Raw genomic sequence first — 144,179 nt, 5'->3', positions numbered from 1 at the left:
AAGTGGCTCCATGCCGGACTACCTACACTGTAAAGGAGTCTCTGCAGGGCTTGGAGGCGGAAGGTGTGGACCTGGCTGTGAAGGCAGCACAGGCCCTGCCCTCCCTCCTCCATGGGAAGACTCCGGATCCGTGCAGAGACCCAAGTGCAGTCCTGGCCAGAAGAACTCCAGAAGTGTCTTCTGGAGGTGGGCCAGGAAACATGGGTCGGGACCAGGGTGTTGAGCCAGTCCAGAGGGAGAGGCACCAGAGCAGTCCGTCCATCTCTGCAGCTGCTAAGACACCCTCCCTTCCAAATCGTGCCAGTTCTCTGCCGTGGAGGGATGGGTGGCGGAAAACATCCAGATAGAACAGTAGACCCACGCTCCACCGGATGACTTGAAATGCGGGTGGGAGGGAGCTTGCCTGCCACCCGTCCCCTACATTCAGTCCAGAGCTCTTGACCCAGTTGACTCGGGCAGAGGAGGCTGCCGAGTAGACAGCCCAGCAGACCTCCAACCGCGCCAGGTCGCCCGGGTCCTGGACCGTGAGGAGCACGTTGTCGGCGTACGCTAACAGGACCAGCCTCAGCTCTGGCTCCCAGAGCACCAACCCTGTCAGCCTCTGGTGGAGGAGACACAGGAAGGGCTCAATGGCCAGGGTGTACAGCTGGCCTGACAGCGGACAGCCTTGGCGCACTCCTCGCCTGAAGCTAACCGGTTCGGTCAGGGTCCAGTTGAGCTTGACCAGACACTCTGCGGAAGCGTACAGCACCTGGAGAAAGCTCATAAAACAGGGCCCAAAGCCGAATGCCCGCAGAGTGCCCAGGAGATACCCATGGTCTATCTGGTCGAACGCCTTCTCCTGGTCCAGGGACAGGAGGGCAAATGACAGACCATCCCTATACCTGACCTCCAAGAGGTCCCAGACCAGGTAAAGGTTATCAAAGATGGTGTGGCCCGGGACAGTGTAGGTCTGGTCAGGATGGACCATGTGACCCTTCCGTGCATAGGGTAGCCACCTGAGAATGCCAAGGTCAGGGCAGGCTGAAAAAGGAGAGCAGATTCTCCCAGCGCTGGTGGGTGACACTGAAGTCAGACTTCCCAACCAGCCACAAACTGTATTTCCAATTCCCCACAGTGGTTATCAAGAAGCCAGTATACATGTAAGCGGGGGAATGGGCCCGCTATTATGGGGAACTTTCCTTGCTTGTACACTACCCCGGTAGAGTTGATTAGCAAAAGGATCAGAGTCCCTGCTCCCACTCTCTTTATCCAGAGGCTGCACCTGACCTCTAGGGCTCCCCTCCCACTCCCCTGTGTGCTGGGGTGCCTGTAACCCTGACAAGGCTGGACCCAGGATTCCTGGGGCTCAACCCCCAATCTTGTCATGGTCCCTTAGGGCAGGGGCTAGGATATCCCCACTCCGGGGTGCTAACTTTGCACTGGGCGTTTCCCTGACCCACTGATCATTGCATACCATACAAAGCAATACAATTTATTACACAAACAGCAATCAAATCAATTTAAAATATATATATATATATAAAAAAGTAGAAAGGTTAAAGGAAAACACCCAACGCTGCCCCCTGGCACAGGGCACCACAAACAGTGTCTCTGGGGTTCACAGTCTATGTCACACATTGCAGGCCCACTGTCCAGGCCCTGGCTATGCTGCAGGAATGCAGAGTCAGCCCCCTGCTCTGCCAGTAGTCACACACTCCCAAAGTCCCCTTTGTTCTCCCCAGCTGCTCACCACACCCAGCTCCAGAGAGCTCCTGTCCCAGTTCGCTCTGCTTCACGGTAGCTGTGCTTGGCTGCCTGGGATGCCCTACTGCTCTGCTGTTATAGGTTGGGTCAGCTTGGCTCCATTCAATTGTCTATGCCCCTCTTCCAGCCTTCCATGCAGTTGGCTCCTTTGTCCTTAGCTCCCGGTCAGTTCTGCCCCTGCATACCCCAGCAGGCAGCTCCAGCTCACACGGAGGGCTCGGCTCCCCCCACCCTCCTGGCTCTCTCATTAGCCTGCCCACCCTGTCAATCAGGCTGACCTGAGTTGGCCTCTCTCCACTGGCCCTGGGGGCTGTCCGTTCCAGGGTCCTGTTTCCTCCAGAGATGGCCAATCAAAAAGACCCACTAAGTTTCAGTAAGGGGCTAATAGACCCCTTACATTTCCCCCTGCTAAAATTCTGCCACACCCAGGATGTTCACACCAGCACACCCAGGTCCCATATTAACAACATTTACCAGCATCATGTTACATACAAAAAAAACTCCATTAACAATTAACAAAAAGAACATTTAACGTATTTAGCATTTCATGTCCACTTCTCTATGTTAATCATGATAATACTCATCAACACTCCATAGAGTTCATAACATAATCATCCCTAAGTTTAAAGGGTGGTACACCCTTATTAGTTCTCTGGGATCTTCTTAAGACTGGTGATTCATCACCCATATTCCCTAAACTCCTGTCTTCAGGTAACACTGGGTCAGTTTGAGGGGTCTGGCCATTTTCCTTGTGGTTCAGGGTTGCCTCACTTTGTTCCCCTTGGTATTCGGTTTGTGGGACTAGCGCCATCCCCCCATTGGTTTCAGTCTCCTCGGGGCATTCCAGTCTATGTATCCTATGGTCCCTAATCAGACTAAGGGTGCAATGTTTTAGCTGGTCCCTATGTACTACTCTCTCAGGGACTCCTCGTTCAGGCTGGATAGTGTAAACTGGCAACTCGGGGTTGTTGTGAGAAACTACAATGTAGGGATTCGACTCCCACTTGTCCTGTATTTTATTGTGCCCCCGGTGTCTATGGTTACGAACCAGTACACAGTCGCCAGGCCTGATGAAAGCCCCACTGGACTTGCGGTCATAAGTCCTTTTCCTACTTTGGGCTGCGTCTTTAGCTGTATCGAGAGCAACTTCACAGGCAGTCTTCAGTCTGTCATGGTGACCTTTGACCCAGTCATCCAAATTAGTCATCTCATCCTCCTCAGGGTCTTCTCTGTCCAAAATATCTAACGGCAATCTGGGATCTCTCCTGAACATGAGATAAAAAGGAGCATAACCTGTCGATGAATGAACATGGCTGTTATAAGCCAACACCAGCTCAGGGAGATGTTCCTGCCAGGCTCGCTTCGTTTCAGGCGGGAGTGTTCTTAGCATGCCATGCATCGTACGGTTAAATCTTTCACATTGAGTGTTTCCTTGTGGGTGATAGGGTGTTGTTTGGCTTTTGGCTATACCATACAGTTTACACAATTCAGCTATCACTTAGGATTCAAAATTCCTCCCCTGGTCTGAATGTAACCCTGCTGGACAACCATAGTACACAAACCAGTGTTTTATGAGGGCTTCCGCCGTTGTCTGTGCCGTCTGGTTTTTAGTTGGAACTGCAACAGTGAATCGGGTAAACATGTCCAGGCGAACCAATACGTTCTCACATCCCTCTGAAGATCTCTCTAGTCGTGTGTAGTCCATGGCTAAGACCTCCATTGGGGCAGTCACATTAATACAGGTCAAAGGGGCTCGGATGGCAGGAAACACATCCCTGGCTAGGGCACACCATTTGCACTGACGGATCCACGATTGCACGTCGCTATTCTTCCTCATCACCTCAAGAGTGCTGAGGTATCCAAAATGCCCCCCATGATCACGCCTGGCTTCATAAGCTTGCTGGCATAGCGACACAGGCACCACTAACTGCCACACTTCTTCACCATCTCGGGGATGATATGTCAGCCGGAACAGCACTCCGTGGTATAGTCTAAATCGTACCCACTCTCTAGCCAGCTTCTTAGACTGGGGGTACCTGACCCTAAACGCTCGATCTGGTTTCATTCGGTTCGTGACTGCCGCTAAAACAGGTCTGACATCACCTTCCCGTTGCGGAGTTCGAATCTCCTCCCATGAGTACCCTGAGATTATCGCACTATCCCCTTTTACTAGATTTTGTGCTGCATCCTGTACCAGCACTTCATCCTCAGGCCTTGGATGCTCTAGCCCAGACAGGTCTGCACCACATCTGCAGGAATGACAAGGAAATCTTTCTCCAAGTCTTTGCCTTCTTCTGGTTCCTCTTCTATGGACAATCTAGACAAGGTGTCTGCATTGACATTCTGCTTTCCCGGTTTATACTGTACTTCAAAAGTGAATTCAGCAAATTGGGCTACCCACCGGTGTTCAACTGCACTTAAGTTAGCCGTTGCAAGGTATTAAAGTGGATTGTGGTCCGAGATCACGGTGAATTTAGAGTACATTAAATAATCCTTAAATTTTTCAGTGACAGCCCATTTCAAGGCAAGCAATTCTAGTTTAAATGCACTGTAGTTTTTGTCATTTCTTTCTGACCTTCTCAGCCCTCGGCTTGCATATGCGATCACATGTTCAGTCCCCTCTTGCCTCTGGCTGAGCACTGCTCCCAGGCCTTGAAGGCTTCCATCATTTGTCACTATAAATGGCAGGCTAAAGACAGGATATGCGAGTACAGGTGGTGACATTAGCCAGTGTCTTAACTCATCAAAAGCTGCCTGACAGGCATCATCCCATACAAAGCTTTGGTCTTTTCCTTTCCTCTGATCTGGTTGGCCCACTAGTCCATATAGGGGGGCAGCAACGTGTGCAAACTTTGGGATGAATAATCTGTAATAACTCATGAAGCCTAGAGCCTGCCGCACTTGCTTGGTGTTCTTGGACTCTGGCCAATTTTACAGCATTTTGGTCTTCTCCTCATCTACCTGGATTCCATCCTTCAAAATTACATGGCCCATGAATTTGACTTTTTCACGTAAAAGGCAACACTTACTTGGCTTCAGCTTCAACCCATGTTCCTTCAACCGTGTGAAAACCAAGTCCAATTTTTCCATATGACACTCAAGATCTTTGGAAAACACAATGACTTCATCCAAGTATATCAGCAAAGTGTCCAGGATATAGTCTCCCAACACCCCCTCCATTAGCCTCTGGAACGTAGCAGGTGCATTGCACAAGCCAAAAGACGTACGGGTCCATTCAAACAGCCCAAACAGAGTCGTCACCGCTGTCTTTCCCTGGTCTTGTTCTTCCACTGCCACCTGGAAATAACCAGCAGTTAGATCGAGGGTTGAAAACACTCTTGCACTTCCTAATGCATCCAGTGACTCTTCCACACGGGGTAGTGGATAGGCATCCTTGCACGTCACCTCATTCAGTTTCCTGTAGTCACAGCAGAACCGCACCCCACCATCTTTTTTTATTACGATCACTGCAGGTGATGCCCAGGGGCTGTGATTTTCTTTAAGAACACCTTGGGCCACTAGATCTTGGATATGTCTTTTTACCTCCTGGAACACTCATGGTAAGATCCTCCGGTGTCTCTGCTTGATGGGGACAGCATCTCTAGTGGGTATTTGATGTGTCACCATGGTGGTGTAACCAAAGTCTCACTCATCTTTGGAAAAGACATCTTGATGTTTCTCTAGTAGTGCCCCCAAGCGGCTAGCTTGTGTAGGGGTTAGGCTTTGGAGGTCCACTTGAATTGCAATGGGCAGCTTCCTGTCAGGTGCCACTTGCAGTGACATAGACTATGCTCTCTTTTCTACTTTTGTCAGCCGCAGTTCATCCCCATCTTCTTCCACAGCCACCCTCACTGGGGGGGACTACTCCTTCAGGTCGGTGTACCTCTGCCACTCTGGTCCGGGGACACAATTTTATGGTCTGCTCGCTTGAGTTTAACAGCCTGACTGGCACCTTTCCTTTGCTGGCATTAGCAAGTACATTTGCAACCAAGAGTCCATTAGGGAGATTGGCCCCTGGTGTTGGCTCAACAATCACTTGGTACCTGGCAAAGTCACTTGGTACCCGACAGCGTCCATCAATAATCTTCTCACTCCAGGGAGGTATAACCACCTTCTGTCTCCCTGCCACCTTAACATAGCCGATTTGTCCTGTGGGACCTGGGAAATGGCCCTGTCTCTCCACTTGGGCTAGTACCTGCTTCAGTGTAGCATCCTTTTTAGATTGCCCATGACGATTCATCTCCTGGGTCCCTTCTCCTATCAGTAATAATTCTGTCAGCTCTCTGATAATATTCATCCCAAGAATTCCCAGTACCCTGTCCTCCATTAAGATCTTTTCTGAAGCTGTGTCCTTGAGGATAAAGATACACGTCCCAGGAATCAGTCGACCCATGTACCCTATGTCAGCTTCAAGGCACCCCACGACAGGGATGGCTAATCCATTAGCTGCTGTCAACTGTACAAATCAGGTATTGTGCATGGTCAGATCTCTCTCCTTTAGGTAGCTTTGGAAGTAGGATTCGGAAATAGTGGTGACTTCAGAGCCAGTGTCTATCAAGCAGCGGATCCTCACTCCTGCTATGGTTATCTCCACTGTCAAGCAGTATCCAAATGCTCGGCCACAGAAGTCAAGGGTCTTCTGCCTGACTGCTGACATGCTGCCCTTTTCCTAGGGACAGCTGTAGAAATACTTCTGTCCCACTCGGCCTTCACCTGGCAGTGGGTTACTTGCTCCTGATGTCCATTGGGTTTCAGTCACCGGGGGCCCCGGTCTCTTTCTCAGTGGACATTCCCGGCTAGTATGTCCTGGCATTTCACAAGTGTAACAAATGTACCTTCCCAACTTGTCCTTCAGTGAGGATCTTCGGGGTCCTGAGGCCTTGGGATGCTTTGGTATGCTAGCGGGAGTCTTTCCTTTCATCACCTCGGTCATCACTTTCAGCATCTCGCTCTGCTGGACTGTCAGTTTCTGGACCGCTTCACTTAAACTCTCTAGTGTTAACTTTTCCCCAGCAGTTGCATTCACTAGGCTCCCACTTCGTGTGCGGGTGTCAGGCTTGGCTGTCTTTTACACCAGGACTTCCTCTTCTTCGGACCATGTAATAGCAGCCTGCATTAGTTCATGGAACTTCTTACCAGGTTCTTCCTTAAATTTCCTTTTCATTTCTTGGCAGAGGGAGTCATCTTGGAGTCCCAGCACTAACTGCTCTTTCAGAACCATATCCGGATTTGGAACTCGTTGAAGGTCTTGTCGTTCCATTTTGCTCATTTTCTCCCGGAGATCATACGCGTATGCCGGGACAGTTTCACCGGGCTCCTGTTTTCTCTCAAAGAACTCCTTTAGTCGGGTTCCAATAGGTACCTTGTCTCCGTACACTTCTATGAGGCGTTCAAACACTTTTTCCACGTCTCTTGTGTCTGTCTGTGCCATGAACTTTACTGTGGCATGGGCCTGGCCCTTAAGGTGTTCCTCAATGAAGTCCACACGATCTTCTTCCGGTACTCGTAGTACACGCATAGCCGCCTTTGCAGACTTGATCCATTCCTCTACTGTAATGTCTTCTGGTCTAGTCGGGAAGCCGCTGAATTCTGCGACCTTCTGTTCCCGTGGGACATAAATGGTAGGAGGCTTCTTAGCTTCTTAGCTTCTGGTCTATTACTGCCTTAGCCAGCGATAAGGCTTCTCTCTGTTCATCTCTGGCTCATTGTAATGCCTCAGTTTGGTCTGAAAATCTCCATTGGAGTTCAGCAACCTGGGCCCGTAGTTCTTCAATTCCAGCCATGGTAGGGCTCTCAAACAGACCTGGGCCATGCTACCAAAACTCAACCAGTTAACCAATGGGGTGGATCCTATGGATAGGATCCTGTTCATGATGCCAATTATGTAAGCGGGGAAATGGGCCCGCTATTATGGGGAACTTTCCTTGCTTGTACACTACCCCGGTAGAGTTGATTAGCAAAAGGATCAGAGTCCCTGCTCCCACTCTCTTTATCCAGAGGCTGCACCTGAACTCTAGGGCTCCCCTCCCACTCCCCTGTGTGCTGGGGTGCCTGTAACCCTGACAAGGCTGGACCCAGGATTCCTGGGGCTCAACCCCCAATCTTGTCATGGTCCCTTAGGGCAGGGGCTAGGATATCCCCACTCCGGGATGCTAACTTTGCACTGGGCGTTTCCCTGACCCACTGATCATTGCATACCATACAAAGCAATACAATTTATTACACAAACAGCAATCAAATCAATTTAAAAAATATATATATATATAAAAAAAATAGAAAGGTTAAAGGAAAACACCCAACACTGCCCCCTGGCACAGGGCACCACAAACAGTGCTCTGGGGTTCACAGTCTATGTCACACGTTACAGGCCCACTGTCCAGGCCCTGGCTATGCTGCAGGAATGCAGAATCAGCCCCCTGCTCTGCCAGTAGTCACACACTCCCAAAGTCCCCTTTGTTCTCCCCAGCTGCTCACCACACCCAGCTCCAGAGAGCTCCTGTCCCAGTTCGCTCTGCTTCACGGTAGCTGTGCTTGGCTGCCTGGGATGCCCTACTGCTCTGCTGTTATAGGTTGGGTCAGCTTGGCTCCATTCAGTTTTCTATGCCCCTCTTCCAGCCTTCCAGCTGCTGGCTCCTTTGTCCTTAGCTCCCGGTCAGTTCTGCCCCTGCATGCCCCAGCAGGCAGCTCCAGCTCACACGGAGGGCTCGGCTCCCCCCACCCTCCTGGCTCTCTCATTAGCCTGCCCACCCTGTCAATCAGGCTGACCTGAGTTGGACTCTCTCCACTGGCCTTGGGGGCTGTCCGTTCCAGGGTCCTGTTTCCTCCAGAGATGGCCAATCAAAAAGACCCACTAAGTTTCAGTAAGGGGCTAATAGACCCCTTACATTCAGATACACACAGCCCCCTTTACTGCATTTCAGTCTCTGGTTTCCAATCAGCCACCAGGTCCAGTAAAGAGACCAGTTATTTAAACTCTATGCTCTTTACTAAAAAGGTTCCTCCTGACCCCAAAGGGTCAGCCACAGTACCAGATCAATATAAGTCCGGATCTTACCCAAAATACTACGCTGCGAGTCAGTCCTTTAGTAACTTAAACTAAGGGTTTATTATAAAAGGAAAGAAACAAACTATGAGAGAAAAGTTAAATGATGAAAGCAATCAGATACATACAAATCATTTGAAAGTCCATATATATCATGTTTCTAGAAGAACTGTGGAGTTTGCAGGCTTGTAGAGTCCTCTGGTATACATCCAGTACCTGGATGGGTCTCAGTCCTTTGTTACACAGCTTCAGTTGCAGATGACTTGATCCAGAGGTAGATAGGTGGCTGAAGCTTAACAGGATTGACAACTGAAAGACAAAATGGATTCCCAGGCCTCTGCCTTATATATCCTCTGGCCTTTGCCATGCTGCGTGTGGAATTTCATAGGAACCAAAATGGAGTCCAGAGTCACATGGGCCAGTCCTGGTGACTCATCAGGTATATCCCTGGCTTCTGCCCCTGGGCCCCTTGCACCTGGGAATGTCTTAATGGGCCAGCGAGCAGGCTATTGTCATAGCCATCCTGTTTGACATGCCACTCAGAACGCACAATTTGAAATACTGGAATACCAAACATATCTATAACTTCCATCTCACATATGAACATAAACATCCTCATCTTACTTAGCACATTACAACCTTTCTAACAGTACCTGACATGGCATATCTCACATGAATTATGAAGATTCTGACATACTGATGTCAAACTATATCATAACTGCTCCCTCCCAGTCCAGCCAGCATGACACCCCAATGCGAGAATGGTGTAGAAGGGAGTAATCAGAGCTCTTGAATACACCTGAAGGGCCCCCCTTCTCCAGCGTGACAGACCACATCCTGCAGCACGGACCCCAGCCTCAGCGAGATGGCCTAGGCTACGATTTTATAGTCTGTGCCGAGGAGCGAGATTGGATGCCAGTTCCGAAAGTCACAGAGGTCCCCCCTGCACGAGAGGGGGAGCACTCCACTGCCTTTGGACTCGGCCCAGACGATGGCAAGGACGGGGCCAACGATGTCTCAGAACACACAGTAGAATTCCACGGTCAGCATGTCCATGCCTGGAGATTTATTGGTGGGCATGAGACAGAGAGCTTCTGAGAGCTTGGCCAGAGTGAGAGATAGCTCCAGCCGGTCCCGGTTGCCCACCCTGACCATGGAGAGTTCATTCCAGAACACCTGGCAGGCGGCGACTTCGGCTGGATCCGGGGAGAAGAGGTCAGCGTATGTGGAAGGAAAAGTTTTATATACTCCATTTTTTGTACCTTACTTTTATACCAAGTTATATATTCTATTTTGTATTAAGCTTTTAAGACTCCATCTTGTACGCTAAAGATTCCATCTTGGATTTTTAGTAGCTTGCTTATCCTTGAAACAGGTACATTTTGCAGATGTTGCAGGTTTTTGCAGCTGTCAGTAGATAACGAGGCATTGCTAGCTAGCTTTAAGAGATAGCTGTTATAGTAACCTGGGGCCCTGTTCAATTAGCAATATGAAGGAATTTCTTAATGAAGAAAAGGTTGAGCTAATGGAAATGTACTGTAATACGTCATCAGGTACTGTTAGAATGGCTATAAGGTGCTAAGTAAGATGATGATGTTTATATTAATGTGTTATGTGTGTAGTGGAAGTTTAGGGATATATTTGATGTACTTATATTTCAAATTGTGGTGGCTGGGATACACCCCAGACGGAAAGGACAATAGTCCGCTTAAGGGCCCATCAAAGCCTTTACAGAAGCAAAAGGCCCAGGAAGAAACTAAAGGCATACCTGATGTCATGGAAAAGAATCACACTGCTACATTTTAGAGTAGGATCGGGTGCAGCTTTAATTGTGACACACACAATCACATAACCATAGCTATGGGGAATACTATAGCTAGAGGGAAAACCCAGGTGGCTATAGGGAAGTCAAGCAGCGTGTCTGGATGCTGGGCAAATGTACTTCACCTGACTACCAGATACAAAAGACTTATATAGGGGTTGCTTAGGTTCATTTACACATTGATCGTATAGTGGAATTTGATTAACAGTTTATACTTAACAGGAAAGACAATCACAATGCATAGTGGGGCACACCAGACGCCCTCACACGAACACCCAATGAGTCACTTGATTATACAATCAGATTTTCAGGGACCCTGGCTAACACCTGAAGATGGGTGGTTACACAATACCTGTTCAAATGCTAATTTGTATGGAGTGAGTTTCTATGGGGCCAGTAAGACAAAGGGGGGCAGGTACTGGTACTTATCGGAACAGGTTGAAGTCTGTTCAGACTTCAATAAGGCTTAAGGCTCATAACAGAGACTTGCCCCTGGGGTGTGGTTCAGAGACCTCTTGTGGGATTTTAACATCTTTATCCTAATTTCAGTTGAGGCATTCTGTTAATGGTTTAGCCTGGGGCTTCTATTTCAGTTTCAGGCTACAACTTCAGGCCAGGCCTTCTATGACCAGTTTCAGACCAGGCATTCTATTAATCAATTTTATGATTAATTCTTTGATTCCACACTGAAGAGTCACCAGGATTGGCCCATGTGACTCTGGACTCCATTTTAGTTTTTGTAACTTTCCACAAGCCGCATGGGCAGGAACAGAGGGTATATAAGATCAAATCCCAGCAAACCATTTTGTCTTCTATCCTGAGCTTCAGCCACCTACCTACCTCTGGATCAAGTCATCTGCAACTGAAGCTGTGTAACAAAGGACTGAGGTGTAGGAAGGAGGGTGTAGGAAGGAGGGGTTTAGATTTATTAGGAACTGGGGAACCTTTTGGGAAAGGGCAAGCCTATACAGGAAGGATGGGCTCCACCTAAACCAAAATGGAACTGGATTGGTGGCATGTACAATTAAAAAAAGGTTATAGAGCAGTTTTTATACTAAGGGCTGGGGGAAAGTCAAAAGTTGAGGAGGAGCATGTGGTTTGGACCGAAACATCCTTTAGGGGAGGATCTATTAAAGGAGATTGTCTATATACTAGTAAGGAGAAGAAGATGGAAGATGATAAAATATTAATAGACTTTGATGAGAAACAGTCAAATGAAAAGGGTCCCATTCAATTACACCACAATGGCAGACAGCTAAAACGTGACAGTTTTTAAGTGCTTATATACAAATGCTAGAAGTCTAAATACTAGATGACTGAACTCGAGTTTCTCATATTAAATGAGGATATTGATACAATTGGCATCACAGAAACTTGGTGGAATGAGGATAAGGAATAACACATGGTAATACTAGGGTACAAAATGTATTGAAAGGACAGAATAGGTGGTACTTGTTAGAAATAACCAAACAGGCTGTCCTTGGGGTGGATTGGGGAGATGGAACCCTTTATCGCCTAATCATTCCACCTCAACGTCGTGAGTGAGCAGCAAGGGGGTTACTTTACAATTCTTTTAGCCATAACAGTATGTAAATGTATATATTTCCAGCAACTCCCCTTAGTTGGTTACACTGACACCTATAAAATGAATATTAACAACTACATAATGAATACAATTATACCCGCCCCTGTTTGTTGTTTACAGGATTACTGTACGGAGGTCAGGCACATCACCTTACAACTTCTATATTTTACACTAACATTCTTTGAAGTAAAGGCATGCCAGGTGGAAGGAAGATATTGCTTTCTTCCCACCAAGGCCTTGTGCAGGAGTGGCAATAGTTAGCCTCAATCTTATCCCCTGTGCAGATGGCCAGGAAGGGAGGAAAAGAAGAGAGATAACAGACTCTAACTAGAATTCATACCAATTAGCAGAAACAAGGTTTGCCTGTGCCATGACCCCGTTCCCTGTAACTTAGGCCTTACCATTTGTCCAGCTTTTAACTCTTTACTTTCCTACAGTACTGGTGAGGGAGTGGCACTGTATGTGAAAGAAAGCATAGAGTCAAATGAAATAAAAATCTTAAATGAACCAAACTGTGCCACGGCATCTCTAAGGATAGTAATTCCATGCTTGAATAATAAGAATATAGCAGTAGGGATATACTCCTGGCCACCTAAACAGGATGATGATAGTGACTGTGAAATGCTCAGGGAGATTAGAGAGGTGAGAAGAAAGAGGTAAACTGCATAATCCCTGGGCCCAGGACCTAAGCAGGGAGAATATAAATGATTATAAGTGTTACCTGATGATAAGACAGCAACTCATTCTCCTCCCAGAGCTGGAGATAGATCCAGGAGTGCTGGTTCCCAGCCCCAGTCCGGTTCCACATGTCCAGGGCAGGTAACACTGGTATTTTATTCTGGGAATTTTACCTATCTCATTCCAACTCCCACGTGCTCTGTGACACTTTTCAGGGTGACCTGTGGTGTCTGGGTTGCATCACTAACCCCTTGCTCCCAGTGGGAAGAAGCCCAGATCTGTGCCCACCAGGGAAAGCTTTCCCAGCCACTAGCTGCTGGTGAACTCCGTGAACTGCGCTCTATCCATCTGCAGGCTGGCAATTTACACCCCTCTACTCCATTGCACCCCAGTGCCCCATCCCCTATCATCTGTACACACATAGGATACACCGATCCATTGCCTCCGTGGAAACAATGCTCCCTGGCTAACTGCTTTCACCTCAGTTCAACCCTCTCCTTTGCCCCTAGCACTTAGACATGGCTACAGTAAAACCCAGCTGAAGCTGATTTGGCAGAGGCTGAGGAAGGGATTAAAAATAAAGGGAAGGAACAGGATGGGGAAACATAAAGCTATAAGTGAAAGAAAAACATAAAACACAGTCTGCAGCCTGTACCTGTTCGCAAGGTACTTTCCTGTCTAATATGGTGTTTCTCATGCAATGGTTAGTGCTTCCAGCATTTATCCAGCCCATAAAGCTGAGATCCTCTGTTCCTGAGACCTGCTCCCCTCCTGTAATGGGTAACCACATGCACCAACCTTCTGCTCTAATCCACTTCCAAGCTATTGCTTCTTAGCCCAGGGTGCCCGTCTTCCGAGTACTCTCCAGTGGTTCGTTTGTCTTTGTAAAGCTCCAGCCTGCATCTCGTCCAGACACTACACAGAAGCTGTCTCCATGGGTGTCCAGTTTTCAGACTCCCTATCAGATTTGCAATACAACATCCTACTTTACCTAGCTCTAAAATTGTTCCCCACAAAAACATCTTGCAATAATCACAATGAACTCAGCCTCAGAGACTCCAAGCACCTCTTTCAGTATAAATGGTTGGGCACAGATATAATATGCTTGCCAGCACATAGCTGGGAGAGTTTGGGCATGTCTATGTTGCAAGCACTTAAGGTGCAAAGAAAGAGCAGGCAGGGTTAGGATTACTATGGGGTTGAGGTTACCATGGAGGTTAGGTTAAGGTTCTCATGGGATTGGGTTAAGGTTATCATACGGTTAAGGTTATTGTAGGTATAGGTGGGTTATCATGGGTTACCATCAGGGCTAGGGCTGAGATGGTACCAAAGGGGAACAGAAAATGAAAAAGAGGACCCTGTGTCTCTTTGAACTCACAGGGCTAATTCTGGCAGGTGGAATGCAATGAGCCTGGAAACACTTGGGTTCCCTTGCAATTCATGGGCTCAGCCCCAGCGTGCTTAAAGTTAAAAGTATTATTTACATAAGACAATGAAATTAACACAAGCTGTCTTGGAAAAACGTTAAATCATCCTGTCTTGGTTCTGCTATTATGTGGGAAAGAAAGAAACTTTTACCACAATTCAAACCATATCATCACCCCCATGATAACCTTCACCCTATGATACTCTTTACCCTGACTTCACTTTAACTTAGCCCTATGATAACACTAACCTTTATCCCGAACTCTGATGATACCATAACTAGATCCCACTTCCCACCCAGAGCTAGGATAGGACCCAGGAGTCCTGGCTTCCAGCCGCATTCTCATTCATAGAATCATAGAATCATAGAGTTGGAAGGGACCTCAGGAGGTATTTAGTCCAACCCGCTGCTCAGAGCAGGACTAACCTCAGATAAATAATCCCAGCAAGGGTTTTGTCAAGCCGCAGCTTTAAAACCTCTAAAGATGGAGATTCCACCACCTCCCTAGGTAACTCATTCCAGTGCTTCACCACCCTCCTAGTGAAAATTTTTTTTTCCTAATGTCCAACCTAGACCTCCCCCCCCCCTGCAACTTGAGACTGTTGCTCCTTGTTCTGTCATTGCCACCACTGAGAACAGCCTAGCCCCATCCTCCCTGGAACCCCCTTTCAGGTAGTTAAAGGCTGCTATCAAATCCCCTCTCATTCTTCTCTTCTGTAGACTGAACAAGCCTAGTTCCTTCAGCCTCTCCTCATAAGTCATGTGCTCCAGACCCCTAATCATTTTTGTTGCCCCCTGCTGGACTCTCTCCAACTTCTCCACATCCTTGTTGTAGTGGGGGACCCAAAACTGGACACAATACTCCAAATGCAGCCTCACCAATGTCAAATAGAGGGGAATGATCACTTCCTGTGATCTCCTGACAATGCTCCTACTAATGCAGCCCAATATGCTATTAGCCTTCTTGGCAACCAGGGCACACTGCTGACTCATATCCAGCTTCTTATCCACTGTTACCCCCAGGTCCTTTTCTGCAGAACTGCTGCCTAGCTCGTTGGTCCCCAGTCTGTAGCTGTGCATGGGATTCTTCCATCCTAGGTGCAGGACTCTGCACTTGTCCTTGTGAACCTCATCAGATATCTTTTGGCCCAATCCTCCAGTTTATTTAGGTCCTTCTGTATCCTATCCCTACCTTCCAGGGAATCTACCACTCCCCCTAGCTTAGTGTCATCTGCAAACTTGCTGAGGGTGCAATCTACCCCATCCTCCAGATCATTGATGAAGATGTTGAACAAAACCGGCCCAGGACCAACCCCTGGGGCACTCCGCTTGTGACCGACTGCCAGCTAGACATGGAGCCATTGATCACTACTCGTTGAGCCCTATGCCCTAGCCAGTTCTCTATCCATTTTATAGTCCATACATCCAACCCATGCTTCCTTAACTTGCTGATAAGAATACTGTGAGAGACCGTATCAAAAGCTTTGCTAAAGTCAAGGTATATCACGTCCACCGCTTTCCCCATATCCACAAAGCCAGACACCTCTTCATAGAAAGCAATCAGGTTGGTCAGGCATGACTTTCCCTTGGTGAATCTGTGTTGACTGTTCCTGATCACCTTCCTCTCTTCCAAGTGCCTTAAAATGGATTCCTTGAGGACCTGCTCCATGATTTTTCCAGGGATTGAGGTGAGACTGACCGGTCTGTAGTTCCCTGGATCCTCTTTCCTCCCTTTCTTGAAGAAGGGCACTATATTTGCTTTTTTCCAGTCATCAGGGACCTCCCCCCAATTGCCACAAGCTTTCAAAGATAATATCCAATGGTTCTGAAATCACATCAGCCAACTCCCTCAGCACCCTCGGGTCTACATGTCCAGGACAGGTAAGGCTGGTGTTTTGCAGTGTGTGTCTTACTTATCTGATTCCAACTCCCCTGGGCACATAGGGAATGAAGAAAGAGAAGAGAAAGATATTGGCATGTCGGGGGTGTGTGTTATACACAGTCATTACTGTGGTCTGACATGATATATTTGAGAATGGGTGCATGCAGTTTCACCCACAGTTCCCAGGTTCCACCCACTCTCTTGAAACAGTCCTGTAACTCTCAGCAACAGTTTAAAATCTGCACAGTCACTATTCAACTCACCATCTGTAGGTTACAGAGTTAACAGTCCCCATTGATCTGAATGGGGTGGCTTAGGACTGAATGCAAAAATCAGGCTAGATGGGCAGAGGGGGGTCTATGAAGGGTGAGGGTGTTGGATCCCCCTGTTATTCACTAGCCCAATTCCCTCCCCCACAAGCCTGTATCTCTCTCCCCTCCCCATGGGAGGTAGGGTCCAGTGTCCCATCTCCACCCCACACTCACCCTGCATCAGGCTCATCGCCATCAGTGCTATGGCAAGTGGGGAGCAGAAATGACCCATGATCCAGCCTCTCCTGGTCCTGTCTTGGCCAAACCCAGCTGCCTCCATTGATCCTAACAAAGCACATCTGGGGAACGAACATGGTGGGTAGGATTTTATAGACACGGGTCCTGCCTCTGCCCTTCCCAGGTCTACAGAGAACAGATGTGACCGATCCCACGATGAGCCACTCAAGGAAATAAATGCTGCTGAATTCAGCAGGCGAGCAGGGCATGACCCTTCTCATTCTGTCTTGTCTGCAATTGCCCCTTCCGAGTTTCCTGGATAACCAAACATAAAAGTGCAATGGCCAAAGTTAACTTGGGGGAGCCCATGGTGATTTTCACATCCCTGTTTCATTAGCAACTGAATGAATCAAGAACAGATGGCCAAGGTCAGAGCCCCAGGAAAGCTAAGATTGTAATGGGGGTAAAGTTATCCTGAGGATTCATAGATCGTACGGTGAGAAGGTACCCCTGTGATCATCTAGTTTGACCTCTTGTATAACACCAGCCACACAACTGCCCTGAGGTTCCCAGTCTTGCTTTAAAAAATGTCAGCGATGGGGAATCCACCACAACTCTTGGTAAATCATTCCAATCATTAATTACTCTCACTGTTAAAAATACACACCTTATTTCCAGTCTGAATTAATGTAGTTTCAACTTCTAGCCTTTGAATCCTCTCTCTGCTAGACTGAAGAGCCCATTATTAAGTATTTGTTTCCCATGTAGGTATTTCTAGACTGTAAACAAGTCACCTCTTAACTTTCTCTTTCTTAAACTACGTAGATTGAGCTCCTTGAGTCTATCACTATAATACAGGTTTTCTAATCCTTCATTCATTCTTTTGGCTCTTCTCTGAACCTTCTCCAATTTATCAACATCCTCTTTGAATGGTTGGCACCAGAACTGGACCCAGGATTTCAGCAATGGTGGCATCTGTGCCAAGTATTGAAGGAAAATAATTTCTCTGCTCCTACTTCAGATTCCCTTTTTTATGTATCTCAGGATCCTAGCTCTTTTGGCCATGGCATTGCACTGACATCTTATGTTCAGCTGATCATCAACCATGTCTCCCAAATCATCCCAGGAGAGAGTTCCCAGCCTGTAAGTATCTCCTAAGTCTGCCTTCATTTTTCCTAGATGGATTTATTTACATTTAGCCATAGTTGCGGTTGGTTCTGCTTTGAGCATGGGGTTGGACTAGATGACCTCTTGAGGTCCTTTCCAACCTCAATTTTCTATGATTCTATGATATTGAAACACATATTATTTGCTTGCATCCAGTTGACCAAATGATCCATATCGCTCTGTATCAGGTACCTGTCCTCTTTGTTATTCCCCACTCCCCCATTTTTTGTGTCATGGGCAAACTTTCTCAGCGAAGATTTTGTGTTTTCTTCCGGGTCATTGATAAAAATGTTAAATAGCGTAGGGTCAAGAATTGACCCCTGTGGGATCCCACCTGAAATAGTCACACTCAGTAACAATTCCCCATTTCCAGTTACATTTTGAAGTCTAACAGGTACCCGGCTCTTAATCCATTGAATGTGTGCCGTGATAATTTTATATCGCTCTAGTATTTTAATCAAAATGTCATACGGTACCAAGTGATACACCTTGCAGAAGTTTACAAATATTACATCAATTGTATTACCTTTATCAACCAGACTTGGAATCACATACAAAAAAATAGAGACCAGGTGGGTGAGGTAATATATTTTATTGCACCAGCTTCTGTTGGTGAGAGAGACAAGATTTTGAGATTACACGGAGCTCTTCTTCAGCACTGAGAAACTTTCAATGTGTCATTGCTAAATAAAAGGTTCAGAGTCTCTATTCAGTCCATGATTTTTAGTATCTAGCAAAGTTATTAATTTAATACACTGGATTTATGGCCATTTATAACAATCTGTAACCCAGTATCCTCCACCCCAAAAAAACCAAAACCAAAACAACAAACCCTTTTCTTTCCTCCCTATGACTGGGTATTAATGGGCCTCTTTACCTTCCCTTGAAATAAGTGCTAACAACTTTTGCTAAACAATTTGTTCAAACCTTGTAGTTAGTAGTGATGCTTTAAGGTAGTTTCCCAGACCTGAAGAAGAGCTCTGTGTAAGCTTGAAACCTTGTCTCTCTCTCCAACAGAAGTTGGTCCAAGAAAAGATATTATCTCACCCACCTTGTCTCTCTAATATCCTGTGACCAACATGGCTACAACAACAGTGCATATAAAAAAGACAGCATTAGTCTGAGGGTATCTATTTACCATAAACCCGTGCTGATTTTCTTTAATTTTATTACTCTCCTTTATGTCTTTATTAATCGAATTCTGTATCAGCTGCTCCATTATCCTGCCCAAGCTTGAGGCCAGGGTGACAGGTCTATACTCGTTTGGGTCATCTCATTTACCCTGTTTAAAAATTGGCACAACATTATCTGTCTTCCAGTCTTCTGGAACTTCCCCAACACTACAAGGCTTACTGAAAATCAACACTAATGGTCCTGCAAGCTTCTCCACCAGTTCTTATAAAACTCTTGGATGCAAGGTATCATCTGGACTTGCTGATTTAAAAATGTCTAACTACTGTAGTTTTTGTTTGGTATTCCTCAGAGACACTAGAGGAAAAGAAAGAGTGTTATCATCACCACATCATGAGACTATATCATCCGTTTCCCCCCAAAATATAGTACAGAAATATTGAACGCTCCAGATTATTCTGCATTATTATTAATAATTCTATCATTTTTATCTAGTAATGGATCAACACCATTGTCAGGATTCTTTTTGTTCCTAACATATTTAAAAAACTCCTTATTGTGTTGGCCATAGGTATCTCCTTGTGTCTCTTGGCTTCCCTTATCTATTTTCTACAATTCCAAACATCTGATTTATGTTCATTACTATCAACTTCCTCTTCTTTCCACTTGTTAGATGTTATTTTTTTATTGTTTATAGCTGCCTTCACTTGCCCTCTAAACCAGGTCAGTTTCTTAACTAGCACAGCCTTCTTCTTCAGTTGTTGGATTGTGGCTTTTGGAGCATCTAGAAAGGTATTCTTAAACAATCCTAATTATCATTCGTGTTTTCCTGATTAAATTCTTTTTCCCAGTTGATTTGGCCCATAATTGTTTTTAGCTAAGTGGAAAAAGCCATGAACAGGAATCAGGCTGTAAACTTACGACCTCACTGAAACTGACAAGGAGAAAAAGCTGAGACTGCAAACACACATATTTCCAAAATATTACTAATATAAAAACACTACTAAAAATATATAGCAGGTGCAGAAAGTACCAAAACAGCCTGACACCAAAGGGATAACAAGGGCCACCTGACCCCCTGAAATGAAACTTTGTTGGATAGAAATGTCTGATAAGATGACAAATAGAGTTGTTTTGCCCAAACCATCCAGCACAAGGTTACTCGATTACTCAAGAAAGTTAAGTCCCAAGTTGACTGCGAAGAGCTACAAAGGGAGCTCAAAGAACTGGGTGACTGGGCAAAATATCGCACATTGGAAAACATAATCCCAATGACTCATACAAAATGTTGGGGTATAAATTAACTGTTACCATTCAAGAAAAGATCTTGGAGTCATCATGGATAGTTCTCTGAAAACATCAGCTCAGTGTGCAGCGACAGGCGAAAAAGCTAACAAAAGAACCATTAGGAAAGGGGTAGATAATGAGACAGTAAATATCATATTGCCTCTTTATAAATCCATGGGATGCCCATCCCCTGAATACTGAGTGCCGTTCTGGTAACCTCATCTCAAAAAATGGATATTAGATATGGAAAAAGCAGGGAGATGGACAACAAATAAGGGGTTATCCTTATAGCTACCATATAAAGACAGATTAAAAAGACTGGGACTGTTCATCTTGGAAAAGAGATGACTATGGGGATAAATAATAGAGGTCTATAAAATCATGAATGGGGTGGAGAAAGTGAACAAGGAAGTGTTATTTACTCCTTCACATACCAAAAGAACCAGGGATCACCTGAAGAAATGAGTAGGCAGCAGGTCTAAAACAAACAAAAGGCAGTACTTCTTCACACAACATACATTCAACCTGTGGAACTCCTTGCCAGTGAATGTTTCTAAGGACAAAACTATAAGGGGTTCAAAAAATAATTAGATAAGTCCATCAATGGCTAATAGTCAAGATGGTCAGGGATGCAACACCATGATCTGGGTATCCTAAGCCTCTGACTGCCACATGCTGGACCTGGACAACAGGGGATGGATCATTTGATAATTGCCCTTTTCTGTTCTTTCCCTTTAAAGCCCACTGGAGTAGATGGATCATTGGTCCAACACAGAATGGCCATTCTTATGTTCTTATATAAAGGGTCTCTCTCCCAGGGCATGTCTTTGAACAGATGGCTTTGGAGGAGGGGAGTTTGCATTCCCCTCACCTCCAGGAATTTCCTAAGAAAATCCACATCACGTGTATTGTTCCAAAGCCACCTTTGAACTTCCTCTTACCTTCCCATGATTGCCTCAATCTTGTCTGCCTGCTAAAGAGCTTCCAAACAACTTCATCATGGTACATAAACATTTGCATTTGTCATAAGATGAACTCCAAAGGTGTTCTCCCTAAATCAATAAAGTTTAACTTAATTCAATGAAGTTTGTGCAGGAGATTATCAGGCTGGCACTGTGATGAAGGGGGGATGTTTGTAATATTTTTATGAAGCCTATGCACTCCTCAGTTTCCCCAATACGTTGCATTGCTATTTAGTCGGGGGAAAAGAGATGACGTTTGCACTAAGGGCTGACTGAGATATGTAAGTGTATATGTGTGTGTGTCACCTCCCTGTCTAAGTGGGAGGAATAGTCATTAAGGAACTGGAGGAAATCGAGCTAGATCAGCAAGAGGTCAAGAGAGACAATGCCTTCTCCAGTGACTTGTGGATCGACCCTCGTGGCAGGGAAGCTGAGCAAAGACCACTGACTGAGCATGACACGTTTAGCCCATCGTTAATCCATAGGAAGGATTAGACTTTTATCAGTAAAAATCGGTAAAAGTCAATTTCACCATATGCCCACAAACCAACCACACAATATTTCCATTGTTAATAACTGAAATTTACAGATAGGTCCCATAAGAGAAATGCTACTGTCAAATTCATTAGTCATAATCCAGTGACTGAGCCTCTGGAAGTAGATTTACTACAAATGGACTTGCGAAGGCATTGGGAAACCAGAGGTGATCTGTTCATTTAAGGAAATTTTACTTTGTCAGTGATGGCCAATGATGTTGACAATTTGTGTTTCACCAGTTTATAAAAGCTGTCCCACTATTGACAACAGTGTTACTCTATTTGACCTGACTGGCTACTCAATTCAGCGTCTTCCGTGTTGTTTCTGTTAGGAGGAGAAATGTTGAAGTCAGGTATTTCGTTGAGCAAACCCTGCTTATTTACAAGGCTTGTTCAAAGTCCTGTTCACTTATTTAATGACAGCACACGTTAGTGGGATCCAGTTTCCATGGAAGGCAATAGTAAACTGGTATTCCATCTGGAACCAAACTGGAACAGAAAATGGAGGTAATTGCAGAACTCCAACATGGCCAAAAGCAATTAAGATGAGAGAGGAAACAAGAGATGAGGACTTTGGGAAAGGAATTAAAACAGGGTCGTCCAAAACAAGAACTGGAGAGTTTGAAAAAGGAAATTAAACAGAATGGAAAACAAGAGATGAAGACTTCACAAATGGAATTAAAGCAAGATCTAAAGAAGATGTGGAGAAGGTGGGAGTTTTTTGTACTGTTTCTGAAAGTCATTTATGACTCAGTTTAGCTACCTGTCATGGGCTGAAAGGGTTAACTCCACCCTAGAGCTTTCCACCCAGCAGCTCAGGAAGAATGACAATGATGTGAATTGATTCAATCCTCCAGTACTTCAGCAGTCACATGGGGGATAAACACTATACTATACTGTCTTTGGCCCAGCTGTGCAGACATCCCCGGCTTGAGATAAGGGATCCCCGTGGTGTGATAGCTAAAGCACAGGGCTTTGGTTTTGATCATAAGCAGCCTGACACAGTGGTGCAGCCATGTGTGCGGAAGCAGAGATGTGCGAACAACTGATTTTTCTCTTTGATGGATGTACCAAAAAATGGGGGGAATTGACCTGAAAAATTTTTTTGGTTTTACCTTGTCATCAAACCAAAAGAGTAAAAAAAAAAATGAGGTATAAAAACACCTTTCTTTTTTTCTTTCTTTCTTTGGAAGTGAAATTGGACCATCTAAACATTTTGCAATTTGTGGGTTTTCTTTCCCCCTGGCCAAAACAGTTCAGCCAGTCTGATAGCAATTTGCAAAAGATTACGGTCAACTGAAATTGTCATGTCTTGACTGAAAAGGAAGTTTCAGCAGAAAAATTTCATCCAGCTTTATTCTGAAGTGTGTTGGGGAAAGGGGCTATCTGCTGCCATCTAGTGATAGATGAGAGGAAGCAGCAGGTGATGAGTGCAGGGATTAGCTGGTTGTGCCAGATACACTGAAAAAGGATGCACTGAAAAGGGTGATGTCATGACCTTAAAATGACTGGACATGATTTTTCGGGGATGCAAAACTCTTAGCCAAGCTAAGAGTGAATTTCTGCTGGGTGGAGGTAGAAAACGGACACAGGAAATGTGATGTTCCTGGTGGAAAAGGCTCCCCTAAGATAGGCAAGAGTCCATTGCGGTGGTGTCTTGAGAGGACTAATGTGGTTTGGACTTTGCCTGAGACAGAATTTATAGCGGTGGATGTTTGCTGATCACTACAGACAACTTCACAAACCAGCCCCTAAGAAATCCAGAGGCTGTGACAGTAGCCCGGGGCCCCAGGAAATGAATCCATCACCAGTTATTCTCCCGGATGAGATACGCATAGACCAAGGGTGACCCTTTGTCTCCAAAGTGTGTCAGCTGGTTGGTGAGGTTCTAGGGATCCAATTCCCAGGATCATTCAGCTCAGAACAGGGCAATGGCGGGATCCCCATCACTGGCAGTTTTTAAGGGTAGGTTGGACAAACCCCTGTCAGGGACAGCCTAGGTTTACTTGGTCCTGCCTTGGAGCAAGGGCCCAGACTTGATGACATCTCGAGGTCCCTCCCAGCCCGAAATTTCTATGGTTCTGTGTAAAGTTGCATGGGGAAACTTTTAGAAGCAGGGGCGCTCTGGTTCCAGAATGCTAGAAGAAGTAAAAATGAGAGCCCGAAGCAGGATAAAACTTGGGGGTCCCTCCACAGCAGTGACCCGAGTAAAAGAAGTGGTGCATAGAGTAGAGTTGGGTTCCAGGACTAACCACAAAGCTATCCTTAAGATCACCTGAGGGCACGTAGGAGGGGCTGGGTTTCAGCCTGGCTGCCCCTGAATCTAAGAATGTACTATGGAAGCTGAGTCTGGAAGGGCTGTGACAGTGATGAGTCCCCTGTTGGAACAGATGGGCCAGGGATTGTCCCAGGCAGCAACTCTTGCAGAAACAATAGACCTTCCTCAGAGACTCTCTGAAACCAGGAGTGAATCCCAGAGCAGAGTTTGACCCAAAACCATTTTATTTCTGAACATGTCATGGGAATGCAGCATCCATATATCATACACAGGGAGTGCTGTGGAGCCACAGGAGGGAGCTATACAAAACATTCCTCAGTGATGCCCATCTTCCAGTGATCCAATCCCAGCCATTTTTGGCCTGCATGTCCAAGTGCTGCCCCCTAGAGGTGCACTTGGAGCAGTTCAGCTCCTTGCCAAGGCTCTCTGCAGACTCAGGCAGTATTGCTGCATCGGTCACACTCAGGCATCTCCCCCTTCTTAGAGCAATTGGCTTAGGCTCGCTGCAGACTCAGGAACATGGGTGTTGCAGAAAGATATCAATTCCTCTCCCATCTGCATCTAAATAAGACTAAATAAAACTGCCAAGTGAGGGGCCCTTGTAATAGTGGCTCACCCAGAGCTCCTGGAGGTCATGACCCCAGAAATGAAATGGTTCTCTGTATTTGACATTGGGAATAGTATTTGGAGCTTGGTCTTGAGTCCAGAGTCTCCGTATCAAACACCTTTTGTGTTCCAGAGCACCCAGTATTGCTGGACTGTCTTGTCCATGGGCTATTGTGACCCACCCACAATATCCCATGCTGCAGTAAGGAATATGTTAGAAAGGGAAGGAAAAATAGTCCAGTATTTGGATGATATCTTGGTGGTGAGTGAGACAAAAAAGGAACATGAAAGATCAGTGCAGTGTTTGCTGCATTGCCATTGAGCATATGGCTTGAAATGTAACCCTTCAGACTCCCAAATTAAACAGAAAGAGGTGCAGTACTTAGGAATTAAAGTCAGTGCAGGAGTCAGAGCAGTGGCTAAAGAAAGAATGGAATGTATTATCAACCTCTCTCTCACTAATTTTTGCCAGGCATTTATAGTAGGATATGCACAGAAGGCAGGACCCTTGCATGAAGTGCTTAAAAGACCACATTGCACATGGACAAAGGAGGTAACTAGTGCATGGGAAAGTTTGAAAGCAGGGGTAAAGGAAGCTCCCACCTTGGCTGCCTCAAAAAATGATCTCCACTTTGTATTGCATCCTAGTGTTAAGAATGTTTGTATTGTGAGCATGCTCACTGTGACCCGTCCATGCCCAGGGTAGCCACCTGAGAATGCCAAGATCAGGGCAGGCTGCAAAAGGAGAACAGATTCTCCCAAAGCTGGTGGGTGACACTGAAGCCCAGCTTCCCAACCAGCCACGAACTGCTTCTGATTTCCCCACACTGGATATCAAGAAGCCAGTCCACAAATGCCCACAGCCACCTTTACTGCATCCCAGTTCCTGGCTCCCGAATCAGCACTAGGTCCAGTAAAGAGATCAGTTATTTAAACTGTCTGCTCTTTACTAAAAAGGTTCCCTCTGACCTCAAGGGGTCAGCCACAGCACCAGTTCAATATAAGTTTGGATCTTACCTAAAATACCACGCTGGCAGCCAATCCCTTAGTATCTAAACTAAAGGTTTATTGTAAAAAGAAAGAAATAAACCATGAGAGAAATGTTAAAGGGTTAAAGTAAATCACAGATATACAAATGATTAAAAGTCCATTTATATCAGGTTTCTGGTAGAAATGTGGATTTGCAGGCTTGTATAGTCCCCTCTGGTTCACATCCAGTACTTGGATGGGTCTAAGTCCTTCGGTTCAGTTGCAAGATGAATAGATCCAGAGGTAGGTCCAGAGGTTCTGCAGCCAACCTGTCTGGTGTGTTGCCCAGGCAGCACAATTTGAAACACAGATATCTCAAATACTTCTATAACTTCCATTTCACATATTACACATGATCATAAGTATTATTATCTTATTTAGCATATTATAACCTTCTGAACAGTACCTGACATGGCATATCCCACATGGATCATTATGATTCTGCCATGCTGATGTCACCCAATATACTAAATGTCCTCCCACTCCAGCCAGCCCGCGTGACACTCACTCAGGATGCAGGAGCTGGGGAAAGACCTATTTTAGCACAGTTTGAAGAGGTACAAAACATAAGCTGGGGGCTTGTGAGCAGATTGCTCTGGCTGCCTGCTGGACACTGCACAGGCAATTGTTGGATCAGGCGAAGTGGTTGTTAAAAGCCGTCATGCACTAGGAAAGTTACTGAGCCAAGAAAATGTATCTAAAGGGCATGTGGGAGTGCATAAGGCTATACCGTGGGTCTTTGCTGACATGACGGAAGATGCACATCTGGTTACATTCTAAGAACAGGTGATATCAATGTGAGGTCTGACCTTCATTGGTCAGGAACACGTCTGTGAGCTCCAAGGGGAAGTTAAAGTGCACCCTATTTTTAAGGTAACCTCAGTTGAACAGGCAATAGGGAAAACCATCTGGTATGTGGATGGCAGCTTATTTTATGAGAAAGGAAAGCAAGTTACAAGATTAGCAGGGGCATGCCTTACAGGAGATATGCAAATGAGAGCATGTTTTCAGGACAAAATAGAAAAAAGGAGGAACCCAATCCACAGAGGTAGTGACAGTTATGTAAGTGTTGTTGTTGGTCTTGTTAGTGCTGTTGGTGCTTGTCAGTGCAGGCTGCGTGTGTGTGTCCCCGTGTAGGTGCTGTCCCAGCTCTGCGCAGGTCACCGAGACGGCACTCACGATTGAATGAATCGACACGACCATGGAGTAGCTGAACAATGAAGGCACCTGGGCCAGGTTTATTGCAGTTGAAGCACAATGAGAAGTGATCTATAGAATAACTACTGGTACACTTCAAATATGAGTGCTGTATTGCAATGGACTCAGCATAACTTAATGGCAGGACTTTCTGTTATCCCCTAGGCCAGATGTCATTGTTCCCTCTGATAGCCTCTTTTATACACTGTTATAGACAATTTTGCTCTGCCCTCTTTGACATAGGTAGTTGCCACCCTCTTGATGTAGTCTAACACCACCCTTTACCGTAAATTGGATGATTTGGACAAAACAACTCCATTTATCACCTTATTAGACATTTCTATTCATGAAAGTGTTGTTTCAGGGAGTCAGTTATCTCTTTGGTGTCAGGATGTCTTGGTGCCTTCTGCACCTGCTGTGTATCTTTAGTAATATTTTGATATTAGTAATATTTTGGAAATGTGTATGCTTGCAGTATCAGCGTTTTCTCCGTGCCAGTTTCAGTCAGGTCAGGTTCACAGGCTGGTTTCTGTTAACTTGGGTCTTTTCCACTTAGGCCTTAAGCCCTAGCCTGTTCTGCTAGATTGCAGGCCTTAAGCTCTCACTTCTTACTACAAGTGTTAGTAGCGATGAAAGGAAAACAGACTGAAATCATTATTGGGGCTGATTTAGAAAATATGGTAGATGGAGTAGTGGGTATGAAAAGCTGTTTGTAAGATGACTTTCTCTCTTAAATTCTACAGAATGGTTAAAAAAATACCTATAGAAAGGTTTTCATCCTGTATGAAATTCTAAAAGACTTTTCCTTAAGGGGATATTTATTCTTTAAAGATAATCTGAAATATTATTTGATCATAAAAAAATCCACTAGAAAGACAATTTTACTCACCATCTTCTAAATATTCAGAAATTGGATCTAAGCCCAGAAATATATGTAGCAGGTCAATGTCTATGGCATTCAAGACAGCCTCTGGATCTGTTTGAAGAACATCTGTTAGTTTTCTTCGGGCCTTTCGTATAATCTCCAAGGGCTTCTCATTGACAAGTGTTGCTTCCAAATCACAAGAACTGGAATCAACCAACAATAATCACAAAAGATCATTACAAAAGAAGCATTCTAAGACAGGTCACATTCAGAAGTTGATCTTTACAATCATAAAGGGTAGAAAAGTATTTCTTTTTTAAATGAAAGCTTTCGTTCAAAAGAGTTTGTAAGTAGCAGAGAGCTATATTTTTGGTTCTGAAGGTTCAGATTTAACAGGATTTAGCTCCTCTGGATGTCAGACATTTGGCATGAGCTTTATCTTAGGCCTGGTGTACACTTAAAATAGCTATGTCGACCTAGCCCCTGGTGTAGACGCAGCTAGGTGGATGGAAGAATGCTTCGTTGACCTAGCTACCGTTACTCGGTAGACAGAATTCCTACAGCAGTGGAAAAACCCCTTCCATCACTGTAGGCTCCATATACACTACGGTGTTATTGTGGCATAGCTATGGTGTCGTAGTCTCTGTAGCGTAGATATGGCCTAACTTGATGGAATTGTAGGTAAAATACCGTCTAAGCATGGGTGATCATGCTTCCTTTAATGGCTGGCCTCGGTATTGCTAAGAGTCTGTTGTAGCTAACAGTTCCTTTTGCTTAAATAGTGGAGTGCTGAAAGTGTCAGGTGGTGAATGTGGTTTCTGTGGGTATGTCTGACTTGGGCTCACAGGGCTCAGGCTCTGGGGCTGAAAAATTGCTGTGTAGATGCTTGGTCTCAGGCAGGACCTTGAGCTCTAGGACCCTGCGAGGTGGGAGGCTCCCACAGCTCATGCTCCAGCCCAATCCCGAACATCTGCACAGGAATTTTTTACCCCACTGCCTGAGCCACCGCCCCCCGCCCTCCTCCCCTGTGAGCCCAAGTCAGCTGACCCAAGTCAGCTGCAGCCATGCCATGGCTCTTTTATCCCTGTGTAGACATACTCTGTATGCATGAGGCCATGGGCCCCTTTCTTAGAGATGAACAAAACAGAGCCTGTTCAAATTTTGTCCTTGAAACAGGGGTAAGTAGATCTAAGAGAGCCTTGAGTATAACAGGAGCCAACTTAGACCCAATTTACATATCACCTCTGAATTTGGCCAAGGGTCATTGCAACCAAGAATTTACAGTATGACAGTTGTTCTCTTGTCCTACTATTCCATGCTTTCAAGCAGTTGCACTATATGTATACAATTAGGTAACTATACGAGAGTAATACTTATCTTCTAACTTAAGTAAATAACTTATATAACTAACCCTCACAATGCAAACTATGAATTGTATATTTGATTGCAATATTCATAATTCAAAACTCCTGTTTGGGCTAGTCATTTAAACAGAAATAATACTATGTTATTTATTGTAGGAGAGTAAAGAGTTAAAAGCTGGACAAATGGTCAGGCTTAAGTTACAGGGTACGGGTCATGGCATGGGCAAACATTGTTTCTGTTAATCGGTGTACATTCTAGTTAAAATCTGTTGTTTCTCTTCTTTTCCTTCCTTCCTGGCCATCTGCACAGGGGATAAGGCTAACAAAATAACTATTGCCATTCCTGAGCAAGGCCAGGGTGGGAAGAAAGTATTATTTTCCTTCCCCCCTGTCATGCCTTTACTTCTGGTTTGAGCTCATGCTTTGCATGTATGAGGCTCTGGGTTCAATCCCCAGCACCTCTAGTTTGTCCTGCTCTGAGCAGGGGGGTGGACTCGATGATCTCTTGAGGTCCCTTCCAACTCTAATATTCTATAATGTTAGGGTAAAATTAATAAGTTTTAAGGTGATGTGCCTGCCTTCTGTATGGTATTCCTGTAAACAACAAACAGGGGCGGGTATAATTGTATTCATCATGTAGTTGTTAATATTCATTTTATAGGTGTCAATGTAATCAAATAAAGGTCTATGGGGAATTGCTGGAAATGTATACATTTACATACTGTTATGGATAAAAGAATTGTAAAGTAACCCCTTCATGGCTCACTCGCGGCGTCGAGGTGGAACGAATAGGCAGTAAAGGGCTCCGTCTCCCCAGTCTGCCTCAGGGACAACCTGTTTGGTTATTTCTAACATTTATATAATTAACCAGCAGAGTGGGAACGGGGGGAAATGTACAGTTCATATTCTTGCTTTTAGTTATATTAATGAGCAGGACCGTCCCTAGGAGGTGCGGGGCCCAGCAACCCAACAACAGTGTACACCACAAAGACACCAGTCTGCTCTGTAGAATATATTGTAGGGGATAATCCAGCATCCCAGCACCAATAATCCAGATTGAGGGTGGACAGGAAGGAGAGCTGGCTATGACCAGATGCCGTTGTGAAGGGCTCATTGTAAATACAGAGAGAGAGATCTTTTAGAGTGTAATTGGATCTAATACATCTTTTCCATCTCTTATCTTTGAAAGTTACCTTAAAATCTTTTATACTCTGAAATGTGACTCTCTTTTTTAAAGGGTGTTGTAGGCTTTAGAACTGTCCCCCCGGGATTCCAGTGCAAATTTAAGAACATAAGAATGGCCGTATGGGGTCAGACCAATGCTCCATCTAGCCAACTGTCCTGTTTTCCAACAATGACTAATGCCAGATGCTTCAAAAGGAATTAACAGAACCAGAAAATCATCAAGTGAGCCAAACCTTGTCATCCAGTCCTAGCATCTGGCAGTCAGAGACTTAGGGACACCCAGAGCATGGTTTTGCATCCCTGACCATCTTAGCTAATAGCCTATCTTCCATGGACCTATCCTTCATGAATGTATCTAATTCGTTTTTGAATTCAGTTATCGTTTTGGCCTTCACAACATCCCCTGGCAACAAGTTCCACAGGTTGACTGTGTGTTGTGTGAAGAAGTACTTCCTTTTGTTTGTTTTAAACCTGCTGCCCATTAATTTCATTGGGTGACCCCTGGTTCTTATGTTATGTGAAGAGTTAACTGACAATTCCTTATTTACTTTCTCCACACCATTCATGATCTTATAGACCTCTATCACTTCCCCCCTTAGTCACCTCTTCCAAACTGAATTTTTCTAGTCTTATTAATCACTCCTCAGATGGAAGATGTTCCATACACTTCATCGTTTTTGTTGCCCTTCTCTGAACCTTTTCCATTTCTAATATATCTTTTTTGAGATAGGGAAACCCGAACTGCACACAGTATTCAAAGTTTGGGAGAACCATGGATTTTTATAGTGGCACCATGGATTTATATTGTTGGTTCTGGACACTTGGTGATCAATGTGAATACCAGTGAGACATGGTACGCCCAATTTGCAGATCAATAAGGTTTAATGTGCAAGGTTTTCTATAAATATACTAGTTAGCTACAAAGCCTAAAGTTAACTACAATATATCATACTCACTAAGCCTGGAGAGCTAAGCAGTCACTCAGAAGGCTGTACACAGGAACGACTTTCTTCAGGGGCCCCGCCAGGGAGTCAGTGGATCCTCTGGTCCAACCAGCAGCACCTCCCGCGGAGTCAGATGTTGATGGAGCACCCCCCTTTGTCTAAATGGTGACTACTTATACCCTTCCATAAACAACCTTCACCTAATTATCTCTTTCTCATTATCATATTTGCTAATTACCTACATTGGGTTTCCACCCTTAACTACATTTCATTCTCACCATAATAATTGGGGTCGTCAAAACAACATCTGGTGATAGGAGGGGTGGAGTAAAAGTATGCCCCTTGGCAATAAAACAATGTACCCCAGACGTTCAAGGATAACTTCTTGTTCCCATCACCATTATCTATGTGCAGCTGCAAGCATACAGTATCTGTTTTTTGTCTTTTTATGTGACATGCTATGCAGAAACTGAGACATCTATACTGTTATTCAGTCTCTGCCAACTGGAAGATGTCCTGCTACAGGGGTCAGAATAGCCAAGCAAGCAACTGAAGCTATGCTAAGTCTGTAGGACAGTGGTCAAGCAACGCAAATTGTACTGGGCCTCCAACATATACATGTTCAATTTACAAGTAAAACATGGGTGTTTGTGTTTGTTTATAAACTTTCAGCCCTTCAAATTCATCCTGCTTACACTCGAACCAGTCAGCATGTTGTGGCTGGAGCCCCGCTGACTAAGTGGCAAACCACTTTGCCACTGATAGGGTGATGGGCTGGGATGCAGTGAAGTTGGGTGGGCCTGTGTCCCCCTCCCCCCTTCCCTAACCACCCTGGGAGTGCTTGGCTCCTCTGAATCTGCCTTCCAGAGGATACCAAGCTTACCAGCCCCCCCTGCCTGAAGTCTGGGAGCTATAGACTACTTAGAATCATAGAATCATAGAATATTAGAGTTGGAAGGGACCTCAGGAGGTCATCTAGTCCAACCCCCTGCTCAAAGCAGGACTAACCTCAGCTATATCATCCCAACCAGGGCTTTGTCAAGCCTCAGCTTAAAAACCTGTAAGGATGGAGATTCCACCACCTCCCTAGGTAACCCATTCCAATGCTTCACCACCCTCCTAGTAAAAAACTTTTTCCTAATGTCCAACCTAGACCTCCCCCTGCAACTTGAGACCGTTGCTCCTTGTTCTGTCATCTGCCACCACCGAGAACAGCCTAGCCCCATCCTCCCTGGAACCCCCTTTCAGGTAGTTAAAAGCTGCTATCAAATCCCCCCTCACTCTTCTCTTTTGCAGACTAAACAAGCCCAGTTCCCTCAGCCTCTCCTCATAAGTCCTGTGCTCCAGCCCCCTAATCATTTTGGTTGCCCTCCGCTGCACTCTCTCCAAATTGTCCACATCTTTTTTGTAGTGGGGGGCCCAAAACTGGACACAGTATTCTAAATGCGGCCTCACCAATGCCGAATAGAGGGGAATAATCACTTCCCGTGACCTGCTGGCAATGCCCCTCCTAATGCAGCCCAATATGCCGTTAGCCTTCTTGACAACCAGGGCACACTGCTGACTCATATCCAGCTTTTTATCCACCGTTACCCCCAGGTCCTTTTCTGCAGAGCTGCTGCCCAGCTCGTCGGTCCCCAGTCTATAGCTGTGCATGGGATTCTTCCTTCCTAAGTGGAGGACTCTGCACTTGTCCTTGTTGAACCTCATTAGATTTCTTTTGGCCCAATCCTCCAGTTTGTTTAGGTCACTCTGTATCCTATCCCTACCCTCCAGGGTATCTACCACTCCCCCCAGCTTAGTGTCGTCCGCAAACTTGCTGAGGGTGCAATCTACCCCATCCTCCAGATCATTAATAAAGATGTTGAACAAAACCGGCCCCAGGACAGACCTCTGGGGAACTCCACTTGTGACCGGTTGCCAGCTAGACATGGAGCCATTGATCACTACACGTTGAGCCCTATGCTCTAGCCAGTTCTCTATCCATTTTATAGTCCATTCATCCAACCCATACTTCTTTTACTTAGCCTGCCCCACCCTGCCTGAGGGCCAGGGGATACAGACTGCTCTTGTAGCCCCACCCACTTGAGGGCTGGTAGCTACAGACCCACTGAACGCTAGCTTTTTCCCACTGTAGACCAAGGCGCTGTGGCCTTCCTCGGAACCTGGGTCCGAGGAAAAGGTGCAACACCCCTGCTGGGCCCGGCCACAAGCTTACAGAAGGGGTAACTGACAATTCCTTATTTACTTTCTCCACACCATTCATGATCTTATAGACCTCTATCACTTCCCCCCTTTGTCACCTCTTTCCCAAACTGAATAGTTCCAGTCTTTTTAATCTCTCCTTAGATAGAAGATGTTCCATACACTTCATCATTTTTGTTGCCCTTCTCTGAACCTTTTCTATTTCTAATATATCTTTTTTGAGATGGGGAAACCCGAACTGTACACAGTATTCAAGGTTTGGGAGAACCATGGATTTCTATAGTGGCGCCATGGATTTATATATGTTCAATTTACAAGTAAAACATGGATGTTTGTTTATAAACTTTCAGCCTTGCAAATTCATCCTGCCTTGTTCAGTGTTTCCCATTCTCACCATTTATCATGGATTTCCTGATATTTGGTATTTTTTTCTTAAAGCTCCATCTCCTGGACTCATGTGATTATAGGAGAATCTCAGCTTCCATTTTTTTAAAGTAAATTTTTAGCCCTTACACGTGCAGAGAAAAACTTGAAATCTTTTCTGAGCAAGAAAAGCTTAAAGTCTCAAAAAGCAGAGGCAATGTAAAAACGAAATGCAACATAAACACAAAATGTTCTTATTTTTTTTAAATCAAAGATTTTTAAGCCAATGTCATGATTTTTGGGGCCTGACTCGTGATTTTTGAACAGTTGGTATTGGCAAGACTACCAGACTCTCTGCTGGTATAACCCTTCCTTGTTTCAGTGTAAGGGATCTTCCAGGATGGCAGGTGATGTGCTGCAGTTGTCTTGACCAGTGCATTGGCTCCTTGGGAGCTGTTATTCACCAACACAAGTTAGAGCAGCAGAGAGGCTGTTTTAACCTATGACAGAGAGGATGATTCAGCCTGTATAGCTCCCAGGGTCAGGGTAGCAGAGAGCCACCTAAGTTCCCGATCTAGATGGGCCATAGCAGTGCTCCTGGGGATCTGGTCCTGAGTTAAACTGGGTTCCTTCTTTTCCATCATTACCGATAGTAACAATTTTGCCTAGCAACATTCTGTTCTTTTGTATGTATATATCATTCTGTACAATTCCACTGTTTTCAACTTCTGCTCTTCAGTGGCATCTAAGCAGCCCCAGTGTCTTTAAAAACATGGAAATGAGAAGTAAAGGGGAAAGTTTCCTGCATTCCTTGCCATCTTCACAGTTCCTACAGTGTGGTCGACAATGCACTCCAATACTTCCTAAGGCTTTCACTGCAATCTCCAACAGCAAATCACCAAAAAGTAATAGATGCCCCAACTTTGTCCACCTTGTCCTCTCATGCAAAGGCCTAACAATGACCTCAGCCGTGCTAAAGCTGAATGACTTCCCAAATACTTGGAATGTGTGATAGTCAGATGTGCTGACCTGTTGATAGAGGAGTGTCTGAGGTCGCTGTTAAGCTTTGCATAATAGCATAAAAGAATGAAATTTTCATTACAGTGCACATTATAAAGGATAAGATTTCATCATGGACGTCGCTGATTCCATGACTTTCAGAGACCTCTGTGGCATTTTCTGCTTCTGCTTCAGCCCCATGCTCTGGGATGGTGGGGTTGAAGCTCTCTAGTGGCATGGGTTGCGGAGATCCCTGCTGGGCCCTGGAGCTGTCATCCACCTCTGGTGCTCTAAGCTGCACGGGCGGCGGCGGCCCTGCAGCTGTCATCAGCCTCCACAGTTGGTGGAGGCTGGAGTTGTTAGTCTCAGCCCCGGCAGTTAGCCCCTCCCCCCTCTTATTTTTAGTAAAAGTCACAGACAGGTCACAGGCTTCCATGAATTTTTGTTTATTGCCTGTGAACTGTCCATGACTTTTACTAAAAATAACCATGACAAAATCTGAACCTTACACATTGTCAATAGTGATTCTTGGAGAATCACTGTCTATAGGCCAGATCCGGTGCCATGAAAGTTAGTGAGAACCTCCCTAATGACTTCATTGGGTATTGGATCATATCCTTCTGTCTTTACTGAGTCACCTATTGATGCGAACCCTGATTTCAGACTGCAGGCAGATTAGGATTTACAAAGTGCCCAAGCAGGATAGGTGCCTAATACTCTTATTGAAACGTACTACCTCAACTGAACAGATGACCTGCAACGGCTGTGCCTGTACCGTGAACCCAGATTAGCCCCACACCCAATGAAAGGACATTGTTCATTAAAAAACAACTCTAGAGCCTTAATAAAACACAAGAAATCATGTTTAATTAATCACCAAAAATGTATTTGATTAACACCCACAAGACAATACTTATACTACTTTATTTTTTTCTCACTGTTTAAACCAGGGAGAGAAGAGGAAATTTTATGGCAAATCATATATGGAGAGTTATATTGCACAGAAGTCTCAGATATTCACAAACAGATTACGAATCTGCACTGGCCAGGTACTAAAAAGAAACAGAAGAAATTAAACATATCCCTTTATGTGCAGGAAATCAAGAAAGTACACCCTCACTATACAAATGGAAGATGTTCCATTAGGAAAGCTATTACCGATAACTAATGTAGAAATTGCAAAGGTAGATGTCATCTGGGCAACGGAACATATTTCACCCAATTTAATAGATTTATACACCATAGAACAACTGTATCCTCAGTAGCCTTAGCATAAATAAATGAACCGATAGTGATGCTGAGTTTTGGGGAAGTGGAAATACTGTGCTTAGGGGGGAGTGGTACAAAATGATCTCAGAGAACTGCAGCAACATTGAACTGATACTAGGTTTGAATATTTAGGATAAAAGGGTGCATAACCCTTCTAGGTGCAGATGTATAACCGCAGATTTGCCTTGGGAACGAGTTGATGTCTCTGATAATAAATTAAAATAATATACTAACCTATATGATAAAGACACCCCCAAATTATTAGGGTGAGGAAATAAAATATGGATAAAGGAGGCTGAACATAGGCATGCATATTCATGGCAACTCGTAGGCCCTATAAGAGGCCAGACCACCATGTAGTGTATAGATCTGGATCTTCAGACTTATTTGGCATGCCAGGCAGGCACTTGTTTATAATTGGCTCTGAAGGGCAAGAACAGGTTTCTAGTTTTGAGTTTGCTATACCTCGGAAGATGTTTGGGACTGTGACACCAAGTCACAGGAGACTCACAGGAGGCCAGTTAGCTACCTGAAGAGGGTGGTGGTAGCTGAAGAAAATGGCAGCATTGATCTGAACGAATGGCAAGGGTGCAACCCACAACAGGGAGTTTTCTTAGCTTCAGAATATTTCAGAATTCTCCAGTGACAGGAGTTCCCATGGAGCTTGGGTCATTGCTTCTCTGTCTCTCTCTATATATGTAACCAGATAGCTAAAACCCTGAATTACAGATCCCATGGGGGTTTTGGAGTAAGACAGATTCAGGTTCCACGGGCCTTTTGATTCCCTATGAAACATAATAGCTCCACAGGCTGAGAGATCTGGGCCATGCCCATTAATTTAACACTCATTCTTCTTCGAGTGCTTGCTCATGTTGATTCCTAGTAGGTGAGTGCGTGCTGGAAAGTTTTCCCCTAGTGGTGCTCGTGGGGTTGGCTCTGGAGCTTCCTGGAATCGCACCTTCATGGTGCCCTATACAGGGCTCTGTTGACCCTCTGCCTCTTCAGTTCCTTCCTAGCACCCGGGACGGTCGTTGGAACAACTGTCTCTCTTGCATTGCAAGTGCTTCCCCTTTGCCTTTGTCTTGTTAAGTACCTGTGAATAGTTCAGAAATAGTTGTAGTTAGTGTAGTGTAGGATAGAGTACTTCCATTTATTGGGAAGTCTCTCTATTTTTCTTTCCCCTCCCTGCCCTGAGACAGGGCATACCTGGCTTCAAACCTTGTGGGTCCTGCAAGAAGCCTATGCTAAGGGACGACCCACACGCTTCCTGTCTCAAGTGCCTGGGACAGTCACATCAGCGGGATCGTTGTAAGATCTGCAGAGGTTTCTGCCCCAGGACCCAAAAAGAGCAAACGAAGCCAGAGACTAAAATTCCTACTTATGGAATCTGCCCTCTATCCATGGAGAGCCCAGCGGAACAGAGGCCAGGCACTTTGCTCATGTGAGGAGTGCGCTGGTGTCGGTGAGAGAGGAGCCACTTCGGAAGGACTGTGCACCCAAAGACCCATGGCTCCAGCATGCTTCCCTAGCACCGAAAAGCCTGGCACGCAGAGGGCAACGGCACCGTTCCCACTCTCCAGTGCCACATAAAAGGAAGAGAGTGGACCAAGGGCATTCACCAATGATGAAGTCCTTGGCACACAAGGAAGGGAGCAAAGGGTGACCCACATTGGGCCACATGAGCCCCAAACTGGAAGGCATGGCACCATTGACTCTGGCCCCAAGGAGGCGCTCATTAAGTCTGGTGCCTATGGATTCCCCATTGAGGGAGGTGCAGGGGAAGGATTTGCAGCTCCCTGCCCCACCTGAGACTTTTGAGGTGGCAAGGGATCTGATTGAGGAAATGACTCCACCACCTCTGCCTCAACATGGCCAGGATCAAGGCCTGGACCGAGAAAATCTATGGTGCCATCCAAGGGCAAGCCAGCGATGATGGCCAGGTCCTACTCTCCATGGCACCAATCCCTGGCACCGTCTGGTACCGCACCCCCGTGGTCTTTGCAGAGTGAGAGGTTCTCCTCAGACTCTGAGGCAGTGTCTTTTTCCTCGAGGAGGAGCTGGCACCATAGCAGGCATCAGAGGGTAGAAGTGGCAAACCCCTTGGAGATGCCATGGCCCCCTCAATGGCAGATGCCTTCTCAGCAGCCATTCTGGACCCCATGGGCCCCATGGGCATATCACCCCAGGGCTCTCAGTCGGGCAGATCATATTCCCTACCATCAGAATTCAGATCTTGACCTTCTCACTCCACCGGAAGTGCACCATCCAGCACTGGAGAGGACTCCAATCCCGGCACTGGACATGATGACACCTGAGACCAGGCACCGTGGATGAAGTAGTGGCACTGCGTGACCCATCTGGTTCCGAGGGGCAGGAAACACTGATGCCATCAGGGTATCCTCCTCTCCCAATGAGGTGGTGATGGGAGTGGCACCAGCACCCATTCAGGAGATAGTGGAAGGGGCAGACCCTGTGGTGGACATCCTGATCCTGGAAGGGCCTCACTAATAAAGACCATTCTTTATTACATTCTTTATTATACTAATAAAGACCAGAGAGACCCCCCAACTCTCACTTTGTACAAATTTCTGACTTTGTACAATTTATCATTTCTAAATTAAGGGGGTTCAAAGCATCATAAGATTCAAATTGTGAGCTGTTTTTGTTTGTTTGCTTTGCTTGTTTACTCGTATAAATTGTCTTTATTTAGAAAGTTTTAGCAGGTTCACAACTCCTTGCTAATTAAAAAGATATACATTACAATAGCGAGCTTATTTTTAGAGAAACATTATACAGCAATATAATACTCAGATCTCTCTATTTAACAGGGTATTACTATATTACACAGTGAACGTCTTTACAGTATACATGACATTCCTTTCTAGTGATTTTTATTAAATTGAGGGAAATCTCTGATTACACATATTTAACAGACCCGGCATGTCTATCAAATGTTATTATTAAAAAAAAAAAAAGGACAGGTGTGCTGGTTTTTTTGTAGTGGTGCGGTTTTTTTGCTGGTGAATGTACTTTGCCTGAGCACTGAATGTAAGGTAAACAGATATCGAAGTATCTATTTGTCCTCTGTCTATTTTGCTGGATAAATAACCGGTGCATCAATTTTTCCCTAACAACATCCTGCCATGTTTTTTAACCATTCCACTATGGTTGGGCTATTCTTCTTTTTCCAAGAATGGGCTATCAATAGTTGAGCAGCTACTAGCAGGAGAGAGATTCATTCTTCATTTCCTTTTGTGTGACCATGTCTGTTAGGAAGCCCCAGGAGGATTACCAAAAGGTAATTTAGTAACAAATATCCAACAACTTGTGATATTTGGTTTTGAATTGCGTCCCAATTCGCTTTAATGACTGGACATGTCCACCATATACATAAAATCTCTTTCACCACAATTTGTTACCATCATTTATCCCCATTCAATCTCGATATATTTTTAACCAGACTTGTGTGAGGTACCAATGAAACAGCATCTTAAAGACAGTTTCTTTGATTGTGCTAAGGTTGCTGGTCCTCTTTTCCAGACAAATTGGATTCCTCTGGGGCCCTTTTCCCAGTGTGTGATATATGGACATGTTTGTTAGGAAAGTTCTCTGGAAAGACTGATATAATTTATTGTAGCCCCTCCTCTGAGGAGTGGCTCTCGCCTCCTCTCTGGTGCTTGCTCCTTGGAGTGGCTTCTCCCCTCTTCATGTAAGTTGGGTCCTGGGTTCTTTTTTCTGATTCCTGGTGACTCCATCCAAGGTGACTCCTCACTGTGCCCAGGACACAAGGGGGGCTGTCTGTCCCTTGGGGAAATGAGTACTACTACCACTGCTGGCAAGGAGAATAAAACCCAGCACACAAAAAACAATACAATAGGTCAACACAAACCTCAACAAAGAAATGGCGCACCTGAAAATAACAATATGACAAAGGTGGACTTTACTGGGAGCAGGAAAATAAGATCTAGGGAGGAAGGGGTTAAGGTTAACTAATACATACTAATCATTAATAATTCAATAAATTCCCCATATCCCAACATCCCCACTTTATCCTAGCTCCTTCCCTGGTACCTTCGCTGGCAGGTGGTACAACGAGGATGGGACTCGGGATGAGAGCTGCAACACTATATTGTTGGCCAGCTTAAACAGTGTCCTCACCAGCATCTTTACCCCCGGGTGGGGCATTGTTCTTTCCTGAATCCTACCAGTCTCCCTGGTCTGGGGTCCTCTGTGGGTCTCGGATGGCTCTGGGTAGCTGGCACTGGGTCAGATCTCTGCCATTCTGGATGCTGGTCTCTCCAGGGCTGGATCAGCCTGACCCATGCACTAGATCCCACAGCACTGCAAAGACCCCCTTTGTGGGGTAGGAAATTATCAGACCTTGTCTGCACTAGCACCTATGCCGGCAAAACTTTTGTTACTCGGGTGTGTGAAAAAAACACACCCTGAGCAACATGCATTTTGCTGGCATAAGCGCTTGTGTGGACAGCACTGTCAGCGAGAGACGCTCCCCTGCCGACATAGCTTTGGCCACTAACACTTAATCAGAGACTCCCTGAGCTGCTCTGCTTCTCACTCAACTCCAAACCCTAAGCTCAAAACAGAAACTAAACTTAGTCCCTTGTCTTGGAGTCAGGCTGTCCTCTCCCATTGAGTGGCTAACAGCCCAGCTCATCACTGGCCCAGCAAACAGCCCGTCCTGATCAACCCATGAAGAAGCTTCCTTATGGCCTCAGCGGGAGTTTCCAGTCCATTCTGTCACCGTCTCTGCCTCCAGGCATTCTGGGATATGGTGTCAGGGGGCTCTGGTAGCCATTGTGGCTGTAGTCCAGATGGTAGGACCCCCCTACAGGCTTAATCCAGAGTCCCAGGAGCTGGCAAACTCCAAGTGGGGATTACATTAGCTATATTTTGTTTGTTTGTTCCCTCCTTGACCAGACACCATTGCTACTATTAGTGTTAGCTCTCTGTGTAAACCAGCTTTAGATTGCCTAACTTGAAAGTACTGGTAGTGTGGGAGAGTGGGCCACCTAAAGATAGTTTTGGTATCTAACTAAGTTAGAAAAGTTTCTTTATTGAATAACCAGCTAACTGTTGGTATTCCATGGCTTTCCCAGTCTTTAAATCTCTCTGGTTTGTGATTAGGGTTATAATTTGGATTGTTTGCAATGGGTTTCATTAGCAAGGAAAAGAACTTGTTTAGTCTCTCGTTGTATCCCAAGCCCTACAGAGTAGCCTTTGCTAAACGATGTGTATAGATTTCTGGAGAGTGTGATTTTTTTTTTAATTAATCCATGATAAGCAAGAGATATTTATATTGCCACAGTTTTCTTGCTCAATAAAGATCCAGTGTTTGGCTGGGTTAGAGCGCTCCCAGTCCACCACTGTTTTGTGCTGGCTGGCTTGACGGTATCATACAATATTTGGAACAGCTAGTCCACCCAGTTTAATGGGTCTGTACAAAATATCTGCACTCACTCTTGGTCTTTTCTTACTCCATATAAATTCTAACAACATCCTCTGTCTTCCTGCTAGGGTTTTTTCTGGGGTGATTACAAAAGGATTTTGAAACAAGAAAGATAGCCTTGGCAAAATCTTCATTTTGACTGAAGCTATTCTTCCCAACCAAGAAATTGCAGACTTCCTCCAGCTCTCCAGATCTTTTTTCATTTGCTGATGTAGTGGTTTGACATTTAAACCATAGCACCAAATTGTGCGGTGTGTTTTATTGAGCCTAAATTTCAACTAATTACAACTTGAAAATTAATTACCAGATTTACTTGAAAATCTTCATAATAACCAAGCTTTACTCAAAGAGCAAGGGCCAGAATTGTAAAGGTGTTTAGGCACCTAGTGGTTTTCCACAAACACCGGGACACCTAACACCCATTGAAATGATGGAGTTTAAGGTGCCTTGGTGCTTTTGAAAATCCTTCTAGGGGCTAGATTCACAAAGGGACATAGGTGTTATGCTGCTGAGCATCGCAGGGTCTAACTTTAGGTGCCAAGCAAATCACTGGGATCCACAATGCTGAGTTAGGTGCCAGGTCCCTGTACAATGCATGGGGCCAGATAGATACTTCATACTGCAATTCACAAAAGCCAACAGGCTGGGAGTGAGATGTCTAAGCCAGCCTAAAGCAGTGCTGAGAAGAGGGGTGCGTGCTAAACCATTCCCCTCTCGCAGAGACAGGTGCTAAGACTGGACAGCAGGGAGGCTCAGTGGTTAGAGCACTCTCCTGCAAGGTGGGAGATCCCGCCTCAAATCCCTGTTCCTCCACTGGCTAATGGGACACATGAATGAGAGTGGGAAGGAGCCAGGTCATCCTCCTGCGTCCTCTCCCAGACTGTTTTGTGTTGATCCAGCTGGCCTCTGATCACACCTATTAGACTGGGTCCCACATATGAGTTAGGCTGAGAAGCACCCATCTTTCCCTGGCTTGAGGATTGCTCTGGGGCTTAGACCAGAGGTAGGCATCCGAACGCCCAGAGGGAGGCAGCAGTGCACATGTCCAGGAGCAGAAACACAGGCACCGAGGGAACTTTTAGCCTGAAAATTTAGGTATGAAGCGAGCTTAGATGCCTGCAAGGTTTGGCAGCAGAAAAGCGAGAGATCTGTGGTTTGCAGTGGAGCCTAAAACTGGGACTTAGGTGCCCAGGTACCACAGGGAATCCTACCCTGGGGGCCTAAATCCCTTTAAAATCTGGTCTTATGTGCTGAAAATGTAGGGCAGATGCTGTTTGTTTCATACCGAAAACCAGACACTGAACCACTCCTTTCAGTGCAGAATAGATCCCAGTGTTCACTGTACTTGTGTCGCTAAAGCTCCACAATAACAGCGGTAAGAGGATGTGGCTCCTCCAGGGAAGTACAGAACAATCCAGTAAACAGGAATTTGTAATGAGCTCAGCCAGCAGCACTGTTTTGCAGAAATGGTCTGAGGGAGAGAAAACGAAAGAAAGCAGTGGCTGCAGCTGGGTATCCCTTGGAGGGGTCACGATTGAGGGTTTAGTCGCACTCAGAGCCCTTCGGGGCAGTGATCTCACAGCCTCCATTTGCCTTTGTCACTGAAACTGATCTGCTGCAGTGCATGAGGGGCTGGGGCTGAGGAGTGAGATGGCTACATTTGGATCTGTGCATGTATCGGCAGCCAGGGAGAGACGGGGGTTGGGGGAAGGACTTTTGTCTGAGCAGCTGTGCAGTGGGGTTGTGTGTGGGGAGAAGTTGTGCCTCTGGGGGGACAGCACTGACACCACTCCCATTGACTTGCAGGAGCTCAGCCCCTCTCGGTTCAGCTTTAGAAATGATTCCCTGCTGCAGCCTCTTTTCTCTGCCTCCTCCCAGCCTGGTTATCTCTGTCCCTGCTCCCCATGCGTGGGTGGCTCTCCCACCCTGGGCTCCCCTCCCTTCTTCTTCCTTCCTGCCAACTCACCCTCCATCCTCTTGGCCATTAAGTGAGGCATCTGCTCATTCACCAGCTGAGAGGCCATGAAATCCTGTGAAGGGCTCCTCAGGGTGAGACAGGGACAGAGGCTTTAGGGAGGGGAGGAGAGGGGTGTGTCCAGTTGATACTTACAGGGGACACTGCTCTCCTCCGTGTTTCTGGCAGTGTGGGCCAAGAAGAAAACTAGAATCTTGAAGATGTGCAAGAAGAAGCAGCAAGGAAGGGTGGGTGAAAGAAAAGAGCTGAGTCAAAGATGAAGCAAGGGGGTTGAGTGACAAGTAGGATGGTGATGCTGTCCACTGACAGAGAAAAGAGGGGAGGGCTTAGGGGAAACAATCAGCAGCTTTGTTTTGGCCATGCTAATTTTCAGCTGACTAGATTTTTATTGGTGTTCCCCAAGAATTCTGCTCACTTCTCAACTTTCTTTCTTTCTTTCTTTCACTATAGGCTGATGGAGGGGAGAGAAACTGGAAGTTTTTTGGGGCGGGGGGACTGTGATTGGCTGAGTAGGAAGACTGGGACTGGGAGCCAGGGAAGAGTGGGGACTGGGACTAGCTGGGCAAGGGGAATGAAACTAGGAGAACAGAACTTCTACCTTATAGTATCTAAACTTAAGCCAAACAGAAAGCCTATATGGAAGTGGAGTGCCATGCCTGACATGGGCCTGAGAGAAAAGGCAGGAAACATACAAATTCATTCAAGCCAGTCTCTCCTCAGACTAAATCCAAAGATTGTTGATTGAAGTCAGCAGACTCCAATGTAGCAAAATGAAGGCATGACAACGGCTTCATAGCATCTAATGTTTCCATAGCAGAACCTCCAATTCCCTTCATCCTAAGTACCGTAAGCCCTTGTTCTGCAGAAAGTTGCTAATGGCTTGCACTTTGGCGTCAGTGATGTATAAGCAACCAGACCCTCATTAAACAGGTTGTACATGTAGAACAGTCTTCTTGGTCTGGCTACTAGTTTGGTGTGAGATCCTAGAGAGAGACAGAGGCTAAGTCGGCTACTTCCTGGGACAAGGCAGCACTGGCTTAACTGAGGTGATTGCAGAGGAAGTTGCCCATCTGTCTGCAGTCCATGACATCTCTGTCCAAGGAAGCAGGGCTCATGTATATTTTGTAAATATACAAATTACACTAAGGGCAGGTCTATATGGAAAAGGTGTGTCTGCATAGCTACGTTGATTAGGTGTGTGGTTTTTTACAACAAAGCTGTGCCAGTGTTAAATGCATGTACACTGGCAACAAAGTCATTTGCTGGTAATTTACTTTGCTCAGGGAACCGGTATAACAAAAGAGCTATTATGCTGCTCTAAGCTGCATCTACACTAGGAAGGTTTTGCTGCTTTACCTATGCATAAAACCTTCAGGCTTGTAGCAAGCCCAAGAAAACATGACTCCACGTCACTGATTTCTGCTTCACTTGGAAAATTGTCCTGCCAGGCTCCAAAAATCTGCTTCCACTCAACTAAGGGGGCAACACCTTACACCTTATCCCCTGCATTTCCCCCAAGTGTGAAGGGCTGTGTCTCCCCCAAATGGTGGATCCTACACTCTTCCCCTCCTGAGTGTGATGGGCCTTCAGGTGCGCCTTTTCCTCTCCCCTACTGACTGTTTTGGCCCTGTTTCTGCCTCCCCCTTCCTCCCATCCCAACTCCCCCACTACATGCTGTGTGGGGCCCTGTCCCCTGAATGTGATTGACAGCAGCAGAGACGTAAAAGAGGAAGCTGCAGGGCAAGAACTGTGTCTGTCTGAGAACTCACCTGCCAAACGTGATGAGGGAAGAAGAAAATGGTTGCACCTTATCCTACCAGCCACACTCCATGATGTGCGACAGCCTGACAATGCAATGAGCATTGTGGGCTCAATTCTGCCCTCCATTAATGGGGTGCAACAGCAGGATAAATTGGGGTGAGATTAGCCCCATGAGCTGTCTCCTGAACTTGAATTCTAAGACTTCCAGTTTCATCTGCACTCTGTCCATCACACTGGACACACGTGCTGTGGAAGGGATTGGGCCAAGTGCCAGCTGGGAGGGGGCAGATGCTGAACGTCTGTGAGTTCAAGTGGCTTCATTTCTTCTAGTGCTGTGTGATTTCCAGGAATTAGGAGAAAGGCTCAGAGCCAACCCCTGAAAGCATTTTACTTTCAGTTTCCAATTGTCTATTTATAAAGCATGACGCAAACATAGTGTGGTGGGACTTCATCGGGGTTGTGTTTGCTGTTGAATCTGCTAGAGAACAGAAGGTAGGTGCTGTTCTTTATTACAAAAAACTGGAAAATTTCTCAGAACAAAAATCTTGGGGCCAGTCCTGGAGAACCTGTCTCAGGGACACTGCCTTGGGGTTCAGTGGAGTAAAACTGAATAAAGACAATTGAAAACTGAGTAAGAGCAAAGTAAGGAGTTCAGGACCTGAACCATACTGATTGATTTTCATACTGTGTCAGGGACATACCAGCATTTGTCTGTTGCCATCACTCGGAACAACTCTTAAATGATTTGTGTAGAAATGCAGGAGATAAATGTACTAGGACATTTTACAGCTGGCAGAGGGGTGATTGCTGCCACCAACTCCTGCCATTCATATTTACCTCTCAGGGCTGGTTCACACTGTGGAGTTATGTTGATTTAAAGTCCCCTATATCAATTTAAGTACTCTGACGTTCACACTGTCACCACTATTGTCGACTTAAGGTGCCAGTAAAATCGATTTAATGAGACCACCTCTGGAAGTGGTGTAGCACCAAAATCGACTTTGTAAATTTGAATTAGTGTTTGTGTGAATGTAATGGAGCTTAATTTGAATTAATTAACCTCCGGAATGTATCCCATTATGCTCCATTTTCACCTCTCTGGCAAATCAATCTGTGGTGCTCTGTGGTCACAACAGCAGGTAAAGTCCCCTCCCCTCAAGCCCCCGGAAGATTTGATTTTCCTGTTTGTTGGGGAGGGGGAAAGGCATGCGGGGAAAGGGACATCTGGTGAGTTGTCTTTCTTCAGTTCCAGTCTCTCTGTGTGTGTTGAATGCAACCAGAGAAAGCAACTCCCTACCCGCCCACCCCGATCCTGTCTGTGTGTGTGTTGAATTCAAACAGAGAAATAAACCCCCCCACACACACACCTCCCCACCCCGATCCTGTCTCTGTGTGTGTTGTATGCAAACAGAGAAAGCAACCCCCCCATGTCCCTCCACCCCGACCCTTTATGTGTGTATGTGTTGAATGCAACCAGAGAAAGCAACCCCCCTCCCTGATCCTGTCTGTGTGTGTTGAATGCAAACAGAGAAAGCAAATCCCCCATGCCCTCCCACCCCGATCCTGTCTGTGTGTGTTCAATGCAAACAGAGAAAGCAAACCCCCCACCCGGATCCTGTCTGTCTGTGTGTGTTGAATGCAAGAAGACAAATCCAACTCCCCCACAACCCCGTTTTTCCTATCTATGTGTGTTTGGAATGCAAGCTGAGAAATCAATTCCCCCTCCCCCCCATCAGTTCCCAATAGCTCTCCGTTTTTCTTTGGAGTGCAGGCAGAGAAATCCACCTCCCGCACACCCCCCCAAAAAAGAAAAAAAAAATCTCGATCCTGTCTCTGTGGGTTTGTGATGCCAGCCGATTACCCCCCAGCTCTCCATGCGGTCTGCATTAGAAAGTCACATGCTACTTTGTACACAATCATAATTATGACAACTGAAACATATGTCTCTTCTTACTCTTCAATACACAAACTAGAGACAACATTGTGTCACACCATCATTGCTGAAAATGATCAATAGACACATTTTCCCTAACTTTAAAAACGGTGTCTACATTGTATCCAAGCACCATTAGTTCAAAATCTTACATATGTATATTGTTCTTCACTAATTTGGCTGTGGCTATCTTGTTATTTTTTTTTTTTTATTCTGAAGGCACCTCGCCAGTGGCTCAACCATTAGTCAGTGCTGCACACAGACTGTCTCAGATTAGGAAAAGGAAGAAACTAAACACCCTACTCTAGCCCTGGAGAGACTGAAGGAACCCTTCCCCCCACCCCTTCACCCAAGACATAACTGTTCAAAACTAAAATTTTGCATCTTTTCAAAATGTTTCTTTATTAAAGAAAATCTTGTTCATGAGGGATTTGCTGGGCACAGATCTGGCAAGCAACAAACGGGGGGTGGGGGGTGCTGGGTGGATGAGAATAGGCAAGCAACAGGGGTGTGTGTGTGGGTGTATGAGAAAAGACAAGCAACATATGGGGGGTGCTGGGTGGATGAGAAAAGGCAAGCAACATATGGGGGTGGGTGCTGGGTGGATGAGAAAAGGCAAGCAAAATACAGAGGGGGGTGCATGAGAAAAGGCTAGCAACATACAGGGACAGAAATCACTAATGCATCACTCATTCATTGCCTGCAGCAATTGGGAATTGTTCTGCTGGATGTCTTGAAGCAGGGCAGCCACAGCTGCTTCACCTTCTTGCTCTTTTTCTCAAGTACTCCATGCTAAGCCGCAAAAAGCAATGGCAAAATCAGGGAGCAAAAAAAAAAAACAGCTCAAAAATCCTTTTCCTGTTTGTTTGGGAGGGGGAAAACATAGGGGAAGCAGCGAGGATCCTTTTCCTTTTTGTTTGGGAGGGGGAAAGGGTGGGGGAAGCAGCAATGCATCCTGGGACGATGCCACAGCCTCCGTCAGTAGTTGCACTGTGGGATAGCTACCCAGATTGCACTGCTTTCTAATTCAAATTAAGGCTGAAATGTGTGAATGCAAGAGACCAGCTCAAATAGCATAGTGAGAACAGTCTGCTGATGTTTCTTTAAATTGGCTGCTGAAAGTCAATTTACGGTCATTTGAATTAGTGCTGCAGTGTGAACATAGCCTCAATGTCCAAACTGCTAAAGAACCATCCTGGTAATGACTAGAATAGCCACCCCAGTAGTGGGGTGTAAGGGACATTATTATCCTTTATAGGAAATTATATACTATCCTTACAGGAATATCTAACACTTGGACTTTATTAACTGTGTGTTCATAGAGATCACTTTGTCTATTGTTACTGTATGCATGCTTCCATAAGGCATGAACCCTCACTTTGTTTCGTGTTTGCCTGGATCTATTCAAGCCATGTGAGACACACATTTGAGAATATTACATGGCAGAGTTTCGTATCTTACACATATGACATTGCAGGAAACATACTACCATAACAATAATGTTCAGTATGTCATGAGCATTCCAAAAACACCTTCCATGACCTTTGCATTAAACAATACACAGTTAAACTATAAGGGTGAATATGAATGATACACAAATCACACCCTAAGGGTGTACATGAGGTACAGCGTGTCACACCTTCCCTCTTATAGAGCTGCAGGAGGGTTAGCCACTGGCTAATCCAGAGGCAGTTAATCAGGGTTCTTTTGATATTTAGCCCTCAAAGCCATGAGGCAGCCTGCCTCAGTTTCCTCATTTGTCGTTCTTAGCACAATCAAAGGCTTTTTCCAGAAATCTATACATAATATATCTAACTACAAGATTTAACATGAGTATTGCAATTTCCATCACAAGCTTAGCATCAGTATCAAATTTGTTATCACAGACGGGTGCTTACAAGTATGTTCATTATACCATGCCCTTTGCTCAGGAAGTCTGGTTTCGGGGTTGGTTGGTCTAGCCCCTCTTGCCATTCAATAGCCTAATGGACCTTTGCATGTGGTTAGTCCCAGGCTTTCTTCCCTTCAGTGTTTCCCCTGCTTGGATCCTTGGGATTTTGGTGCCTCAAGGTCGGGGAGGGATCCTGCATGTCAGTTGGCCCTTTGTAGATCTGTCCCCCAACCCCAAGACTATATATGTGCAGAAAGTCCCTCTCCTTCCTTGGGGTCATTCAGTGGTCTTCACTCCCAACACTGAATCCTCCCCCCTAGTCCTAGAGGCTTATGGTGTATTCTCTCTGGGTTGAGAATGTTTGCAGTTTTTGCTTCTAGCCACCCAGGTGCCTTCTGTATTTTACCTGCCTGGGGAAATATCCCCTCTCCCCTGCCAGCAAGCTGACTCAAATGCTCACAGACACCTTCTTCTTCAGTGGAAACTGGATCTTCCTTTCTTAAAAAAGCAGAGTTAATTTCCAGCAGCACATCAGGGTGAGCATCCTGAAAACCTGGGAGAGGAGTCTGGGCACTCTCTGTCACCTCCTCTTTTATGCCTGAGGGGTCCATTGTGTGACTGCTCCCTTCCGGAAAGTCAGCCACACAACTCCCTCTCAAAGCCTGAGGCACAGGCAGAGTATTGGGTGCAGAGCAGTGGTGTACTCGGGGGGGGGGGGGGGGTAGGGACAGGCCCCGGGTGCCAGGATGTGGGGGGCCACTGGCCAGCCCTTCACGATGCATAGAATGTTGGGACGCAGGAGGCTCTGAGGGGTGCAGAGCCTCCTGCGCCCCCCACACATTGTGAAGGGGCGGCCTGGTGTCCCCTCCCCCCGGGGCGGGGGTGGTGAGGCTGCCCTGTTTGAGCCGGCACCAGGCTGCGGGGCTGGAGTGGTGAATAAGTGTGGGAGTAGGGAGTGTGCTGGCCCGGCCCTTCACGATGGGCGGGGGACCCAGGAGGCATGAGTTGCACCCCTCAGAACCTCCCCCAGCACGTCATGAAGGGCTGGCCTGCCCCCCCCCCCCCCCCCGCCCCAGGCTGGGGGATGAGGCTGCCCTGTCTCAGTCTGTGCTGGGCTCCAAGGCTGCAGTGGGAGAGGCAGGCATCATACACTGGGTAAGTGTGTGGGAGGGGTGAGCAGTGTGTTATTCCTGGCCACTGCTGGTCACCACATTGATAGCCCTAGCCACCCGTGGAAAGTAATTTCCAATCAGCATTTCAGTGGGGATCTCATCCAGCACCCCCGTCCTTAGATTACCTTCCAAGCCTTCACACTGTACCTGCACTCTAGCCACAGACACACAGATCTTACCACCTCCCTCTACTTGGATCAATGCTTCCTGGCCAGGTAACATGTCGCCCTCTAGGACCCAGCCTGGCCTGACTAGAGAAAGTTGTGTTCCATTGTTCCTCCATCTGAAATCATCCTGCCTTTTATCTGGATACCTCTGAGAAACTCCTTACTCTTCCCTGCACCCACAACACCCACAAAGCCAGTCCTGTAAACGATGGGTGCCTGCAGTCACTTACCCCCTTTCAGCCCCAGGCACTGGTTTTTCAAATGCTCAGTGGAGTTGCATTTGTAACTTCTTATTGGACCCTCCTCCTTCATAGGGGAGTTGTACTGGGTTTTTCTAGAAGAGACAGGGCTTGGGGGGGGGGGGGGGGGGGGAGGGGGTGATCGTCTGCCTTGCCATCCACCCTCCTTCTTCAGAGGGGTAAAATGGGATCCCCTTTTGAACAGGATTTCTTCCCCTCCCTCTGAGGATTATGGCCCATAGACATCTGTGCTTGCTCAAAGGCATCTGCCATTGCAGCCATTTCTATCCGAGATTTCAAATCCTTATTCCACAGGCTATTCCTCACATCATCTGTACAACTGCTTAGAAACATCGCTCGAGCTATCAAATCAAAGAATTGGTCATACGACACAATATTCTTCCCTTTAACCCATTTGGACAACAAAGCACACAATTTACAAGCATATTCACTATGAGTCATGCCTGCAGCCTTCTTAAGATTTCTAAATTTCATTCTGTAACTGCAGGTGTAATCTGAAACCTTTGCAAGACAGCTCTCTTGAATGCATCATACCGTAAAACCTCCTCAATTGGCAGCTCATTAAACACAGACAAGCTTTGCCCGACAAGTTAGCTATGAGAATGGGAACTTTCTGTTCATCAGGAATCTTGTGTACTGCACAAAGCTTTTCAAAAGTAATGAAGTACTCCTTGCTGCAGTCTGTCTCTTTATAAAAAGGACACTGCTTATCAAAGCTGGGTGCTTTAGGTGTGGAGGGAGACGATGGGGTATCTGGGATCCTCTTGTATTTCTCCAACATTTCCAGCTGGTGTTTTCTCTCCTGCTCCTTGTCCGCTGAGGCTCTCTCCGCAGCATTTTTGGCTGCAGCAAAAGTAAATTCTTGCTGTTTTAACTCCAAGGTATGTCTGTGTATCGCTTCCTCAGCAGTCTCCTTTGCTTGCATGGCTGCACTTTCTTCTTTAAACTACAGATCTGCTTGCCACTTTTGAAATTCATGTTCGTTCTCTTTCTCCTGAGCCTGAAGCCTGGCAATTTCCAATTTTGCAGCTGCCTCACTGCCAGACATCTTTGTATTTTTCCTGTGCTTATTTCCTTCACCCGAAATAAAGAAAAAAACAAACAAACTGTGATCTGCTCCTGACTATTCTCAGCCACTGCACTTAAGGCTCACTTAAAATCACAAAGACCAATGCTCAAAGTGTGAACTTCATTCAGAGCAACAAGCTGTGCATATACTCTGTGCTCACTGCACCACGCTGATGTTCCCTCCTGCAATCTGGACTGGTGTGTAGCTGTGTCACCCCAATTCCTCACTCTGGCCCCGACTTACTCTGCTTTGCTGTGTGATCCACCCACTCCTGGGTTGGCCCACACCCAGCCTTCTGTGAATAATCGGTTCCTGACCTAGTGAAGGAGCGCTTCTGGCCAGCTGCTCATGGGATTGACCCAGAGCAAACACCCCCAGTTCAAGATGCAACCCTGGGAACTGTCGTCTTACAGGGTTCAGTGTTGTACACTGCACTCTGAAAGTTCATTACATTAGTCCATCAATTTATCGAAGAAATTGATGTGCACCAGCTCTGCCACTCTAAGTGAAGTCTTTACACACACTCAATCCACATGCACTGCTTTAGATAAAACAAGCAAATAAGTATTGATTAGAGCAAGATTTTAAGTGATTATAAGACCAAGAAATATGAATCAAGGATTGATCACAATTAATTAAAAGATAAATTACATTCTAAAGTAAACACAACACTTTAGTAGGCTTTCAGCCTTTGATGTTAGCTTACCCACAGGCTGGCTGAGATGACTCCCGCAGCCAGTTCCCAATCCTGTGGGCAGTCTCTCAGAGTCCTTGATGTTGCTTCATAGGTGGATTCCAAGGGAGAGCTCCAGAGACAGAGACGCCTCTGCCTTAAACATGTTTCCTTGTCACCTCTGGGGTCAGGTGATCGGCCATCTCCAGCAATGGGCATGATTTCCTTCAGTTGAGTCAAATGAGCATCACCTTATTAGGTGCTTAGGCCAGTCTATTGTTCCTGTATGCATGCCTCTGCAAGGCATGAACCATCGCTGCTTGGTGTTTACCTGGATCTATTCAAGCCATGAGAAACACACATTTGGGAATATTACATAGTAAAGTTTCATAACTAAGCATACTGCCATTACAATAATGTTCAGTATGTCATTAGAATTGCAAAAATACCTTCCATGACACACTTTGCATTAATCAATCAAATAAAGGTGAACATGAATGATACACAAATCACACTATAAGGGTGTACATGGGGTACAGCATGTTACACAGGATTATAAGGAAAAGCTAGCATGGTTTTGTACAAATCATTCCAACCCAACTTAATTTCCTTCTTTGCCAGGGTTACTGGCCAAATGGATGTGGGGAAATGGTAGTCATGATATATCTTGATTTTAGTAAAACTTTTGAAATTGCCACATGCGGTTCTTATAAAGAAGCTAGGGAAATGTAATCTAGATTAAATTACTATAAAGTGGATGAATAACTGGTTGGAAGATCATGCTCAAAGACTAGTTATCAATGGTTTGCTGTCCAACTGTGTGGGTGTCTCCCAGATCTGTCCTGGATCCAATGCTATTTAATATTTTCATTAAATACTGGATAATGGAGTGGAAATTATTATAAAACTTGTAGATGACACTAAATAAATAAATAAATAAAGTGACCTTGATAAACTGGAGAATTGGTCTAAAATCAACAAGATGAAATTCAATACTGAGGAGTGCAAATTACTACACATAGAAAGGAAAAATCAAATGCATAGATACAAAAGTGTGAATAACTGTCTAGGCAGTAGTAATGCTGAAAAGGATCTGTGGGCTGTAGTGAATCACAGATTGAATATGAGCCAACAATATGATGAAGTTATGAGAAAAGGCTACTGTCATTCCAGGATGTATTAACAGGAGCGTCATATGTAAGTCATGGGAGGGTAATTGTCCTGCTCTACTCAGCACTGGTGAGGCCTCAGCTGTACTATTGTGTCCTATTTTGTGTACTGCACTTTGGGAAAGATGTGGACAAATTGGAGAGTACAGAGGAGAGCCTCAAGAATATCAAGAGATTTAGTAAATCTGACCTATGAGAAAAGGTCAAAAAAAAGGGCCTATTTAGTTTTGAGAAAAGATGATTGCGGGAGTGTGTGGGGGGGGGGGGGAGAGGGAAGGGAGGGAGGGACAGGGCTGATAGTCTTCAAATAAGTTAAGAGCTGTTATGAAGTGATAGTCATCAATTGTACTCCATGTTCACTGAAGTTCAGACAAGAAGTAATAGTCTTAATCTACAGCAAGGGAGATTTTAGGTTATATATTAGGAAAAGCTTTCGAACTATAAGGGTGGTTAACTCTGGAACAGGTTACCTAGGGAGGTTGTGGAATCCCCAATTTTGGAGGTTTTTAAGAACAGGTTGGACAAACATCTGTCGGAAATGGTCGAGGTTTCCTTGGCCCTGCCTCAGCATGGGGGGGATTGAGTAGGTCCCTTGAGGTCCCTTCCAGCCCTCCATTTCTGTGATGACATCTGGGGTTTTCAAAGAGAGTCAGTGGGAGGTATCTAACACTTTCACTCTTCTGAAAATACCAGCCAACACTCACGTTTTATAGCAGTTTGACAGCAAACCACCCGGCACATCAAGGGTGTAAGCTAAGGGTACTGTGTGAGTGAAAGTGTTTTCTTTTGTCTGCCAGAGAAAGGTCTGAAGTTGCTTAGTGTTGCAGAGCAGCTGTAGAAAGGAGGGTAGATGCCCAGATTCACCTTTCAGGACATGTGGTGCTTGGTGGGCAGATTTGAGTTTGGGGTTCCCAGGTGTGACACATTGCACCACCATGTAATTATAATGTAATTGTGGACTGTTTAATGCAAAGTATGTCATATAAGATGTTTCTGGAATGCTCATGACGCGCTGAACATTCTTGTTATAGCAGTATGTTTGTTGCAATGTCATGTGTATGGTTATGAGACTTCGCTATCTAATCTTCCCAAATATGTGTCTCATGGCTAGAGGCAGATCTAGAAAAACTCTACACAGCTGGAGTGTCATTACACCTCACTAGGATGTGTATAGAACAACCCAGCTCAGCATTCCAAGAACAAAGGACCACCCGAGACATCAACAAGGGGTGAATCACCAAAGAACCACTGTGTCTCAGGATGTGGAGAAAACCATGCATGGATACTCTTTGTCACCTGACCCTGATTTAGGGGGTGGGGGGGAGGAAGATGGGCTCCAAGAGTGAGGGATTGGGGTGACACAGCAATACACCAGTCCAGATTGCAGAGGGGAGCATCACACCAGGTGTAAAGCCCAGGTTCTGGGACTGGAAGAAGGCTCCAGGTGCTTATCAGGGATCTGGCTGTGAGAGTGGAGTGAGATCACAGGAGTGATCGGGGAAGAGACTGGTTGATTTGGCGCAGTGCCTTAGCTGAGGTTTCTGCATCAGCTGTGTGTAGTCTGTGACCAAACCAATTACGCTAAGATTACACAACTCCATGTCACCGAATTCTGCTCCAAACATGAACCTGAGCTACAAGTCCTCAAAATCTGCTTCCACTTGGCAAAGGGGCAACAGTGTTGTCCTCAACTACACAACATTTTAAAGTCAAAATTAGGCCCCGATTCAGCAAAACACTTAAACATGCCCTTAGCTCTAAATACACACAGAGTCTTATTCAACTCAATGAAATTATTCATAGTCTCAAAGTTAAGCACAAGCTAAAGTGCTTTGCTGAACTGAGGCTTGAAATTGACATGCCTGCCCCGTGAGACCTGCTGCTGGCTGAGGTTGGCATTGTGATGCCCTGCCTCAATTTCACCTGCAAAGGTTCCCAGGAATAATCCACAGAGGTTTATGTCCAATAACGAGCGCCTATCCTGGGGACTGGTTTGTTAAGATATATAAACTCAAAGAAAAGTCTCTTCCACCCCAGTCTGCCCCTGGGCACAGTCCCTCCTCCCTGAGGCCTAGCTGACTCCCAGTCTCTCTGCCAGGCAGAATTATCAGCCCTTCCCAGGCGCTGTTCATTCTCTGCCCTTGCGGTCAGGAGGTCACACACGTCCTCTCCTTGGATTTGTGTTTCCTAGACTCCCAGGCCACCGCCCTTCAAGCATCTTCACCAGCTGCTTCCTTCCTTCCTGAGCCTTTCCGGCAGCTCTCCACTCTCACCTCCTCTCCTCCTCCACCCCCCAGCAGCCTCATAACATCTCCCTTTGTGTAAGGCCCAGTGCTCAGGTGCCTTCCCTTAAGCCCCATTTGATAGTAGCTGACCAGTCCCATTCCCTCTTAAAGGGCCAGTGACCCTGGCACAGGGCTTTAATGCACAGCTAAGTTTTAGAGAAACAATGATAAACATAAGTGACAGAAAGGTTTTAAAAGTTTTCCTTTCCTTGAGCCCAATCTTGCAGTCCAGACACAGCTAAAACTCCCGCTGATGTAGTCAGGAGCTTGTCTATATATTATATATAGTTTATATATATTATTATATTATTTTACTCTGGTTTCTGTTCTGTTTTTTTCTTTGTTTTTAAACCCGAGGGAAAAAAATCCTTGTCACAACCTGGCAACAAGGCATGTTTTGTTCATGGATGTCTGTTAATTTAATCTCTGTTTCCAACACACAGATCCACTGTAACAGCGAGAAAAGGGGGGTTGCGACCCCCGAAAGCCAGTTCCCGTCTAGCTGCAGCATATTTAAGGTTGCCTCCAAAATTCTGTCGAAAGGTCACCCCTGAAACGGCTCTAAAATCCACAGCCCAGGTCAGACTGACCTGCCAATTGCTAGGCTGCTTGGAGGTGCTGGGTGGAATTTCGGATGCAAATTTGGGGTTGATTAGTCCTGGGAACTAATCAAGGCTGTCAAGGCTGCATCAAACTTAGGGGGCAGGGCTTGCGCTTAGCCGACTGTTATCCCCAATCACGTTTTGTCCTATCTAGCCAGGCTGGCAGAACAGACACCTCCCTCCTCACCCGACCGAGATCAGGGCCCCTGTTATTCCCTCACTAAATGGACAGAAGAAATAAAGCATTTCTCTTTAGCAGTTGAAACAAAGTGGCAGAGGCACCGGCTATTTTCACATGCAGCCACCCTCGCAGGCTGGCGTCATCTCATGCTAAGTCCCGATGCCTGAGTTCCACCTGCAGCTCTCCCACCGGTTGGTTGGTGACCGCTGGGCGTGTCATTGTTCCACTCCGTGCCTTAGTTTCCCCACTTGTACCATATGGAGAATGGTAACGTCCTTCCTGTGTGCAGGGCTTTGAGGTCTATGGGTAAAAACTCACTAAGCAAGAGCCAGTTACGGGAAGAGACCAGAGCTGACATCTCAAGAAGAACAACGGGGGAGAATGGGAATTTAACACAGACGACTTTTCTCCCTAGCATGTCTTGGGCCTTTGAGTCTAATACCAAAGAGAAACAAAAAGTTTCCAACCTTTGCCATCACTCTTCTGGGGCTAACATCACGCTAGCCCACCATGCCGCATGTCTCTCACGTGGCTGAGAGGCCCAGCTATCCCAGTACGCCGCCGTGGCTGTCTCGCTCCGCGATTTCCTTTCTTTCAGGAGTGAAGTCTGGATTTTTCCCAGAATTCAGCTTTGGGTGGCTGGAGCCATTCCTCCTTCCTGGTTCAGCTCCACCCTCCGGCTCCCGGTCTGTGCCTAACCCACAATCCCAGGGCTTGTCTGCACGGGGACTCTTGGGAAAGTGAAGCAGGAGTCGCTTGGATTCATGAAAGAGGCATTTAAACCACTGCATGGATGCGCTCATCCCTAATGAAAGAGACCTTCATTTGCATCAGCACACGGTCTCCATCGCCCAAGTGCAGGTGCAGGGGGCCTGTGCCCCAATTCACCCAGCGCAGGAGAGAACCCAGGAGTCTTAGTAAACTCCAAAAGCATCTGCAGTAAGGGACGGCCCCCATGCCACGTGGAAAAGGTCCCTCCATGGATTCCAGCTCATCCAGCTGTCGGTCCTCCAACCTCTTCAGCTCCGCCAGGGCTTCTTCAATCCCCAACAAGACACCTCTGTGCTGCTGACGGCCCCTGACCGCTCAGAAACCATGTTGGAGCATCTCAGAGATCAGTATCGCACCGGACCCACCTCTTTCAGCTCCTGTCCTCGGTGAGAGCCTGCAGGGCCAGGCATGCATAGACCCCTGCGCCCGCCTTGTAGCGCTTCTTGGAGAGGTTAAAGGTGCGCAAGAAATGGGGGGGGGGGCGGGGGCTCTCCTTTGATCACATGGTTGTGTAGGATGTGCAGGAGGGTTTTCAGGGACCACTCAGGGTCGTCCATTTCTGCCACCCTGGGTGGCTCTCTGAGGCCCGCAGCAGCATGGTCTGCCCCATTCCCCCAGGAACCAGGCTTGGGCAGCCAGTCATGACTCTAGTGCTTGGAGTCTGCCCCCTCCCCGCCCCCCAGGTCTCCACACACCTGTGCTGCCGCCTCCTGACCCCGACCTTGGAGGGTCCAGCCCCCCTGCTCTGCCTGAGCTCCCCCTGTGGGACCCCCCTGGATGAGACCCTGGGGGGCTCCTACACACCCCCAAAGGGGCCAGGCACCCGCCTTGCAGACAGAAGTGATTCCCTGCCAGCATGGGAATCTGAAGGGTTAATTAGATCGCAGGATCACAGGGTAGAAAGACTTCATTAGCAGCTTGATTAGTAGTTACAGCAGCGACTAGCTGTGGAGTCTCAGAGCCGCGCTCTCAGGCCCTACGACACGACCCCTCATGCGGCCCCTCACGCGGCCCTTCCACCCAGCCACCAGACAGACACGCTTTCCTGGCCCCTCCCCAGTTTATTTCCCAACAGCTGGGCTGGGCTGGGCTGCGTTACCATAATAATACATCGCAGACGCTCTGTTAAGCATAACTATAAACCCTACTAGACATGATAATACAATAAACCAACAGCTGGTTACTGAAAGTAGAGCTAGGAGGATCCACCTCATTATTCAGGCATCCCATCGGATCCGGCTACTGACGGATCTTCTGCGCTAAAGTTTGCTGCTTTTTACCCCCTGTTTAGATTGTGTGCCTAGGCTCACTTGTTTGTCAGCAAGCAACTGCTTGTCCCATGTGTTTCCCCACAGTGGTTTTAGCTCGCTTGAACGAGGTCTGTGATTTTGACTAACAAGAAAACAACCACTTCTACCTTACGCAAGCAACATTCATCTGCCTAAAACTCCAAAGCGAATCATAATAAATTGGACTAATAACTTATTATCTTACTATTCTTATATCAAGCACCAGTTTGAATGACCTAGGCCATGTCTACACTATGAAATTATGTTGACCTAAGTTACGTCGGCATACAGCCTCCGCAGTAATTCAATTGCTTTTGTGCGTCCACACCAGGTTCCTTGTATCAGCAGCGCACGCCCTCCCTAGCAGCGCTTGCATTGAAGCAGAGAGCAGGGCACTGTGGGTAGCTCTTGCACTGTGCAACTCGCCACCATCGGGCGCAGGGTGTTTTGGGAAGGTTTTGCAAAGCCTCATGGGGTCAAACGAGTCGTGCAGGGGGAGGAGGGACGTGATTTCAACATCCCATAATGCAGTGTTCTCCAGCCCATAATTTCATCTGCATCCCATAATGTTTCACACCTCTTTTCAAAAATCCCCACAAACTTGCAGGCCTGTGCAATGTGCAGAATGCAATGTGTGGTTTTGCAGCAAAGGGGTGGAGCAGTACACGGCACATGCAAGCGGCCACATTTATAACTGAATTAAATGTTATAAATCCAGGGAAATGACCAGTCGTTTCCATTTCCCAAACACTCATTTCCCGCCAGCTTTCACAGCTCAGTGTGTGTGGCTCTGGGATTGCCTGTACTCTCCCCAGGGTGGAGCGGCAGGGGTCATGCGGTGGCTCTGGATGCCACGGGGAATGGGGGAAGAGTGTAGGGAAGTCCTAGAATGCAGTTCTCTATGGGCTACGTAGGGAGACAAACACAGGACAGCTGAACGTGAAGGTCAACCAGAGTCTGCAGCATGTCTGTTTGCTGCGGGAGACGGTATCGCACGCTAAATGGAAACCTGGCGTACTGGACTCGCTTCCTTTGATCCATAAGTTGCAAGCACGGCATTCTCACTTCTCCTTGGGCCTCATACAGCCTCAGCCATGGTGATTATAGCCCGCAGGGAAGAGGGAGACTTGGGGAAATAAGAGGGCGATAGCCCCTGGGCCTGAGTATACGCAGCTGGGATAACTGAACTGAATCCTGCACAGCCTCTTCTCCCCTCAGACCCAGGAGATCCACCACCTCCTGTGTATTCCAGACAGGAGAGTGTCTGCGGCGTGGAACTGGGCCGCTCAGCTGGGCAATTGGTCGCTGGAATGGAAATGGAATTTCAAAAATTCCTGGGGCTTTAAAGGGGCGGGGTGTGTACCTGTGCACCGGGCCGCTGGGCAGCGAGTTCAAAATGGTGACCAGAGCGGTCAAGGCAGGTAATTGTGGGACACCTCCTGGAGACCACTAAAGTTGATGTAAGTAACGCAATGTCTGCTTTGACACTGCGTCGTGGGGGCAGATTTTTTAAGTTGGTTTAGTGGGCGAGTTATGTCGGCAGGAGTGAAACTTTAGTGTAGACATTTACAGACTTGTATGGACGTAGCTGCCTTGCGTCAACCAACTCTGCAGTGTCGGCCAGGCCCTAGAGTCCTTCACCTGCCCAAAGCTTCTGAAAATTCTGGCCGTACATTCTTCCCTCTGTGGTTTCTAGAGGTAAGGACAAGACTGGATCAAGAGAGAAAAATTAAAAGGAGATTTTTATAGGCAGGGTAGAATTAGTAGAAGGGAAAGGGAAAGCGAAGGAGAGTTAGTAGAACAAACATACACAGGAAACAACACATCTGCTTGCTAGCTATACAGCAATCCTGGGCTCTTAAGGGTGGAGACTTTCCTGTCAGCATGATTACAGCCAGACTGAATATCTATACAAAATTAGTACAAGCCTCAGCCCCCAGCCCTTCAGATCTTTCTTCAATCAAACCTGTAACTGCAAGTGTCTGGTTGTCTTCGGGTAAGTCCTTCTCCATAGTTGTTATCAAAGTCATTAGATGACATAACAGGGCTCGAGGAAGCAGTATTGGCTAGTGAATGGTGTAGGAATTAAAGATCTTGGTTTTATTATCTGCTTTGACTTTATCTCCCTGTGGGAGTTTGGGCAAGTCACTGAATCTCTCTGCGCCTCAGTCAGTGGCATACGGAGGGTCTCTGGTGCCCGGGGCCAAGTCTACATTTGTGCTCTTTACCTCACGACCTCTCCCCTGCATAGGGCAGGAGGTGTCCCAGCGCAACCTCCCAGCTGCCCCGAGAAGTGGGGGTCTGTACCTGGGGGGGAGGCGGGGGCGCAAATGCAGGCTTGGCTCTGCTGCCCCCCACTCACCGCACTTACCTGGTGCCCACCTCTCCTGCTGCAGCTCCATAGCCCTTCATAACGCATGGGTGGGAGGCACTGGGGGACACCCCTCAGAGCCTCCTGTACACCCCGCCTGTTGCAAAGGGCCGGCTTAGCGTGTCCCTCCCCCACATTTACCTGCTGGTCCAGCCCTGCAGCCTGGCGCCAGCTCGGATGGGGCAGCCTCATCTTCCAGCCTGGGGGTGGCGCTGGGTCAGCTCTTCATGATGAATGGAGGGCAAGGGACGCTGGAGGCTGAGGGGCGGCTGTTCTTGCTTTCACTCCTGTACCCCCCTTGCACGTCGTGAAGGGCCTGTCAAGCCCCTGCCCCAGGCCGGGGGGGTGAGGCTGCCCCATCTGAGCTGGCACTGGGCTGTGGGGCTGGAGTGGCGGGTAACTGCCCCTTAGAGCCTCCTGCACCCCTCGCCCCCTGTGCATCACGAAGGGCAGGCCCGGGGGCCTGGCCACCTTCCTCCTCCCCCCCCAGTATGCCACTGGCCTCAGTTTCCCTATCTATAATCAGGGATCATGATACTTACCTCATGACACTGACCGTAAAAGCTATTTGAGAGAGGAAAGCTCCTTAGAATGTTCTTCAAACATGTGGCCTTTTTTCAAGAACAGACTTTCTGGTGAAAATGTTTAGATTTTTTTCAAAAGTTTCCTTTTTAAAAGAAGTTAGAAACTTTAAATAAAAAATGTGGGTTGTTTTGGCTAAATGGGTTTGCTTCTTTGTTTTAAGTTTCCTTTTTTGCTGTGTGTCCCGCCCCTTTTGTAACCCAGCATTAGCTCTTCAACAGAAATGGTAAATCAGTCTCCTTGCAGGCAGATGCAGCAGCATTTGTCTGTTGCTGTTGCTGCTGTTAAAGTGTCCCATAAAACATCCTCATTTATATCGCACCACTAGTGTGTATTGGTGTGTCTCAGAGCTACCATTCCAGTGGCAGACAGCACTCCTAAGTCAGAGCTACCACAGTGAAAGACTGAGTGGATGAGGTTTAAAGAAATAAGGTTCCATGGTTACTGAGCATATTGTGTGGGGAAATGGGGTTGTATTTCCTTAAATACTTGCAAGCCCTCCTATGGTGCTTGCTGTGTTGTGTTTTAGAAGACACTAGAAACCAGCCAGAGCCACAGTGTGTATGTATCTGGCAGGGGCATCATTTCAGCACACACTCTGCTACAAAATGGCTGCTTGAGGTTGCAGGGCAGCTATTTCAGATATTAGTAGGGTGGGGCAACTTTAACCATGATTCCAGGAATAACTCAGGCACCTGAAAACTCTCGGTATTTTGGCAAGTAATAAGTTAGAAATTAGCTGACGGGAGCACTGTACCTAATTCCCATATAAAGATAAAAATAAACATCAATTAAAGCCATATTTTAAGTTTATTTGTAAATTTAGAACAATCAGGAGATAATATAGCAAAAAATTCCCAATCCCAAATCTGACTAGGCAGATAATAATGACAAGACAGATTTAGGCAACTGCAAAGGAAAGAATTTGAAAAAGTTTAATGTAGTTGGTAGCTACTTATGTGCTTTACTTTCTGCATTTCTATAAGTGTAGACAATGGGGGTGGAAAAATCAGTTCTACTCCTTGTAATTCATTTAACTTTCAGTGTCCTAGTAAGTGCTCTAATGTTTGGGTTGCAAACACTGCACAGGAATCTTGGTTTAAGAACCATTTTCGCTCAGACACGTAGCCTTTTTAAAAGGGCTTTGGAATCTTTTTTGTACTCTATGGTTTTATAACTTTGTTTTTTTTTAAAAAAGAAGCCATCAGTGCTGGAACAAAGGGTGCTGGGGGGGCAGTACTCTCTGGCTTGAAGTGGTTTCCATTATGTAGAGGGCCAGCACAGCGGCTGCAAGATCTCTAGATCAACGGTTCCTAACCCAGGGGGTGGGACCCCTTTGGGGGCGCACCAAAGATTCCAGGGGGTCCATGAGGCTTCAATAATATTGAGGTGATTTAGCCCCCTGAGCTCCACACCAGGCACAGCAGCCTAAAGCTCCGCGCCGGATGGAGCAGAAGAGCAGGCCCCCCCACAGCTCCCCCAGCCAGACCCCTGACCACAGAAGAGCAGCCCTGAACCGGTGGAGGTCTGGAGCAGCCCCGACCTACCCACCAGAGCTGCATCCATTACACTCAGTCCCTGAGGGACGGGGGTGGGGCACACGGGGCATGTGGTGGTGGCTGCACCAGGGAAGGCTTCACTTCTTGCTCAGGAAAGAGTAATTTATTACTATTATATAATATGGTGGTGTTATTATTATCATTGTATGTGTTTATAGGGGTTATATGTGTTTATGTCCGGTGAGGGGGCAGGGCAGGTCGGGGCAGGGGGGGCGCGTGTTTTACCTAGTGTTAACTAGTGGGGCTTTCACTCCTAAAGGTTGGGAACCACTGCTCTAGATTATTCCTGGGCATGACATTTTTGGACATCTTTCCATCCTGAAAGAAATTTTCAGATTATGTGCTGTAACTTGATCATCATTCAGCACTAACATAAATGAGCTGATACTAAACTACAGGGCTTAAGATGAACATTTAAACGTTTGTAAAGGGTGAAAGTAGTATTAGAGAGAAAGTCTGTGCATTAATTAACAAATGGAGGAAGGGGTGAAATGAATGATGGCTCAAAAACAGCTGAGATACCAAATTTAAAAAAAATAATCTCTTAAAAAAAATCACTGACTAGAGTGTAATTAAATGATGGATGTTAGCACCATGGATCCATAATGAACAAATTTTGGCAGCCAAATCTCACAAATGGTTTATATAGGATTGGGTTTATGTGCACTGAAGGTTGGTTTTATGCAAATAGTTATCATAAATATAAAGTTTGGAAGGAGGTTTCTAGTGTTTTGCTGTAAGGATTTGAGAGAGCAAACATCACTCCAATGAAATTCACTGAGGCACTCAAGTTTGTGAGACTGACCCCGTCAGAAATATTAAACAGTAAGTACAAAAGGAGCTAAGATTATTCACCAGTTAGAAGAGAAGGACAGACAGCATGGCAGACACACAGTTACAGGGATTAAAGAATTTTAAAAATGTTAATGTAGTTAGTAACTACTTATGTGCTTTACTTTCTACATTTCTCTAGCTCTAAGTGTAGACAATGGGGGGAAAATCAGTTCTACTCCTTGTAATTCATTTCACTTTCAGTGTCCTAATAAGTGCTCCAATGTTTGGGGTGCAAACACTGCACAGGAATCTTGGTCTACGAACCAAGTCAGATACATTTCAGGCAGATACATAGTCTTTTTAAGCTGGAAGCTCAGATGAAAGTTACCAGACTTAAACTCCAGATCGAAGAAATAAAAGAACAGCAAAAACTGTATCATCCTGGAAGTCCAGCTTCTCTGAACAGCAGAAATTGGGAGAGAAGCTGTCCAGTGTATAACAGTTTGGGTATGTGTGGTAATTACATAGTAACTATGTTTAACCAGTTTAATATCATACCCTGGTCCAAGAAAGAGTATGGATGTGAATCTCCTGTATTACCTGTAATCAACAGGGAGATTTGTGGAGATGGGATGTATGTGTCTGAGAAGTCTATGGGAAGTGATAGTGAAACTTTGTTTAATCAGGTTATTATCATGACCCAGTATCAGGAGAATTATGATAAGGAAAGGAATGTTTCTAAACCTGTCTTTGAAGAGTAATAACTCACCCATGGAGGGAGCTACTCTGTCTGTATTTGGCCAGTGTGACAAGGAAGAGAGATTCCAGGGTCTGGCCCACATGTCAGCTGAGCATAGACATTCATGTTTTCCAGAGGGCATTCACTCTGACATTTAGCCATGAGGGCTATAAGGTTTAGGACCTAAGTTTCCCTTTTTGCACAACAGTCTAAGCTTGCAATGGGTTTTCTGCTGTGGAGAGTTCTAGGGTTGGTTACAGACATTAGCTGTGAAATTTTAACATCACCAGGCTTTTCAACACAAAGTGAATTTTCATTTAACAAAACAGCATAACCACAAGGTTTTTCATCACACGGTGTGTTCTTATGTACCCTTTTTTCAAAAGATCATGCCCATTGTGCATTTTTACAACTCTTGATATCAGCAACAAATTGGTTACAAAAGTTAACATTAGCATTAATAGTAAATCTACTACAAGAGTGCATTTACAAGCACTTTTGTTATGCCATGCCTTCTGTTGGTCCTGGGGCCAGTTTTGTTCAACATCTTCATTAATGATCTGGAGGATGGGGTGGATTGCACCCTCAGAAAGTTTGCAGATGACACTAAGCTACGAGGAGTGGTAGATACCCTGAAAGGTAGGGATAGGATACAGAGTGACCTAGACAAATTGGAGGATTGGGCCATAATAAATCTGATGAGGTTCAACAAAGACAAGTGCAGAATCCTGAACTTAGGACAGAAGAACCCCATGCACTGCAGAAAAGGACTAGGGGGTTACAGTGGATAAGAAGCTGGATATGAGTCAGCAGTGTACCCTGGTTGCCAAGAAGACTAATAAAATATTGGGCTGCATTAGTAGGAGCATTTTCAGCAGATGAAGGGAAGTGATTATTCCCCTGTATTTGGCATTGGTGAAGCCACATTTGGAGTATTGTCTCCAGTTTAGCGCACCCCCCCCCCCCCACTACAAAAAGGATGTGGACAAGTTGGAGAGAGTCCAGCAGAGGGCAACAAAAATGATTAGGGGGCTGGAGCACATGACTTATGAGAAGAGGCTGAGGGAACTAGCCTTTTTAGTCTGCAAAAGAGAAGAATGAGGGGGGATTTGATAGCAGCCTTTAACTACCTGAAAGAGTGTTCTAGGGAGGATGGAGCTAGGCTGGTGGTAGATGACAGAACAAGGAGCAATGGTCTCAAGTTGCAGTGGGGGAGGTCTAGTCTGGATATTAGGGAAAAGTTTTTCACTAGGAGGGTGGTGAAGCACAGGATTGGGTTACCTAGGAAGGTGGGGGAATCTCTATCTTACAGGTTTTTAAGCTGTGGCTTGACAAAGCCCTGGCTGGGATGATTTAGCTGAGGTTAGTTCTGCTTTGATCAGGGGGTTGGACTAGATACCTCCTGAGGTCCCTTCCAACTCTAATCTTCTATGATTCTATGATTCTTCTATGTAAAGAGGAGAGAAGTGCGGGGGTGGGGGAATGGGTGGGAGGGTGGGGAATGCTTGTGTTTTAGTGGGGTGTGATGGGGGATGGGATGAGGCATGTGAGAGAAGTTTGGGAAGGGAGGAGAGTGTTGTTGGAAGCACCTGTACACGAGAGGGAAATGTAGTTATTCTGTGATTCCCTGCCCCACCTCAGGAGGGCGATATTGGTCATCAAGGGTTTCTTAGATCCTTTCCTATCTGGCATTGAAGTAAGCATGTCCTATTCCTGGCAGTCTATTTCACTTCTGCTAGGCTGTCTTCTGGGCTGGGAAAGTGGGTCTGGTTCTTGGTGGTGGGAAGGGAAGCCTGTTTGAGTGAACTCCCCCAGGTTAGTGTAGATGGAACCTTTCTTCACATTACACAGGGGATCTTGCAATGGGAAAACTAGGATCCCAGCAGCCTCCTCCTCTGCCCAAGAAGAGGCTCTTTCCTTTTCTGGTGGTGTGGATTGATTGGGTGATCCTGACCTGTACCTAGGGAAGGCAATTACATTCTATGTATCCTGATGTCCCCACTGGAAGTTCTTTTTCCAGGCTTGTCTGGACATAGGATCGGGTTTCACTTTCCCAGTGTGGCCTTGTCCGTGCGTGGAGATGTTCCCTCATTCACTCACAGGCAGAGTGGGGAGCAGTTTGGGTAGCTCAACTGTGCCAGTCCCCTGGGGTGGGGAAGAGGATTGCTGGGCACTGCCATGGGAAGAGAAGGATCACACTGGTGTAGATCTAGAGAAGAGGGGGCTCCCCTGGAGTAATCTCTTCATCTGGTCCTGCTTACCGTAGAAGGCTGGTTAGCCAAATAGTGTTTTATTGCTATGATCGGTTCCCCTCAGTGTGGGGCTTTGGTACATCAGCCACCTCTGATGGTCTCTCTGTGGCAAAATTCCTCTTTCAGTTATTATCTTGACCGTGGCCCCAAAATTTATAAGGTCTCCTTCCTCTCTTATGGTGGGGATGCCGATAATGACCAGTGTGTTCCCTTCAATGAGACCTAGCCACATATGCTTTTTTCTTATTCATAATACCACAGCTGGGTTCCCTGACCTCCCCTTTTCCCACTCTCTGGTGTTTGTTTCTCTCTTACTGAGGGGCAGAAAAAATTCCTTGCCCTTCCGGTCACTGGGTCAGGCTGAGATGATGACTTTGGTTGTCCATGTCACTCAGCAGATACTGTCCAGGGAACCCTGTCCTAGGGCTGGCCTGTTAAAGGGCATTAGATGCCCAGTCTACTGGTGCCAGGACCGGCTGAAGCGCATGAGCTAACCTAGCTCGACCCGGGGACAGTGACTGTCTATGTAGCTGTAAGACAGTTACTGATGTGAGGAGTGCCTGGGCCTAGTAAACGTCTGAGGAGAGCGCAGTTCAGAGGGAAGCTCCAGAGGAGGGGAGCTTCTGGGGGGCCTGAATTGGGCAAAAGCTCTCGAAGCAGAGAAGCCTGGGAGAGACCCTGAACAAGCAGGGCAAAGATGGCAGAACTCTCCAGGCCCTGGAGCAGCGTGGGGCCTTACAGCAGAAGTAGCTGCTGCTGCTGGGAAATAGAGACTCTGGTTTTGGGCCTTTTAAATTTTAGCTGGGCTCTGATGGAAGAGCCTTTAAACTCTCTACAAGTGCTTGTAAGAACATCAAAATGTCCAAACTGGGTCAGACCAATGGTCCATGTAGCCCAGTGTCCTGTCTTCTCACAATGGCCAACACCAAGTGTTTCAGAGGGAACGAACAGGACAGGTGATCATCAAGTGATCCATCCCCTGTCATCAAGTCTCAGCTTCTGGCAAACATCAATCCCAGCCTATCTTGGCTGATAGCCATTGATGGATCTGTCCTCCGTAAACTTTTCTCATTCTTTTTTGAACCCTGTGGTGGTAGTAACTAGGAGCAATGCACTTACAGAATATTAGATTTATCCTTATTCCACATTCAGCATGGGGGTTGTGCAAGCATTACTTTACCATGCCTCAGAAATTGTGCCTTAACTGTGAACCAAGAATTCTCTTTGAAATTGAGTGCAGTTAAGTGTCCAGGAGCACTGAATCTTGTCCTTTTCTGCTGAAACTGTTTGGCAAGGGGAACACCTATTGATTGGGAACAAGATGAGGCTTTAACTATGAAAACATGTTGGGTGATAACGGAACCATTCAGAGTGTAGCTTTAGTCACCAGGTACGGTGTCACAGAAAATGAAGCCGTACCAGATATGACCATGTACCAGATGTTATGTTGTGCCTTAATATCTCACCCTGTCAGGTATGGTGTCGTCATTTCCTGTGATGTCATAGCCTTTGAGATCACATCCAGTGATGCCATTGCCCTTCTGTTATCTCATGATGAATCTCTCATCTCATCCATCAGTCTCATTTTGACAGAAGGGAGAGGCTAGGTACAAGTGGTAACTACATGGGAGTTGAGCTCTTTTGAAAACCTGGCCCACATCAACTCTCTTGCTGCCATTCCCAGTACACAGGAGAATGATGAATGGTCATGGATTTCTACTGCCCTCTCCTGGGCAGGTGTGAGGCTGTTTAGCTGGGCAGTGATCTGTCTGTGGGAAGCTGGCGGTGTTGCCACTTATGCTTTTCATGTGCTGGAGCTGCACAGAGAACAGTACACAGTGTTCACGCTGGAGTCTCCCCTTAGATATGGAAATTACAGCCCCCGACACACAGGGCCGGCTTTACAGGTGAGCGATGTGAGTGACCACGCAGGGCACCATGACCGGAGGAGCAACATGACCAAGAGGCTGCAGAAAGGCCGTGTCCACATGGGAGGTCGGGGGGAAATAGGGGACTGCAGAGTGGGAGCCAGGCACTCACACACGTCCCCTCTCCACCCTCCCGGCAGCATGACGCCTGCAGCACTGCCACTGCTCCACCTGGTGAGTGGCCGCCCACTGCTCTGGGAGCTGTACTTGAAGGGCACCAAAGAATGTTCTCCCCAGGTGCCACTTTCCCTAAGGCCGGCCCTGAGGACACACCAGTTCCTGTCTGTTCCTATGCTTTTCCCATTCACTTGAATATATTTTTTTTGTCTTTCACATCAGGTTGTGCTGGCAGGAATCGTGTTAGCACTGTTGAGTGCAGTAACAGCAGTGTCTGCTGTAGCAATGACAAAGCAACAAGAGAAGAGTGCTGACTCCAAGGCAGAGAACAAGGGAAATGAGGATCATGGTGATGAGGTAAGAGCTTTTTCACCCCCACACACATTTGTTAGAGCTGGAAGAGTACAAGGAGAGAGCAGGATGAGGCTGAGGACACTGATAAGGGATATTGGGGGAAAAGGGAATTCAAATGCTGACTCTGTTGTTAGCAGGTGATGTTTACATTTATTGCCTTATTTCCACCTGAACCTCAACCTCTGACCTTGCTGATGTATTAATGGGCACCAGCTCACGAATGAGTCCTGACAGCCTCACTCTCTGTGGCAGTTGTATAAAGATACAGAGCAGTGGTTCCCAATCTTTTTGGCTTGAAGGCCACAAATATCATTTTTACAACCCTGAAGGGCCACCAGACTATCAACTCATAAAAATGTATTGACGTATACACCATTAAGGACTACAAACCACTACACATTTACAGTAAACATTTGGATGCTACTCTGCTCATTTGTACTTTCACTATTTTACACCTACAAATTACTCACGGTATGTCACACACTCACAAACAAAGCACCAGTGTAGATGAGTGACTGTCACTACGCACTGAAGCACATGGCCTGGCAGCTAAGTCACAGTGGGTGGACTGCTAAGTGCAGGCCAAACCGTAAAGCACTGCAGCCAGATGGAAGGAGTTCAGCGAGGAGGTTGCCTCCTGCATGCATCCTGCAGCCCTGTGGACTCTTACTGGGGCCCTAGGCAGTGGCTCCCTTCTGCAGCTAGGGAGATGGGAGGTCAGTGCTCCCCTCCCTCTGACTCCAGCAGAGACCCCAGCGCCTAGCGACCCAGGAGGAGCACTTCGCTGTGCTCCCTGCTACAGCCAGGGGGAGGGGAGCGCTGATCCACTTGGCTGTAGCAAAGAGCCTGCACCTGTCTTATAGTCCCATGGCAACATGCTTTGCCTGGGTCCTTAGGCAGCAGCTCCCTTTTCAGAGAATTATACACAGAAACCCCAAGTTTCCTTTTTTAGTGTCAGATACTTCTTCTCATAGTATTATTATTATTTATTTGAATCACTGTAGTACTGAGAAGCCCTAGTCAGAGACCAGGATCCCAGTGTGCTAGGTGCTGTACATTATTTATTTATTAGGTGTATCATGGTAGTGCCTAGGAGCTCTGGTTATGGACCAGGACCTCACCATGCTAGACTGTGCTAGAGGTGGAGATTTTCTGTAATATCTATATGAACAATGAGTTCCAGAGGGGTAGCCATGTTAGTCTGTTTTCAGCAAAACAACAAGAGTCCTGTGGGCTTGTTTTTCATGCATCTGACGAAGTGGGCTTCTGCCCACGAAATCTTCTGCCCACATAAATTTGTTAGTCTTTAAGGTGCCACAGAGCTCTCGTTGTTTTGTATGAACAACGTGTCTCAGTTTACCCCTATGACTTTGACCTGCTTACACTACAGAGTTAAGTCGATGTAAGGCAGCTTACTTCAACCTGACTAAGTGAGTATCTACACTACAGCCTTGTCCCACCGATGTAAGTGCTCTACTACACCAACATCATAACTCCACCTCCACGAGAGGTATAAGGCTTATGTTGGGGCAGTTAGGGTAATCCAGTGTCCATGCAGACACCGCGTGCCTTCCATCTGCTGTGGTCTGTCATTCTTGTCAATTTCACGGCACCCCAAGGTGGCTGGGAGGCTCCAGCTACAGCCCTGCTGCTGCCCAGTCTCCCTGCTCCCCACTCTCAGCCCTGCTGCTCCCTGCACTCCTGGTTCCCCACCCCTGACTGGGCTGCCGTGTGGGCTCCCAGCTCCTCGCTCCAGGTCTGGATGCTACCCAGGCTCCGGACTCTCTGTTTGGGCTCCTGGCTCCCTGCACCCTGAGGGCTCCTGGCAGATAGCAGGGAGCTGAGAGTCCAGGGGGGCAGCCGTGCTCCTGGCAGGGAGCAGTATTTACTGCAGTGGCTGAAAGTCAACCTAGCATAGGATGATTTAAGTTTGCATTCTTATCCACTGGCAGCAGAGAGGTTAAAATGCTTTCCCTGGAACAAAGGGGTGGCGTTAGGTGTTTGAATCATCCAGTGTTGGGGTGGTGTGAATGCACCATCAAAAGCTGGCTGGCCTGAACATATATTAATGGAAATACATTAACACTTAATGCCGGCCAACCCAAGGCAGGCTGAACATGTGAACTCAGCATATTTTAAAGGAAGAAGACAATGGACTGAAGGTGTCAGGGCCTGTGTAAAGAATAGGACTCACAGGTTCTTTCATTGGGAACTCAGCATATTCCAGTTTGGATGTGAAGACTCCAAGAAATGGAGAATCCACGATTTCCCTCGATAGTTTGTTTCAGTGGTTAGTCACCCTGACTGTTAGATATTGATGCCTTATTTCTAATTGGAATTCAGTGGGAAAAGAGTGTCTAGAAACTCCTGAATCTTACAGTGCCAATGGCCAGTCCAAGTATGTGCCATGTGCATATTGAGGCGTTGCTCAAAGATAGTACAGGGAAGGTGGTGTGGGTAACTTCCCCCCTCCCTCTTTTGGTCTGTTAATCGTATTAGATGGAATTCTGTGAGAGTGAAGGGGTTTGTAAAAGGAAGGGAGCTGCTTGGATATTTCAGCAACTGTGGCAGTGGCAGAGTCAAGATATGTGTGAGAATGGGGCGTATTGGGGCATTGCTGAAAGGGCAGAGTTAAGGTTGCAAGGGCAACCCTCAACTGCGCATTTCCTGGGTTTCAGAAGTTAAGGTTTTGTTCAGCTCTGTGTTCTGCAAGGGGACAACATGCCACTGAGCAACACAGACTCTGCATTAACATAGGTTGATCTGTTTGTTTGAATTAGGAAAAGATTTGTTGGTAGGAGTTATAGGTATTAAAGGTAGCTGTACGTACCATGTCCTGCAGTTTGCATACTGAGCCAGCCAGCTTCCCCACCCCACACATCAGCTGGGCCCCAACAGCCCCCTCCCCCCAAACAGGGAATGCATCTCCCTGAAGTCCTCACTCCCTAGTCTACATGTTTCTATTGCTGTTACTTCCCCCAGCTCCTATAACCTGACTCACAGGCAGTGCCTGGTGTTGTCAGGTGTTGGCTGTGTGTGTGTGCTTTCAGCGTGCTGCTCCCACTGCACAGAGAGTGGCACAGAAGACCTTGCTCAAACAGCCCAATAAATCCACAGACCCACGTGCAGTAGTGAAGGCACCTGGCCAGGTTTATTGTTGATGAAGCACGGTATTAGCGCTCTGTACGTGCTACAAGTACACACAATACATGTATGTCCGTGACAATTAACACGGTTCAGTGAGTGGAGGGACTTTCCATTCCCCACTTGGGCAGACAAAGACGCGCCCTCTGAGACCCTCTTTTATACACTGATACAAACAAGTTACATGTTGCCCTTCTGACATGGTTAGTTACCGCCCTTTACCTTGCCCATGTTGTTTCAATCAAGACATCTCCATCCATCACACTGTCAACCTGACTTACCTTTAAGAGGGGTCAGGGTGTCCTTGTGATCTTTGGGGAGTGTACTTGCACCATACTTGGTATCGAAGTATTCTGGTACTGCCCTTCTGGAATGTGTTTACGTGAATGCTTAGTGCCTAGGAGTGCTTGTGTTTTCACAACGCCAGCCCTGGTCTTGCCAAGCTTATGTGTTGGATAATGAACCTGAAAGCAGGTATCTGCTTTGTAACAGGGCAGGGGCTGACTTGCCCTGACTCTTGCTAATTCTGCTTTATATTAGCAGGGCTTGACTTTAGTTCAGGCCTTAGGCCTCATACCAGGCCCCTTTACCAGGCCTCCTGTCTCAGGCTCTCACTTTCTACTACACCTGGGGCAAAGAAAACCTATGTCACAGTGGAATGCATTCATGGTCATGTCTCCTAAGCATTGGAGGGTGGAGTTTGTGGCAGGGCTTGTTCCAAAATTCTGACAGTTTTATGTTTAAGAGAAAAATCCTCTTCCCCCTCCACAGTAGGTGTACTCCCCTGCTCAGTCCTAGTTGCACCATTCCCACACTGACCTGCCTCTGAGTATGCCCCACACAGTATCTCAGATGATGCTCAGAGGATGCTCTGTAGCTGGAAGGGAAAGGGGCCACCTGGCAGACAGGGAGAGCAAGGGAGCTGCCAGGAACCAAGGGCCAGCTGGAGCCAGTTTACAGAAGAGCCCCGAGCAGGAAGCAGGAGGGAACAGCTAGTGCCCTGCAGGCCAAATGGAAGGAACTCACGGGCAGCTCAAGCCCCTTTGCTGCCCTGCCAGGCAACCTCTTTCTCCCCTGTAGACCATCCACCGGGACGGAGCAGGGGAGTGCAGGGGATGGAGCTGCTTGGAACCTGGGGCAGACCCAGAGATGGAATCAGAGCTGAGTAGCAGGGATGCCTAGACAGCAGAGCCCCCAGCTGGGAGCAGGAGCTGGGCATAGGCAGGGGACGTGAGGATGGGCTCTGGAGGGAGCCACTCCTGTTCCCCTGGGCCTCTCTCTGCTCTCCCACTACTTCCATCTTCTTCCCAGTCCCAGATCAGGACCCCAGCATTGAGCTTTGCAGGGACCCCCCAGGGGACAAACACCCACACCTTGCTGCAGAGATTAGTCAGACACTGACCCAAACTAGGGGAAATTGTCACAGCTCCTGGACACACATTTCTGATGTAGTCAAAATCTGCTCTCAGACATTGTAGGAGGTGTGTACCAGGAACAGGGCCAAAATCATTTCCACCCAAGTAAATAAGAACATTGTCAGGTAGATCACAGCCTCTGATGTCACCAGTGAGATACTGCACGATAGGCAAAACATGATGACAATGCAGGCCACCTCCCTCCACTCAAACTAGCCTGTAGTTAGGAGTCCCCATATCCTAATGTACTCCTTGCTCTCCCACAAACTTCTGCAAATGCATGATCCAGGAACTGTCCAGAATCCACACATTAGCAACCCATATATTTCTTTTCCCTCAGCAGTCGACGTACGTGCTCTGTCAGCTCCAAACCTCTATTCTATGTGTCTTTGGAAACACTGCTTTTTTCTGCCCCAAGATAAGGAAACAGACACTTGCTGCCCTCCCTCCCCAAGGTCTAGAAAAATACAGATTTTCTCATACAACCAAAGTTTCCAAGGCCAGAAGGAGCCATTGTGATAATCTAGTCTGACCTCCTGGCCAGAGAACTTCCCCAGAATGAGTCCTAGAGCAGCTCTTTTAGGAAAAACATCCAATCTAGATTTAAAAATTGTCAGTGATCTAGATAAATTTGTTTCAGTGGTTAAATTACTCTCATTTCCAGTTTGAATTTGTCTAGCTTCTTCTTCCACTCTTTATATCATGTTTCACCTTTGCTAGATTAAAGAGCCCATGATTAAATATTTCCTCCCCATGTAGATCCTTACAGAGTATAATCAAGTCACCCCTCAACCTTCTCTTTATTAAGCTAAATAAAGCTAAATAAAGCTCTTTGAGTCCATCACTCTATGGCCGGTTTTCTAATTCTTTTAATCATTCTCATTACTCTTCTCTGAACCCTCTCCTATTTTTCAACTTCCTGCTTCAGTTGTGGGCACCAGAACTGGACACAGTATTGCAGCAGTGGTCACACCAGTGCTGCAATGTGAGGTTCCCTGGTTGTTGCATCCCAGGATCGTATTAGTTCTTTTGGCCACAACGTCAGGGTGGGAGCTTATGTTCATCTGATTATCAACCACAACCTCCAAATCTTTTTCAGAGTCACTGCTTCCCAAGACACAGACCCCCATCCTGTGAATGTGGTCTTTGTTCCTAGATGTGTATATTTACATTTAGCCATATTAAAATGCATTTAGTTTGCTTGCACCTGGCTTACCAAGAGATTCAGATCGCTCTATGTCAGTGACCTGTCCTTTACATTATTTACCACTCCCCCAGTTTTTGTGTCATCTGCAAACTTTTAGTTAGATGAGTTTGTGTTCTTCCAGATCATCGATAAAAATGTTAATTAGCACAGGGCCAAGCACCGATCCCTGCAGGACACCATTGGAAACACACCCACTCAATTATTAGTACCTGTTTTAGAATGACATTTTTAGACCTCTCAGTAACACATTAAAGGGATTAAAAACTGACTGCTGTGTTAATTTTATCTTGTTCTAGTTTGTTAAGCAAAATGTTGTGCAGTACCAAATCAAACGTCTTATAGAAGTCTAGCGAGACAGGGCGGGTGAGGTAATATCTTTTATTGGACCAACTTAGGTTGAAGAAAGACAGATTTTCTGTGTAGCTTGAAAGCTTGTCTCTTTCATGAAAAACGTTGGTCCAGTAAAAGCTACTACCACACCCACCTTGTCTCTCTAATATCCTGGGCCCAACACGTCTGCAACAACACTGCATACTTACAGAAGTCTAAGTATATTACATCAACACTATTACTTTTATCAACCAAACATTATCTCATTTAAAAAAATGATACCAAGTTAGTTTAACAGGATCTATTTTTCATAAACCCATGTTGATTCTGGAACTTCCCCAATGCTCCAAGACGTATTGAAAAATCAACATTACCAGTCCATCAGTGTCATCAACCAGCTCTTTTAAAACTCTTAGATACAAATTAACTGAATCTGCTGATTTTAAAAGTCTAACTTTAATAGCTTCTGTTTAACATCATCTAGAGATACTAGTGGAATGGAGCGAGTGTTATCACCATACGATGAGACTATCATCTGTTTTTCCCCCCAAATACAGAACAGAAATATTTATTGAATTCTTCTGCCTTTTCTGCGTTATTCTTGATAATTTATTCCCTGAGGTATCAAATCCTAACCATTGGCCAACCTTACCACCTCCTGGTTCATCTTCCAGAGCTGCTTCCTGCTCATTCTCCATCTTCTCCCACATTTGTAAGAACATAGAACATCAGCCTGGAATGGCCTTTTTGAGTCATCGAGTCCAGATCCTGCTATTGCAGGCATTCCCGTGTAATGGGGTCTCCAAACCCCATACTGAGCACAGACAGATGGGGTGGAGATCCTCTCCTGATTACAAACAAGGAGCTTGATCACACCCCCATGCAGCTGCCCAACTGCCAATCATAGAGGTAGGCACCCACAGCAGCAGCCAATAGCAGGAACAAGGCTTGCTCTATAGAGGACAGTACAGAGGAGGAAGAAATGCAGAAAATCCTGAGATGGTGAAGGGATGACATTCCTGCATTAGGGCACCCCCACGAACTCAGCCAAGAGTCTGAAGCACACTCCTAGACTTAATTAGTGGTGAGTGTCCAAGAACTAACCTGACCAGGGGCAAACTAAGGAGTGCCAGTCAGGAGCAGCCGAAACCCATCAGAAGACCACACCAAGAGCTGGTGACATCGTATCATACAATCCCATTCCTAAATTTGTCAAGTTTATCCACCCACCATGCCCCCTCTTATCCACCCTGCTTGGATATCAGCATCATGGTGGTTAACCACTCAAAAGCATTGCTTAACAATCATGTTTGTTGTAGCAGCAGATACAATATTCACTTTCTCCACACCTTTCATGATTTTATTGACCTCTGTCATATCTCTCATTAGTTGCCTTTTTTCCAAGCTGAACAGTCCCAGTCTTTTTAATCTCTCCTCATATGGAAGCTGTTCCATTGCCTAAATTATTTTTGGTGCCCTTCTCTGTACCTTTTCCAATTCTAATATATCTTTTTTAAGATGTGGTGACCAGATTTGAATACAGTATTCATGGTGTGGGTGTACCATGGATTTATAGAGTGGCATTATGACATTTACTGTCTGTGAAATACGGAGGTACAGTCCCGACCAGTGGGGGGCTGTGCCAACTCTACACTGTAACCTGGGGTACCTGGCAAAGTCTTCATGTTGTAGCCTCCAACTTGGACTGCTCACAACCTACCACCAGCATGCAGGTTACTCCCAGATGTATTTGTGCAACTGCAGACTGCCAACCAGACCCTGGTTCTCATCAGCCTTGGTTCTACTGCAAGGTGACACCAATACACCCCCAGTCCCAGACTTTGCCTGACAATGTATATTTTGTACTGCCCATCACTCCCTAAGACTGTGCAAATAAAGGGGATAATATTGTGTTAAATAGAGTTACCCAGACACTTCAACTTAAACATACTGGCTTAGATAAAACAACAAAACAAGTTTATTAGCAACAGAGAGGGAGATTTTAAATTGTATAAGTAATGAGGCATAAAAGTCAGAAATGGTTACAAGAACAATAAATATAAAATCCTTTCTACTACCTAATTTAACAAACTATATTAGATACAAGAAAAAATTCTCACCACATGCTTCCAGTAAGATTATTGACCAAACTCTTCAGGTTAGGATACTCCCATCCCCCGAGTCCAAAGGCTATTTTCTTTCTCTTCTTAGGTGCCGTTCCGTCACCATCACCTCTGACTGTTTGTGTGTGTAAGTGGAGTGAGGTGCGTGTAAAGGGTTGTTACGAAAATATTGTGGTGGTACTGGATTTTATGGACTCTCATAGGAAACAAATGCTCACAGGCCCAAGACCCGCTCCAAGGATCTCCTCCTTCTTTGCAGAGTGGCTTAGTTCAGGGGCCAGAATCAGAAAGAAAAGAAAATAGAGGGGAAGGTGACATTGCAGTTTAAGAAATGGTCCACAAGGACAGATTTAAACTACTGTGTAGGGTGTCATGGCTGGAGGGTCTGACTTTGGCCAATGCATCTTACAAAGTGGGTTGCAGACCACGAAAGCTTATACCCGCAGAAATTTGTTAGTCTTTAAGGTGCTACAGGATTCTTGTTGTTTTTTCTGTACACAGATTAACACGGCTAAACCTCTGAAACTTCTCATGTTATGAATGTTATCTGTATGTTTCACATAGGTCATGAAAGAATGAAAAACTTCAAATGCTGCTTTATTGAGATGGCCCAGATGTTAGGGAGCCATAGAATATTCCTAGACCCTTGTATCAATGCGAGTTATGTGCATTTCTGTACTGCTTGATGGGTTGCCTGTGGAATCTGTCATCACTACAGCTGGTGAATGTAAAGTTACAAGGCAGCTTACGCTGACAGTCAGCACACAGAGGTGTGAGTAAGAGTGGGGCATAAAACAATGTGAGCAGGCTGAAGATCAATCTGCATAGCCCTTGGTTGACACTGATAGGTTGGGAAAACAATTGGAGAAGGTGAGGTTGATGTCTCTTGCTTGGGGAGAGGAGAAGGCGTGGGTAGCACTTACAGAAGGAGGAGCAGGAGGTAGGCTCATGGAAAGGGCAGGTCCTCGTGATCAGGGAGGGCACAGATCCCACTCTTTTTTGTCTAGCCCACCTCAGCAAACCATTGGAAAGAGGCTGGAGCAGCCGATGATTAAATGGCATCATCTTTTATTGCTTCTTATACATTTCATACTGGTTTTCTCATACAGCCATCTCCTTTTTCATAAAAACATAAAAATCCTATTAGATTTTTCTACCTCTGTTTGTGTGTGTATTGAATTACTCCTGGGCTTAACTGTCTGATTCTCTAAACTACAGTAACTCTTCAGCCACTTTCCCTTTTCCCACTTCCAGTGTGCACTGCTCAGCTCCCTGACAATGTGTGGTTCATGCCATTGACAGTCTAAAACAGGCATGTTTGAAATCTCTCTTTTCATATCTCACAGGAGAAACAGCAGCCTCCTTCCACCCCTGCTGACGAAATGGCTTCTAAATTAGCACCAAAACCCAAGGTAAAAAGGGTAAAGAGATACTTGGGTACTCTGTAGCCATGCAGTTGGTCAGTGGCCCATTGCCCTCTCCAAGAGTTTCAGGAAGAGGAGAACGGAGCTTGGTTGCTGCTGTTATGTTGGGAAAACTATCTGAGAAGTTGAACATGTTTTCTCCTACTTGTGGAGAGGAGAATGCTTGGTTTGCACTTAACCAAGGAGGAGCTGGTGGTACGCTAATGGAAAGGGGAGGTCCTTGTGACCAGGGAGGGCACAGATCCCTGCTCTTTTTTTGTCTAGCCTATCTAAGCGAACCATTGGGAAGAGGCTGCCGCAGCCGGTCCTCAAATGGTATCGTCCTTTAATGCTTCTTATGAATTTCATACTGCTTTTCTCATACACTGGTTTCCTTTTCCATAACAACATAAAAGTCAAATTATATCTTTCTCTCTTTGAGTGAGTGTGTATTCCACTGCACCTGGATTAAAGAGCATGCCTCTGAAAGTCACATTAACTCCCCAGCCTCTTCCCCTCTTCCCATGTCCAATGTGCACCACTCAGTTCCCTGACAATGTGGGCTTCACCAACATTATCAGTCTAAATCAGGCATATTTGAAATCTCTCATTTCATTTCTCACAGGTGAAACAGCACTCTTCTTCCACCCCCGCTGACGGAATGAGTTCTAAATTAGCACCAAAACCAAAGGTAAAAGGCGTAAAGTGACACTTGGGTAATCTGCAGCCATTTAGAGGGTCAGTGGCCCATTGCCATCCACAAGGGCTTTAGGAAGAGGAGAGGGGAAGCTTGGTTCATGCTGTTATGTTGGGAAAACCATCAGACAAGGTTTTCTCCCTCTTGTATAGAGGAAAAGGCTTGGTTTGCACTTAGCCGAAGATGAGCAGGTGGTAGGCTTATGGAAAGGGGAGGTCCCTGTGACCAGGGAGGGCACAGATCCTCCCCGTTTTTGCTTAGCCCACCTCAGCAAACCATTGGGAAGAGGCTGGCGCAACCGGGGCTCAAATGGCATCAAACTTTAATGCTTCTTATGAATTTCATACTGCTTTTTTCATACAGTGATCTCTTTTTCCATAACAATATAAATGTCTGATTATATCTTTCTCTCTCTGACTGCATGTGTATTCCATTACACCTGGATTAAAGAGCATGGATCTGAAAGCCTCATAAACTCCCTCGCCTCTTCCCCTCTTCCCAATTCCGATGAGTACCACTCAGGTCCCTGACAATGTGTGCATCACCAACATTATCAGTCTATCCTCAGGCATGTTTTAAATCTCTCATTCTTTTTCTCAAAGGTAAAACAGCAGCCTCCTTGCACCCCTGCTGAAGAAATGTATTCCAAATCAGCACCAAAATCCGAGGTATAAAGGGTTTATTAAGATGGTCCATTTATAGGGAGCAACTGAATATTCCTAGAGCTTTGTAGCAATTTTTGTTTCGCTTGATGTGTTTCCTGTGGAATATAGAGTCACTAAGGGTGGTGAATGTAAAATCTCACGGCAGGTTTCATAGACACTTAGCACACAGAGGTGTGAGGGAGATTGGGGCATGAATGAATGTGAGCAGGCTGAGGATCAATCTGCATAGCCTTGGGAAACCCGTGGGAGAAGATGAAGTTGATGTCTCCCTCTTGAGGAGAGGACAAGGCGAGGCTTGCACTTAGACAAGGAGGAGCAGGTGGTGCGCTTTTGAAAAAAGGAGGTCCTTGTGGCCAGGAAGGGCACAAATCTTTCCCGTTTTTGTCTAGCCCACCTCAGCGAACCATTGGGAAGAGGCTGGCACAGCCGGTGCTCAAATGGCATCGTCCTTTAATATTTCTTATGAATTTCATACTGGCTATCTCGTACAGTGATCTCCTTTTCCATAACAACATAAAGTCTAATTACATCTTTCTCTCTCTGAGTGTGTGTGTATTACACTGCACCTGAGAATGCCTCTGAAACCCACATTAAATACCCAGCCTCTTCCCCTCAAATGTGCACCACTCAGGTCCCTGACAATGTGCGCTTCTCCAACATCATCACTCTATCCTCAGGCATGTTTTAAATCTCTCATTCCATTTCTCAAAGATAAATCAGCAGCCTCCTTCCACCCCTCCTGAAAGAATGGATTCAAAATCAGCACCAAAAGCTGAGGTAAAAAGGGTTTATTAATATAGGCCATTTATAGGGAGCAACTGAATATTCTTAGAGCCTTAGGGCTAAGGGTGGTGAATGTAAAATCCCACGGTAGGTTACAAAGTCAGTCAGCACACACAGGTGTGAGGGAGATTGAGGCATGAACTACTGTGAGCAGGCTGAGCATCAATCTGCATAAGCCTTGGTTGATGCTGGTACATTGGGAAACCCATCAGAGAAGGTGTAGTTGATGTCTACCTCTTGAGGAGAGTAGAAGGCATGGCTCGCACTTATTCGAGGAGGAGCAGGTGGTGCGCTTATGGAAAGGGGAAGTCCTCATGGCTGGGTATAACACAGCTCACCCATTTTTTGCCTAGCCCATGTCACCCATCCATTAGGATGAGCATGGTGCTGCCCCTTTTCAAATAGTATCATCCTTTATTGCTTCCAGTACATTTCGTACTAGTTTTCTCATAGAGCCATCTCCTTTTTCATAAAAACATAAAAATCTAATTAGATATTTCTATCTCTCTCTGTGTGTGTATTGAATTATTCCTGGACTTAACTTCCTGACTCTCTAAGCTACAGTAATTCTTCAGCCACTTTCACTCTTCCCACTTCCAGTGTGCACCGCTCAGCACCCTGACAATGTGCGGTTCATGAACATTATCAGTCTAAAACAGGCATGTTTGAAATCTCTCATTGCATTTCCCATATGTAAAACAGCAGCCTTCTTCTGCCCCTGCTGATGGAATGGCTTCCTAATTAGCACCAAAACCGGAGGTAAAAAAGGTAACGTGAATTTGGGTGCTCTGTAGCCTTGCAGTGGGTCAGTGGCCTATTGCCAGCCCCAAGTGCCTCAGGAAGAAGAGAGGGGAGCTTCAACCTCCTTACATCACAAACACCTCTGAATGTTACTTTGTGTGTGTAAGGGGAATGGGGTGCTAGTGTGCATGTAAAGGGGTGTTAGGAAAATATTGTGGTGGTGCTGGCTTTTGAGGACTCTAATGGGAAACATTTTTTTCTCAAATCTTACAGGCCACAAACCTGTTCCAAGGATCTCCTGCTTCTTTGCGTGGTGGCTTAGTTCACGGGCAAAAATCTGAAGGAAAGGTAAGCAGAGGGGAAGGTGACACAGAAGTTTAGGAAATGGTCCACAAACTGCTGAGTAGGGTGTCATGGTTGGATGGGCTGCCTTTGGCCCATGTTAGGTCTAATTGCCCCACATAGCCAATCTGTAACTGATGACGAACACAGGCATATTTTAAGACCATTTTATTTCATGTCATAAATGTTATCTGCATGTTTGGCGCAGGCCATGAATGCATGAAAATCTTCAAATGCTGTTTATTAAGATGGGCCATTTATAAGGAGCAATTGAGTATTCCTAGAGCTTTGTATCCATGTGGGTTATGTGCATCTGTGTCTCACTTGATGGGTTTTCTGTGGAATATGGAGTCACTAAGGGTGGTGAATGTAAAATCCCACAGCAGGTTACACAGCGAGTCAGCACACAGAGGTGTGAGGTAAATTGGGGTATGGATGAGACAGACCAGGCTGAAGATCAATCTTCATAAGCCTTGGATGATGCTGGTCCGTTGGGAAAACCATCGGAGATGGTTAAGATTATTTCTCCCCCTTGGGGAGAGGAGAAGGTGTGACTCACACTTAACCACGGAGGAGCAGTGGGTGGGGCCATGGAAAGCAGAAGGTCCTCATGGCAAGGGAGGGCACAGCCCCCCTTATTTTTTGTCTAGCCTACCTCAGCCCCTCCACTGGAAAGAGACTGGTGCTGCTCCTGGTGAAATGGCTTAATCTTTTTTTGCTTCCAATGCGTTTCATCCTGGTTTTCTCATACAGTGATCTTCTTTTCCATACCCACATAAGTCAAATAAATCTTTCTGGGTCTGTTTTCAAGTTTATTGCATCGCACGCGGACTAAACTGCATGTTTCTCTGAGCCCCAGTAATTCTCCAGCCTCTTTCCCCCTTCCAGTGCACACCACTCAGCTCCCTGACAATGTGCGGTTCACCCATATTTTCAGTTCATCTCAGCCTTGTTTGAAATATCTCCTTCTTCGAGTGATGTCCCACTTTAGGTGTTGTCGTGTCCTGTGCTGATGACAAACACAGGCATATGTTGAGACCATTTCATGTTTGGCCCCGCTCACTGTTTCCAACCCCAGCCTGGCTCCCGTATCTACCTTCCTGTCCACTCGTCACCCCACCACAGAGCATCTCCCCTATAACCATCCCACCAACCTTCCCCAGAGCAGCCAGCCGGGATCTTTCCCCACTGATCCCACGGCAGGACTGTGCGTCGTGACCCTGGCTGGAGAAGCCCTGGGCTGCAGTGAGCCTGGTGGGAGCTCACACCCCTGAGACATAACACACTGTCAGCATCTCTGAACGACCCTTCGGCCCCTGTGCTTCCTCCTGCCTTGTCACAGCCCAGCCCCTCCTCCTCCCAGCACCCCCACCCCACAATGGCCCTGCCCCTGCAAGCCAGGCTGGGGAAGGGTGCAGGGAGATGCACTTGTTGGATTTTAATGCTGTGTTTCTTTGCACCAGTCCTCCGGGGAATATGGTCTGCTGCCAGAAAACGACAGGTCGGACCCCCAGGTAATTATCCCAGTGACATGAGTGTGTGAGCAGCAGCGGGGGATGCAGGGCTAGGCAGGACTGGAGGGACAGAGGATGCGGATCTGGGGCTGGGTCTCTACTGAATTGTCCCCCTTTGTTCAGCGATGTTCACAGCCTTGCAGAGACCCTAAGCAGAGCTTGCCTGGAACTAACACATTGTCAGCAGCTCTTATCAGCCCTTCGGCATCTGGTTGCTCCAGAGCCCAGGCCCCTTCACCCTCCAACACCCTCTCACAGGGGCTCAGTAGGGGTCCCATGCTGCAGGGCATGGGCGGGGGGTTTGCCAAGAAGTAGCCTGAGCAGTCCCTGACCCCTGTGCCCTCTGGCCATTCTTCACCACAGGGCATCTCCTGATACTTGAAGACCAAACACTACGACTTCTCCTCCCCCGTGAAGGTACTGCGTTGCCCCTCCCCTCACGTCTCCCTTCCCAGCTTGGATTTTGGAAGTGGGGGCTGCTTCCATTGACCCCAGACCCCAGGTCCTCCTGTCATTGGCCAATCACACTAGGCCAGGAAGCAGCACCCCAACAGCCCCCCAAATATCTCAATCAGGGCTCCCTGCTCCCCCAGTCCCTGAGAGATAAGGGGACCCCCAGGGCTCCCTGCCACGGAACCAGCCCCCTCCACTGGGGTGACAGCAATGTAGCCATAGCTGTAACTTGCATCAGTGAAGTTTTGTAGCATAGACAAGGCCTCAGGCAGCACCTCTGTGTCAGACACACTGAAGGCCGTTCACATCTCTCTCAGCAATCAGCTCTGGCTCTCTGCAACTCAGACACAGCTGCTGTGTCAGTCACACTCAAGGCCGTTCACACCTCTCTGCGGTTTCAGGCTCTCTGCAGACTCAGGCAGACATCACTGCTCTGATTACTCTAGGAGGAGAAGAAATAGGGGACACCAGTCAAGCGACCAGAGAAAGAGGTGGGGGAGGGTGGCAGGATCCCCGGGGTACAACCTGGAGCTGTGGGACCACTGTGCCTCCTTAATTCTCTAGCCCAGGTTGTTATCTCTCAGTGACTAGCAGCAATCCCTCCAGAGATGGGGGCGGAGGAGAGAGGCCAAGGGACGATGTCACTGTGCCTCTTCTATACTTTCTTCCAGTAGCTAGAAAGATCCTTGCTGTGATGTGGGGTCAGGCGGCCCCATTGGTCAGGCAGTCCCTGTTGAGTACCTGTCTTCTATAAGGAGCCTCTCGGAGACTGGATTCCCCTTGATGGGCCATCAAGGCCTGTCTGGCCCTGCTTTGTTGCAACTGGAAGGTGGGCTGTGGGCATCTCCCACCCTCCCAACATATTTCAGTAACACACACAGCAAAACTTGGTAACTTCACACACGATGGCAGCACATACACTTCAACAGGCTATTAATGTGCAACAGATCGAGTGCCTCATGGGCATTCCAACGACAGCTAACGTGACATGCTTTGCCTTTTAGACAATGCGCCATTACACTGTAAAAGTGACCAGGGGGTGCAGGGTGTCAGAAACATTTTTCAGATTATCCCCCCAAAAAAACCCAAATTCTCCCCCTGCCCCTGAAAAATCACATCAAGAGCAACAGTTTTCCCACACAAAAAACATTTTGTGATGAAAGCTTGGTTTTTTTTTGGTGCCAAAAAGTCTGAGTTGAAATATTTTGATCAGCTGGGCTGAGGGAGAATCACTATCTGTGCCTTCATTTGGGAATAAAGAAGTTGCTTTAACTCATGTTAACTGTCCCATGTTCCACTCCAAGTGAAGACAGGACACTTGTGGTTTTAACTCATGTTAACTGGGATTTGAACGTGCTGAGCTCACACTGCAGCTGTTTCATCTGCTGGTTGATAACACACCTTTGTCCCCAGCGGAGATAAGACCAGGGAGGATTAAAGGAAAGAAACAGAAATCTCCTGGCAATGGTGTGTAGATAAGATTTCCTGAAAGAGACTCTAAAGTGCAAAGGCTGCTCATGTCCACAGTCGATCTTGATGGTTGTTATTCCTACACAAAGGAATTTCTTAGCTCAATTAAATGTCCAATGTCACAGCCATGAATGGGCCATTCCTGGTCTCTGCTTAGCCCAAAGGAGTGAAAATGCAAATAGCAGCAATTAACAAACACCAATGACACTGTGAGAGCTGTCCCATCCTGGAAGGGAAAGGTCCCATGTCCCATTCCCTACTCACCTGCCCCAAGCAGTCACTTTTCACGGGACAATCTCAAACTTTCCAGAGCCAAGGATAGAACCCAAGAGTCCTGGCTCTCAGCCCCCACCGGTCCAATGAGAGTGATTCAGCATGTGTACAGGATGCATATTCCCCCAGAGATAGAAAGTTTCTGGGGTTCTAGAGTAGGATTGTAGGAACGATGGGAAAAGTGATGCTGAAACGCAGGGAGATTTGAACCAATCTTGTCACCCGAACGCAGGGCTGGGAGCCAGGTCTCTTGGATTCTATCTCTGGCTCTGCCACAGATGCCTCGTGCGATTGGACAAGTCACTGCATCGCTCTGTGCCTCAGTTTCCCCATGTACAAAATGGAAATGGTAAAACTTTGTCTGTTTACACTGTGACCTCTTTGGCACCAGGATTGTCTCTCATGAGGTATCTGGGCAGCGCCCGGCACAACGGGGCCTGATTCCAGTCGAGGTCTGTGCAACACTTGGCACAATTGGGATCCCATCCCCCTACCATTGAGCCACCTGTTCCCCCCAGTCAATGACTCTTAGGCAGAGCCAAGCGCAGGGCTGAAAACAGGAGTGTCCTGGCTATCTGTGGGGGGGGGTCTCTTCACCCCCATGGGCGTCTCAACCTCCTTCCACACTCTGACTCTCCCACCCTGTCTCTCTCTTTCTGCACCATCCGGTCTCTGTCACTTGCTTTTCCAGCCTGGCCCCACCCCTCTGTGCCTTTCTGTGTTCCCTCCCCCCACTGCCCTCCCACCTCCTGGCAGGACAAATGTGAGCGCAGGGCCCCCCACTTCCCTGCACACCCCACCAGCTGGGACAAGGGCAGTTTTGCTTTTGTTTCTCAGAGAAAGTTTTGCCTGCATGGAGAGAAGCAAAAATTTGGATGGGTAAGGTGGAAGGTGTTTGTTTGCCCCAATCTAGCCCAACCCCCTCCAGGGGGCAGGATTGATCCCTCCAGTCTATTTCCCTTCTCCTCCCAAGGGGGCAGTGTTATGCTTTTAAAATAAACAGCAGGATTTTATTTAGGGGGACAAGGCAATACGCTATGTTTATTGTGAATTTAAAGATTTTGAAAAGCAATTTCTTGCGTACTTTTACATACATACGCATGCACACACAAGGTTTTATAAAGATGAAGAACAGTTACTAGCTGTAGTTGATAAGGTTAGTCCATTGGAGAGGTGGCTAAGACCCGAGGGAGGGAGCAGGGGTCTGTTGGTGTGCACCAATGCTCCTGGAAGATGATAGTAGAACCAAACCCAGCTTTTATTTTTGCGGCTTTTTTATAGGGGTAAGCATTTATGCCATTTTATAGGTTTTGCTTTGTTATGCTGTATTTGCATTCTGGTGTGGTTATTAATTACTCATGTTTTGCCAGAATTATTATTATTGTTATTTTTTGTAGTTTATTTTGTTTTTGTTTTTTGAGGTGGATTTTAGAGTTAAGGGGGCAGTTTTTGCCCATTTGTAAAAGATGTTATTTTTACTTTTTTGAACATTGAGGCTGGTACTTTTTTTGGTTACTTTTTGGTTTTACATATATATTATTTATTTATTTATTTATATTTTATTTTTATAATATATTTAAAACTTGTAAGTGGAAGACACAAGTGTTTTTTGAAACTAATAACTTTTTTTATTTAAAACATTTATTATTATTACAAAACATTTTTATTTAACTTTGAATTTTTTTGTTTTAGAACATTTGCTGATGTTACATTAAGCAGTGACATTAAAACATGTGTACTTTAATAATAGCAATAGTTTTTCAGAATGATCTTTGGTAGCTTTACAAACAGGATAAGCAATGACCAGATGTTAGTTTCGGACAAACAGATGGTGGTTTTAAACAAACTTATCAGTAGTGAATAGATCACCCTACATACCCAAAATGCAAAGCCCTGCTGTGGTGGTTTGTCACATACTAAAATAATAAGGGTATTTCACATAGAATCAATATGATAGAATCAAGCTTTGAGCCTACAGCAGGACTGTCCCCTCCAGTCTGCTCCCCCAGGGGGCTGGATCATCCCATCTGATCAATGCTCCCCCCATAGAAGGGTCAGGATCATCCCCTCCAGGTTGTTCCCCATGTTTCACACTCCCTAAGCTATGCTGGGGCATTGCCCAGTTACATGAGAGCTCTTGGTTCTCTGTGGGGTGGAGATTCCCAGTGGCTGGAGGGTCAGGTTCCTGCAAGGCAGGGACAGTTGAGACCTCGCTGTCTGTCCAGCAGAGAGACAGGCAGAGACAGCAGCTAATCTATCCCCACCATTGCCCGCTTTGGCTCATGCCATGATTTGAGATACAGTAGAATTCTAACCAGTTAAACCAGTTAAAACCAGGGCAAATCCTTGTGCATGCAGAGTCTCCCAGAATGTGGCTTGTCTTACATTAGCCATGATCAGGACATTTACAGGCATAAGCTAACCCGTGGAAGTAGTGCTGCCCCCTCAGCTATTCTCCCCCCCCCCCCAAAAAAGAGGGGCTCTCTATTTGTTTGTTGGTCTTTAGAGCCCCATTTCCAACTTCCCCCACCAATCCCCAGGTGCGAGCGCTGGAAACGGAGGGCTGGATGCTCACTGCTTTGGTTTTACAGTGCAGCAATCCCATGCCTCTAGCAGCTGCGGATTGCAGGAAAACCCCAAATGTCCTGCAAATCTGGAAGCTCTTCTGTTAATGAAAACCTGATAGATTTTATCCAAAGATGGAGGTGTTAGGACTCCCTGCCCTTTCCCTCTCAGTTCCCAGACACAGTTTTCCAGAAAACACCAATCCAGAGTCCAATCTGCAGGCTATGCAATGGGTTTATTGGTCTAAACAAACAAGCATAAAATCATAACCCTTCATACCAGTTGGGTTTCCTTTTCTATAACTGTATTTGTAGCCCTTCACACCACCTGGGCCTATCTCTATAGGCCGATAGAGTTTCATTCCCCCCCCCCCAACCATAGCTCCACACCCCCTCTTTCCCTAACTATGGCTCCATATGCTGATGGAGCCACCTCCTTCCCCTCCTTCTTCTTGGTAGGCTGAATTATACCTGTATGGCCCCCCTCCGCTGGTAACACTCTTTGCAATATATGGTCACGTTCTATTCTGGAGGGAGTCTGAGCCTCCTTTATACCTCATGGGAGGGGTTAGGGAGCGAGGTTACATTTAGCCAGGGTCCCTTTTTCCTAGTGTCAGCGTTTCCCTCTCTCTCTCTCCCTGAGCTGCTTGATTACTGTAGCAACTCCTGCTGGGGTCTGTCCCTTTATCTTCTCTTATTACAGAGAGGCAAAACTCTTGCTCTGTTTGGGCAGGGGCAAATTTAATCTTATGCTTTCTCTTACATTCTTGTTTGCCTCCTAGTCTAAAATCAAGGCCAAAAGCAGGATTATCACTTAGTCTTTCACCTTATTTGTTCACAGTCTCCTAAAAGGAGGGAAATAAAATTCTCATTTTCCATCTATCTTGGGGGGGAAAATCCATTTAGGATGAAAAAACGAATCGGGCCGGCCCGGGAGCTCACTCAGGCATCACTGCTGATAGGACAGGTAGAGCAGGTCCCTTCTGGGTATGTTGGTGGCTGGGAGGGACCCCAGGCTGGGAAATTGGGAAGAGGCTCCAGCAGAAAAAGAGATGACTTTGGAGCTCTGTCCCCAGAGCCCAGCACTGGAAAAGGGAAGTTAGGACAGGGCTTCTTCTTTCCCCTTTCTGTGCCTCAGTTTCCCCACCTACCCCCAGGGCTCTACAGGGGTGAGAGGGTGATTTTGATCTCACCTCAGCAGGAGGAAAGCTTGGCCAATCAGCTCACAGATCACTGCATGATGGAAATGTAGCTATTTCCTGGCTACCCCCTGAGCTTAGCCTTTCTTGACACTTAACTCAGGGCCTTCTGGACTTGGGCTCCAGCAGTGCCTGTGTCTCCCTAGCTGCCCTGGACAGTGATTCTGACTGAGATCAGCCTCCTCTCTGGGGCTTGTGCCTCTGCTGGGAGCGACACAGCCGGTGATTAGCACCAGCACACGGTGTCTGACAGGCTGTAGATAGCAGAGAAAAGCCTGGCTTCCCTAACAGTCCCATCGCTAGGGTCGCTGGGCACAAGCAAACAAGACTTGCCGTGACATGGCCAAAGAACATCGGCCATGCTCAGGGGCTGGGGGCTCTCTCAAGGGGGCAGGGATGCTGAGAAAGTGCAGGGGCTGTGGTGGATCATCAGCTGGATGTGAGCCCCCCGTGAGACTCTGTGGCCACAAAAACTAAGGATGCACAAACAGGGGAATCACAAAAAAGAGCAGGGAGGTTGTTTGATGTCTGGATTTGGCCCTGGTACAACACTGCTGGAATCCTGTGTCCAGTTCTGGTGTCCTCGGTTCAGGAAGGACATGGATAAATGTGGAGGGGTCAGAGAAGACCCACGAGAATGATTAAAGGGGTAGAAAACTTGATCCCAGTCGATCAGTACCTACACAGGGAACAAATATTTGATCATGGGCTCCTCATCTAGGTGGAGGCCTGGATGGTTCATGTGGTCAGAAATAGGACATGGGGCCTTTCCCCTCTAGGGCACACCAGATCTGATTTGGGGGGCAGGGCACTGGCTGGCTCACAGCGGTAGAAATGGTTCACAGGGATTTGATTCGAGGGGCAGGGGCCTGACTAGCTCAGGGGTCAGGTCCCAGCTCTGACCCTGCTCTGTCCCTGCAGCAGATGCCAAGGATTCAGTCAGAGCTCGGGTGTCCAGTGCAGCTGGTGAGTCTGAACGAGGAAGGGGGCCTGATCCTGGATGAGGAGGCCCTGAGCCGCTGCCTGGAGCAGGGTGGGGTGGAGGATGCCCCCGTCTGCCTGGTGTCCATCATCGGGGAGCAGCGCCGGGGGAAATCCTTCCTGCTGAACTGCCTGCTGCGCCGGCTCCAGAGCCCGGTGAGTGGGGACTGGTGACCTAGCTAAGGACCCGTCCCTGAACCACAGGGTCCTCCCAACCAAGCCAGGGCCTTCTCCCTGTACCACTCCCAGGCCTCAACAACTGAGGCCGCACCCTCCAGGTATGGCCCCACCTCCTGCCCCAGTGTCTCACTTGTTGCCCCCTCAGACACAAACTCTGTTCCTTTCTGACCTCCCCTGGTTGCCCCCTACAGGAGGCTGCGGATGGGTCATGGCTGGGCGGAGAGGGCGAGGCCCTGGGGGGTTTTGAATGTCGCACTGGGACGGCAGCCGTGACGAAGGGGGTGTGGATGTGGGACCAGCCCCTCTGGGTCCAGGCCCAGGGCAGGAAGGTAAGTGGGGCAGGGTGCAGGCAAATGGATGAGGGATGGGTCAGTAGGGGAGGGGACTGAGGGGAGGTGGAGGGCAGGGTCCTGTGGGGGTCAAGGGGTGGGGGGCTGGAGAAGGGGGCTAGAGCAGTAGAGGAGGGGGAGCTGAATGAGAGGATGTGGGGGGCAGGATTCTATGGGAACAGGGAAGTTGGAAGGGATGGAGGAGGGGGCTGGAGTAGTGGGGGAAGGGGAGGGGAATGGGGTCACCTGGGGGCCAGGATCCCAGTTCTGGGGCTACCTACAGACACAGTGGGGTGGGAGTGGGGGGTTCACAGCTTGATCCTGCTCCCCCAGGGCCCATCTCAGTGCTGGGCAGGGCGAGGGTGGTGTTAGCACAGGGCACCTGTCCCTGCAGCTGGTGGATCTGTCCGTTTGTCCGTCCTGCAGGTGGCCGTATTCCTGGTGGACACCGAGGGCTCCCTGGACCTGCAGCGCCGCATGGAGACCAGCATCAAGCTCTCTGTCTTCAGCATCTTGCTCAGCTCATACTGGGTGGGGGTACCTTGCTGCATGGGCAGGGTGGGGCTCGGTGGGGGTGCCATGCTGCGTGGGAAGGATGGGGGATTCTATGATGCAGGGGCAGGGTAGAGGCTTGGCAGAGGGTGCTGGGGAGCAGGAAGTGCATGGGGGGCTCTGCTGGGGATGTCGTGCTGCGAGGGCGGGGGGATCGGTGGGGGCACTCACCTTTTCTTCTGATTATTTTCTAGATTTTTAACATTTCCGGCACGTTTAAACAGACGGAAGCAGATTATTTGGAGGTGGGTGGGGCCAGGGATAATGCAGCTCTACTGACCCTGACCTGGCAGCCACGTCCCGGCTGGGGAGGACCCAGGAGTTCGGGTGGTGTGAGGATTGGAGGAGGGCCGTGTAAAGGCTTTGGGGTTGTTAGGAACAGTTAGAAAGTTCCGGAGATCTCGCCCCAGGCCGGAGTTCGGGTGCAGTGACTCTGAACAGTCAAACGTGATCAGTAATTAACAAAATATTAGCAATTGTTGCATTCCTGGTTCACTGCCATTATCAGGCGGCTATTATTCGTTAGCCCCGTTAGCTGTCAGTGGGGGGCTATCACAGCTGAGCACTGGCTCTCCTGAGGGTCCAGTGGAGAAGCGTGTCTATGTCCAAGGCAACTCTCCTTCGTGATCTGAAATGTGCCTGTGGACTCGCATGGCCGGGAGGGTCGGGGAGCCTTGTGGCAGTGTGCGGGGTGGGGAGGGTTTTGGGGACCCACAGTTGGGGCGGGTGGAGCAAATGGTTGCCCACATACAGGCCCCCCAAGAAACCAGCATTTCTCCAGGTTGACCAGTTCTGGCAACCATAGGCAGCGAGTTATATGGTCCCGAGCTGCCCGGGCTCCACCAACACTGAGGATGGTGGACCCAGCTCCACCAATATTTCTATGGTGCTGGGGGGCTGACCGTGGAGGTGCAGAATGCAGCTCGTGTCCATCCAGAATGTCGCTTTCAGCCAAGCCAGGTCCTGCAGAGTTAAGGGAAACCTCTGCCCAACCATACCTCGGCCCTGTTGGACCGACGCCCCAATATGCCCATGACACCCAGCCACCCGCTCTACCTGTGCCCCACAAGGGGCAGGAGCTACATGCACTTGCCCTGTGCCTGACACTGAGTCTGCAGGAGCAGGTGCCAACTCACGGCAACCCACATCATTCTGCATTAGCCAAGTGTTTGTGATGGGACAAGTGTTCCATTGGAATATAGTCACCCAACTCTAACCCTAACCCTGTGTCCCAGCCCTACCTCTATGTGCCCATTCACCCTCCGTGCATGCCAGGGGTTCTGTATGCCCCTCCTTTGTCCCCGCCCAGCACCCAGATGCTGCTACTTCCATCCCCCTTCCTCAGAGTGGTTGGCTGCTGATGTTAGTCACCAGATCCAAATAGAAATTGGGCTTTTCCGGTTTTCCTATTTCCTCCCGAATCGATAGGGTTCTTCCCACTGACGCCTACGATGTCCTCTCAACTTTGGGAATTGATCAAATGTGATCTCAAAAGGTTATGACAATACGGACAGACAAAGATTAATGCCATCGAGTTTGTGTTAGGCCTTTTACTTCGCATGGCCAGTTAACTAACATCTATAATTTGTTATTTTATATTCATTAATAGCTGTCAGTTATTGGCTATTTGTTAGTCATTGTTTGCTGTCCGATAGTTGTTATTTAGTACCTACCATTAGCTGTCAGTTGATTTCATAGTGACATTGGGGGGAAATGGAAAATAAAAGTGTTGTTGGAAAATGGAAAACTCCCAAAATCAGAAAGTTTTCATGCAAATTTCCACTTTCAAAGAAGAGCCGAATGTAAGCCTTTCTTGGGTTTCTCTCTGCTCGTTTTTAGGTTCCCCTCTTTGTTTCTCAGGTTTCCATTTTCAATTTTCAGTCTTCAGTTTTCAGTTCTTGTTTGTCATGTTTGGTTCATGACTCTCATTGTTGTGGCTTTAGTTATCACTTTGCATATTTAATTCATTGGATTATGATCTTCTCAATCGTTTGGGAATGTTCGATAGCAATTTTCTACTTCTTGTTTATTTAGTACAAGATTTCAGTGTTTGTTTATTGGGCTTCACTTATTGGTGTCTTTACTGATTATCAGCTTTTAGTTTTTCTTTATGCATTTGGGGTGTTTAAACATTTTTTTCAGTTCTGCTGTTCTTGTATTGCTTCTTTTCACTGTTGGTTTTCTGTCTTTGACTATTCATTTTCTAATTTTGCCTAGGTTTTGTGACCTTGATATCTGGTTTTCATACTTCAATTACTAGTTCTCTGTTTTGTCTATTGATTTTCTGATTTCAATTACTGCTCTCCTGGCTTTGATTATTGGACTTCTGCGTTCAGTTATTGGTTCTCTGTTACTGATTACTGGATTTCTGGCTCTGACTTTTGGGTATTTTGACTTCGATAACTGGTTTTCTGACTTGCTAGTTTTGGCTCTTTGACCATTGGTTTTCTTGAATTTCAATACTTTTTTTTTTTTGGTTGGTTGGTTGGTTTTCAGACTGATTCTCAATATCTTAGTTTGATTATAAGTTTCTGGCTTTGATGATTACTGCTTTTCTATTTTTGACCATTGATTTTCTGACATTAACTATTAGTTTGCTGATTTTGCTAAGTGATTCTCTGATTTTTTTTCCACTTCTTTTCTCGTTCAATAACTGGTTTTCTGATCCCAATGACTAGTTCTCCTCTTTTCATGATTTCTTTTAAGACACTTATCATTGGCTTGCCGAATTTGGTTTTTGGCTTTCTGTGTCCTCGATGACTGCTTTTCTAGAACCAGCTTTTCTTCATTCGGTTATTGTTTTATATCTTTGATTACGGCTGTTGAGTCTTTGTTGTTTGAAACTGTTTCCTCTCTGCATTTCATTAATTTTTCTCTCTTCAATGATCAGTTTTCACTTAACGATGTTCAGATTTTGTTTAGCTTCAGTGGCAGTTATTTCACTCATTTATTTTGTGTCACCAGTCTTGATTGGTTTCCTTTAGTCACTTGTGTGAGGATCTTTTACTCAAGATGGACATTTTTTTCCTTGTCTCTGTCTCTCTCTGCATCTCAGATGTTCATTCAGGTTGCGAAGGAGGTTGGAAAGACCTGCAATCTGCCCACAATTCAGGTGAGTCCTCGTTCCCCATCAACCCCCAGTGTGGGGATATAATGCTGGTTCCACGACCCGCTCCCGGCACCCCACCTGATTCTTATTATTCATGGTCTCTATCTACAGAGCACCTCAGAACCCCCGACCTTGACCATGACTCTGTTGTGCCAGGCTCTGGACTAACCCGGAAGAAACAGCCAGTCCCTGTCCCCATTATTCTCCCTCCACACCCATGTCCCAGCCCCAGCGTGACCCTTCTGCTATGCCTTCTATTGCAGCCTCTGGACCTGCTGGTGCGAGATTGGCAGCTCTCCGAAGCCTACGGACTGGACGGGGGGCAGGAGTACCTTGGAACCATCACACGGGTAATGATCAGAGCCGAGCACCACGTGTGCTTTAGGAAACAACCATCTCTGGCTTTGGGACGGAGCTATGGTGGGTCGGTTCTGATTTCTCACTGAGGTTCACAAATATCGCTTTGATTCCCGCAGGACCTGGCGACCTCTGATGGGCAACCCCTGGTGTTGGGTGCCCTGACAGCGAGCGGCACCCGTTGTTACCTACTGCCCCACCCTGGCAAAGGGTTCATCAAGAACAGGGGAGGGACGCCACATAGTAAGAGACCCCCATCTGCTCCCCTCTTCCCTCTGGGCTGCTCCTCCAGACCCCATATCCCCTCTTGTGCTGCTCCACCCCATCCCTGCCTCCATCTCCCCCTTCCCACACTGCCCCACCCCCAAATCCCTGTGACTGGCTAACCCCTTTGACTTAGAATTGACTCTATTGCCCACTGCACAGGGGTGCTCACAAGACCACGGTGTCTGGGGGGGGAGGGACATGTTGGGGGCATACTGGGATCCTGGTCTCCTGGCAGGGAGGCTGCTGGTTCCCTCCTCTCAGATCTTCCAGGGTCTCCCAGCATTACCCAGTGGAGATGGCTGACTCCCCCCCCACTGCAGTTTCTCCCTGCCCCCACCCCACTGCTCCCCCATATTTCCCCAGGCAGTGGGGTGCGGGCCTGCTAAGCAGCTGTTGCCCAGAGATGGAATCCCATTTCCTGTGGCATGAACCAGGCCCCCACAACCCCCATTTAACTTATGTCCTACCCCGGACACCTGGGTCCCTCTTGGACGCCTGGGTTCTTTTTCCCCTGCAGACATGGACGAGGATTTCCGGCATTGGCTGTCGGATTATGTCACCATCGTGGCGCACTCAGCAGGGACACATGTACGGATGGACCAGGCTGGGCAGCCGCTGACCAGGGCTCAGCTGGCTGAGAGGATCAAGGTGGGACAGTGGGGTCTGCTGGGGAGGCCTGGATGGGAGACAACAAAAGGGGCTGCAGGGAGGGGGTAGGGGGCCCAGCAGAAGGTGCTGTGCAGCAGGGAGGAGGTGGGGGGCCCAGCAGGGGTGCAGTGGGGCAGGAATCTGGGCAAGGGGGCGCCATGGGGCAGGGAGCAGACGGGGCTTGCCCAGGAGCAGCCTGAGCTGTCCCTGACCCCAGGGCCCTCTGGCCGTTCTTCCCCGCAGGGCATCTCCCGACACTTGAACACCAAATGCTGGGACTTCTCCTCCCCCGTGAAGGTACCGGGTCACCCCTCCCCCACCTTTCCCTCCCCAGCCTGCATTTTGGGGTGGGGGCTGGTTCTATTGACCATTAACTTTAGGTCCTCCTACCATTGGCCAATCATACCAGGCCAGGAGGGGGTTCCCCAACAGTCCCCCAAATGTCCCAATCAGGGCTCCCTACCCCAATCCCCCAAGAGATCACGGCACCCCACAAGGAGCCCTGCCAGAGAACCAGCCCCCTCCACTGGGGTGGCAGCAAAGTGGCTGTGGGGCTGTTTGGAGGGGCAGCCCCGGCTATGGGGGAAATTGAGGAGATCAAAGGGGGCAATGGGGAAGTTAGTGCAGGGTCCTGAAGGAACGGAGAGAAGAGGGGGAAAGATGGCCCCATCCCCACCCCCACCTCTGCCCAACCCCACAGATGGCTGAGTCGTTGGCAGCGCTGAGAGAGGAAGCAAACAGGAGAGCAGTGGAAGCCACCACGAGGGAATATGAACAATTTGTGCAGGAGCTGGTGAGTGTACAGGGGGCTGCGGATCAGGACTGAGGGGCACCGGCAGAAATGGGGGGCAGGGCTGGCATAGCAGGGGGCTGTGGGTCAGGAGTGAGGGGCACTGGCAGAGCTGGGGAGACAGAGCTGGGACAGCAGGGGCTGCGGGTCAGGAGTGAGGGGCACCGGCAGGGCTAGGGGGCAGGGCTGGAATAGTAGGGCACTGCAGGTGTGAGGGGGTGACACCCCCTGTGGCTGGGTGAGGCCGGTGCCCGTCCCTAACAACTGATCTCGCCCCCGCCTGGCAGGACCGTGGCCACCAGGACGTCAGTGCCTGCGTGAGGGTGACCCCTGCGGAGATGCAGGGATGGCTGGAGGAGAGACACTGGGAGCTGCTGCAGCGCTGCCGGAGGGAGCTGCTGGGTGACGACTCCCACAGACAAGCTGCCCTGCAGGAGCTGGAGCAGGCGCTGGATGGGCAGACGGCCCAGTTCCTGGAGACCTATGGGCAGCGCTATGAAGTGAGGAAGGCCGCGCGGTTGGGCCTGTATATCGGGTGGAGGGAGGTTTCCTGGCTATGTGGGGGCGGGTGTCGGGGCGAGTGTGGCTGTGGCTGGCGGCAGTGGGGCAGGCGGTTGCCATCGGGGCTGGGGCAGGGAGCCTCGGCCGTATTGGGGGGCTGGGCAGTGGTGCGGGCCTGGCTATGATGGAAGAGGGCCCAGAACCCAACTGGCACCAATGCCCCAGGGCACGGAGATGAAGGGGAGGGTGGGGCCTGGGACCCCTGCGGCAGGCGGGGGGCACATAGTGAGAAAGATCCATCATCCCCACCTCAGGTAAGAGTCTGTCCCAGCTCTCGGCACTGGGAACCGGGGTGGATTGATTTAAATCACCAAGAGAAAATCATTGATTGAAATGAAGTTTTCCTCTGATACTTCTTCACGTTTTTTTAAACAATGGTGCAAATAAGATCACTAAAACATGTTAATTTACAACTCAGTACAGCATTTCACAACATCTCGGAGGGTATACTTTGTATAATTTTATTTAATTAATGAATTAATTAATTGATGTTGTATTAAACCAAAGCTTAAGTGTTACATAAATGTTTCACCTTTTCAATTGCAGTAGTTTCATCAGCTGCTGGCTAACGGCAGTCCTTAAACTCTTTTTATTTAAATTTTCCTCTTTTATTAACTCTAACAGACAAGTTACTAACAAGACACTAAATGTACGCTGTCCTTAAAACTTCTGCAGCTAGCTCTCATCTTCCACATTCCCAGTGTCATTTTTTACTCACAGACTGAAACAGAAATATGCATTTTCCTGCTTTTTCAACTCCCAGTCGATTTCTTAGCTTTAAGTGAATAATACCAAACGATGAAAATATTCTTTCTGTGCCTGCAAAGGAAGCTACTGTTGTGAAAAGTTGGCTTAGCAACTGAAGGAACTCTGTTTCAAGCTGGCTGGCTAATGATTTCCATCAGTTTAGGGGAGTGAATTTATTCAAAACATCATCAGTAAACATGTACGGTTTAAATGGTTCCGCTCCAGCTCTGAAATTTATTATGACTGGCATAACTGAGGAGTGATTTTGAGATGCCCATGCCATGGCAGCAGCATCTTCCTCAGAAGTTAGGCATCTACCTTTATATGTGGGGTTGAGAATGTTTGCAAGAAAATGAGGTGGAGTTAGTGCTTGATCCATTCGTCTCTTTATTGCCTGCAGTTTAACTTTCTGGTGAGGTATTTCTTTCTTCAATGTCCCTTGAAGTTCCTTCCAAATTTCGATAGCATCAGCAATGCAGCAACAGTTTCTCTGAAGTTTGATTAAGGCTATGGATATAGGCTTCAGTATACTGAGCATATCCTCTACATTCCTCTTTAATCCAATGTTAGATACTTTGGAAGAGATATTTCCATCTATTTTAGCATGGTTTTCTTCACAAAGTTTTATGAGACTAGGCCAGTTCTTAATAAATTGTTCAAAACAATCAACTACAGAACATCCATTGAACATCTTGAGGGAGAATTAGTTTGGATCCTCCTGCTCTCTTCAGTGAAGCTGGAGCAAAATGATTGTTACGGAAGTATTTTGCGACTTCAACATTTTCTTTTATTCCTGGAGAAGACATACTTAAGTCATTGGCTAAAAGATGCATTAAATGGGCACTGCAGCCATATGTTCTTAAGGAGCATCCTTCCGTTTCTTTTTCTATATATCTTCTCATCTTTGCCATGTTTGTAGCATGGTCTGTGACAAAACTGTGCATGTGACAGTTGAATTTTTGTTCACAGTTGATTATAGTTTTCACTGCCACTTCTTATACATATTCTGTTGTGTGGGCATTTCCTGATGTATCTATTGTTTCTGAAAGATATGCAACCCCATCTTCTGTTGTCACACAGGCACATATTACGGGATCATTGTGTACATTGTTCCATCCATCAAGGCTTAAACTGGCAAATTTCCCCTCAGTATTTCTTGCACACTGTTCAAGTTCCTTCTCATACATTGTATCTAGCAACCTTCCACCAATGTCTGCTCTACCAGGTGGAGTTTAGCCTGGTCGTAAGGACTCAACCAGGTCAATGAAGTGTTTATTTTTAACAATGCAAAAAGGAGAATTTGTGGCATAAATGAACCGAGCAATCTTTTCATCTAGGGTGTCTTGTTGGTATTTGCTGGTCCTTATTACAAACCCATCCATGGTGGTGGTTTCGCTGAATGATTGAAATCTTTTGCTTGCTACTGATATTTTGTTGTCTGCAATACGTTTAGTTGCAGCACTGCTGCTAAAAGTACCAACCGACAACTCTGAATTGTTGCAGATAGACAGTCACAGTCAAAGCCTCTTATGCTTAAATGGGATCCTGAAACAAGATTCAAAACTGATTTTGAATAGTCGTTCTTCTCAGTTCTTCTCACTCTATTATTCAGTTCATCATTTACATTCTTTTCAGCAACGATGCAGATCCGATTCCAAATTACCAAAAAAGCTAAGGCTGACTGCACTTAGAGGGCACTTCATTTTGGAGTAAGCCCCATAGCACTCATGGGCACTTCTGTTTTTTGAGAAAACAAGTATAGGATGGGGCTCCCTTGGGAAAGCTGAGTTATGCTGAAGTAAAATAGGGAATAGACTTATGGCATCACCATTATGGTCTGTGGCCATGATGTTCCAAAATAAGGGGCCTGTATTATGTAATATACAATAAGAAAATGATACCCAGTGGTAACTGGCAACTCTAGATTTCGCTTACTGCAGTTTCTGTACCATATACTTGGGTGATAGATTCTAAACTAGTTAACTAAATAAACAAGCCATAAGGATTAGCTAAGCAAAAAATTTTTGTCTAGCAACATCCAACATAGCAAACAGCTTGGGAATTTACGTGTTAAATCACACTTATACTAAAACGGCATAGAGAGAGTCTTGAAGAATGATGCATTGCAAAGTGAATTATTTAAGTTACTAACCGTTGATCCACATTGTTCTTCAGACATAGCCACATTTTCATCCACATCATTTGTTCCCAATAAGCAGTTTTCAGATGATGATTCACTCTTGCAACTAGGCTTTGCATCTCCTTTTTGCACTGCTTACACATGACACGTTTTCCTTTTTTACCCAGGGAAGAAATTGTTTTCAAAAAATTGTCAGATACACCCAGAAGCCATGAGAGTGTTTCTGTGGCAAAAGTGATGGGGAATATAGGAAGCTGTGCATGTACTGAATAATGTCTTCCCTTTTTCCTTCCAGTCCATTCCACTTTTCCTTCCTACTCTGTCTCCGTCCTTTGTCTCTCTGTCTTCAAGGGAGTGTCTTAACTAACTCCTCTGCCTTGCCTGGCCCAGCTCCATCACCAGATAAGCACAGAACAGCAACAATCCTATCCAGCCTCTGTCTTTTTTTGCACTTGTGACTTTAGTCTCCTGAGAAAAAGAAACTGAAAGAGAAACTGAAATATCGGAACTTTCAAGCTGCAAGAGCTGGTAATTAGGCTGGACAGACTAGAGCCATTAATTCATTTTTATGAGATTGTAAGTGTAGGTTTAGCATGTCTGTGATGAGATTTAATTGTAACAGTTATTTTTTAAATGAGAGAGAAATTTAGTATTTTATGGATGATTTAAAAAAAAATCAAAAAAATCTGATTTAAGTCAAAAAATCCAATTTAAATAAAATAAATCCAATTTTTTTAATTTAAAAAAAATCATTAATTTTTATCCACCCTGCTGGGTATCTCTGTAGGCAGGAGATAGACGGACGGATGGATATAGGTACAGAAAGAATTTAGAACCAAAAGCTAGATTTCAAAAGATCCCAGTGATTGATTGATTTACAGCTGGGTAACCTAGATCCCGCAGCGACAGGATCTCACCCACCCAGTCGCTCACACCCTCTGTCTCAGCTAACACTTTGGGAGGCTTCGCTTATCCAGCCCCAATGGTGGGGCAGATGTCACACACCCAAGGTGTTATCATGCAACCTTGTATTGGAGCAGGGGACGGTGGCAACATGTCCATGGCTGCGGGGCTATTCGGGGGGACTGCCCCAACTCTCTGTGAATGTGAGGGAATCGGAGGGGCAATGGGGATGTGAGTGCAGGGTCCTGGAGGAATGGGGAGAAGGTGGTGAATGTGTTTGGGGGGCTCCCAGTTCAGAAATGTTCACATAACCATTCCCACCCTGTCTCCTCTTCCCCCACAGAGAGCTGAGACAGAACTGAAAGAGGCAAACAGGAGAGCAGTAGAAGCCACCACGAGGGAATATGAACAATTTGTGCAGGAGATGGTGAGTGTACAAGGGGCTGTGGGTCAGGACTGAGGGGACCGGCAGAAATGGGGGGCAGGGCTGGCATAGCACGGGGCTGTGGGTCAGGAGTGAGGGGCACTGGCAGGTTGTAGGGGGCTGTGCTCGGATAGCAGGTGGCTGTGGGTCAGGAGTGAGGGTCACCGGCAGGGCTGGGGGGGCAGGGCTGGGATAGCAGAGAGCTACAGGTGTGAGGGTTTGGTGCCCCCTGTGGCTGGGTAAGGCCAGTGCCCGTCCCTAATGGCCTATCTCGCCCCCCCACCCCACCCTCTGGGCAGGACCGTGGCCACCAGGAAGCGATCCTCTGCATGAGGGTGACCCCTGCGGAGATGCAGCGACGACTGAAGGAGAAGCGCCAGGAGCTGCTGCAGCACTGCCTGGGGGAGCTGCTGGGTGATGACCCTCATAGACGGGCTGCTCTGCAGGAGCTGGAGCCGGCGCTGGACGGGCAGACGACCCAGTTCCTGGAGACCTACAGGCCGCGCTATGAAGTGAGGAAGGCCGCACGGCTGGATCTGTGTATTGGAGGGAGTGGGAGGTTTCCTGGCTTGGGGGGCAGGTGTCGGAGTGACTGTGGCTGGTGGCGGTGGGGATAGCAGTGGCCATCAGGGCTGGGGCAGGGAGCCTTGGCCTCACTGGGGGGCTGGGAGTGTTGAGGGCCTGGCTAAGACGGAAGGGGGCCCAGAACCCTACAGGTACCAAAGCCCCAGGGCAGGGGGAACAACGGGAGGGTGGGGCAGGGGATGTGTAAGAAATACCTTTGACTAAAAAGGTTCAGATCAGGAAAACAAGAAAAGTACTTTTTATTTCCCCTGCCGCATGGGGCATTATTCATATATATTTCCTATCCCGTGAGAAGGATCCATCACTCTCTGGGGTGTGCGATAATATTCTAATACCTTATTACACATGAAATCAGGAGTTTTTATTCCAGAAAGGCAACTCGAGGCCCGTCTGTCCCAGGCCTCGGCACTGGGAACCTGGATGGACAGGGGATGGATGGATGGATGGATGGGGTATATAGGTACAAAAAATAATTTAGAACAGGAAGCTACATTTCAAAAGATCCCAGCGTTTGATTGATTTACAGCTCGGTCACCTAGATCTGAATCAGCCCTGACCCCATTGACATCAGTCAATAAATAACCTGCCCTGATCCCTGTGCTGCGACTCGGCCTCTCTGTCCCTCAATCACAAGTTTCATTTGGTTTCATTTTCATGAAATGGGGAAAATAAATTTGGCTATTAGGGTGGTTTGTACATGAGCTTTCTCAGGAAGTGCCAGGGCAAGACTCTCAGGGCATCAGGCATCCCGTCCCTCAGGCTCTCCGGGCTGATTTCCAGGAGATGCCTCAGCTTAAGCTTCCAGGCTGTGAACTTCCTGAGTCTCAGCTTGGACAGCTTCACAGCGCCTCTTCTCCCTGCAGAATGAAACAAAGGTTTTATGTTTAATTATTTTAAATTGCTTGTATTCAGAGAGATAAATCAGCACAGGATCACAGAGAGATGCAACACAGGATGCGTCTTTATTGAACTAACACTAAAAACAGTCAGGACTGACTGGCAGAACTAGCCCCTAATAGTCTATCTCTAGTCAGGCAAGACACAAAATACACAACATATTCCTCCCCCCCTTAATGAAAATGCCCATTTAACAGAACAATCTCTAAACTAGGGAATGAGGGTAGACTGCCTCATTTCCCGGTTAAACCCCGGGGATTATTCAGCCCCGTAACGTGGGTTTTCCCTACCTAAAGATCCAGCCATTGCAGCCACTGCAGATATTAAAGCTTGTTTCATGGTCTGCACAAACCTTTCAGCTAATCCATTGGTGGATGGATGATACAGTGCTGAAGTGATGTGATGTATGCCATTTGCTTTCATAACATTTTCAAACTCCTCACAGACAAACTGTGGTCCATTGTCACTCACAAGTTGTTCTGGCAGACCAAAACGACTAGAAATTTCACACAGTTCCTGGATAGTACTTTCAGCAGTAGTGCACAGCATTACAGAGACTTCTGGCCACTTAGAGTGGGCATCCACAACAACCAGGAATATGCTTCCTTCAAATGGGCCAGCAAAATTAATGTGCGTACACTGCCACGAGTTTTCAGGCCAGTCCCATGGGTGTAGGGGTGCCAACTGAGGCACGTTCCTCAGATTCTGACATGACGTACAAGCTTTTGTCTTCTCATCAATGGCACTGTCCAGGCCAGGCCATGCCACCAAAAGTAGCTTTGTGAAATTTCTTTCATGCGCACTATTCCACAGTGACCTGAATGCAGCTGTTCTAGCATCTGTGATCTCAGTAGTTGTGGAATAATGACGCGCATCCCCCACAACAAGGATAACTCCATCCTCCTGGATATGTAGGGAAGATGGTTGGGTGAGACCTGAGACTCCTGTAGAGATCATAGACTCAGACAAGATTAGAGTTGGAAGGGACCTCAGGAGGTATATAGTCCAACATCCTGATCAAAGCAGGACTAACCTCAGCTAAATCATCCCAGCCAGGGCTTTGTCAAGCTGCAGCTTAAAAATCTCTAAGGATGGAGATTCCACCACCTCCCCAGATAACCCATTCCAGTGCTTCACCACCCTCCTAGTGAAAAGGTTTTTCCTGATACCCAACCTAGACCTCCCCCATTGCAACTTGAGACCATTGCTCCTTGTTCTGTCATCTGCTACCATTAAGAACAGCCTAGCTCCATCCTCCCTGGAACTCCCTTCAGGTAGTTAAAGGCCGCTATCAAATCCCCCCTCATTCTTCTTTTGCTGACTAAACAAGCCTAGTTCCCTCAGCTTGTCCTCATAAGTCTTGTGCTCCAGCCCCTAATCATTTTTGTTGCCCTTCTCTAGACTCTCTCCAACTTCTCCACATCCTTTTTGTAGTGGGGGGCCCAAAACTGGACACAATACTCCAAATACGGCCTCACCAATGCCCAATAGAGAGGAATAATCACTTCCCTTCATCTGATGGCAATGTTCCTACTAATGCAGCCCAATATAGTATTAGTGTTCTTGGCAAGCAGGGCACACGGCTGACTCATCTCTAGCTTCTTATCCACTGTAACCCCCAGGTCCTTTTCTGCTGCCTAGCTTGTTGGTCCCCAGTCTGTAGCTGTGCATGGGGTTCTTCCATCCTAAATTCAGGATTCTGCACTTGTCTTTGCTGAACCTCATCAGATTTATTATGGCCCAATCTTCTAATTTGTCTAGGTCACTCTGTATCCTATCTCTACCTTTCAGGGTATCTACCACTCCCCATAGCTTAGTGTCATCTGCAAACTTGCTGAGGGTGCAGTCTACCCCATCCTCCAGATTATTAATGAAGATGTTGAACAAAACTGGCCCAGGACCGACCCCTGGGGTATTCCGCTTGTGACCAGCTGCCAGCTAGACATGGAGCCATTGATCACTACTCGTTGAGCCCTATGCTCTAGCCAGCTCCCTATCCATTTTATAGTCCATTTATCCAACCCATACTTCTTTAATTTGCTTACAAGAATACTGCGGGAGACTGTATCAAAAGCTTTGCTACAGTCAAGGTATAACACATCCACCGCTTTCCCCACATCCGCAGAACCAGTGTCCTCTTCATAGAAGGCAGTCAGGTTGGTCAGGCACGACTTTCTCTTGGTGAATCCATGTTGACTGTTTCTGATCACCTTCCTCTGTTCCAAGTGCCTTAAAATGGATTCTTTGAGGACCTGCTCCATGATTTTTCCAGGGATTGAGGTGAGGCTGACCATTCTGTAGTTCCCTGGATGCACTTTCTTCCCTTTCTTGAAGATGGGTACTATATTTGCCTTTTTCCAATCATCAGGGACCTTCCCCAATTGCCACAAGTTTTCAAAGATAATAGCCAATAGCTCTGAAATCACATCAGCCAATTCCCTCAGCACCCTCAGATGCATTGCATCTGGCCCTATGGACTTGTATTTGTCCAATCTTTCTAAATGGTCCTGAACCTGTTCCATGCATCACTAGGTCCATAACTTGGGACAGTTCTGGGTCAATGCGATTTGCCCTCCTTACTTAAGTAACAGTGATGGGTGTGTTCTCTATCTGTTCAAAGTAGAAGATTTCTTTCTGGCCAATATCTTGATGTTTAACTGGTAAGGCAGCTTTGAGAGACCAACTGTGTTGCAGTGCATGAGTGGATTTCCAATATTTGATCTCATGTGTGTGCGGAAAGCAACAATGCCCATTGTTGTATACGACTAGTAGTTGATGGTGGAATGCCTGTGCGTGGTGCAAAAATTGATGTTAGAGGTCAATGGTCGGTGAGAAGTGTGAAGTTCCATAAGATTTTGTCTCTGGCTTATCAGGGTGCACTAAGCTGCGCAATAAAGTATAGGTTTTAGCTCCTACAGCATGTAAGAAAATGGGTTCCTTTAATCTGTAATTTCATTTGCAATAACAAAAAGCTGAAAATGCTCAGTACATGAGTTCCAATTCTCTAGCGCAGTGTTTCTCAATCTTATAAGTAGCAAGTACTCTCTAACTTCTGAAAATTTTTGTAAGTACCCCAACACTCAATTTTCCACTCTGAGAAATACAATCTTTTCCCCTTTACCACTGGACGACTGTATTTCGCATAAAGCAGGAAAGTTCTGCAGTGCTGTGTGGCTGTGGCAGATCACAAAACCCCTGTTGTTTCTTCCCTCCTTCCTCCTCCACTTCCTCCTCATAGGAGCAAAGGTCAACACCAGCCAATCACTATGGCCTGATGGTAGGGTCACGTGGTGTTCTCCTCACACAGGCAGGAAATTGTGAGGTATGAGCAGGCAGTAGCGGCCCACCAGAGTGGATAGCAGTGCTCCCCAAGTCTGTCCCTAGAGGGCTACAAGCCTGGGGCAAATCACATTGTTTGGGCCCCTCTTAAGATTTTTATATTGGTAAAATCTGGGGCTGTCATAGGGCAGTGAAATTGACAAGTAAATCTGTGGTAGAGCCCAACTCCAGGACTGGACAAGGTGCTGGGCTCTCCACCTGGCTTTCTGGGCACCGGGCTTTGAGCAGGGGAGGGGAGCTGCCACCAGGGTAAGTTGCAGGTGGCTGCCACCTGGCTGCCAGCCTGGGACATGGGCGATTACCACCCAATCTGAGCTGGGGCAGAGAAGGCTTCCACGCAGGCCGGGACCCGGGGATGTGGGCAGGTGGCAGGCAGCTGCTGCCCATCTTCAAGCCAAGGCATGGGAGACTGTCTCTCGACTCAGAGCTGGAGCGCGGGTGGCAGCCACCCAGCTGCAAGCACAGCGTGCAGGGCATAGGAGGCTGCTGCCGGGCTCCCACCTGGCAGCTGGGACTGGGCGGCTACAGCCCGGCTTCCCAGGACTGGGGCCGCTGCTGTCTACCTCTTAGGCAGGAGGTGGGACCAGGCGGGAAGCCGGCGGCTAACACCCGCCTCCCCCAGAACTGGTGGCTGCTGCCTGTCTCCCAGCTGGGAGTTAGAACCATGTGGGAAGCGGGCGGCTGCCACCTGGCTTCCCCAGCAGTCGGCGGCTGCCACCCGCCTCCCTTCACTGGGTTTTTTGCCACATACCACCTGCCTATGTCTCATGTATCCCCTGGGGGTACATGTACCACACATTGATAATCTATGCTGTAGAGCAGGGGTGTCAAACTCGCTGATGGTGACGGGTCAAATTCTCATAAACTGCACTTCACAGGGGCCAATACCCTCCACCGAAAAATTCGGGCCATCTTCCCCTTTTCGGCGGCGGGATTTCACGGGGGACCGTGTTGCCGGACTGAATGCATTGCCACTTTAAGGGATTTCTAGGTGCAATACCCTCCGCTGAAAAAGCTCTTAAAGTGGCAATGCAGAGAAATGTCTTAAAGTGGCACTTTCGGCGGCATCACGACTCACTTAAACTGCCCGAACACGGGCTGGATCAAAAAGGTTCACGGGCTGGATGCGGCCCGCGGGCCGTATGTTTGACACCCCTGCTATAGAGTTTCATCAAAAGATCCCAGGGGCCTTGTATATGTAGCCATTGCTGCCCATCTTTTTTTTTCTTTCTTTCTCTTGTCTTTTAGTGTCTTTTATTCATGTGTGTTGCAGTTGTTCACACACAGTTGCTTGGGATTTCCATTCACAAGCACTGTTCCCAGTCTGTCTACTTCACTCCGGCCAGAGCAAAGCAGAGCCTGTTTTAGTTTCAGTTTGAACAGTCAGTGTAAACAGCCCAGTCCCCAAAACAGCAAAAAGGGTTTTTTTTTCTTACATTGACTTTTGCTTCTTTGCTGGTCCAGCACAGGTCGATCCCATCCTCTGTCAACACTCCTCCTTTCAATTGCTTGTATTCAGAGAGAGAAATCATCACAGGATCACAGAGAAATGCCACACGGAGTGTTTCTATTGAACTAACTCTAAAAACCAGCAAGGACGGACTAAGCTATCTCCTAATAGTCTAACCCTATTGCTATGGGAACAAGTTAAGCTCTGTTGCTACGGCAGTCAGGCAAGACACAAAATACACAACAGGTGGTGTCTCCCCCAGGATGGTATCAAGGTTCGGGGCCGGCTGCCCCTTGGCCTCCTCTTGGTCTCATTTCCCAAGATTTAGGCCTCGAGCTGTCACCTCCTTGGGGTGGGATTTCCCCAGGCTCCCACTCATAGACCGGGGAATAGCTGCATTCCCCAGCTGTGATTCCTCCTGGGGCCTGGGCTGGGACTCACGGCCGGTAGCTGAGACCATGTGTAAACACAGAGACGGACACCCACCTCCTCCAAACGCTGACTCCTTTAATCTCAGCACAGTGACAGGATCTCACCCACCCAGCCGCTCATACCCTCTGACTCCGCTAACGCTTTGGGAGGCATCACTCATCCAGCCCCCACTGGTGGGGTAGGTGTCACACACCGAGGTGTGAGCTAGTGTCGGAGCAGGGGGCGGTGGCAACGTGGCCAGGGCTGTGGGGCTATTTGCGGGGGGCTGCCCCGATTCTGAGTGAATGTGAGGGAATCGGGGGGGCAATGGGGATGTGAGTGCAGGGTCCTGGAGGAATGGGGAGAAGGTGGTGAATGTGTTTGGGGGGCTCCCAGTTCAGAAATGGTCACATAACTACTCCCACCCTGTCTCCTCTTCCTCCACAGAGAGCTGAGACAGAACTGAAAGAGGCAAACAGGAGAGCAGTAGAAGCCACTATGAGGGAATATGAACAATTTGTGCAGGAGATGGTGAGTGTATGGGGGCTGTGGGTCTGGAGTGAGAGGCACCAGCAGAGCAGGGCACCCTGGGATAGCAGGGGGCTGACAGTGAGGGGGCGACACCCCTTGTGGCTGGGTAAGGCCGGTGCCCGTTCCTAATGGCCTATCTCGGCCCCCTTCCCCCCCACCCTCTGGGCAGGACCGTGGCCATCAGGACGTCAGCGCCTGCCTGAGGGTGACCCCTGCGGAGATGCAGCGACGCCTAGAGAGGAGGCGCCAGGAGCTGCTGCAGCGCTGCCTGGGGGAGCTGCAAGGCGATGACACCCACAGACAGGCTGTCCTACAGGAGCTGGAGCCAGCGCTGGACAGGCAGGCGGCACGGTTCCTAGTGACCTACGGGCAGCGCTATGAAGTGAGGGAGGCCGCACGGTTGGGCCTGTGTATCGGGGGTGGGGGGAGGTTTCCTGGCTGTTGCGGGTGGGTGTCGGGGCAGCATCAGGATGGCTGTGGCTGCGGCTGTGGCTCTGGCCGTGGGGGAAGCGGTGGCCATCGGGGCTGGGCCAGAGATCCTTGCCTGACTGAGGGGCTGGGAAGTGGTGGGGGGCCTGGCTAGGAGGGAAGGGGCCCCAGAACCCGAAGGGCACCAGCTCTGCAGGGCAGAGGAGGAGGGAGAGAGCTGCACAGGTGTTTGGATCGGGAGCCCCTGCCATGGGTGGGACCATATAGTGAGAAGGATCCACCACCCACCCCGGGCAAGAATCTGTCCTGGGGAATCTCTGTAGGCAAGGGATGGATAGACAGACAGACGGATAGATAGATAGATAGGTGCAGTGTGTGTGGATAGATGGATGCGTGGATGTGTGTGGGAATGGATGGACAGATGTCTGGATGGATACATAGATAGATGTGGCGTGTGAGATGGATGGATGGATGGATGGATGGTTAGACTGATTTCAAAAGGACCCAGAGATCAATCGATTTACAGCCGGATCATGTAGATAAGAACCAGCTCTGACCCCATCGACGTCAGTCGATAAATAACTGGCCCTGCACCCTGGGCTGCGACCTGGCCCCTCTGTCCCTCAGTCGCAAGTTTCATTTGGTTTCATTTTCACAACCTGGGGGAAATAGATTTGGCAGTTCGGGGGGTTTGTTCATGAGCTTTCTCAGGAAATGCCAGGGCAAGTCTCCCAGAGCTATGGGGAGTTAATGGCCACGACCCCCGCACTCCTGACCTCCATTTAATGAGGAAGGGTCCTAGATAGGGGTCTGCTGAATTGTTCCCCTTTTGTTGAGTGATGCTCACACAGCACTGCAGAGACCCTGGACAGAACTTGCCTTGAACTAATTGTGTGCAGAGATGCCAACCCCTGGGCTACAGCCTGGGAGTGAGGTACTGCAGGACAGCGTTACCCTGGTTTGCTGGGGCTGACTTCCCACCAGTGCGTCTGCTGATGGCTCACGGACAGTCTCTCCAGACTCTGTTATCATCCAGCACGACAGCAGGTGATGACACACAACCAGTACCCCTCTTCGCCAAGCATCACCCTCACAGGGATACACCCCCCGCTGATACCGTCCGGTGCTGGACACACATTTGTTCAGCACAAGCTCAGTAAGTGGGCCCCCTCCCCATTCTTTGTGGGGCAGGCATGCAACAGCTTTTGTTACTAGAGCTGAGATTTCTCAGACACATCCCTCAAAAACACACAGACTAAGATAAAACATTAAACAAGTTTATTAATGACAGGAAAAGAGATTTTAAGTGATTATGAGGAACAGGCTTAAGAGATGAAAAATAGTTACCAAAGAAATAAAAAGCAGATCACAGTCTAAATTCTGCGCACTAACAGGACTTGGAGCTAAAAATTCTCTCCCCCTGTGAGATGGTACAAGCAGACTACCAATCCTCAGTTCACAGGCCGTCCGCTTTCCCCACCGGTCTTAGACAAACCCTCCCTCAGTTCAAAGTTCTTTGTCTTTCAGCCCTTTCTTTAGGTGCTGAGCTGTGGGCAGTGAAGCCAAGTCACATGATAATATCAGGTCACTCTCCCCCTTTTATAGCTGTGCCCAACTTGCTGGAACAGTCTGTGCATGTGACATGGGGGGTGCTTCCCACTGGTCAAGCAATCCCCATTGTGAACCTGTGTCCTACTGTGTTGCACTTGAAAAGCTGGTTTAGGTCATTTTTCAGCGCACACGTGCTAGTGGCATTTACAGAGAGATTTGATAGCTTCCCATGCAATGGTAGCACATACAATCCAATGGGATGTTAATGTTTAGCAGATCAAGATTTTTAAAATGATACCAAACAAGGACTACTTAGTGCAGTAGACATCATCATTATCTGACCTCGCTGAATATGGGGGTTTCTAGGGTGTTGTTTTCAGTCAGAGTGCCGCACTAACACACTGTCAGCAGCTCTTATTGGCCCTGTGCCCCCTGGCCACACCAGAGCCCAGGCCCCTGCACCCTCCCACACCCTGTCATGTATTCACAGGGTCTGGTCTATGCCTGGCCTTTAGCCAGACCCTTGGGAGTGACCCCAGTAGTGTCCAATACTCGGACCTTGTTCAACGCTGTAATGTTGGGCAGTGACTGGGTTATGTCAACACCTTTAGCCCAAATTTTCCATCTAAGTTAATACATTGGACCCTCACTCCCCCTGCTCTATCCTCCTCTCCCCATGCTGGGCACCCATCCTCCACCCCTGCTATATTCCCTCACTGTCCCCTGCCGGCCACTCCCTCCCCTGCTGTATTCCCCCACTGTCCTCTGCTGGGAATTCACCCTCTGACATATCCCCCCTATCGCCTGCTGGCCATTCACTCCCCTGCTGTATCCCCCCATGCTGGCCCTCATAACCAATACATTCCTTCACCCCCTGAGGGTTAGCAGGCCCCTGTTTCGCTCCCTGTCTCTCAAGCAAAGAGCCTATGGACACCCACTCTGGCTCCTAATCTGGGGTTATCGGTGCAGGCTCTGACTATCTGTCCCTGTCTCTCACCAGCAAGCCCCAGCTCCTCTTTCTAATCCACCAGCCTGTGCTTCTATTCAAAGTGTGACGCGTCTGTGTCCAGGGTAGCCCCCTGAAAATGCCAAGGTCAGGGCAGGCTGTAAAAGGAGAGCAGATTCTCCCAGCATGGGTGGGTGGCACTAAAGCAAGACTTCCCAACCAGCCACAAACTGCACTTCTGAATCCCCACAGAAGTCAGTATACAAATGCACACAGATCCCTTTACTGCATTTCAGCTCCAGGCTCCCAAATCAGCATTAGGTCCGGTAAAGAGACCAGTTACTTAAACTCTATGCTCTTTACTAAAAAGGTTACCTCTGACCCCAAGGGGTCAGCCACAGCACCAGTTCAATGTAAGTTTTGATCTTACCTAAAATCCCATGCTGCCAGCCAATCCTCTAGTAACTAAAACTAAAAGTTTATTGTAAAAAGAAGGACATAAACCATGAGAGAAATGTTAAAGGATTAGAGCAATCACATACATACAGATGATTAAAAGTCCATATACATTAGGTTTCTGGAAGAAATGTGGAGTTGCAGGCTTGTATAGTCCCCTCTGGTACACATCCAGTACCTGGATGGGTCTAAGTCCTTCGGTTCAGTTGCAAGATGAATTGATCCAGAGGTAGGTGTGTGTCAGCAGCTGGACAGGAACATAGACTAAGATGGATCCTGTGGTTTGATCTTATAAACCCCCTCCCTCGGCCATGCGGCCTGTGGACAGTCACAAGACCCAAACTGGAGTCCAGAGTCACATGGGCCGATCCTGATGATTCTTCAGGTGAGCTTGGGCCCCTCCCATCTGTGAGTGTCTTGATGGGCCATTAATCAGGCTATTGTCTAGCTGCCTCTCTGTCTGGGGTGCGTCCCAGCCAGCCCAAACTGACATACAGAAATATCAAATACATTCATAACTTTAATTTTACATATACTACATGAACGTGAGTATTATTATCTTACTCAGCATGATATATCCCTCCTAACAATACCAGACATATTTCACACGCATTATCATGATCCTGCCATACTGATGTCACACAATATACTAAATGCCCCCCCCACTCAAGCCAGCCCACTTAACACCCCCAACGCGAGACTGATGTAGAAAGGAGCAATCAGAGCTCCTGAATACACTTCAAGGGCCCCCCTTATCCAGACAGCGTGACACAAGGGACCTCTACTTCTCTCCTGGTCCTGCAGGCAACCACTCCAGGCAGCTCATGGCAGATACACCCCTTTCCACGGGTTCCCTCAACACTATCTGCTGAGTGACATGGACAACCACAATCATCAGCTCAGCCTGACCTAGTCATTGAAAGGCAAGGAATTTTGTTTGCCCAAGGCTGACTGTCCTGGAGTTACTGGCATTTGACTAGTGGCAGCTGCACAGATAAGCTGCTTTTCTCTTCTCTCCACCACTTGGTCAGTGATGCAGGCTTTCTTTCTTTTCTGTTGTTTTAAAACTTTCTTTGCTGCTTCTCTGAATTTATTTTCTCTCTTTTTTGCTAACAGGCTGAAATGCTTCTGCTTTTCTCAGCTGTTCTACAGCATCTCTCACTTTGTGTCTTCTTTAACCCCACCCTGCTTTATTTTCTCAATAAAAATGGATAATTAATATTTAATGCCTTTATTTTTAAAGACATACAATTATTTTCAAACTATATTTCAAAATAGCCAAAATTCATAAAATTATTTTTCTCTAAAAGCACATGTTCTGTTGCTAATTTGTAATGACTTTACTTCAAAAAACAATTATTTTTCAGACTTTATTTCAAAACAACCTAATGCATAAAAATTTTTTTTTCTAAAAAGGCCTATTAACATATTCCTGCTTTACCACTTTATTCCTCTGTTGATAAACTTTGTTTAAAATGCATAAGAAGCCTATTTTCTTCTGAAAAAAATCTTTTTTCTTCTAACCTTTAAAATGGCTGTCAAAGTGAAACACACACACACACACAAGCAGTTCTAATGCTCTACATGAACATATTTCAAAATGGCCACCATGCCAAAAGTGTACATGACGAAAAACGAGACTAGAGGGAAGGACATAAATCAAAAAGGCGGGGTGGAAATCTGCCAGAATTATATGGTGACGAAAGGTACAGAGATCTTTACAGGAAGGGCCACATCTCCATTGGTCACAACTACCAATCTTCAAATCATTAGGAGCGTCACATGACCACATGCTGGTTAGGTTTCTGGTTTAGTGAGCATGGATGAGATTCTTAGTGAAGAAACCAAGGCACATCCCAGATTCGAAGCTTTGTCACTATGGAGTTATGACTGAGGAATCAGAGCAGTGCTTCTGAGTAAATTACATTACCAGCGGGTAGGAGTGATCCCAAAGCCAAGTGTTATAAACCCATGAAATTCACCACCCAGGGTACGCGTAGCACAGCGCAGACATGGTAAGAGACGGAATGTGTGAGGGTGTGTGGGCACAGAAGGTGAAATGGCCTTTGGTATCTCTCCTTCTCTCTTGCTTCTTTCTATTAAGCCCCTTTTGAAAATCACGAGGTCCCTCAGTGTGCAGGTGCAAGGCCCAAAGGACGAAGAGAACTAATACGGGCAATGAGGTGATGGCCATGGTACAGAGCTGGGAGACCAGGAAAGGGCCTGTCCTGATCTCTGCTTAGCCCAAAGGAGTGAAATGCAAATTGCAGCAATTAACGAACACCTAAGACACTGTGGGAGCTGTCAGTTCATGGAAGGGAAAGGCCACATGTCCCATTCCCTGCTCCAGTTGTCACTATTCAGATGACAATCCCAAACTCTCCAGAGCCAAGGATAGAACCCTCCCTAAAAAGGAAGGCCAAAAGCATTGCCAGGTTACATGAGAGTTCTTGGCTCTCTGTGGGGTGGAGATTCCCAGTGGCTGGGGGTCAGATTCCTGCAGGGCAGGGACAGTTGAGACCTCACTGTCTGTCCAGCAGAGAGACAGGCAGAGACAGCAGCTAATCTACCCCCACCATTGCCTGCTTTGGCTCACGCCATGATTTGAGATACGGTAGAACTCTAACCAGTTAAACCAGCTAAAATCAGGGCAAATTCCTGTGCAAGTGGAGTCCCCCAGAATGTGGCTTGTCTTATGTTAGCCATGATCAGGACATTTACAGTCATAAGCTAACCCGTGGAAGTAGTGCTGCCCCTCAGCTATTCACCCCCCAAAAAGAGGGGCTCTCTATTTGTTTGTTGGTCTTTAGAGCCCCCTTTCCAGCTTCCCCCACCAGACCTCAGGTTTGAGCGCTGGAAACAGGCAAGCTGGATGCTCACTGCTTTGGTTTAACAGCGCAGCAATCCCATGCCTCCGGCAGCTGGGGATTGCAGGAAAACCGCAAATGTCCTGCAATTCTGGAAGCTCTTCTGTTAATGAAAACCTGATAGATTTTATCCATAGATGAAGGTGTTAGGACTCCCTGCCCTTTCCCTCTCAGTTCCCAGACACAGTTTGCCAGAAAACAACAATCCAGAGTCCAATCTGCAGGCTATGCGATAGGTTTATTAGGCTAAACAAGCAAGCATAAAATCATAACCCTTCACACCAGTTGGCTTCCTTTTCCATAACTGTATTTGTAGCCCTTCACACCAGCTGGGCCTATCTCTATATGTCAATAGAGTTTCAATCACCCCCAACCATAGCTCCACACCCCCTCTTTCCCTAACTATGGCTCCATATGCTGACAGAGCCACCTCTTCCCTTTCCTGCTTCTTGGTAGGCTGAATTATACCTGTATGGCCCCCCTTCACCGGTACCACCCCTTGCAATATATGGTCAAGTTCTATTCTATTTTAAGAGGAGGGAAATAAAATTCCCATTTTCAATCTATCTTGGGGGGAAAAATCCATTTAGGATGAAAAAACAAATCGGGCCGGCCCTGGAGCTCATTCAGGCATCACTGCTGATAGGATGGGTAGAGCAGGTCCCTTCCGGGTATGTAGGTGGCTGGGAGGGACCCCAGGCTGGGAAACTGGGGAGAGGCTCCAGCAGAAAAAGAGATGACTTTGGAGCTCTGTCTCCAAAGTCCAGCACTGGGAGAGGGGAGTTAGGGCAGGGCATGTTTTTTCCCCGTTCTGTGCCTCAGTTTCCCCACCCACCCCCAAGGCTTTACAGGTGTGAGGGTGATTTTGCTCTCACTCCACCAGGAGGAAAGCTCAGCCCATCAGCTCCCAGCTCACTGAATGACTGGAAGATCAGCCTCCTCTTGGGGGCTTGTGTTCCTGCCGGGAACGACACAGCCCGTTATTAGCCCCCAGCACACAGTGTCTGACAGGCCGTAGGTAGCAGAGAAAAGCCTGGCTTCCCCAACAGCCCCATCGCTAGGGTTGCTGGGCACAAGCAAACAACACGCGCCGTGACACAGCCAAAGAATGTCAGCCATGCTCACGGGCTGGGGGCTCTCTCGGGGGTGCAGGGATGCGGACAAAGAGCAGGGGGCTGTAGTGAATCATCAGCCCCCCGTGATCCCCCATGAGACGCTGAGGCCAAAACAGCTAAGGATGCACAGACAGGGGAATCACAAGAAACTGCAGGGAGGTTTATTTTCCCTCTGTATTGGGCCCTGGTGTGACACTGCTGGAATCCTGTGTCCAGTTCTGGTGTCCTCAGTTGAAGAAGGATGTCTCACAGGGGATGGAAATGGTGCACAGGGATCTGATCCGGGGGCAGGTTCCTGTCTGGCTCAGGGATGGGGTCCCAGCTCTGACCCTGCTCTGTCCTTGCTGCAGGGGCTAGCAGTTCAACCAGAGCCAGGACGCCCGGTGCAGCTGGTGCGTCTGGATGAGGGAGGGGGCCCGATCCTGGATGAAGAGGCCCTGAGCCACTGCCTGGAGCAGGGTGAGGTGGGGGCTGCCCCCGTCTGCCTGGTGTCCATCGTCGGGGAGCAGCGCCGGGGCAAATCCTTCCTGATGAACTACCTGCTGCGCTGGCTCCAGAGCCAGGTGAGTGTAAACGGGTGGGAGTGGGCCAAAAGAAATCTGATGGGGTTCAACAAGGACAAGTGCAGAATCCTGCACTTTGGATGGAAGAATCCCATGCACAGCCACAGACTGGGGACCAACGGGCTAGGCAGCAGTTCTGCAGAAAAGAACCTGGGGGTCACAGTGGACAAGAAGCTAGAGATGAGTCAACAGTGTGCCCTGGGTGCCAAGAAAGCTAATAACACATTGGGCTGCATTAGTAGGAGCATTGCCAGCAGATCGTGGGAAGTGATTATTCCCCTCTATTCGGCATTGTGTGAGGGCACATTTGGAGTATTGTGTCCAGGTTTGCGGCGCCCCCCCTCCCACTACAAAAAGGATGTGGAGAAGTTGCCGAGAGTCCAGTGGAGGGCAACAATAATGATTAGGGGGCTGGAGCACAAGACTTATGAGGAGAGGCTGAGGGAACTAGGCTTGTTTAGTCTGCAAAAGAGAAGAATGAAGGGGGATTTGATAGCAGCCTTTAACTACCTGAAAGGGGGTTACAGGGAGGATGGAGCTAGGCTGTTCTCAGTGGCGGCAGATAACAGAACAAGGAGCAACGATCTCAAGTTGCAGTGTGGGAAGTCTAGGTTGGACATTAGGAAAATGTTTTTCACTAGGAGGGTGGTGAAGCACTGGAATGGGTTACCTAGGGAGGTGGTGGAATCTCCATCTTTAGAGGTTTTTAAGCTGAGGCTTGACAAAGCCCTGGCTGGGATGATTCAGCTGAGGTTAGTCCTGCTTTGAGCAGGGGGTTGGACTAGATACCTCCTGAGGTCCCTTCCAAGCCTCATCTTCCACAGTTCTGTAATTCTGTGAGCTGTGGATATGAACAGCCCCATTGTTCCCCCTGCTGGAGGGCCCTGAGATGCACGAGTCTGTGAGCACCCTTCCACCCTCCACCCCCCAACATGTCCAGTTAGGTGGGGCCACGGCTGGACCCTAGCGTGTCTGTTTGCCTGGAATTCTGTCTGATATTAGTGTCTGTCTGTCTGTCTGTCCCCAAGAATGTCTATCTGTCTGCCGGTGTGTCTGTTTAGAACTCAGTGTGTCTGTCTGTCTCTCTGTCTAGGAGGCAGTGGTTCTGTTGATCTGTCTGTCAGATTCTGGGTACGCCCATCACCATGTATTTCTCCCCACCCCACACTAGTGCAATTACCCCCTGTTTCTGCCGCTGCCCCGCCCAAGCGTTTGCATCCTGGGTGCGGGGGGACCAGTCACTCTCCTTTCCCACCCTGCACGGTATCTCCCACTCCTCACGCCTGTGTTTCCTTCTGGCAGGAGGCGAGAGAAGGGTCGTGGATGGGCCGGGAGGATGAGCCCCTGGAGGGGTTTGAGTGGCGCATGGACACACACAGAGTCACTGAGGGGGTGTGGGCATGGAGTCAGCCCTTCTGGGTCCTGACCGAGGGGGACAAAGTAAGTGGGGTTGTGTTGGGGGTTCAAAGTAATAGGGAAGGAGGTCATGGGGGTATGGGGAGGAGGGAAGAGGGTAGAGGGCTGGGAACAGAAGGAATGGGGGAAATAGGGAGGGAAGGATGGAGACATGGAAAGGCCCCAGGATAACCTGGCGGGATGGATAATGGGGGGATGGAGAAGCGTGAGAGGAGGGATCTAACACTGGGGCAGGCTGGAACAAGATGCCAGGTGCCATTGGGGCTGAGCAGGGGACAGGCTGTGGGAAGCAGAGGAGCTGTGACTTACTGGACAAAGCTGAGAGCTGACCTGGGCTGTCACTCTTGTCCCCCAGGTGGCCGTGCTGCTGATAGACACCGAGGGCTCCATGGACATTGAAAGCAACAAGGAGACCAGCATCAAACTCTCCGCCTTGTCCATGCTGCTCAGCTCCTACCAGGTTGGGGGGCTCAGCAGGGGGCTGTGCTGCAGGGAGCGGGGTGGGGGTCCAGCAGGGGGCGCAGTGCTGCAGGAGGCACTGTGTGGCAGGGAGTGGGGTGGGCATTCAGCGGGGGGCGCTCTCCCTTAGCAGACAGGGCTGGCTGAAATGCCCCGTGTAGTACTAGAGGATGCTGTGATGCAGGGAGTGGAGTGGGGAGATCCAGCAGAGGGCGCTATGCTTCAGGGAGTGTGGGTCCAGCTGGGGCTGCTGTACTGCAGGGAGTGGGAGAGTGTCCAGCAGGGGGTGAAGTGCTGTAGGGAGTGCGGCGGGTATTCAGTAGGGGGCGCTCTCCCTCAGCAGACAGGGCTGGCCCCAATACCCTGTGCGGCACTAGGGGTTGCTGTGCTCCATGGGGGATGATGTGTCCCGGGCCGGCTGTCACTGCTCGTGGCTGTAGCTCTGTCTGTCTCATGATTATTTGCAGATACTGAATATTGGCAGTCGGGTTAAGGACACGGATCTCGAATACCTGGAGGTGAGGCAGAGCAGGCGACACAGATCATGGCCATGCCGGTTTCTCCATTGGCCCCACAGGGTTATTTTCCCTCCCCATTGATCCTGTGGGGAAACTGAGGTCCATTGGAGAGAAACTGACTCTCCCACGGTTACGTAGGTTTCTTGAGTCAGCCCACACAGCCCAGCCTGGCTCTCTGCTCCCAGGTGTCTGGGGTTGGCCACTGAGCCAAAGTTAGGACCCATCACTCCCCTTCAGCCCCGCTCTGCCATTGATGGGAAGGCTGCTGGGGCCAGGGCCTGGGGCAGTCACTCTGCACCCTGCTCTGCTTTGCTCTTCTCTTCAGGCTCTTACCCAACAACAGCCCTCCAGGTTGCGCCCTTAGTGAGGTCACTACCACCTGCAGCATCTGGTACATCCTGCCCTCGGACGTACTCCGGCGGGTGGAATCTCTCTGCATGGGACGGGTCGGCTCGGGGAGGGATTGTATCCATGCATGCTGCCCTGGGTCCAGTCACTGCAAAAACCTGGTTAACACAGAGTGACGGTGGCCCGGGGAGAGCCTAGGTAAAAGCGGCATGGCTGAGATCATTCAAGGCATGAATACAGCGGTGGTTTGAGCCTGGGGCTGTGCAAAGAGTGTTGGTGACGTCCGTCAGCCTGAGGCAGTGCTGTTTGTGTGGGGTGCAGGTGCATCCGAGGAACATCGTGGGGAAAGGACCCCTCATTGGGATCACTGACCCGACCCACCTCGCAACTCCACAGAGCACCCTGGAGAGAGGGGACGAGCCCTGGAACCAGACGTGCCCCTCCATGGGGCGCAGTGCATGGAGGAGGGGTGTGCACCAATGGGCATCCCCTGGCATCAGATCTCTGTGGCCCCCCAGCCTCACTGAACACACCCTTGGCCGGGTCCAGCTTGTTTGTCTCCATCCCATGAAAGTGTCTCTGTCCAAATCCAGTTTCATTTCACACTCGCCGGGCCTCACTCTGTAATGGGTGGAGGGAGCGGCTAAGATGGGGAGATGGGGCTGTCAGACCCCTTTCTGATTACAGGCAGGGTCCCCTCCTCCCTATGGTAAATGCCTGTGGAGCCCCAGACTCACCCCCACCCTTCCCTTTGCTCTGCAGATGTTTCTGCATGTGGCTGAAGTGGTGGGAGAGGCCTACGGATTGGAGCCTATTCAGGTGAGATGGAGTCACCCCTCATCACCCGCCCTGCCCCACATATCCCCCCATAGCACCCCTCCCTTATTTGCATTGTTATAGGGACTTTCCATGCAACTCTGTTACCATGGCTGCCAATACTTAGTAACGCAGCATTGCCCCGTATTCGCTGCTGGCTGCGAGCCATGAAAACGGCGACCTGCCTTTCTATGCAGACCTCGTCCACCACCCGCCAGCTCACCTGCCTTCCAGACGCCCTTTATGGTCATTTTATGGCACTGTGGGGCATGCGGGTGGAATCTCTTGGCACAACGAGCGCTCAGCGAATCCCTCAGTTGTCACTGACCCCACCATCAGACCACCAGGTTTGGACCTGCCAAGGCACCTGAGCTGGTTTCGAACAGGTCAGGGCAATTGTGTGGCTGGTCGCTTCAGATGGGGTGGCTCTAACGACCTGCGAGCCAGCTGTGGTCATCGTCAGACTATGATGTATAGCCTTGATGAGGGCCTGCTGACTTACGTCGACGACAGGCTGTCAGCTCTCCACCTTGGTGACGACGATGCTATCAAATGGCTGGGCATGTTGCACATACGCTGAAGACCCATCCCCCACCCCACAGCCTGTTTCTGCCCTAGGCATCCCCTGCCCCATTCCCCAAGGGTTGAGGCTTTCCCTCCAGACAATGTCCTTCTCCCCATCCCAGCTTCCTCCCACACCCCAGTGACCCCCATTCCCCTCCTGTCTTCCCTGCAGCACCTAGACCTGCTGGTGCGGGATTGGAGCAGCTCCCTGGACCTTGGAGACCAGGGTGGGAAGGATTATCTGAGAGATGTCAGACAGGTGACTCTGGGGCTCATGGGGGTGGGAACTGGGATATGGGGCCTTTCCCTTCTAGGGGGCTGGTAGCACCATCCTGGATAAAAGTTGCCTGACAAATCCCATTATAAGAACCCTTTTTTAGTTGCTTTACCAACCTTTGACTGTTCGGGCTGAAATTTTCCATGCTTCTTCTCTGCCTCATGCTAAATTCTTTCTGTATTTCTCCATAAGAACATGAGAACTGCCAAACCGAGTCAGACCAATGGTCCACACAGCCCATTATCCTGTCTTCTGACAGTGGTCAATCCCAGGTGTGACCTTCCCCTCTGCAATCTGGACTGGTGTATTGCTGTGTCACCCCAAACCCTCACTCCTGTAGCCTGTCTCACTCTGCTCTGCTGTGTGAACCCCCCTCCTGGGCAGTCCAGACACAGCCCCCAGCAAGCAAGTTGTTCCTCACTAAGTGAAAGAGCTTCTAACCAGCCACTCGGGATTAGAATGACCCTGGCCAAACCCCACAATCCCAGAAGCAACCCTAGGAATTGCCATTTTATAGTGTACGTGCTGCACACTGCACCCTGCAAGCTCATATGTTTGACAATTTACCAAAGAAATTGATATGCATCAGCCTTGTCACTTGAAATGGAATTCTTAATACATTTCAAACCACACACACTGCTTTAGATAAAACAAACAAATGTATTAAGTGCAGAAAGATTTTAGGTAGATCAGATTTTACAAGATGAAAAAGAAGCCAAACACATTTTAAACTAAGGTGAACACTTTCAACAACCCTTCAGTCTTAGATGACTCTCACCACTGGCTGGGTGGTCGGCCTGCAGCCAGGCTCTCCCCAGGTCAGCGTTTCAGTTCTTTGGTCCTGTTTGAGGATGGAGGAGGAAGAGAGAGAGACTGCAAAACAGCTCTTCTTTTAACATGTTCCTTCCCCACCCCCTGGGGTCAGGTGACAGACAATGTCCTACAGATTCCTCCATTTGAGTCAGATGAGTATCCCTTATCGGTGCTTAGGCTAGTCCATTGTTTCTGGCAGAACTGGTTTGTTTTACGCATGCCTTCATGAGGCGTGAGCTACCTCTCTGCTTTTGAAGGGTTTTGCCTGAATCTGCTTCAAGCCATGAGACACATATTTGGGAATATTACATAGCAGAGCTTCATAGCCATACATGTGATATTGCAAAAAACATACTACTATAACAATAAGGTTCAGTACACCATGAGCATTCCAAAAACATGTTACGTGACATACTTTGCATTAGAGAATGCACAATTATGTTATACTTGTAAAAGAAATGATCAGTGGGATCTGTTCAGGGGACAAGGCAATACGCCATGTTTATTGTAAATACAAAAAAATTCTTAAAAAACTATTGCATTCACACATTCACATTCACACACTCAAGAGTTGTGGAGGGTGATATAGTATAATGACCAGTCCTTATTATGCATTGCTCAAGCCAGCCTACTGGCAAGATAGGCTGAGCACAATGTGGGAGCCAGACCTCTCTCGGTGCACAATCTGATGGTCCATGAAGATAACTGCAGAATGGACTCAAAGTTTCCATGTTCTTAACCCATTTTCATAGTTGCTGGCTCTCATGTAAGTCTGTGGGTCTTGCTGTGTCCTACTGCCTTCAGATTCTGTATGGTAGCCGGGCACCAGTCAACAGCAAGCGTTCTCTCTCCTTTTCTTATTTCACATTTTGTTCCATTCTTAGGATGGATTCTCCCGTGCTGTGGCGTTGTTATCTGTATTCTTCAGCCTTCAGGGTCAGGGTGATAGTTGCAGCTGGCATCTTTATTCCCCTCTTTGTTGTCCGAATGGTTTAGGCTGGCTTCTCTCCTTGTCTATTTAAACCCCACACACATTCCTCACTCATACCCAAAAAGCAACTAATCCAAGGTTCAGAAAAATAGCAGAATGAAGGAACCTAACAAAATGGAGTTCACTTATACCAAGCAGTAAAAAAATTCATTGGCAAATATTAGTAAGAAATCGATTAATATCTAGTTTGCTTACACATCTCTCTGGCTCACAATTACACTACAAGGGTGAACATGAATGATACACAATCACACCATAAGGGTGTACATGCTGGGGCAGTGTGTCACACCAGGTGCTTCAGAGGGAACAAACAGACCAGGCAATCGTTGAGTGATCCATCCAGCTGTTTCTGAGAATGCAGCTAAAGAAAGACAAGTGGTTGGGCAATATTGAAGGAAAAATTCAGATGTTCCTTTTTTTGAAACATCTCTAGCACCCTCCTGCTTCGGAGCAGGCACTTGACATTTGGCTGGGGGTGGCCTGTGTGTCAGAGATTTGCCATGGGCTGTTCCCAAGACAATCCCCCCACATTTGGCCAAGTAACAAGACAGGCCAAGTAATGTACAGGAGAGATTTGCTAGGTCAGTGTTTTTCAAACTGGAAGTGTGCGACCCCCAGGGGGGGCTGCAGGATGGGTTCGGGGCTCACAAGTGCATAGCCAGTGTTACTGGGTGGCAAGCAAGACAATTGCTCAGGGCCCCCTCACCACAGGGGACACAGCAAAGCTAAGTTATATGCTTCATCCCAGGGCAGCTCAGGCCCAAAGGTAAGACCGGAGGAATCACAATTTTTTCAACTCAGGGGGGGTCACAGTTGTGTTTGAAGTTCAAAGGGGGTCGCCAGCACAAAAAGGTTGAGTAACTCAGTGCTAGAGTTTCCCTTCTGCAATCTCCAAAGAGTCCGTCTGCATGGACCATGTTCCAGCCCAGGGCTGCAGAAGCAACGCTGGAGTCTCCCTGTAATTCCTGCTCAGTCTAGGTGCTAGAACTGAGAGCAGGGGCACCTGTCACCCCATGTTTACAATAAGCCCAGGCAGCGTGCAGGAGGAAGCAGATTCATTGCAGTGTGGAGAGGCAAAAAGCCAGGCCAGAGGGAGGGAAAGGAGCAGGCTGGGACAAGAAGTCTGGAGAGGCTGGGAGCTGGAGAAATGGAGACCAGGACCGGGAGCCACTCCTTTCTCTTCCTGCCATCCCCTGCCTCATTCATTGCACCCCTGCCAATATATGCCACAAACCAGGCAGGCTCTCACAGACCATCTCCTACTGCCCAGCAGCTCTGGCTAACGCTAACACTGTGTATCATGTGTCAATGTAACGATTCCCCCTGACTCCGGCAGATGCTGACGGCGATGTCCCCTTGCAAACACCCCAAGGCTCTGGAAATGCTGAGCAGAAGCAGCACCCGCTGTTACCTGATGCCCTTCCCTGGCAAGGGGATCACGACTGTCAGCGCGGGAAGGCTGAGAGGTAACGGACCCGGAAGAGCGGCTCTGACCTCCTTGCCATGTGCAGGTCAATGCGACTGGGTCACTGCTCGTGCCCATGCGTGGAAGGTGGAGAGAAAGGGGATCAGACAGGCCCTACATTCCCCACCATTGTCCATCCTTTCTCCCCTTTGCAGACATGGATGAGGATTTCCGGGAGAGCCTGAGGGGTTACGTCACTGCCCTGGTAGGTTCGGTTGGCCAACATATCCGAACGGACCCGCATGGGGAGACGCTCACCGGGACACAGCTCGCTGCCAAGATAAAGGTGGGGACAGGCCAAGTGTGCTGCAGGGATTGGGATGGGGATGCTCTCACCTGGCAGTCAATGATGACCCTTCTACCTATGCACCATCATCGAATCCTATAAGATGAAGGTTGGAAGGGAGCCCAGGAGGTCATGTAGTCCCACGACCTGCTCAGAGCAGGACCAACCTCAACTAAACCTCAACTAAACCATCCCAGCCAGGGCTTTGTCAAACTGGACCTTAAAAACCTCTAAGGATGGAGATTCCACCACCTCCCTCAGTAACCCATTCCAGTGCTTCACCACCGTCCAAGTGAAAAAGTTGTTCCCAATACCCAACCTAGACCTCCCCCACTGCAACTTGAGACCATTGCTCCTTCTTCTGTCATCTGCCACCACAGAGAACAGCCTAGCTCCATCCTCCCTGGAAACCCCCTTCTGGTAGTTAAAGGCTGCTATCAAATCCCCCCTCACTCTTCTCTTCTGCAGACTAAACAATCTTAGTTCCCTCCGCCTTTCCTTATAAGTCTTGTGCTTCAGCCCCCTAATCATTTTGTTGCCCTCTACTGTATTCTTTGCAATTGTTGACTCATATCCAATTTCTTTTCCACTGTAACCGCTAGGTCTTTTTCTGCTGAACTGCTATCTAGCCTTGTCCACTGTGACCCCCCAGGTCCTTTCTTGCTGCTAGCCTGTCGGTCCCCCGTCTGTAGCAGTGCAAGCAGGCATCACTGTGTGGCGGTTCCCCAGCTCACCCCACCTCCAGAGGAGGCTGCATCTCAGCACTGTTCCCAGCCTTTCTAAGCCCTGTGGAGTCTGTGATGTGATGGTTTGTTTCGGTTCCTTTGCAGAATTTATCTGATGTGATGAAGAAATGTCGCTTTGGCTTCTCCTCTCCCTGTCAGGTACTGTCTCTGCCTCTCGCCTGACCATGGGGTGTGTCCCCTCTCCTCTCCATGCCAGGGCTGGGGTGGTGTTGGGAGCTGGGTACATCCTGCTGCAGGCAACTGGGAAAGGATCTGCTAAAATCTCAGGTTTTTGGACTCTGGGATAGGAAAATTTAAGTAGACTAGAGGGTGACTGGTTCTGGATGGATCACCCAGCCTATGGACATGTCTCCAGTCCATGAGACCCCTAACATGAACCAATCCTGTGGGTATTCGTGTGAAAATGAGAGCCATTTATCAGAGATGGCCTGAAAATGGGGATTTTTTTGTTTTTCTGCAAAAACCATTGAGTTTCCTGCAAAACCCCCAAACGTTTCCATTTCGTAGTGCCATCAAGGTGGCTTCTGGGAACTGTAGTTCACTTTCCTCACATGCCCCTTTCTTCTCTGTGGGTCAGGCATTCTGGTGGGAGAGCAGTTCCCAAGAGCCTAGACTCAGAAGACAATGGAATCAGGGACTCGGGTCCCAGGGCCCTACAGGGTAGAGGGTCTGAGCCAGAGTCAAGCTGGGAGCCAGGGTTCAAGCCTTGTTGCTTTCAAATGTAGACACAGCCCTGCTGGACTCATCCTCTGGGAGGCCACTGAAAGTATCCCACAATCCCACAGGTCATCTTCCTTTCTCCTCTGGTCAGTGAAGTTAGGAGGACAGTCCAGTTTTCCCAGGTTGCACCACCAACAATGGGACAGGGCAGCCATAGCTGGGGAGGGAAGTTGGGAGTCTGGGATACGGGTGGTTGCACCCAGACACGCCTAATGCAGTGTAGATGCTGGAGCCCCAGGCTGGGACCACGGTTGGTTTAAACTTTTGTGGGCCTCCCACTCTGCCCAAGCTCTGCCCTGAGCCTTCACCCCTTCTCTGCCCCTTCTTCCCAAGTCCCTGCCATGCTCCATCCCCACTCAGCCTCTCCCCTTAAGGCCCCGCTCACCGCTCCCACAGAGGGGAGGGGCGGAGAGGAGCAAGCAGGGGATGGGGGAGTGGGGGCGCAGAGGAAAAATCTGTGGGCAGGGACTCACTGAGAAGGGGAAAAATGGGGGCGGGGTCTCACAGTGGAGCACGGGTGGGGGATGGGAACACGGTCCAGGCACTGGCCCCTTCTGAGTGTGAGCCCAGCACCACGGCGCCAATGTAAACCTGTTACAGGCTTGGATGTCAGACTCAGATCAGCTGGGACAGGTGCTACCCAGGCCCTCTTCTAGAGGAGAATTGGTGGTGGGAGGGCTTATCTACACAAGGGAATAGACCAGCCTAGCTATTCCGAAATAACTACTCAGCAATAGCCGCTGCAGAATAGCGCCACGGCAGAGACTATTCCGGAGTCATTCTTGCTTCATAGCAAGGTTTAACTCAGCCCAGAACAGTACCCTTCCCCCAGCCCCAAACCAGAGCTGAGATTTGCACCCAAACAATCTGCCTCCCCGAGATAGATAACAGCCCCCAAATACCACCAGACCTGCAGGATCCGGTGTCACTGATGCGCTGTCAGGCGTCAGCCTCATGCCAAGCCTGGCTGGTGCAGGGGTTTCCACAGTCCTCAGCTACCGGACAGAGCCACAAGTGCAAAGTGCAGGTCGGGGCAGGGAAGGGAGCTGAGGCTGGGCTGCCGTGAGGATCAAACTGGTGACCAGCGGCACTAGAAGCCCCAAGTCTCTGCCACATCAGATAACGGTGTCATTCTGTTACGTGAGGCTGCTGCAGTGGAAGATATGGCCCCAAGGTGGAGACAGGGTCCCATAAACGGCACCTCAGCCCAGTCTTGTCCTCCCTGCGCAGATGGCCATCACCTTCCACAACCAGAGAGCCATGGACAGAGCCCGCATGGACCACGCTGCCTTTCTAAGGGAAAAGGTGAGTCTGTGCAGGAGGCTGTGCCTCCAGGCAGGGAACCCCAAGGCACCATCCCGGCCAGCCCTACGGGCTCCTGGCTTTAGGGAAGAAGATGGGAGTTCATGCCTCTGGCTGCCAGGGTGGCTGCAGAAATGGGAGACCCCAACTCCAGCACAAGGGGGACCCTGATCTCAGTCAGTGGAGTGAGGGGAAATTGCTGAGCTGAAGCCTGATGGGCCATTGGTGAGCCAGGCATGCCAACTGTTGCCTGATTTTCAGCGTTTTGTAATTGAATGAAATTATAGGCTCGTCAATGGATTTGATCAGAAGATAATGAGGTTCTAGCCCTGAAATCAGGCTACGAAGAGCTTTACAAGGACCCTCGGGGTGTGCGACAGGAAAGCTCACACTGATAACCGAATATGCATAATTTACAGGCTTTTATTGAATAACATAGAATGACAGACAAATGACTAATCAAATGGATAATAGTTAGAATTACAGTCCTGTTCTAAGGCACATATAATATATACATATCTATCGTATATTTTGGATTAATATACACACACTCTTCCCTGAAAACCAGGTCAAGAGAGATGTTCAGTACCTCAATTCTTGAGTGGCGGCGGGGAGAGCTAGGCAGTGCTAGAGAGCTAAGAGCTATAAGATTAAGTCTACGGATAATACTAAGTATGAACTAAGAATAAAAGATCCTAACAAACACCAAAAGAAGTCTAAAGGAAGAAGAAGCTCAAAGAAGGATTAGCTGACGATCGCACCCAAGTAACATGGTTTTCCCCTTTTATACATTTAATAATATGGGTGTATGGGTCCTCCTTCTACATCCAAACTTGGCTTCTTCACCCCCCAAATTATTAGGGTACACTTATTGTATATGCTGGCAGTTTCGTGCGTTTTATTGACGCATGTCTTCTTTCCAGATGATTTGCTCATCTTCCCTTTGTTATTACGGGCTATTGCTAGGGATTTTGTGGTGTTCTTGTGAAGTTTATTTGGGGCATAACCTGGGTAGCCCCTCCACCCCGTTTTGGTGCATCCTGACTTATCTAGAGTAAAGGTTATGACGACATATGCACCTTATCCTTTAACACATCATTACTTATCTGGGCCAAAGGTCCCAAACGTATGTATGCAAACTGCATTAGCTCTGATACAGGATGTGGCCTGCAGGCCTCTTGCATTACAGCTGTAATACGTTAATACAAATCTATGACTCTATTATAATAAAACATATGCTTAAATCTATGAGGAAATGTATATATGTGCAGGTAAGCAGGCTAGTCCTATAGTTTACACAACCCGCCCCTTCTAACAGCCTTGGTCCCCCTTCTCTCCCCCCCTCTCCTGCTCAACGTAGGATGGCCTGTCCCAGCACAGGATTGACTGTCTGAGGGTAACACTGAGTGTCGTGGCGGAGCAGTTCGTGGCGCAGCGCATGTTTCTGCTGGAGCGGTGCTGGGAGGAAATGAAGGAGCCGGAGAAGGAGACCCTGTTGGCAGAGCTAGAGGCAGAGCTGACTCAGGAGGCTGAGACCTTCCTGGAGACCTATGGAAGGCGCTATCAGCATCACACCATCAACCAGAGAGCCATGCACAGAGCCCGCACAGACCACGCTGCCTTTCTGAGCGAGAAAGTGAGTCTGGGAGAAGCTGTGCCCCCAGCCAGCGAAACCCCAGGAATGATCCCAGACAGCCCCACGGGCTCCTGGCTTTGGGGCAGGAGATAGGAGTTAATCTCTCTGGTTCTCAGGGCGGCTGCAGAGATGGGAGACTGCGGCCCCCGCAGAATGGGCGCCCTGATCTCTGTCAGGGGGTGAGGGGAAGTTGCTGTGCTGTAGCCAGAGGGTCTATTGGTGAACCGGGGTTGCCAACTCATCCCTTCTAACAGCCTTGAGGCCTCTTCTCTCCCCCTCCTCTCCCACTCAATGCAGGATGCCCTGTCCCAGGACAGGATCGAGTGTCTGAGGTTGACACCGAGCATCGTGGGGGAGCAGTTCGTGGCGCAGCGCATGTTGCTGCTGGAGCGGTGCCAGGAGGAAATGATGGAGCCGGAGAAGGAGACCCTGCTGGCAGAGCTAGAGGCAGAGCTCTCTCGGGAAGCTGGGACCTTCCTGGAGACCTATGGAAGGCGCTATCAGCATCACACCATCAACCAGAGAGCCATGGACAGAGCCCGCACAGACCACGCTGCCTTTCTGAGCGAGAAAGTGAGTCTGGGAGAAACTGTGCCCCCAACCAGGGGAACTCCAGGGAACCATCCCGGCCAGCCCCCTGGGCTATAGGCTTAGGGGCAGGAGATGGGAGTTCATCTCTCCGGCTCCCAGGATAGCAGGAAACATGGGAGATTCCAACCCCAGCACAATGGGGGTCCTGATCTCGGTCAGTGGAGTGAGGGGAAATTGCTGAGCTGAAGCCTGACGGGCCATTGGTGAGCCAGGGGTGCCGACTGTTGCCTGATTTTCAGCGTTTTGTAATTGAATGGGGTTATAGGCTCGTCAATGGATCTGATCAGAAGATAATGAGTTCTAGTCCTGAAATCAGGCTATAAAGAGTTTTACAAGGACCCTCGGGGTGTGCGACAGGAAAGCTCACACTGATAACCGAATATGCATATTTTACAGGCTTTTATTGAATGACATAGAATGACAGACAAATGACTAATCTAATGGATAATGGTTAGAATTACAGTCCTGTTCTAAGGCACATATAATATATACATATATATTGTATACTTTGGATTAATATACTCACACCCTTCCCAGATAACCCGTCAAGAGAGATGTTCAGTACCTCAATTCTTGAGTGGGGGTGGGAGAGCTAGGCAGTGCTAGAGAGCTAAGAGCTATAAGATTAAGTCTACGGATAATACTAAGTATGAAGTAAGAATAAAAGATCCTAACAAACACCAAAAAAAGTTCCAAAGGAGAAGAAACTCAAAGAAGGATTAGCTGATGATTGCACCCAAGTAACCTGGTTTTCCCCTCTTATACCTTGAATAATATGAGTATATGGGTCCTCCTTCTACGTCCAAACTTGGCTTCTTCACCCCCCAAATTATTAGGGTACACTTATTCTATAAACTGACAGATTATTACATTTTGTTGGCACATGTCTTCTTTCCGATGATTCGCTCATCTTCCCTTTGTTATTACAGGCTATTGCTAGGGATTTTGTGGTGTGCTTGTGAAGTGTATTTGGGCATAAACTGGCTAGCCCCACCTGTTTTGGTGCCTCCTGACTTATCTAGGGTGAAATTTATGACCATATATGCACCTTATCCTTTAACACATCATTACTTATCTAGGCCAAAGGTCCCAGACATATGTATGCAAACTGCATTTCATACAGGATGTGGCCTGCAGGCCTCTTGCATTACAGCTATAATACGTTAATATGAATCTATGACTCTGTTATAATAAAACATATGCTTAAATCTATGAGGGAATGTATATATGTGCAAATAAGCAGGCTAGTCCTATAGGCTACACAGCCCTTGCCTTCTAACAGTCTTGGGTCCCCTTCTCTCCCGCTCTTCTCCTGCTCAACGCAGGACAGCCTGTCCCAGCGCAGGATCGACTGTCTGAGGGTGTCACCGAGCGTTGTGGGGGAGCAGTTCGTGGCGCAGCGCATGTTTTTGCTGGAGCGGTGCCGGGAGCTGATGGTGGAGCCGGAGAAGGAGACCCTGCTGGCAGAGCTAGAGGCAGAGCTGAATCGGGAGGCTGGGACCTTCCTGGAAACCTATGGAAGGCACTATCAGCGTCACACCATCAACCAAAGTGCCATGGACAGAGCACGCACAGACCACGCTGCCTTTCTGAGGGAGAAAGTGAGTCTGGGAGAAGCTGTGCCCCCAGCCAGCAGAACCCCAGGGAACAATCCCGGCCAGCCCCACATGCTCCTGGCTTTGGGGCAGGAGATGGGAGTTCATTTCTCCAGCTCCCAGGGTGTCTGCAGAGATGGGAGACTCCAACTCTGGCAGAACGGGGGGCCCTGATCTCAGTCATGGGGGTGAGGGGAAGTTGCTGTGCTGTAGCCAGAGGGGACATTGGTGAGCCAGAGTTGCCAACCTGTTCCTTCTAACAGCCTTGGGCCTCCTTCTCTCCCCCTCCTCTCCCGCTCAACGCAGGACACCCTGTCCCAGTGCAGGATCGAGTGTCTGAAGGTGACACCGAGCAACATGGTGGAGCAGTTCGGGGAGGAGTACAAGTTTCTTCTGAAGCGCTGCCAGGCAGAGTTGATGGAGCCAGAGGAGACCCTGTTGGCAGAGCTAATGGCAGAGCTGTCTCGGGAGGCTGAGACCTTCCTGGAGACCTATGGAGTGCGCTATCAGAGTCACTACAATTATCTGATGATGGTCTTTTACAGCAGCCTCAGAGACCACAGTGGGTCTCAGAAGAAAGGAATTTTCCATTCAATCTGGGCAGCGGTGGTTAGGTTTCTGCGATGGGTAGAGTCATTTTTTGGCCAGTGATGCTGAAGGCATGGAGGCCGTGGTGGCCCCGCTCTTTCCCTGCTGGTAAGGCAAAAGTTTTCATGCTCTATGCGGATTCCCCAGCGGTATCTCCTCTTCAGCTTCCAGGGTCCCTGCTTGGACTCCCTCAGCCAGGCGGGCAGCGTTCTCTCCTCCTGTCTCCGTCTCTGCCTGCTCGCTGCCTGCCTGGCTGGGCTCTGGCTGCCGTGCTGCCAGCCTGAATCTGCTCTCAGCCCACCCCTAATCCCACCGCTAGGCCCCTCACTGCTGCTCCCGCGTCCCTCCTCCTCTCTGCTGTTGTTCTGGCTCTGCCCTGGGCATCTTTCTCCCGCTCGCCCCCCACCCCACCGCTGCCCCTGTCCTGCCACCTCCCTCCTGTCTCCTCCATGCGTCGCCCCCTCCCCTGTGCCAGGAGGCCCCCCCCCACTGCTCACGCCTCTCCCCTCTCTTCTCCACACCCCCCCCTCGCTTGCCCTACCTGAGTTGCTCCAGCATCAGCAGGCACCAGGCACTGACAGGCAGCAGAGGCGGGAGTCCCACAGCGGGGCCAGCCAGTGGGGGAAAAACACTTTTCCCAGTTGTTGTGTATTTTGTGTCCTGCCTAGCTGTTGCCGTAGCAACAGAGCCTAGCTTTTTGCCGTAGCCACAAAGCCAGAATATTATGGGATAGCTCAGCCTGTTCTGCCTGGTCTTAGAGTAGTACAAGAAACCCTGTTGTGTGTTTACATCTCTCTGTGTATCTGCTGCTGGTTTCTCTCTGAGTGCAAGTAACTTCCAAGGATCCAAACATAACAACACTGGTTCCTGTGGGGTGGCCAGGCATAGCAGCAGGAGAAATCCCTCAGCTGGGCCACTGCCAGCCAGTGGCAAAAAAAACACATTTCACAGCGAGAGAGAGAGAGAATGTGTGTGGGAATGGTGGGAGACATTTAGGAGAATAAACGCATGATGTAAGAGGATCATGTCTGTATCTATAGCCCTGGGCAGGATGGTTTAGTTGGGGTTGGTCCTGCTCTGAGCAGGACATTGGACTAGATACCTCCTGAGGTCCCTTCCAACCCTCATCTTCAGTGATTCCGATTCTAAGAAGTAATAGATTTATTTCCAAACAGGGAACAGTGAGCACTTGTTGCTGCTTCAGTGATTGCTAAACGTAGCATCATTGCCTACCTGGGCATAAGTAGAAAATAAACTTTAACAGGAAACACTGAGACTAGTTCACTTTTGTCTCCTTTGGACTTTGTGCTGGTGCCACTTAATCAGTAATCGCCTATGGCATTTGCATGCCTCTGCCTTTTGGACTGGTGGCTAGTGGCTCCTATACCTGGCCCAGCTGTGGGACTCCTCCTGCTGCTGTGATGATGCTGGAGCAACTCAGCTAAGCAGGGTGCTGGAACAGGGAGGCTGGCCAGGTCACTTTTAAAAGAGGGGGGGCTTTTGGAAAGCTTGCCTCTCTCACCAACAGAAGTCAGTTCAATAAATTACCTCACCCACCTTCATGGGCAGTGAGTATAATAGTCCGGAGGGTTGGGGGGACGGACACACAAGTCTCTCTAAAAGGACACGTCATAAAAAACTCACACCCAATTCCTGTGTGAAACGAGGAATCGTTGAAATTCTTGGATTCCTTTATGAACTGTACTGTACCACAAATACCATTGAATTAACTACCCTACATGCACAGCCCAGCATGTTCAGTGATCAATTAAGAGTCCCTTCAAAGACACTCATTTGTTTTCCAGTTAAGGGAAATGGAAAATAAAATTTAAGGGAAGAAGCAGCATGGCTTGGTGTTGAAAGCTGAGCCAACAATGTGAAGATTTGGGGTTTTATTAATGGCCCCCCATCCCAGACGTCCAGTGTGACATTGGACCATCCGTCATTTAAAGCTTTATCGCAGGCTGTTGACAATTAGGGGTAGGGGTAGCGCTGCAGTTCTGGGGAGGTTGGCTGGGCTTGGCGGGAGGGGCAGTGTGTTTTGGGGAGCGCTCAGCACTGTGAAGATACCTGGGGTTTTTCAATAGTAGTACTGGGGGCTGAACAAGCACGGGAGATGGGGGAGGTGAGAGGAGAGGAGAGGAGGGCTGGTGTAGCATTGCACTGACCCTGGCTGCATGGGAGGGGTGGCTGCAGCAGACACAAGCCAGAGCAGCACCATGGTAGGAATGTGTGTGAGCAATGAGCATTCAGCTCGGGCACAGGACAGAGGGAGGGTGCCCAGCCACCCACCAGGACTTTCTGCTGGGATATGGAGCTTCTCGCCCAGCTCACCTCTTCTCCCATGGCTGCTGCAACCCTCCTTCCTCCTGCCCAAACGTCCTGTGTCTCTCCCAAGCTCTGTTTAATATACCCCTGCAAAGCTTGGGTCTGTAGGTACGGTTACTGCCCATAACCAGCCAGGGAGGGAGGAACAGACTGAGTGAGTCATTCTAGGGCAGCTCCCGTCTTGTGCTGATCCGGTTCTTGCCTACCAGGCACACATAGGTGGCAGCTCATGCTGGAAGGGGAGCGGGGAGGGTAGGGGGGAAGGAGAGGAGAGGAGGAGTCATCCAGGGACATGTGGGAAGATGCATGTGATGGAGAGAGGGAGGCGGATCCTGGGGAGGGGCCTGGGGTAGAGCGGGGATGAGTGTGGGCAGGGCCTGGTGCAGAAGAGGCAAGACAGGGAGCTAGTCTTCCCAAGGGGAGGCTTCACCAATCGCCCATGGCAATGGGGTCAGGCACTCGGCATTTTTTCCAATGAGGCTGCAGAGCTAAGTCTTCCTGAGGCAGTGGCCATACGGGTTGGGGTGGGGGTGGGGGGGGGCATTACGGCTGGGATGTATGTGGGTGGGGAAGTGGGTGGCAAGTTGCAACATCAGGTGTCAGGAAACCAAGAGAGCTGCAGCCTCCCACAGTGAAAGGGCATCGCCATCAACACAACAGTCAGACCATGAGCCCTTGCTATGTGATTTTAACTAAAACACCATCCAGGGGGGCCTCCAGTGGGGACTGGAAGCCATCAAGGCACAGAGAATCCACCATTGCCATCGGGAGTTTGTCCCAGTGGTTACTCTCCCACACTGTGAAAAACTGATGCTTTATTTCTCATTGGCTTTTGTCTGGCTTTAACTTCCAGCCAGTGGTTCTTGCTCTGCCTTTCGCCTACACTAAAGGCATATGATGGCTGTAATGCAAAACACTCCAAAAATAGGCATTGTCAGGATCAAGGTTGCCCGCACAACCTTAACACTGCCCCCTTATGTGCGTGCTTTGGCATATGGTCTTTAATTCCATGATTACATACTGTTGTTTTCCCCAGGATTCAGTGCTTGGTGTCTGAGATTTTGTTTTCTCCTCATTGTGCAGCGAGTGGCCTCAAGCCTTATTTCCTACTCACTTTCACACCCTGCTCTGAAGTCAGAATGATCAATTTCTTCATGGGTTTTTCTTTGGTACCCAAGGGCTTCACAAGCATTGATTTCTTTTCACAACACATGTGAGGTGGGGATGGGGGGGCTGAGCCCCCTTTTATAGAGGGATTACAGGGGCAAAAGTAGTCACTAATTTTGGCTGCCCAACTGGTGATGCCTGCAGCCTGACTTGTTCGAGCACTTTGCATTCTCTTACCACTTTGTATGTCAGAAGCACAGCTCCTTTTGATGTCAGCTTCAACTAGGAGTGCTCAGCACTTCTGCAAATCAAACCCCAGGGTCTTGAGTCAGGTGCCCAGCAAATGAGGTACATCCCATTAGTGGCCACTTGGGAAACATTTGGTTTCAGTGACTTGCCCAACATCACACAAGAACTGGATGCACTGAGGCAGGGAGAGAATCCATTTTCCCAGGGAAGCATCAGCTACCTTAACCAGGAGCTCCTTTCTCATCCTGCCATCCCCTGCCTCATTCTCCACACACCTTCCAACTTCTGCAACAAATGAAGCAGTGATCCACGAGACGGCAACCTTCTTCATTGCACAGTCTTGATTCATCTGTTATGAGAGAACTGGACATAGCATAAGCCACAGACATCTTGTGCTCTCAGCCACCATTAGCTGGAAACAAGAAAATGACAGAGTCAGAAGAAAGTTTGTCCTTGCTCAGGCAGAAAAAAACTTCACAACTGTAGTGTGTTACTAACAAGGATAGATATAGCAAAGTGAAAGATTTATGGGGTTGGAAGGGAGTATGAATAACTGACCTTGATTCTCTCTAAGTTTCTTACTGTGTACCTGCAATTATTACAGGGTTTTTGTTTTGTTTTGTTTTTGTCAAACTTGCTTTGCTGATAAGGAGTATTATTAAATACATAAATATATATATAGAAATTGTTTTGGCCCATTGTGATTACTTTGAGTTATACTTTGTTTTGTGTTACATAACAAAGAGATTAGTCAGTGTGTGCACTTTGGAGAAGGTTGTGAGAGAAGTTCAAGAGGATTCTCTACAAGCAAAGAGACTGGCATCAAACTCCCCAGCAGCTAAGTGGAAGGCAAGCTACCAGAAACCTGCTGCTGTTACTCGAGACCACCTCAGACTTTTGGTAACTATATTCTGGGGTGCTCTTAGACTATTGCTGTTTTTGATGTATGCTTTGAACTCAATAAAAACAAAGAGTTTTGGGTGGGAGCTCTCTTGTGTGTACCAATCATTTATCAGATGGAAGTGCTGTATCCTATTGATTTATGTTCTGCCACTGCCTGGAAAACAGAGACTAATTACCATAGCTTTGGGTTTAGATAACACCGGTTACATCCCCAGACCACAGCTGTCCTGTTCACTGTAATTCCAGACTGCTTGCCTTGGTGAGCTGAATAATATCCACTAGTGTGGCTCATTGATGGGTCACTGCTCTGTGTCACCAACTTGTGTCTGGCCTGATGGACTCTCTGCACCTCACACACAGGTGTCATACTCTAGACCCAGTGGGTGCAGATGAGATCTCACTGGCAAACTCATCTCTCGCTGGTCCTTAATATTTGTGTGTTGACATCTGCATGGGTGTACACAAAGACTCATGGGCATGGGTGAGAATAATGCTCTTAAAATGTAGTTGGTGAACCAGGCATCAGCCTGGGCTGCCCTGGACCAGGGAATGTGCTAATCTGTTCTACCAGGTCTCCAAAGGAATGCGCGGGACATTGGAAATGCATTTACATAAAAGCTGCACAAAGACCTCAAGCTACCAAGGGGCAGAGCTAACCACATGACACCCCAACAGGAGAGAGATGCTGAGACTGGGTTTACCTTTTCAGACAGCTTCCTGGGCTATAACGACAGGGCGAGGCTGAATCTCAAATAAATCATCGACTCAATGGCTCATCTATAATATTCCTTTATTATCAAAGTGTCTTGAGTGAGGCCTTTTCTGAAAGCCAGTGATCCACTGGCAATAAATATCACTGTGAAACATCTGTATTAACGCTATAGGAGAAATGATGGATACTCGCTGGTTTTATGCATTGAACAGAGACATTGAACTTTGCGGTGATACAAGGAGGGCAAAGAGAGACAAGTGTTATCCTGCACTGGCAGGACTGAACAGGCCAGTGTCCTTGAAATCACAGAACAGCGGGTCCTTCAATCAAGGGGGCTGAGGTCTCTGGGAAATGACTGTAGGGAGAAACCCTAGACTGTAACTTGCGTTAGTTAAGTGTTAGACTGAGAAGTGTATTTTTACTTCTCTTTGCTTGTTGTCCTTTCTGTCTTTACGCCTTACACGTGGTGCTGTGTAACCCTATGGGCCTTTTTTCTTAACAAAAAGCCAAGGCTGTGATTGGAAACCGAGTGTTTGTCAAACCCCAGTTAAATTGATAAGTGGCAGCATATTGTCTCTGTAAAAGAGCAAAAACTGAATAGTTGCTAGACTGTGACATTCCCCCCCTGCAATCCGGACTGGTGAGTAGCTGTGTCACCCCCATTCTTCACTCCTGGGCCCCAACTTACCCCGCTTTGCTGTATGAACCACCCACCCCTGGGTCAGGCCACTCCCAGCCTCTTGCATGTAATTGATCCCTAATGTAGTGAAGGAATGCTCTGGCCAGCCACTCATGGGATAGATCCCCAGCAAAGACCCCCAGTCTCAGATGCAACCCCAGGAACTGCCATCTTGCAGGGTGCAGTGCTGCACACTGCACCCTGCAAGTTCATTGACACTTGTCCGTCAATTTATCAAATAAATTGAGATGCACCAGTTCTGTCACTCTATGTGAGATCTCTGCACACACTCAATCCACATGCACTGTTTTTGATGAAACAAACAAGTTTATTGACTACAGCAAGATTTTAAGTGAATCTAAGTCAGGATATTAATAAGTCAAGGAGTTAATCACAATTAACTAAAGGATAACTCCCATCTTAACCTAAGATTAATATGTCAGTCTGTATTCAGCTTATCACACAGGCTGGTTGCGATGCCTCTTTCAACTAGCCCCCACCCCCCACCCCCCTTATGGGTAGATTCTTAGTCTTTGGTGTTGCTTAGAAGATGGATTCCAGGGAGGACCCCAAGAAAAAGACACCTCAGCTTTTAACAAGTTTCCCCAACACCTCCTGGGGTTAGATGATCGGCCTTGTCCAGCAATAGGTATGATTTCTTCCACTTGGTCAAAGTGCTCACAGGTGCTTAGGACAGTCCATTGTTCCTGTATGCATGCCTCTGCAGGGCATGGAAACACAGCTTCATGCTTGTCTTCATTTATTCAAACCATGTGAGCCACACATTTGGGGATATGACATAGCAGGGTTTCATATCTGCACATATGTATGACATTGCAGGAAACATGCTACCATAACAATAATGTGCAGAATTCCAAAATCACCGTACATGGCACACTTTGCATCAGACAATACACAGTTACACTGTAAGGGTGAACTTGAATGATATACAAACCACACCATAAGGGTGTACATGGAGTTCAGCGTGTCACAGCATGTTGCAGAAAGGGCCGGGCACTGCAGGGAGACATCTTTGGGGAGCCCAGGATTCGAGGTTCTGTGTTTGTTTCCCCCAAGATAAGGACTGAACAGGCCAAGTCCAGAAACGTTTGCTGGCAGGGCAGACAGGCCGGTGTGTCAGGGAAGCTGAAATGGGTGACAGCTCTGGGAAGCCCAGCAGATTGTCATATTGGCAGATATTGGGAGCAAATTGAGACTGGGCGGGTGTTGGGATTTCTCTGTAAAAAGCAACAGGGTGGTCGGAGCCTGAGTGCAGTCTGGAGCCTTGTTGCGTCCAGATGCCATCGTAACATTGAAGGCACCCAGAGCTGCAGGCCAGTGGTGACACCGCCCTTCCCTGCACTGGGTTGAACGCCAAACCATTGCAGGGGGCGAATTGTACTAGTGCTTGGAGGAGTTGGGGAAAACATGGTGATGGGTGTGCTCAGAATCTGATAGACAGACAGACACACTAGGGGCCAGACAGATAGACAGACACACTACTTTCTGACAGAAAGGCAGATGGTAACACTACATTCCAGACAGACAGACAAAGACATTAGTGTCCAGACAGACAGGCAGAAAGACATGCTGTGGTACTGCCATGGCTCCAGGTAATTGGACATGTTGGTGAGGGTCACTCACAGACACATGTGGAGCTCTGAGCTTTCCTGCTCACATTTACACTCACCAGGCTCCAGAGCTGGAGCAACAGGCAGTTCAGCAGAAGGATTTGCCCTGGCGCTGCTCCCCGACAATGGACACCAGGCAGACGGGGGTGTCTCCCACCCCACCCTGCTCCAGCCAGTGGCTCAGGGCCTCTTCATTCAGGATCAGGGTCCTTGCCTCATCCAGACACACCAGCTGAGCCCCTGGTCCCTGCTGCAGGGACAGAGCAGGGTCAGAACTGGGATCCCACCCGTGAGCCAGCCAGGCCCCTCTACCCCAGACCAAAGTCCCATGTCCCCTTCTCCAACCCAGGAGCCAGCCAGTCCCCCACCCTGCAGCTGGATCAGAGCTGGGTTCCCTAGGGAGGTTTCCTTATGTCTCATTTCCAGCATCCCCAGGTCTCACCCTCTCTGTCTCTCCCCTCCTGTGGTGTGTGTCTGATTTTCTCCACCAGGCTTTGACCCGTGTGTTGGGGATAATCCTGTGTGTGGAGCGGGGGTGATGGCACTCGGGACACAGGTACATCAGGGCCTCGATGCAGCCCCAGCAGAAGTTTAAGCTGTGCAATATGAAGGAGAGTTGTATGGTGTTCTTGCCATTGTGATTTTAATTTGTGTGTTTGTTGTGCTATGCTGGTGTGAACGGGATAAATGGTGCAATTTTAGACAAAAGTTGCAGGATGGTACCCCTGCCAATTCCCATGTGGCTGGTGGAAGATGCTTTAGAACTTAAGATAATGGCTTTTTGTAATTTTGAGGTGCAACTCACAATTAATGTCAACAAAATGAGTACCTCACTGTTCCGACAGGTAAAAGATCCCCCAGAGTCAATAATTAATCAACTGGAAATAAATGAGTTTAATTATAAACACAGGAGTAATATAGGTTTAACTAGTTATAAAAGGACATAAAAACAATAAAGCACAAAACACAAACTGATATAAGAAAGTATTAAACAGGCAACTGACTACGAAGACCTAAACTAATATTAACCAGACAGTGGTTCCTTGACCAGGAGTCAAACCCTGGTCTTCCACATGGTAGACAGGGACACTTACCACTATACTACACAAACAACTAGTTGCTTGTAGGAAATAGAAAGGGGTTACACAGACTTAACTGAAAAGCACAGAGGCAGAAGCAGTTATCTACAGGAGGGAATGCTCTCACATAGAGATTTCACAGACAATGAGTTAATTACAAGGCACAGAAAGGGGGGGGGGGGAGTCACACGGGCAGTCAACTGCAAAGGGGCAAACGGGGTTTAAAACAGAAACTGCACAGAAGGGGGGGTCACACGGGCAGTCAACTGCAAAGGGGCACACGGGCAGTTAAAACAGAAACTAAATGAGAGAGAGGGTTAGCAATGGGGGGAGGGGCGGCTTCTGCTTTCAGAGTAGGTTTAAAACAGGAACTGAAAGGGAAAGAGAGTTAGCAATGGGGGGGCAGCTTCTGCTTTCAGAGCAGATTTAAAACAGAAACTGAAAGAGAGAGAAGGTTAGCAATGGGGGGGGGGCGGCTTTTGCTTTCAGAGTAGGTTTAAAACAGAAACTGAAAGGGAAAGAGAGTTAGCAATGGGGGGGGCACAGCTTCTGCTTTCAGAGCAGATTTAAAACAGAAACTGAAAGAGAAAGAAGGTTAGGATCTTACCAGTCCCAGGAGGGAAAGTTGCAACATCACCCCTGAAGCTAAGTAGCAACACAGAGCAGGCTTACACGTTCAGGCTCGGAGTCCGGAGTGGGAGAGGGGAAAAAAAAGGGCAGCTGGTGTGTCTAGCAGATGGTGAGTTCTCTCTGGAGCCTGGGGCGTGCCCTGGCTTTAAACTAATCACTTCAGGTGGCCAAGGTTACTCCTGATTGGAGGGGAGACATTTGAATCAGGGCAAACCTTTGGCTGGGAGGTGAGCCGACCGTTAGGGAGGCTGTGCTACTGGTCATGTAGCCAGCTGCTCCCAGTCACCTGGTCAGGAGCGAGGAAATTGCCTAATAAGGTCAGTTTCAGCAGGAGTGAGCTAATGGCCTAATAAGGTCAGGTCGAGGTTTTACTGATGCACCAGGTGGGTAGGTGGGGGCGAGAGGTGGACATATCAGGTACTGCGTTGCAACACTCACGAGAGGAAGCCATCTCAGATGATTTGATTTATCTACACAGAATGAACTGGATCAGAGAGGAAAGGAACACCACATTACTATGGTGTCAAAATCGGTCTGATGTAATTTACAGCAAAGCCGATTTTAGTTACTACTACATGAGGACATTTCATCTGTTGAAGGGAAAGACACCTGTTACTGCGCTGAAGATATACTATCCAAAATGGGTTTTAGTGAATCCCTCTGCCAGTGTGGTGATGTACATAAACACCTATCAGTGTAATTGTGTAATTCTACATTGTGCTCCTAAGCCCAAAGAATACAATGTCGGGAACTTGGTGTTAAAAGAAAATTATAGAAGCCAAGTGCTGGAAACCCCAAAGGTACATCTTGTGAAAATACATGTAGGCATGCAAAGTATTAACATATCTTGCCTACATCACTGTTGTGCACCAGTTGTAACACCCGTAATACGAGAATGGTTACACTGGATGGATCTCTGGTTAGCACACAATGCTGACACACATGCACGCCCCAACGAGATATTGGAGGAGATATTTTGGGAGGTATAGGAGCATCGGCAGAGGTGCTGAATGCAATTAATGAAAAAGTTTTGGCAAATAAGTTAAGTGCCCTAGGCAAGAGCTTTGGAGCCTTATCAGATCCCATAGTACAAACACATTCAGCCTTGGGATATGGAGAAAAGTTACTTGGAGATATATTGGTACCCTGGGATATGAATAATGAGAAAGCACTCCTGAGCCTATTGCACCTCACAAAAACCGTAATAAATGCTACCTCCGAAGCTTTAGGCTGCATACAAGCACAGCTTTGGGCTCAAGGAATAGATCCAGGTATTATTCGACAAGGACTTAGTGGAGTCCTACCTGATAAAATAAAGAAATTGATTTGGGATGATGCCACCACCCAAGAAAGGGCCTTAAGGCATTGGTGGAAGATGTTAAATTTTACAGTAGATGCCCAAGCTCAACTGATTATAGCGTATGTAACGATATTGTCTAATGTTCGCATCATAGACATACACAGAGTTGTCCCCCTAGGCCTCAATGCAAAAACTGGAGTGCTATGGCCTACCGAACACTTGACATGGGGATTGAAAAAAGGAAATGAAATTTGATTCGTTAGTTTACAAGGTTGCACACGTGAAGCCATGTTGGGATCAGAATTGGGATATATTTGTGAAGAACCACTGAGACAATTTACATACCCCTGTAAGAAAGATGAATTGGATGTATGAAATTGTCAATTTGCTTTGCTACCCAATAGTAGCATTAATTCTACCATTGTGTATATTGGACAAGGTTGTGTTTGTGTATGTACACAATGTATTCAAACTGTAATTAATGAAATTTTAAAAAAAGATGTTAATCCTGCCCAAAATAAATGTAATTGTAATGTTGCTGTACTGCAATTTTGTGATGTAGTTTATGAAGTACCAAAAATATATTTTAGTTGTTAGTAGCAGATATTAATGTTGTAGAGCAGGTTCAACCCATGTGTGACCCGTCCGAGCCTAGGGTTGCCCCCTGAAAATGCCAAGATCAGGGCAGGCTGCAAAAGGAGAGCAGATTCTCCCAGCACTGGTGGGTGACAGACTTCCCAACCAGCCACGAACAGTGCTTCTGATTCCCCACACTGGTTATCAAGTAGCTAAAATAGAAATATACACAGCCCTCTTTAGTGCATTTCAGTCTCTGGCTCCCAATCAGCCACTAGGTCCAGTAAAGAGATCAGTTATTTAAACTCTATACTCTTTACCAAAGAGGTTCTCCTAACCCCAAAGGGTCAGCCACGTCACCAGGTCGTTACAAGTTTGGATCTTACCCAAAATACCACGTTGCCAGCCAATCCTATAGTAATTAAAACTACGGTTTATTATAAAAGGAAAGAAATAAACTATAAGAGAAATGTGAAATGGTGAAAGCAATCACGTACATACAAATGATTGGAAAGTCCATATATATCAGGTTTCTAGTAGAATTGTGGTTTGCAGGCTTGTATAGTCCCTCTGGTATACATCCAGTACCTGGATGGGTCTCAGTCCTTTGTTTCACAGCTTCAGTCGCAGATGAGTTGATCCAGAGGAATAGAGACTAAATAGTCCATGTGCAGAGTTTGTTCAAATTCTCCCATGAGAATTAGCAGGGTGATGCCAAGCTGGTGCTGGGATCTCTATCTTCTGATCCAAACTTTCCCTGACAAGCTTAGACAGATTTGAGGAAAAAAAGAATCAGTCCCCTAGAGTCTTTTATAGCTCCATGCAGGCTGACCGATACTTTTTTGACAGCAGGTATCTCCTTGAACAATTAATAGATGATTACTTGGGACTCTGAAGTACCATCTCCTATGTCCTGAGCACACCAGTAACTAGTTACATTAGCACAAGAAAATTGGCCATTTACAACCATTCAGAGATATTCACTACTTAAACTTCAAAGAGAAAC

General features: G+C 47.8%; 1 protein-coding gene across 1 annotated transcript; it reads left to right on the top strand.

The window, feature by feature from the left end:
* Positions 1-45,717: 45,717 nt before the first annotated feature.
* Positions 45,718-134,526, top strand: LOC137144787 (uncharacterized). Its single transcript, XM_067535277.1, has 35 exons — positions 45,718-45,751; positions 69,266-69,400; positions 79,645-79,710; positions 80,319-80,384; positions 82,179-82,253; positions 83,711-83,761; positions 90,642-90,857; positions 91,073-91,210; positions 91,637-91,741; positions 91,957-92,007; positions 94,818-94,874; positions 95,135-95,221; positions 95,348-95,471; positions 96,013-96,143; positions 96,387-96,440; positions 96,844-96,936; positions 97,221-97,433; positions 101,628-101,711; positions 102,008-102,220; positions 108,838-108,921; positions 109,091-109,303; positions 116,636-116,848; positions 118,151-118,288; positions 118,620-118,724; positions 119,191-119,241; positions 120,352-120,408; positions 121,142-121,228; positions 124,387-124,516; positions 124,671-124,801; positions 125,632-125,685; positions 127,498-127,572; positions 128,930-129,205; positions 129,503-129,778; positions 131,122-131,397; positions 131,698-134,526. The coding sequence occupies exons 2-35, from the start codon at positions 69,329-69,331 to the stop codon at positions 132,040-132,042; spliced, it is 4,407 nt and encodes a 1,468-aa protein (XP_067391378.1). The 5' UTR covers positions 45,718-45,751; positions 69,266-69,328; the 3' UTR covers positions 132,043-134,526.
* The last annotated feature ends 9,653 nt before the right edge of the window (positions 134,527-144,179 follow it).

Source organism: Emydura macquarii, unplaced genomic scaffold (assembly GCF_026122565.2).
Source record: "Emydura macquarii macquarii isolate MOO-44397 ecotype Brisbane River unplaced genomic scaffold, CSIRO-AGI_Emac_v2 contig_3485, whole genome shotgun sequence".
In the NCBI taxonomy this organism is placed as follows: Eukaryota; Metazoa; Chordata; order Testudines; family Chelidae; genus Emydura; species Emydura macquarii.
This window is presented reverse-complemented; position numbering and strand designations above follow the sequence as displayed.

What these genes read in the sequence shown, in the direction of transcription:
- LOC137144787 (XM_067535277.1), top strand. Translation starts at nt 69,329, where the DNA reads ATGACAAAGCAACAAGAGAAGAGTGCTGACTCCAAGGCAGAGAACAAG. An exon ending in GCTTCTCCTCTCCCTGTCAG is followed by an intron (nt 125,686 to 127,497) that starts GTACTGTCTCTG and finishes CTCCCTGCGCAG; the next exon opens with ATGGCCATCACCTTCCACAA. An exon ending in CTGCCTTTCTGAGCGAGAAA is followed by an intron (nt 129,206 to 129,502) that starts GTGAGTCTGGGA and finishes CACTCAATGCAG; the next exon opens with GATGCCCTGTCCCAGGACAG.